The sequence below is a fragment of the Phyllostomus discolor genome, chromosome 14 (assembly GCF_004126475.2).
Source record: "Phyllostomus discolor isolate MPI-MPIP mPhyDis1 chromosome 14, mPhyDis1.pri.v3, whole genome shotgun sequence".
NCBI lineage: Eukaryota > Metazoa > Chordata > Mammalia > Chiroptera > Phyllostomidae > Phyllostomus > Phyllostomus discolor.
In genome coordinates this window covers 588,275-732,453 of record NC_040916.2, presented here as the reverse complement: position 1 = coordinate 732,453, position 144,179 = coordinate 588,275, and the positions used below count along the sequence as shown (strand labels likewise).

Below are 144,179 nucleotides of genomic sequence, written 5' to 3'. Positions count from 1 at the left end.
TCAACCCTATTATTAACGTTTCTTCCTAGAAACATCCTATCAGGTGTTTCTTTGTCTTCTTCTAACATGTATTTGACTCTGGAGTGTCAAGCCAAGAGCCCCTCTCTAAGAATAAACTCCCTCCCCCACCCCAGTATCTCAGCAGCATACTTTACATTTCAACCCATGGGTCTTTTATTCACTTCCAATTTAACCCACAGAAATTTCCACCTTGGTTACTTGGTGCTGAGGAGAGGATAGTGTTGCTACCAAACTCAAAGGGAGCCCATCTCCCCTTCACTCATACCTGCCTCAAGTGCCTGATTGTGATGGTGTTAGTGTTTATGGTTGATCAGCTTCCACAGAAACACATCACAGGTAGCTGGCAATGGGACTGAAAGCCTCATGGCCAAGGACAACATATCCCTCTCCTCTGGCAGTGTGTGCCCCTTTATCTAAGGCTGGCCAGCTAGCATTTCCCTTGAGCTGACCATCACACCCCTTCTCAGTCCAGTGTGCCTGCTTGAAAAGTAGGGAATGGTGTGGGTGAAGTGGGGATGGTGGTATATTGGCATGAGTGAGTATGGTTTCAAAGCACCTTTGCTGAGTTCCTCAAAAGACCTGTGCATGCCTCAGAGTTGGCTGAAAAATCCTCAGAACTTCTAACACATTCCAGATCTTTCTCTCCTATCTTGCAAATGTCTGTATCCATCAAACATGTTTACTGTGCTCTTGCTATATGATAGGCTCTGTCCTGGGTGCTGGAAATGCAACAGAAAGGGATACATCTCCTCTCTCCTAGAGCCTATAATATGGCATAATGAGAGACAGATGCCAATTGAACATCACATAGATGAATACAGAAAAGTGCTCTGAAAAAAAAATTTGGCTGTATGATGGTATATATCAAATGAACCTAAAAAGGGCTTGCCTAAGGAAGTCATGCTTGGGCTGAGAGTTGAGGAACCATGGAAGTTAAACAGGTGAAGAGTGGGGACAGAAGGGCAGGCATTCTAGATAGAGATTAATTAGTAATGTGCAAAGGCTTGTAATGGAAGGAGTTTGTAATATGAATGGGATAGAAAGACAGGGGTTCTGGAACACAGACTGTGAACATGAGAATGGAACAACATGAAGCTGAAGACATTGGTAGGGCTGGATCTCACAAGACCCTGGTGGACACTACTAATTGGAGATGGTGATGTAGATGTGCTGGAGGCAGTCTCCAAGGTGCCTCCTGGATAAGACATCCCTTTGTTTGATAACTAAGTCTCCAGACCTGGCGATTCCATGCTTCCCAGTGGCTCTCAGTCACTCTTCACCTATTTTCTTCTACCCTTCAGGATCTCCCCACTTTCCAGGCTCTTCACACACCCCAAATCTACGCTGTATCCTTATTTGCAATTAACAGAGACAAGACAAACCAACCAGACTGCATTGTAAGTGTATGGCCACCTGATGGTAGCAAAGGGTCAGAAAACCTAGTCTTTATAGTGACTACAAAGCAAAAGGAATCCTTCCTTGCTTCTTTACACACTTAAAAGCTGGATAGTTCACCCATAAAGGGTTATAATCATGTCATTTAATATAATGAGAACCTGTTATCCAGAAGATCTCCTGGGCTTGAAATTTTATAATGTTTACAGCATGGATTATATATTGAGCATCAATTATATGCTGGTTCTTAACATACAGTATCTCTCTTCTGTCTAAGTACCATATGAAAAGGACATTATTCCTCCCACAGATGGGAAGTTGAGGCTCAAAGGCTCAAATAGAGAGGCTGATTGTCTGCCCAAAGTCTCATAGCAGAGCCAGTTTATCTCCCCTCTTCCATGTTACCTCCAGCATTTGTCGTGGAATAAGACATCCCCTGCTTTGAGGCAGCTCTTTCCCTAACAGAAATCTCTTTCCTCTAAATGTCACTAGTATGAGTTTGTGTTCTCTCGTGACTGGGGTGCCCTGAGTCCTCCTCTTTTGCCTCCTCCTCTGGCTTCTCCTGGCACCTTCAGAGAGATCTGTCTGCAGCTCCATGTCTTGCATCTGTAGGGATCAAGCCAACAAGAACCAACCACCATAACCCATCCAGTGGGTAACAGTGACCAGAGGAAGAAGGCTATGAAAAAGAATAATACTGTTCCCTCCTTCAGGGAGCCTCTGGTCTAGATGTGGCTGAGGGGCCAATAACAATGCCAGGTGATTTCTGAAAAAAGCCAAGAATGAAGTACATTTTGAAGTCTGACAGGCTGCTTTGGATTACATTAATCAGGTATGGCTTTCTGAAGCAGGTGAGGTGTTAGAAACAGACAGCCTAGCCCTGGCCTGTGTGGCTCAGTTGGTTTGGGATTGTCCCACAGATCAAAAGGCCGTGGGTTTGATTCTTGGTTAGTGTACATGGCTGGGTTGTGGGTTTGATCCCTAGTTGGGGTGCATGCGAGAGGCAACTGATTGATATTTCTTTCTCACATCAATGATTCTCTTCCTCTCTCCCTCCCTTTTCCTCTTTCTAGAACCAATTTTTAAAGAAAAGAAACAGCCTAGATTTAGGATGGGAATGGAGCACATGTCAGACATGACAAGTGACATCCACTCAAAGGAGTGAAGGAACTTGTTCAAGGTCTCAGAGTGAGTCCATACAACCAGACCCTGAGTCTCAGACTTGCATTGTTTCAGCTGTGTGACTCCAGAAGACTAGAGCTGTGAAGGAGTTCCCTTCCCCTCAACTCCCAGGAACATTATGTGGGCAGTTCCACTGCCAAAGACTTTGCATGGCCCAGTTTACCTAGCAGGCTAAAGGAAAACCAAGAGGGCTTCTGGATCCCACTGCTTCATACACAATAAATGGCAGCTTTTTCTGGTTCCAGCTGAATGGTGAACCAGCCTTCCTCTTCAGCCTAAAGGAGCTGCCACCATTTTTCTGAGCCTGGCTCCCTCCTACCATCCAGACAAACTCTCCTAAGCAAAGTTTGTTTCCTCACAGCTATGTGCATTGGTGAGTCACACAGCCATCATGGTGGCTAGAAACACAGCCACAGCACAGCTGGGGTTGGAGGAGCAGAGCTCAACAAAGGGATGTTGTGTTCACCTCAACAGCTGAAAGAAAATGAAAAAAGTGAACACAGTGGGGTGAAAACTACCTAGGAACAGAATCAAGGGCCCTGATAATTTGAATTTACTTCTGCTTATTCCTTAGGGCTCTTAGGCAGGTCACTCAACTGCTGCATCTTGGTTGTTTCATTTGTAAGAAATTCCTTGAAATGTATTCCGGAAACTCCTCCTTTGCAGACCCAAGCATAAGGAATATCCATGTAGTGTCAAACCCACTCTGTTTGAAGGGAGGCTTTATTCCATTGCCCCAAATGTCTACCTTTAAATTGCACTTTTTAATTCACAATCATATATTTTAACCAACTGCTTGTACTCTAAGCTTGGGATACATGGATAGATTTGGGGGGTTCTGAGAACTTATATGGGAAAGAGAGGATATATTTTCACTAAACTCTTAAGTGAATTAGTATTTCTCTACTACAAGCCCCAGGAGCAATACCTGAGCTTCTGTCACCGATGCCAAGATTCTTTCACAACCTATCTATAGGTTTATGGAAATATTTACACTCAGCTTAGAAATTATGGTAGTTATTATATCTGATGCTAGTTCTGGTTATTAAATACATAGTTAAAGAAGGTGGTAGATTACTATGTCACAGATTTATATTCTTTTTAATTCTTTCAAAAACTGTATTTCAGTAAAACTGGCTTCCTTTGTATCCTATATATTTCATTTTATGCATTTGGGAACATTGTGAGAAGGATTCCCACAGGCTTCACCAGACTGCCAAAGAGGTTCTGGGCACAGAAAGAATGGGGGTCCCTGACTCAAAATGCTCTCTGAGTTCTCCAACCGTGCTCCCAGCACTAAGCCCCCTATATACAGAGGGACACTGAAGAGAGGGCTGAAGGATGGAACACCTAATTTCTTTAGTCCTTACCAGTACCAAGAAATGCTAATCACCTTCAGTTCTCACAAAGATTTAGAAATGACCACATTAGGCATAATTTAAAGAGGAGGAAACAAAAGTTCACACAATGAGTGAGCAAAACCACCCCCACCCATGGTCTAGGGCTAGACCTCACATTTACTCCATGGAACCTCACACTGAAATGGTGAATAGCTAGGCCTTAACCAACTGTGTGAGAAGACGCAAGTCAGCTTCTTTCTTTGAATCCTCATCTCTATAGTGAGAATAATAATGAGAATAAAAACACCAATCTCCTGTGCGGTTCTGTTGTGGAGATCAATGAAAAAAAGTGTTTGAGCCCTGACCAGTGTGGTTTAGTTGGTTGGGTGTTGTCTCGAAAAGTGAAAGGTCACCAGTTTGATTCCCAGTATGAGCCAGGAAGAGAGGATAGGTGGCTGGGTAGGTGGCTGACAGTGCAGGTATCACCAGTCCTGGTCTCACCTGAGCAATGTCCATATTCTATGTGGGGAGAAGAGTGGTGGGCAGGAAGGCTGAAAGGCTATGGGGAGAATATCAGGAAAGGGAGGTAGTGGTCCACGCTGACTTGTTATTTATCTCCAAGCTGGGATAGACAATGAATCCAGGAAGAACTGGGGCATGCTTTGGCTGAAGAGTACTTTTCTGGACTGGTCAATGGCTCTCTTAAAAGATGACAGATGTAGAGAGAGTCAGTGCCTTCCCTGTGCTTGGTCCAAACCCAGTTGCTCTATAGGAGTCCAGAAGCCAGACCTCCAAGAACATTGTTGAGCAGACACAGAGTTCTCTGCTGCACCCCCTGAAGTAGAAGTTCCCTGGAGCCCCCAGAGGCCCCAGCTGTTGCCCCTGGTTCTGACTTGGGAACTGATGAGAATTCCCATTTCTCAAGGGGGTTCCATCTCATCTACTTGATCCCTGACCCATCTCTCCACTCCCACTATCTTCTTATTTTTCCTTCCTCTTTTGATCAAAAGTTGTTCTATTGCATAATAGGACATTTTTAATGTTTTCAGGGGAAAATGTGGAAGACATATGGCCTATGAGCCTCCTACACATTATTTTTAGAACTTTAATTAATTAATTAATTTTAATTTATTTACTTCTTAGAGAGCAGGAAAGGAAGGGAGAAAAAGAGGGAGAGAAATATCAATGTGTGAGAGATACATTGATTGGTTGGTTGCCTTTTGCATGCCCCCAACTGGGGACCCTGGCCCACAACCCAGGCATGTGTCCTGACTGGGAATCAAACTGATGCCCTTTTGGTTCACAGGCCAGTACTTAATCCACTGAGTCACACCAGCCAAGAGATGAGATGACCACCTCCTACAAATGTTTTAAAATTACAATGATAGTGATTTTCACTATAAGCTTGAATTTATAATTATTTTATGTTGACCAGCATGTATATTAATACAAATAAATAAAATCTATAGACATATTAAGCTTTTTTATTCCAAACAGAGACAGAGACTGTATAAGCCCAGGGATGCTAAGACTTTAGCGTTAAATCCCAAAGCTGAAGAAAATCTTCTACTTCTTTATCAATAAAATGGAAAAAAAAAATATTATCTTCCACAGAGGGTTATTGCTTGGTGCAAGGCACACTGCTTCATTCAGTTATTCATTTCTGGAGCACTTATTGAGAACCAGTGGGATGTCTGGCACTGGGTATGACATAGTTCAGGCTGTATCATCAAAGGAAAGAGCAGAGTATGTAAGAAGCAGCCCACCAAGGTAGGAGTGATGGATGTCCTCCCCTGAGGGGTCAGGAAGAGCTTCAATGAGGAGGCTCAGTGGTTTGCTCTTGGGCTGTATTCTTTAGCACAGAGCTTGACTCCTTAGGGCCACAAAACAGATTGCTACCTGCCACCTTCCCTCTCACTGTATATATATTGTGTACCTCAGTCTCTTGCTCATTCTTCCCTCAAAACTTCTCTGAACACCCAAGTGAGATCAGCCACTTCCCACTTCATCTCAGTTCCCAGAGCCCTAGAGCCCCATATACTAACTGTTACCTCCTAGTGAAATTACCTGTAATTGTATCTGCTTCCCCACCCCAAGGGACACCACCACCTTCCCAAGCCACAGGCCCCACAGTGGCACAGAGCAAGTATACACCATTATTGAGCTGAACAGAACTCTCCTTCCTGGATCAGTCTTCACCTAGCTCTGTCGTTCTCTTGCTTTTTCTTTCTCCTCAGTCCTCCTCCTCCATTTGGCTTCTACTCACCTTCCTCTCTCTTTGTATGCCAGGACTCCTCCTTTCTCCTTTGTTCTCTTTTATAAGAACTGTAGCTGAGGAAGGGGTCCTCTTCCTTGTCAGGACCATTCCTTTTCTTTTTGTATTACTCATCTTCCTGTGGTTTTCTGCCTTCCTGTGGCTCCTCCTCTTTCCTCTGAGCTTTGGCTGGGCTCTGACAGGTGCTCCCAAACACCACACAAGCTTAAGCAGCAATCACATTCCTGCACAGACCCCTACCATACCTTCCCATCCAGGCATACCCCAGTCCACACCCATATCCCTACCCTCTAAACAGACTTTACTGTGCACACATGTGCCCTCACACAAACACGCTCATGTACCAGGGGCCTTCCAGCCTTTCAATGAGGTGCCACTTTGCTTTTTCTGAGGAGTAGGGGATGTCTTGAGCATTAACCCACAAGTTCTTTGGAAGAGATGTCCCTCATGCCCTATTGGAAAGACCAGCAGACCTCAGGAGACAGAATCCTCCATCGATAGCAGGCTTGGAGGAAATTCAACAAGGGATGTTCATGTCCCCCACAACAAAGCTCCTCTTCATACTCCACGCCACATGTCCTCGCAGCTCCTGGATCATGGTCCCTGGTCAAGTCCTGGACTGGGCACTTCTCATTTTCTTCCTCCCAGCCTGCTTGACCTTCCTGAAAACCTTTCAACCTTCTGTACACTGAGGATATCAATTCTGACTTCAACCCCCACCCCCTTTGCTCTCTAACCATCCTAGCCCCCACATGATTTTTTTGTGGCTACACTCCTAGCACAGCCCAGCCCCACTTCCCAAGCTTCTTTCAGATGCTAACCTGACCTTCATCGCTCTACCCCAACCAGCATCATCATTATCTTCCACTCCTTCAGATTATTCCTGAGTTCCCCTTGTATAGGGATATTTCCTGAATCCATTATCACATAGGACACTCCCCTGCCTGGGAAATACTTGGATATTCTTTACCCCTAAAACAAAGACATGGATTAACATGGCTTATAGGACCTTGGAGTTCATCCAATGTAACATCCTGGTTTTACAGGTGTGAACTAACAATGGAGAGAGGAGGTAAGTTTTCATGAACCCACACCACATTCATCCAAATATGAATAGAATTCATTCTTTGCACAGTGCTCATGCAGATGTCTGCATGGCAATGGTGAGGTTGTAGATGGAGGGTGGGAGAGCTGGAAACTCTTCTACATGGGGACCACTGGGTCAGATGGCTTTATGGGGGAGGAACACACTTTACCTTCAAGGTTCTTCTGAGACAGATTAACAAGAAAAAATAAAACAAATTTAATACATGTGTATGGGTATCTTGCATAAATGAGAGTCAGAGACCCCTGTGTGCAACAGAGGTTCAAAAATAGAACAGGTGATTGAGGTATATTAAGACATCCTGAACTAAAGATGAGGTAGTGCACTTTGGGGGCTTCAAAGGGTCATTGCAGGATGATAAGAACAGACATTTAGTAAATAGAAGTTTGTCCTGCACTACAGATAAGTCAAAAGGAGTTATCTCTGATAATGGATTATTATGGGCAAGGCTCCTACTCAAGTTTTTCTGAAGTTAAGGGAAGGGGAAGCACTTTCTCAAGTCTGCAGCTGAAGTTGCCTTTAGCTCAAAGTAATCTGCATACCACTGAGGCACATCTTTAGGTAACTAGTTATGAACCCCCACAGACCCCAGCTTCTTTCTTAGCCATCTGGAAGAATCTTTCAGCTGAGGAGATGGTCAACTGGCAGATTCAATAACCCCTCAGCCAGAGGAGATCATCCCAGGAGATCCCAACCCATCAGCCTCCATCACTGGCTTGCTCTCTCATTTTTCTCCCTCTTCCCCACCTCACCTGGGAGCCTTTGGGCTCCAGGAGGAAACCCTCTGGTGAAGGAGTAGGCAATAGGAAGAAATTTGGAGAGATGGATGCTTAATCTTGGGATCAATTCCAAATTTTTATCACCTGGAAATGATAAGTGTGATTATGTGAACACAGGGACAAAAGTCAGGGAATATATAATGAGGAAGCTGGAGGGAAAAAAGAGAAACAGAGGTGACTTAAAATGGGAAGGGAGTGAGTCAAATGTCCTTCCAAGGCTGGATTCCATCATAGAAGAGGTGATTATTTTAATAGTCCATGTGTGTCTCCTGCCCCCTCCACACAAAAGAGGGTGATGGAGCAGGAGAGGAGGAAGAAGGTGGGAAACACTTAAGACTCAGAGAATATAAAGCAGAAAGACAGAGGGAAATGGGAGAAACAAAGGAAAACACTTAAAAAGCAAAGGACAGCAGAAAGTAAGGACAGATATGGAGGAGTCTGTCTCTGCTATGCTGCCTCAGACTCCAAAAGTGCCTTGCCTGCCTTCCCGACTTCAAGCTTGTGCCCCAACCTGCCACACTCCTGAGGAAGCCATTACAAAAAAAAACAAACTATCTTGTCTCTGAGATGAGTTCCAGGTGTGGAAAGCAAATTACTTGCCTTGTGCTTAATAAACCAGGTATAGAAAGCCTGACAGAGGAGACCGAGGCCACTTCAGGCAAAAGCAACCCAGTTATGGCCACCTGCTCATAGTGTTGGTGCCTTTGATGCCTGGATCCCTTACCCAGAGTGTGGGTGGACATACTGGGGAGGCTGGAAGTCTAGGAGAATCTCAAAAACACTTTAAACAGTTGGTTTCTCCCCTTGTACCCAGGGGGGTACTGCCCATCCTTGTACCCAGTCCACAAACAAGATTGTGACTTGGCTTATCCCAGGAAAACTACCCCAAACACTTGATGCCTCTGTTGCTGAACTCAGAGGATTTACTACTTGGGGTATTCTATTCAAGAACAAAACTGTAACTGTGCAAAGTAGGTTTATTTACTTGCAGCAAGTAAAGGAGACAGGATTCACATCCAAAACTGTTTCTCCAAGAGAGGCTTAGCCATTGCTTATATATACTATTTGGTTAATTTACCATGATTTCTTCTTGGCAGTTGGCTATGCTTATCTAGTTGAGTTCCTGTCAAGCTCATTCTGTTTACAGCTATATCTGCAAAATACTGTGCTGCATTTTAACAGTTAGCAAGAGTAGTATTTAGGAGAACTGCCCAGACCTTGAGACACTTGTCTCATTAACAACCTGTCTGGGTCAGCTGCCTCTCTGCCTGGAACTCCTCTCTTCCATGTGAAAAGTACGCCCTTTCTCATCCTTCTAGTTTCTGCTTACAGGCCACATTCTCCTCACTGTGAACCCTCAACAGTTGATAGTGTTGGATTTGTTTTCCTCCTAGGGCAGAAGCACTGTGTTCAGATTCCTAGTATTTAGTGGTTATATCACAGGTACATTTATTTGCATACAGGTATTGGACTACACATGCCTAAAGGACAGAAACCATAATTTACTTATTTCCATACCCCAGAAATTGCACACAGTGTCCAGTACTGACTTACTGAACAAATGAGTTTAAAAGATAAAACTACAACTCAGGATGACCAATCCATATTTGGTTCTTTTTCTCCACTCACTACTGGCTTCTTAAACTCCTGCTCTCCCCTACCTGAGAGTCTACATAGGGGTAAGGGACTACACACAGGGTGGGGCAAAAGTAGGTTTACAGCTGTGAGTATGCAAAATGCGGAGTTTATTCTTGTATTATTATTTATTATTTTCCATATGAATAACTATAAACTTACTTTTACCCCATATATTGGATGCAACCTTCTCAAGAGACGCTAGCCAGAAAGAGGACATTGAAGGGGAGAAAAGATCTATATTGAGCCCAGTCCCTACCTTCAAGGAAGATACCACCTAATGAGAAAACCATGAAAATAAACAATGGCATTCTGGCCAGTGTGGTTCAGTGGACTGAGTGCTGGCTTGTGAACTAAAAGGTCACTGGTTCAATTCCTGGTTAGGGCACATGCCTGGGTTGCTGACCAGGTCCCCAGTTAGAGGCATGCAGAGGCAGCTAATTGATATTTATCTCACTCTCTTTCTCCTGCCCTTCATCTCTCTCTAAAAGTAAATAAAATCTTTTAAAAGAAAAAAACAATGGCAACCCAGTATACCAGTGCATAGAAAGAGAAAAAGAAGCCACAGCTGTTCCTGAGATAATCCAATAGTCACAAATTTGTGATTCTGAATGCAGGAATGAGGGTACCTAGGAGAAGCCCTTAAACCAGACAGGGGAAGGAGGTGAGAAAATCCCCAGAAAGGAGGCAAAGCCCTGTAGTTTGTGAAGGATGACCAGGAGTTAGCTAGGAAAAGATAAAGGGGGAATGACAAGTGTTTGAAGGAGAAAACAACTATTCCAAAGAGTCAAGAAATGACACAGGGGTCCTTAATTTGGGATGCTGTGAAGAAGGAAACTTTATATAGTGCAAAACAGCTCAATTGTAATACTACATGGTTGTGAGGCAGCCCTGAGGCCAGCTGATGCTGGGGCAATGCTCCTTTCTAGCTAGACAACTCTGCTGTGCAAATTGCTGGTCTGCTCTGCCATCCTGTGCTCTGGTCTGCTCTGGTCTACTCTGTTCTGTTCTGTTCTATGCCAGTCTTCTCTGACATGAACTGGTCTGCTACACTCTGCTCCTGTGAGACATCTTCAGTGGTTCAGCTCAGCTAGGAAAACACAGTCCCCACTCTTTAGTGGAAAGGAAAAGTGACCTCTCAGAGCTAGAGGGGAGCTGGCTTATATAGACAGAAGTCCCTGCCCCTGGTCCCTGATTGATCAGTCATCATGCAAATTAGGACCTCAAATCCTCACAGTTTGATTGGCCCAAAGGCACTTTTCTGATTGGTCAGAAAGAAGCTGCTCTGATTGGTCAGTGAAGAGGCTGATGGGGAATTTAGCTGCACAGTCCCATTCATTGAAATAAGATTCCAGAAACCTCTTTACAAGGGTTGGCTCTTGTGACAGAAACAAAAATGCAGAGAGCCAGTTCAGTGTACACTTCTCCCAGGAACGCAATTTGCATGAAAGGTCCCTGTGTAGAAATGGCTGCTAGGCTCTGGTTCTTTGTTTTTGTTTTTGTTTTCTTTTTTAAAAAATTGATCCTGGTGAGCCACAGGGAGACATTCTTTGTAGGTATCTTCTTTCTTGGGGTCCACACAGTAGACTAGTGGGTGGTCACCTAAAACTCTAGGAAGGGTTCCAATAAGAGGTGAGGCTAGAGACAGAGCTCAGTTCATGGAAACCCTCAACCAACTTGTTAATTGGCTTAATTTTGTCTCAACCTTGTCAGGGAGTCACACAATGATATAAAGGATGATACTATAATATCAGACTTGCATTTCAGAACTATTTCAGCAACAGTCAAGTATGGATGAGAGGTCAGGCTGGAGACAGTAAGATCACAGAGGAGGCTATTATATTAATTCAGACAAAAGGTGAAGAAAGCTTACACCAAAGCAGGCATAATGGAAATAAAAAGAAGTAGCCAGGCTGGATGGTGAGCAAGAGGAAGAAGAAGCAGGTCTTGGTGACTGAATATGAGGTATGAGGAAGCTGTAAAAAAACAAGCCTATTTCCCAAGGTTTTAGATTAAGAACCTGCATGAAAGGTAACATCATCCAAAAAAGAAAATGTTTTTTTTAAGATTTTATTTATTTATTTTTAGACAGAGGGTAAGGAAAGGAGAAAGAGAGGGAGAGAAACATCAATGTGTTGTCTCACTGAGAGGCAATGGGTTGCCTCTCGCATGCCCCCTACTGGGGACATGGCCCACAACCCAGGCATGTGCCCTGACTGAGGATCAAACCTGCGACTCCCCCTTTGGTTTGCAGCCCATGCTCAATGCACTAAGCTACACCAGCGAGGGCATGGGTTTTGTATATAGAGCATATGACAGGGGACCCAAAATCATACAGAATTATCTTCTGGAGGGTGGGCCCTTTGCAGTACAGGCTTTTCCCCCTACTTAAGTTTACCAGCTGGCATTGCTGTGAGAGGCTGCATTACACTTCAGTGAATTTTTTGAAGACTCTTTCAATATGTCTGCCCATTTTATGATGGTTAATTTACAAGTGCACCTGCCCACATAGTGCTGAGTGTTCAGCAATTTTTCACCAAAAATGGCATGACTCCCATGCCCCACCCTCCTGATTCACCCAGTCTTACCCCAAATAATTTTTTTTGTTTCCCCATATGAAACAAGTCCTCAAAGGGAAGCATTTTACTAATGTGGAAAAGGTGAAACAAAAATGACAGTAGCACTAAAAGGCATCAAAACTGACAGGTTCAAAAACAATTTGAGCAGTGAAAAAAGCCTCGCAGCAGTCAGAATGGTCATATAAACAAATCAACAAACAAATGCTGGTGAGGTTCTGGAAAAAAAAGGAACCCTAGTACACTGTTGGTGGGAATACAGACTGGTGCAGCCAATTTGGAAAACAGTATGGAATGTCCTCAAAAAATTAAAAATAGAACTGCCTTTTGACCCAGCAATTCTACTGCTTGGATTATACCCTAAGAATCCCAAAACACCAATTCAAAAGAACTTGTGTACCCCAATTGTTCGTAGCAGCACAATTTACAATAGCTAAGTACTGGAAACAGCCTAAGTGCCGATCAGTAAATGAGTGGGTCAAAAAACTGGTACCTTTACACAATGGAATACTACACAACAGAAAGAAAGAAGGAACTCCTACTCTTTGTGACAGCATAAATGGAACTGGAGAGTATTTTACTGAGTGAAATAAGCCAGGTGGTGAAAGACCATATGGTCTCACCTATAAGTGGAACCTAATCAACAAAACAAACAAGTGAGCAAAATAGAACCAGAGACATGGAAATAAAGAACAAATTGACAGTGACAGGAGGGGTGGGTGGAAGGGGATAACAGGGGAAAGAAGGGGATAGGTCAAGTCAAAGAACATGTATAAAGGACTCATGGGCAAGGACAATATGGGGGAAAAATTAAATGTTGGGGGGTAGATATGGCAGAGGAAAGTAATGGGGGAAAATGAGGATAACTAACTGAACAACAATTTTAAGTCTCAATAAGTGTATTGCAGCAAATGGAGGGTACTTTGAAGGTGACTGAAGTTCAAACATGTAAGAATAAATGCAGAGATTTTTATAAATAAATTTGTTTTTTGGGGGGTCCCATCTCTTAAAACAAAAGGAAGAGTTTAAGGAATGGTCATTAGTATCATGTTACAGAAAAGTCAAGGAAGTTTCAGGAAAGACTTTAAAAGGGACAAAAAAAAGTTATGAGTTGCTCTGTTTAACTTGCCAATCAAGGTTTTCTCTGCCTTTGTGTATCAGCTATTTTACAATCCTTTATGTTTTAAAAACCTGATAATGAAAATGATTCTTGTCCAAAGAAATTCAAATTAGATTTTGGGGTGGAGTGCAATTGATTATTACCTTGTGGAAAAACCAATTTTATATCTATCTGTAAATTCATTTTCAGAATTCCTGGTTGGCCTATATCAGTGTAGTGTTTTGATTTTTCCTTTCAACCAGTTGAAACCTTGTACTGTATCTCTCATTAATTAAAGTATTAGATATGATTTTTGACACATTTATTTTATATTTGTATGAAAGTAATGATTTAATCTTTGTTTAAAAAATGATCCTTTAACAGAAGAAAATAATTTAAAAGTAACCATTGAATATAATGACTGGAGCAATATCTCTTTGGGAGGTTTGTCAGGAGCAGAAGATAGATTGTAGTGTACTTGGTATGGGTACAAGGAAAGCAAAGACAATGTATTTTAAGAAACTTTACTATGAATGTAAGGAGAGATTGGGTATTAGCTAGATGGCACTGTATTGTGAAAAAAAAGGAAGTATTTCATTTACAGCTGATACAACAATTCTAGTTTAAACTATCAATTACTTTGTGAGCTGTGCTGGGCACATGAAGAGGGGGCAAGAAGGGGGTGTTATGAGATGATAAAGAAAGGATAATGAATGGACAACTTTCCTGAGGAGGTAACTCCTGATTGACTGTTAAAAAAAGGGTGGGTGAAGTCTTGTTTTCTATGATTATGGAGGCCAAAAAGAGTCAGAGATGCACTCAGTTGATGCCAAGGATGTAGGAAAATGATGTAGAACAGCTTCAGGGTAAAAAACCTAGATCTTTGCTCTTACCATTGATTATGCCATGAGCATTATTGATACAAGAAGCCATGTGTTCTGAATGAAAAATGGATGCAGAACTTTTGAAAGTGTACTCTCCTGAAAATCCAGGTTGCTTAGTTATCACCAGTTTGGCATCCCTAAAACACATCAGTATCATGGATCCCAGTGGTCTAATGTACTGCCTTTTAAAATGCCTTTCTGGCCATAGAAATTCTCTGATTTTTGACAGATGAAAAATGTGAAAGTGCTTTCCTGCCCTATGGGAGCTTCAGCATTATTGACAGATCTCAAAACCCTGAAGCAGACCAGCAAAACCAGCTCATGGGCCTTGACACAATGTCAGACTTTTCCATTCAATTTACCAGATTTCCAATGTTTCTTGAGATGCCTTTACCTTGATGGAGATTTTAAATCCAAAAGGAACCTGTGCCAAGCATTGAGGGGTCTGTGTCTCCCCATATGAAAGAGACCATTCTTGAGCCATGAGCTATGTCTTTAAACTTGCTGAGGGCTGCCATTTCAGAGGGGAATCTGGGACTCCAGCTTCTTTTTGTGACAGGTAGCCAGGAATAAAGGGCCAGGCATTAAAAATTCATTTTAATAAGTGAAGAGATTATTAATAGCCCTTTAGGTTATAAAAAAGAGAGAGCTGGAGCCCTGGGGGATCCGAAGCTGGAAGAGTTTTGGATTTATTTGCTGAACTTCTCTCTGAGCTGGCTCATTGGCTGTTGGGGAAGATAGTGAAATTCCCTTTAAAGTCTAGTTTTGAAGTCCCATTCTTTTGAATATTGCATGTAGCCACGTTATGAAAGTGCCTGGCACATCATTAGCTTGTTCCCTATCCTAAGTATCTCCCAAATTTTGGGTGGTTTTATGAAAAGAGGGGGTCTAGTATTTTCTTCCATGATAAAATATCACAGCAAGGTCAGTGAGCAAGAGTGGTGAGTAACAAAGGATGAAGAGAAGGTAGGCAAGGGCCAGGTAAGGTAGGGCTTGTAGGAAATTAGAGTAGATATTATTTTAACAGGCATAGAAAGTCATAAGGTCTAAAGCAAAGGCCTTTTGTGATATGATTTGCATTTTTAAAGGATTACTTTTGTTGTGTTATTTTAAAGTCTAATGAAGTACTATTATTATCTACTTATGTAGATAAGAAAACTGATACTCAGAAAGTTTCAGTAACTCATCCAGTATCATGCAACTAATTAATGGAGTTTGGACTAGAACCCATATCGTCTACTTTTCAAACCAGAGAGCAAAACAGATCTAAATCTTGACAGCTAGGTTAGGGTCACTGTGATGCTAGCAATGCTATTAAAAAAATTCATAAGGGCCCACCACACAGAGCACTCCAAGCCTTCGGATACACAAAGGACCTAGTTTGTAGTGCCAGTGTTGGGTAGGATAGTTAGCAAACCAAGGCAAGGAGGAAGAGGGAGATATGTCTTTGCCCACTGACTCAGCATTCCTCAGCCTGGTCCAGTAATATTGCCAGGTGTTCCAATATCACAGGAAACACTATGCTAACATGGGAGGATGGAAGTCCTTGAAATTCTATGAATCTTCTCTGCTATCTGGAAAAGAAAGCCTTTGAAATTGTGCTTTTATCCCAAGGCCTGAAAGGCCAGTAATGCCCTAAAGAAGAAGCCCATTAACACCTTTGGGCATTCACACCCCAACCACCACTGAAAGCTGGCACCACATTAACCTGTCAATCAATGTGTAATTTCTTCACCCCATCCCACAAACTATATAAGTCCTTACAACAAAGGACTCTTGGCTCTAAGCCCACCAGGTGTCTGGCCATGTATGCTTACCACCCTGGCTCTCGCCACCCCTGTGATTGTCACCCAGCCTTTGGCTGCCCCTACTCTTACCACCCATACCCTGTTTTGCCCTGAACCTATGCTTTTTACTCCCCTACCTTCACCTTAAGTAGCCCTGTTCTCTCCCATGAATATACCCTGCTTGCATGCTAATAAATTTGCTGATTTGTAATCCTTTACGGCATTGGCAAGAAGAACCAACTTTCTGGGAATTTCTCCTGTAATACCAGCATGACCATAGCCAAGCTGTTGGACCTGGGAACCCCTCTTATTCTATCTCCTAGGGATTTACACCTAAAAATCTGGCACTCCTTCCCATTGCAGTGGGGGGGATAGCTATCAAGGCCATTGGGAGGTTAAAGAGCCACCACACCCTCCTGGGAAAGAGTCAGAAGAGAATATCTCTATTTATTGAAGAATAGGATATGAAGAAGCACAGAGAACTGTGGACCCTGAGAAAGAAGATGCCTACTAAAAAGGGATCCTGGTGGCTTAACTGGGCTCAAAAAACCCCCAAAAAACAAAAAACAGAAATACAAACAAACATACAAAAAAAAAACACCCCAGAGCCTAGCAACCATTTCTACACAGGGACCTCTCAAGCAAACTGCACAAAGAAGCCTACACTGAACTGCCTGTCTCTGCACTAAACTGTCTGCCTGCACTATATTTCTGCCATCTCAATCAGACCTTACAAAGGAGTTCCTGGAATTCTATTTCAACCAGTAGAACTGAGACTTTCCTTATCCAACTGGAGTTGTACAGCTAATCCCATTAGCTTCTTCACCAACCAATCGGAGCAGCTCCATTTTTACCAATCAGGAAAGTGTGTTTTGGACCAATCAAACTGCAAAGATTGGGAGTTCCTATTTGCACGAGGACAGAATAATCAGGGGTGGGTTTTCTGTCTATTTAAGCCAGCTCCCCTCTTGCTTTGCATTGAAGGCTGAGCTGAAATACTAACAATGTCTCAAAGGACAGAGTGGAACAGACCAGTACATATAAGAGCAGACCAGCAAAGAACGGAGAAGACCAGAGCACAGCAGAGCAGTCCAGCACAGTACAAAGCAGACCTATAGAGAGTAGAGCAGAGCAGACCAGAGCAGATCATTGAGCAGTACAGCATAGATGTCTAGCCAGAGAGGCCCCTGTCTCCAGGACCCTCTTATAGCTGAGCTATATCATAACTGAGGTGAATAGTTTCCTTCTTCACTGCATCTCAAATCAAGGTTCCTGTTGCAATGACTATTGGTTGACAGAACTTAGTGAGTTGAGGTGGGGAATTCTCCCTCAGACTAGTGAGGCATAGTGGGAAATGTTGCCATGTCCTACCATTTGTTTAAAACTCACTCAGAAAGTAGTGTAAGCAAGATGAGGATTAATCAGGAAACCATATGATAAAACAAATAGTTTGAAGAATCAGAAATATTTCACATAGAAAAGAGGTGTTTCAGAAGAGATATGATATCCTGTTGACTATGTTTCAATATCAAAAGTGCCTTTTTGGGAAGGCCTCTCCCCTTACTATTTAGAAAGCATTGCCCTGAAGGCAGAACGATAGCCATTGGGTGAAAATTGCAAGGAAACAGATTTATACCCAATAGAAGAAATTTCTTCCAATTAATGCTGCAAAATAATAGAAAAGCCTGTGTTTTAAAGTGGTGATAGCAAATTGACAATATTGCATGTTTGTATGTATCAGGTTGAACCATATAAAATTTCTGATATTCAACCATTTTGTTCTTTTTATTTTTTTTTCGCTTCTAACTTTTTAAAAATCCTCACCTGAGAATATATCCATTGATTCTAGAAAGAAAGGAAAGGAGAGAGAGAGAAATATAGAGAGACATCAATGTGAAAGACACACCAGTTGGTTGTATCTTACAGTATATGCCCCAACTAGGGACAAAGCCCACAAGATAGGCATGAGCCCTGACTGGGAATCAAACCAGGACCTTTCAGTTTATTAGACAATGCTCCAAGCACCCAAGCCACACCAGCTAGGCTCAATCATTTCTGACAAAAAAAAAAAAAAAAAAGAAAAAGAAAAAAAGAACAATAACTTCATTCAGCTTCATTTACTGTTTTATCATTCCAGAACTATTTTCAAACTTTTTAAAATCACCTACAAATTTGCACAAGATCTGTTCCATCCCATTTACTTAACAGGATTTTCTTTCCTTGGCCAGATTTCTTGCTGGTCCTCAATCCTTCTGCCTCAGGGTTGTTGCATTTATGCTCCCTCTGCCTAAGATATTTTCCCCAAGCTTCTCTGACCTTTTATCTTAGAGACTTTTTCTGACTACCCAATGCAAATGAGCATACCCCCTTTTCCTATAACCCTCACAGTTTGCCTTACCTATTATGTCTCTCCATAGCTTGTATCACTATCTGATATACTTTATTTGCTTATTGTCTCTTCTACTATTGGCAGCACAAATAGCACCAGGTGTTAGACCACTGAAGTCAGACCAGATCTTGGTTCAGCAACCTTGGTACTTGAGTTCTGGCTAAGAAATAATTCAAAGCCAAGACTCAAACTACAAGTAAGTTATAGAGGTAGAAAAAGTGAGCTGTAGAAGAAATAGGCTTAGGGAACAAGTTACAAAGGCAAAATAAGGGCCCTTGGATCTTAGGGGAAAGAGTGAAGCAAGGAAAATGCATCTGGGGAAGAGGATGGGGAAAGGCACGGCTGAGCTGTGCTGCGTCCTCTGTCTTGTATGTATTTATCTGGAGGTTTCAGAGGACAATTCTATAGACTATCATTGGGTTTCCAGGTGTGTCCTTTCAGGGTCATGGTCTGTACTGATTGGTGGGCACTGGGGCAGGGGGTCATTAGTCAGTGTAGATTGGTCCTGATGTCAGCCATGGCATTTCTTCTCTGTTTTTTCTGATTTGCTGGGACTGGAGCTAATACACAATTGAGACCTAGAGTTATCTCTAGGGGTTAATGTGAAAGGCTATTTTTTGCCCCTCTTGTTTGTTTCCCATCTAAGAAGGTCTAACCCACATGACTAGTGACATGCCAAGAGGACAAAAATTCAGGGGGAGGGTGTGAGCTGTATGACCAGCCATATGAAAGGTCAAGGGGTCTAAACTTCATGATCAGGGATATGCTAGAGGACAAAAAGTCACCCTGGGGGGGCAAGGTCCTTGTTTTCTCAATTTTGCCTGTTGCTAGGCACCCAGGGCTCTCCATCTTTCTTGTTCTGCTCAGGCCTGTCTAACTGCCTACAATACCACCATTGTAGTGTAAGTGCCATGAGAGCAAGGACTTTGTTTTTTTCTGATGCAACCTCAGAGTCTGGAATAGTACCAAACACATGGTAAATGTTCAATTAAGTTTTTCTGCATGAATAAAAAAAAATGATCTTCATTAATAAGGAAATGGGGCCCCAGAGAGGTCAAATAATTTTCCCAAAGACACAGAGCTGGTGCCTGAGGAAACTGGAGGGGAGCCCAAACATTCAGGTTCCAAAGTCAAGACTTCATAAAAAGACTCCCTGCTGTTCCATCCCCTGACGTTGTTGATGCAGAGCCCATTTGTCTCTGAGGCAAATGAGCTTCTACATTGGGTCCTTAGGCCAGATGGCCCCAGAGGTGCCTACAGTTTTTGAAATTGTATCTATAGTTAAGCATCTCTTTTAGTGATGGCTCTAAAAAGAAAAGTTTTGGTTATCTCTCAGGCTACAGCATGACTGAAGTGCCAGATCAGGAATATTGACATGATATTATTTAAAAAGAACTCCCAACCAGTGTCCTTTGGGGAAGTGAAACATTAATGTGAGACTCAAATAATATGAAATATTCCCCAGTTTGTACATGAATGCAGAAGAAAACAAAGACAAAGCTCATCGGTTCAATTCCAGGAGGTGATGGCTCTGTTCTCCCCAGAAGATTGCCTGTATAGCTAATTACAATGAGTAAAGGAAATGGAAAATGAATGTCAATAAGGAAATGGAAAAGTGAGTGTCATTGAAATGATCTTTCTTCTCATCAAGAACCCTGCCTTGCTAAAAACTGGTCATTTGCTTTTAGAACCCTAGGAGTTGGAAAGATGGGCTCTCTTGTGCCAGGTGGATGGGCACATACTCCTAGGATCAGTTCACTACTAGAGCTGCTAGTGTATAGTGTGTGTGTGTAGGGGTGGGGGTATGATTGTGGCAGCCAGTTGTGTGGTGTGGAATGCTGTAGAGAATGGGGATGGGTTGGGGGCGGGGTGATACAAAGTGTTTATAGACCAAAGTAATGAACTCACATTTGAATAGCATTCGGCAGTTTACAATGGGTGCTTGTAAATCTCATCTCCTTGAGTACTCACATTTTACAGACAAGAAAAAAGTAGCTCAGAAAGGTGTGCTGACCTGCCCTGAATCATGAAGTTTCACTATAAACTACTGGGATTTTAATCAGGTTTCATGCTCTTTTCATAAACCCTGGACAATTGTTGACATCTTTCATGACACCTCTAAGGCAAGGGGCAGGGGAAATGGGGGCAAATACCCACTGTGCCCCTTTCTCCAGACTCATACAAACATATATATATAGAGAGAGAGAGAGAGAGTGCTCATGTACTAGTGTTGCCAGTAGAAATTTCCAGGGACCTGTGACTGCTCCTAGGTTGCCCCAGTAATCTTGTACCAGACCAGTAGTTGTCAGAGAGGCACTTCCTGCCATTAGGAGATTGCTCACGGATTGCCCAAGGATTAAGTCCTGAGGGCAGAGGATGCAGTGGTCTCCTGGAATATGTGAATGAGCCCGTGAATGCTATAGCTGTCTAGTGAAGTAGGCCCAATATTTTATTCAGCTTCCTAGTTTATTGGGCTTAATATTTGTTTCAACTCTCTACTTTACTATACTTAATGTCTAATGCCCTTTGCTCCATTCCTTTATTAATATCTAGCTACCTAAGCAAACACTAGAAACTCTGCTAAACATTTTATATGGGATAGGAGCTATTATTAGTTCATTTCACAGAGGAGAAAAGTGAGATGTAGAAAGGAAGAGTAATTTACTTAAGGTCAGGTAGGAGCAAATGGTGAAGCTCCATATTAGTCAGGATATATTATGTTGCAATAAACGAACAACTCTAAAATTTAAATATTTTAACAAAACAAAGATTCATTTCTTCCTCAAACTGTTGGTGGTAAGAATGGCACCAGTTCTTAGACCAGTGGAGTCAGACTGGACCTTGATTCAGCAACCTTGGTACTTGAGTTCTGGCTAAGAAAGAATTAAGAGCCAAGACTCAAATTATAAGTTTTATTTAGAATGTCACAGAGGTAGAGGAAGTGAGTAGTAGAAGAAATAGGCTCAGGAAATAAGTTACAGAGGCAAAAGAAGGGCCCCTTGGAGCTTAGGAGAAAGAAAGGTAAAGGTAACAGCCTTGAGAGGGTAAGGGGTAGGGAACAGGAAAGGCACAGACATGCTCCCAAGAGGGAGCGGGCTCTGGGTCCTCTGGACTAAGGGCTTTTAAGGGTGGAGATTTTAGGGGAGGTCCCAAGGGAGAATCTTAATAGCATATTAATCAGCTTTCCAGGTGTGTCCTTTCAGGGTCATTGTCTCCTCTGATTGGGCAGTGGGGCACAGGGGGATATTAGTCAATGAAGCTGGTCCTGATGTCAGTCATAGTATTATTTATCTGGTTTAGCTCCTTTTCTGGGCCTACAGCTGAAACATAACTGAGGCCTAGGTGTATTTGATATGGGTCAGAACCTCATTGTCCTGGGGCTTAATGCCTAAGGGTTATTCTCTAGCCCCCATGTTCATTCCTCCTCTAAGGACATCTAATCTGCATGACTAGCAACATGCCAGGAAAGGGCAGGGGAAGGTCTACATCACATGACCAACACATGAAAAGTCAGGGAGTCTAAACCACATGACCAGCAATATGCTAGCAGAGGAAAGGTTATTACCCTGAGGGCAAGGTCCTTGTTTCCCATTTCACCCTTTGTTAGACACGCAGGAATTTCTGCCCTGGTGACCTTCTGTACGCGACCAATTGTCCTTGCTCTGCTCATGTCTGTCTAACTGCCTACTGCAAAACTACATATTCATAATGGTTTGGCTGTTGCACACAATCAGTAGCCTAGGCAGGGAGAGACTCCGCCATTATGAAGTTTTACCACCTGGAGTAAATGAGCTTCTATCATTATGGGGAAGAGCAGGAAGGCCTCACACTAGCAATTAAGTGTGTTGGTCTGGAAATGACATTATTTCTGTTTATAGTACATTGATCAAAACTAGTCAGGTAGGCCTTTCCTAACAGCTATGGGACTGAGAAAGAGAGAACCCAGTATTAGTAAGTATTGTCAATAATGTCTATCAGCTTGGCAGACTGACTTGAGAGTCAATGACTTTAATCACTATGCTATACCATTTCATCAAGCATGTAACTCCTAGGTTAAATTCCCTTTATACTTGCCTTTATGGGTTTGTTTCCCTTCCTTTTTCCTCAGTTCATCCCTGCATTTCTCCAGCACATATTGAGCAAGTAACTACATGCCAGACACTCTGTTGAATGATGAAGATATTAAAATAAATGATATGTGAGCTCTGCTTTTAAGTGCACTTATTTTAAGAAGTAAGTGCTAATGAGTGACATGCAAAACCCTGTGATACAAAGCAGACAGTTACATGAGGTCAGCAACATTCAGCCCACATATCCTGGGATTCCTCAAGAGGGAGAGTGAGTAAATAATGTCAAGCAAGGTTTCCTGGAGGAGATAACTAGCCTTTGAGTAAAGGCAGGTAAAATCTGGAAGTAAAAAGGTAAAAGGACTTGGGCATTCTGGGCTGAGGAAAAAGTGTGCACAAAAGCACAGAGGGTCAGAAAACTTCAAGGGTGTACTCCAAAGTACAATTCCATTTGGTTGTGTTGAAATGCTGAATAGAGGAGAGGGAAGGTTAAATGATTAGATTCTTTACGAAGTAATGTTTCTTAGGGACTTTGAACTTTCATGCTTTGGTGTAAAGTGCAGCAGGAGTATGTTTATGTCTATGGCAAGAGCTCCTATTGTGAGACAGACTGACAAAGAGTGGCTTAGTGATAAAGGGCCTGTTGGTGTCGTTATGTTCAGTCTAGGGTGACAGAAGGGAGGGGCTCAAACCCCTGGCAGAAGACACCTAATATAGGGTACAAGCTCCTATGGTCTGTTTTATGCCTAGAGAAGAGAGTGGGTTTGGTTCCTTGGAGCCTTGCTCGGTGCCCTATAAAGCTCACAGACTTATCCTATAGTGCTTGCTGGTGCTGTGCTGAGCTCTGGGGATGCAGTGAGGAATAAAATGCATCCCAAGTGGACACAGCACAGGAAGCATCCTATCTAACAATGCATGGCTTAACAGGATATTCCAGGGTCACCATGTTTGCACAAACTTGCTAATTCTTCTCTTTTTTCCCCCTACCCTATTCTATTTGCTTTTGGATCTCAACTATCATGCCATGTTTTACCTGAGCTAGTTCAACTTACCTGGCAACGGCCTCAAGATTGACCCTGCACCTGGGCCTCTTGCCCAACCAGGTTGGACTTGCCTTAGGCTACCCACAAGTTCTTATCCTGGAAATATGCCTCCAAATTGCAGCCCCTACTGCTCCCTGTCTCTTCCTCAGTAGTAACTCTGGGATGTAACTCCCAACCTTCTTGGAAATGGGTTGCATTACCTTTAATTTTTTCAACTCTAACAACTCTGTCCTATGTCCTGTGTCCTATGTATACAAAAAAGCTACTGTCTTGATGGTGTCCTATGATCTGTGTACAAATAGGCTACTGTCAACATCTTTTAGTTTAGTTGGCTGTTAATTAGATGAGAAAAACAATGAACAGTTATAAACATTTGTATGTCTCTATTGATTTATGACATTCAAAAACATTATCTGAAAATATTTTTTCAATTATCCTCAAACACTCTTGTGAAATGAACAAAGAGAAACCCATCCAATCTCTACCAAAATAGAATTTAGAATTTCTTAGCAGAATAGTCTCTGTGTGTACACCATTTTTTTTGTTTGTTTCATTTTGTTTCACTACAAGTTCAAAGGTTGAGACCTGATGACTTTGCTTTTCCCCCAAACCATTGCATTTTAATAAATGAACCCCATCTTGCTCCCACCCCTACTCCCAAATCCTTGGGAATCTGGATGTCAGATTCAGCCTCATCCCTTCCCATCCCCATCATCAGATGTGGCATAGAACATTTGGATGCTGTGTTACAAAAGAACGGAAGCTTGAGCTGTTTGTCCATGGTCAGAGTTCTGCAACAGTCACAAACTGGTGAATAAAATGTGCTTGCCCCTTGGCCTGTAGGTGACACAAATACAGTGTTTGCAATCTTAATCCAAAAATATCCTATCTTTTCCCCAAATTTAGACCATTTCACCCCAAATCAGGCAAGCTTTTAAGTAACTAGAGCTGTTCCTGCATTAATAACACAAAACATGGTGTTTTTAGAACATTTATATTTATATATATATAAAAATTAAATATATATAATATATAGTGTTTGAGACTAAAAATATAATACATAATATTTAAAAAAGAAAAATGAAAAAAGGCAGAATAGCAAAAGTTGTGAATGACACACATATACACATTGCTAAAAACTATGATGGTCTGTCCTAACAAAAATATTTCTCTCCTCTCCTAATTATGATCATGGATCCATTTATTATTGGGATTTGGGTAGAGAAAATCCAATTGCAGCCAGAAATGGAGGTTATCATTCCAAGAGTAGTTGGAGTAGAAAATGTGACCACACGGAGCCCTTGGTCTCCTTCTGGTGAAAGTGGAAGTGGTCAAATCTTCTGAGTCACTATTGCTAACAATAGTGAGAGTTTGATTGTATTGGTACCTTGGCTGCTCTATCCCCAGGGTTAGGGATATTCACAAAGGCAGCATCTAAAGATCTCCAGAAGTTAACAGAAGAGCCCATGGCCCACTAACACTTGACAAGGCAACTGGTTTGGGCCATCAAAAAGCCAGGAGCAGGGAGCAGGAGAATAGTAAGAATGATAGTTATATGCAAATAGTTTTTTTTTTTTTTTTGAAAGGGCAGGCTTGTACAAGAAACCCCCAGTATACACAGCAAATATTTCTCCAGGAACAGGACCTGGAGCTCCCTCTCACAGTGATGCCAGAATATGGGATTCTGCCCTTCCTTCCATTTCCCAATCCACACATCTTTCTGTCCTCTCCACCAGCCTAGAGGTGGAATGTCAGAATCAAGCTGATAAAGGTTAGGCCTTTAAGAAAGAGGCTGACCTCCAGGAAAGGAGAGGTAATGGCGGGGAGGGTGCAGAGAAGGGAATGGGATGTTTAAATGATAATTTTATAGACTCCAATTATATCCCTGGGTCTGTGCACATGAGTATTCCATTATCACTTCCTCAGTGGTCCCACCAAGGTCAGGATCTTCTCTAATGCCTTTCAGTTGATTACCTCAACATGCAGCACTAAAATGGTAGAGAAGCCAGGGTTTCTGAGGCTGGGGTGGCCTTGGTAGTACAGCAGTGGGGACATATTGTCCACACAGCAAAAAGAGGCAGTGACTGAGGCAGTTTAGTCCAACTGGTGTCTTGGCTTTTAACATAATTTTCTTTAAACCCTATATTGACAGACCACTTCATTCCATTTTAAGGAGCCCAGGACTTGTGGTTCCTGATAGAGTGCCAATTGGTTAGTGACGGGGGACAAGGGCAAAGAGATTCCTGGCCAGTGTGCTCCATCCTGTAAAGCAGAAATGCTGCCCTCAAAGTGATGAGGGAAGTAGCTACTGCTGGGAAAAGAAGACACAGTATCTAGGATAGGGTGGTCAAACTAACCATTTTCATCCCAAGCAAGACATTTGTAAGGAAATAGCACTGATCCCATCCCTGGTCATTTTCCTTCCTGACTTGAGGTTTTTGCTTAATTCAAACTCTATGGTGGGCTTTGAGGGATTCAGGATTTAGGATGCAGGCTAGGCCCTCCACAAAGAAACAATGGCTCACCCAGAATCACAGAACCTCTTTAGGAACTATAGTTTATGTTATGACTACTGAACCCATCTATTCTTCCTACATACTCCTTCACAGAGGGATCAGCTGTAGTCATGCCTTGCCTTCTGGCTTAAAACACCTTACCTTGCAGTCTTGTCCTAGTAAGTGGTCCCTAGCCAGGAAAATGATCCTGAGGACCAAGGTGGCAGGTGGCTATTCCCATTTGTCACCATCGAAGTTGGATACACAGTGAAGGAGTCACCCTGCCCTGCCTTGGCCATGACACCATTGCAAAACTATTAGAATTCTGAGTGGGGAGGAGTACAATTACTCAATGGTAAAAGGATAACCCCACATTAATTTTACTGAGGTTTAAGGTATGCTTTTTGTTGCTGTTTAGGGTCAACAAGAAGTGGACATTCTTTCACAATACTTCTGATAAGATAATGAAACCAGAGGTGAAAGCTTCTTTCAAAGGAACATTTCAACTCCTCCATCCCTAAGCTTACTGTTCCCAACTCCTTGCCAGGGAGGGCCAGGATGTTCCACTTCACCAAATGAACAGAGAATGAGCACAACAATTCTAGGTTTGTGCAACCCTTATCCCTCATTTTACAGGCCAGAAAATAAAAGGAAATGAAGAGATTAGGCCAGGGTCACTCAGTAAATGACAACTTCAGAATGAGGTCCCAGGTTTCCTGACTGCTAACCCCTTGACTGAAACAAGATAGTCAAAGGTGGTCAGGACAACCAAGGTGACCACATCAAGTACTGAGGCACCATACTGGAGGACTACAGCTCTATAGACAACAAAGCTCTATATTCAAGGGCACCTTCCACTCCCCAGAAAAACTTATTTCACTTGGACTAACAGGCAGGTCCCAATGCAGATTCTGATTGGGCCAGAGTGCCAGTTGCAGTGAACAGAGATGACCTTGGTAGCTGATGTCTCCCTGTGCCTTGCATGGCAACACTTGCTTGATACCCAGAAGGCCCCAATTAAGGTGTTAAGAAACAGAAAACAGTGCAATAGCTCTGTATTGTGGCTCAGAAAACTAATGGCTCCCACAATGTCAGCTGAGTTACCTAGTAACCTTGGGCCCCCTCCTCTCCATTGTTTCAACAGAATAGGCCCAACACTTAACCAAAATGGGGGAAATAAGAGACTCTGACCAAACCCTGAACAAAGATGAGTTTGGAAATATTTCTGTTTAGATTTTATCTGGGTTACACATGGATTCTAGCTCCTGCAAAAATAATCAAAATACACATGAATACGTCCCCAGAGGAATCTGCATCCTTAAAAAGCCATCTCACTGAGCTTACATAAAAGGATTGCACAGGGAGGTGTCAACTTCTAGAGGTGGATATGGGTAGGAGCCTGGATCATGTTTCAGAAAGGGTAGGTCCATGGGGCTCTAGTCCCTTTAGGCAGCTGTGAAGCCAGAAATGGAGCTACTTTATTCCTGGGCATTAGCTGATTCTTACCAGCTGAGGAGTGGCAAAGAATGTCACCCCACAAACCCACTTGAAAAGGTGGTGATGGCCCTTGGCTGATGAGTGTTTAACTCACTATAGTGAATATAACTAATGAAAGGTGACCATGAGATGCATATTTCATGGGCGATGCATATTCTGGGCATGACACAGAACACCTCACCTGTGTTGTCAGGACTGAGTGAATAAGGACTGCACTCTAAACCCTGCTTCTAGGGAAGGGGAGGCCAGGTATGGATTCTCTCTGTAGCACTGGTTCTTTTTGGTTATCAGGTGGTGGCTGAGAAAGGCCATGAGAATGTGTGTGTGCATGTGTGCCTACATGTGCAGATGGTGTCAGCATGGGCCATGGCTGTCTGGAGTGCCCTCTGCACCACCTTATGCTGTCAGTCTGCACTTCCATTTACCAGGCCCTCTCATCAGTCTGTTCCCTAAACTCTGCAACACTTGTCAGAGTGTTTGGGACTCGTAATACCCAGTCCCAGCAAAGTCTTCCACACAGGGCTTGTCAACAAGGCTCAAGGCACTGCAAAAAGGGGGAATATGATTGATAAAAGAGGAGAAAAGGACTTAAGTAAAATCCATGTAAAGAGCACCTTTCCCATGTCCCCTGGAAGGTGGCCTCTGGGGGTAGTACAGGGTGTCTGAGAACCAGGTCCCCACCCTAAGCCTGTCAGAGCCCAACTGCAAGAAGATCTTACCACCTGAATGTTTAAAAATGGATTCAAAGTGTTTGGCAATTGAAAAAGTAATGGAAGGTGTTAGAAATCTGGTGAAGAACATGTGTGCCTCCTTTCCTTTTCATTGGAAATTATATTTGGGTGGGGGAATCCCTACTGCTTTATTATTATTTTTCCAAAGGAGGTTTTCATTTTATTCTTTGATAAATAGCCTATAGTACCCCTACCCTTTCATCTACAATTCCTCAGGGAAGCTCCAGAGTTCAAATAAGTTAAGTGAGGCAGACTGGGGAAAGAATGGGGTTTGGGTAGGCTCCCCTAGTATGGGTTCTGGAAAGTGCTAGGTAACACAGAGCTGTCTTGCTGGGGAAATGGAAAATGATTCCTAGCTTTCCTTCTTCTGCCACAACCTCCTGACTTATTTTGCTAGCCCCGCATAAAGGAGAAGGAAAGGCAGTAGTGTTAATGGAGACATCTGGATCCCTCTGCAGACTAACTGACAAGTGTTCATAATGGGCAGCCAGGATGACTGGCATTTTAATCTCAGCTGAATAAAGGCTGGATTTGAGCTCAGTGCCAGGCTGTTCTATAGACAAAGATAGAATAAAGTCTCTTCTGCAGTCCTGAGGAAGAAGAGATGCACCAGGCTGTAAGTGCAGATGGCAGAGGGACTCGCCAGGCCATCCTGTTTCCATCTATATGTGCCATAGCCACTCAGCCCTACATGTCCTGTCTCCTAGGCCCAAGCCTATCCATTCCCACATGAATCCCCCATCCGCTTATGGGAGACCACAGGGTTAGGATAGAAAGGGAATGCTAAAAGTGCCCTCTCTGCTGTCCATAACCTTTACTTTCCCCATCCCCAGGTGTGAGTGCAGGTCAGAACACACACATCCTCTTGAAGAAGGAGGAAGGGCGGGCCCAGAAGGCTGAGGCATGCATACAGCACCATCCTTGGATGGGGTGTTTCTGGGAGACCTGTTTCCCCCCTTCCATGGCAGCAGGAGGAAGGTTGGTTGGGGACAGGAGCAATGAGCAACGCACGCCCCTGAATATCAGGGAACAGCTTCTCCTCTGCCCCGCAGAGATGCCCCAGCTAGGCTCTGGCCCCTACACATGAGTCTGCATGCGCTGCTGGAAGCGCTGGCCATAGTCCGAGTGCTGGGATGTGTAGGAGAATCGAGTGGCTGTGGTATACTTGCCAATAGGGTCATATGCCTCAAATGGGGTCCGTTCCAGGGCAGAAGGTGGGACTTGGGGGTAACCCAATCGATAGGTGGGGTACCCTGCTGCCCCAGGGAAGGGATGGGAGCTGAACTTCTCATAGTTCTCGTACGACAGCTGGCTGGTTGTGTCGGTGCCAGCTGGAGTAGCTGGGCCAGGGGCTGTGGGCTCTGGACCGTAATCGGAGGCTGGGGCCCGGTTGTAGGTGTTGAGCTGGGCATAGCCGCTGGAGTGAGAGAGACGGGAAGAGGGGCGGCCTTCGAAGCGGGCAGGGCCGGGGGCACGGTAGTCAGCATAGAGTACTGCCCTGGAAGAGGGTCGGTCTTCGTGGGCACGCACGTTGTAGTAGCCATTGGTGGGGTCCTGGGTCAATGAGAGAAGATGATGGAGGAGGGAACACCCTCTAGTTGGAGTTGGGGGGGGGTCATACCTCACATGGCCCTCAGGGCTCTGCCTTGGGTTCCCAGCCAACCTTTCCACCTCCTTTGCTCCTTCAGGAAACCTTCTGACCTTCTCTCTCTAACTGGCCCTCCACTCCATAACCAAGCCCTCAGAACCCTATACTCCAGCCCAGCCCTGGTGCCCCTGCCCCTTCCCCCTTTCCCACCTTCATCTCATACTCCTCCCGGGTGTCAATGGTATCACAGCGCAGGTCCTGCTTCAGGTCCACATCATCCTTGAAGGACTGCAGAGCAGCAGGTGTGGGGCATTAGGAGACTGAAGTCCTGTTCTTATACCCCACAAACCCCACCCCTCCCCGTAGAGAACATCAAACAGGAAGGGTCTGGGGTCATGGGCAGGCTTGAGTTCTGTATCCTCTCCCAGCAAAGACTCTGGAATGTAGTGGGAAGTTAGTTACACCCATTTTTTGTAACTAACACAATGTGACCTTGGGTATGTTGCTGCCCCCGCCCTCTGGGATCCAGTGATGAGGCAGTTAGATGTGAAAAATTCTAGGGGCTTCTAATTCTGACTCTATGTAGGAAAAGGATAGGACAAAGAAAGCCTATGGAGGCCCCACCAGTCTATCTTCTGCTGGAGGAAAACAAGACTGGGAGTATGCACGTGTATGTATACATGCACATGTATGTCAGTGTGTGTGCATGCATGTAAGCATGTAGGAATGTGTGTGAGCATGTGGGTGTGGCAGGACCAAATTAAGCTAACTAAGGGAGGAGAGAGTGACAGTGGTTATTAGAGAACTGAGATAGGGTCAGTCCCAAGTGTGTGAAGACAGGAGTGGGTCAGGAAAGAGCAGGACCCTTACTGAGTAGATGGCTTTCATGACTCGAGTCGCTGTGGAGACGCTGGCAGTATCGTCCTCCCGGTCAGAATGCATTGTGAGTGGCTCACGGTTCACTGTTTCCACCTTGATGTCCAGTTTCCTTAGGGTCACATCCTTGCGACCTGGGACAGGGGGAGGGAGTCTAGATGCTTTCTGCCAGCCTTTGCAGTGTGTTGTTTCTGGACCTACCTTGGCTGGGATGTGCAACTGCCACCCCCCTGGCCCCTCTGAGGCCCTGCCTGCTGGGGGCCCTGGAAACAGTGAGGGAAGTCTGTGGCCCATGGAGTCCATACTCACTGCCTTTGCGGCGCCGGTAGAGGAAGAACACCAAGGTAATAAAGAAGAAGGTGAGCAGGATGCCTGCACCGATGGTGGCCCCAGCGATGATGCCCACAGGTAACACCTCTTCAGATGAGGAAAGAAAGAAGGCAGTAAGGAGGGAGACACCCTGGGGGTCTAAGCTCAGTGTGAGCTGAAGAACAATCTTGCCAAAGGCCATAAGCTTCAATGGCATCTCTAGATTGTGTCCAGGGTTGGTTTAAGTCAAAGTGGGGTTTGAGAGGAAGGTCTGAATTGCATTTGGGTTTGGGCCTGAGCTTAAGTTTGATCAGAGTAGAGGTCATGATGATGTGTTATCCTAGCCATTGGAGCACCAACTTGACTCTGGCCTTGGTGATCCATCTGTCCCTCTCCTGTAGCCTACCTTCCTGTGAGACTTGGTCTCTCTTTCCTGGGCTGGGCTCATTTGAGGTTGGCTGTCTCCAAACTCTCTGATCTGCCTATGTTTTCTGAACTCTTCTATCACCTGCTCAAGCCACACCATTGTAAAGGCCCCATCCACATTACCCACCCAGAACTCCAACAGTCCACCTTGGCTCCCCATGCTCCCCAAAGCTGGGAAGGACCTGAGACTCTTGCCTCCAATTTTCACTCCCTTCTTGGAAGTCTGGATTGATCAGATCTGTGTAAAGGGCCTTCCCTGCTGAGATCTGTCTTACTCTATCTACTCTCTTCTCCCACATCAACCCCTAGGTGGCACCCTCAGCTAAGACAGAATTGATGATACTCAGTTATTTTCCTTCATCTCCCATGTCAAACGGCTAGTTCAAAAAAAAGTCAAACATAATGCTGCTTTTGTCATATTAGAAGTGCCTTAGGGAAGGGAACATGTGCCTCCTATCAGACAAAGCATTCTTGAAGAGGAGGGGAACCAAAACTTACTGGGCATCTATTATATGCCAGGTATTTTATAAATATTCTCTTGTGTAATCCTCACATGAATACAATGAGGTAGGAAGTGTTATTCCCTTTCACAGATTACTTAACATTTCTTCAACTGAAGTCATTTGTTGCCACTGTGTAAGTTCCCCAATTAAACTGAGGTTCCTATAGGGCCATGTTCACATTGGTCTCTGCATCCCCTAGGGCAGGGCCTGGCATATAGCAGATGCACAATAAATGTTTAAAAAAGCAAGCAGATTTCCCAAGCTGAGCAACAAGGCCAGGTTCTAATGGGGAGGCCCAAGACAGAGTTGTCTCCCTCTGAGCCTGGCCCCAGGAGATAAAAGGGAGAATCCCTAGGCCACCCTGCTCCCTGGCTACAAGCCAGGACTTCTGTCACCTCTCTCTTCCAGCTGGATGATGGCTGTGCCTGGCCCAAAGCTGTTCCAAGCAGTGCAGTTATAGTGGGTCTGAAAGTCAGCCTCCATGACGTTGTTGATGGTTAGTGTGGACAGCACCCCACTGCCTGAGTTGGTCCTTTCCACTGTATAGCGTTCCAGGGTCCCCACCTCCAGAAAGTTCTCCTTCCATGCCCATGCCTGTGGTGGGAAGGGCAGGGGATGGTAAGAAAGGGTCAAATAGCAGGAACACCTGACCCATCCTCAATATATTTTTACCTCATGTGCCTGTCTATCCCTAAGCCCAATCCAACACCTTCTGCAACAAATCTAAGCCATAGCTACTTCCTCAAACCTTGGCATTGAACCTGTGATCTAGAAGAAGCAGTGGCTCCCAAACATGACTGAGATATATGCCAGAAACATTCAGATATATCCAGGGACATTCTTTAAAATGCCAATTCTTGGGACTTATCACCTAAATAGGAATCTCTCAGGGAGAGGCTCAATTATTTAAGCCTCTATAAAATCTCTATTTTTATAATAATCTCACACAATGTGGAGGTAGCTGGTCCAATGAACCAACATTTGGGAACCCCTGATGTTGTAGAAAAATTCCTGGATGGGGGAGTCAAGAACACTGGGTGCCATGCCTGGTGCTCCCCTCGAGTCCCTCTATGGCTTCCATTTCCCTGCTTGGGTCTCTGTTTCATCATCTGTAAAGTGAGAGGAGCAGACTAGCTAATGATCAACATTTCTTTCACATAAGTCAATCTTAAATCCCAGAGGTGGTCCCACATAAACCTGCCTGGCTGGCTCTGGAGACCCAGCCACAGACTCTCATAGTGGTGAGGAATTATCACTCCAGAGGGGTATCCTAGGCTCTTTCACTCCTGACCTCCAGGAAGGCAGCCCCCATTTGTGACCCCTTCCTCTAAGTAGAGTCTGAGGAGTGGGTAATGGCTGAGCACTGGCTCCTTTCCTTGATTAGCTATCCTTGATCTGCAATCAAAGCCCCAGGGAGCCAAGTCACTCTCTGGGAAGCTGTGATAATAAAGTGTCCCTGAGCAGCCCTGGAATCAGCCAAATGGTTATTAAATGTGCTGAGGGGTTTGATGGTTAATGGTCATAGAAAGAAGTAATGGTTCATAGTGTAGGGAAGAGGGGAGGGCAGGGAGTGGCGCAGTGAGGGAGCTGGTAAACAGGAAGGCTGAAGAGAGGTTAGTGGGACATGGGACAGGGTGGAAAGGAGAGCTGATGGGGTAGAGCTGAGAGGAAGAGGGAAGAGAAGGGAGCAAGGAAAAGATCAGGAAGAAAGGGGAGGAGATGATGGAGAAGAGAGAGCAAGAGTATTTGCCTAGGGAACTAACCATGAATCCAGTAAGGGGCTCCCTTGGGCCATCCTCACCTCCTGTTACTATTACTTGTCACAGCAACCCCGTTAGGGCAGGATCACTGCCCTCATTTTATGGATGAGGATAATGAGGTTCAAAACACTATGCAATTTGCTCAGGGCCACACAATTAAGAGAAGTAGTGGTGTTTGAACAAGGAAAGGGACAGAGGGACAGAAAGGGGATTAGAAGTAGAGATAAGTAGGAGCACAGAGAAAATGGGACAATACTGAGCTGGAGTAGAGAAGTATGTGACTGGTTCTCCTCACACCCTATGCCAGTCCCAGCACTTACAATGCGGTCTGGGGGTGGCGTGCTCCCGATGAAACATTCTACCTTGCCACCGTCACCCCTAACAGCATACTGCACTGCCTCGCTGGAGATAATGGGGGGACCTGCAAGCAGAAGATTCAGTCAGGGTCAGGTGGAACCTACAGTGCCTGCCCACCCAGGGCCAGACCCTCTTAGGTCACTTACCATTCACATAAAGTGGCACCTCCCTCTCAGCCACTCCTATGCGAGGTACAATGGCCCGGCAGGTGTAGGTGCCAGCATCTGCCTGGGTCACTGACTTCAACAGCAGCTGGTTGCTGTTACTCAGTACCTGGGCAGAAAGAGCAGCCTCGGGTGGGGAGCCAAGAGGCCTGGGCCCCTAGGTCCGTGTGGGCCCCATAATAGATGTATTGGAAAGAAAGCAGGAAGGGCCACAAGTGAATTCCCAGAAGGGAAATAGTGTCCTGAGTCTCTCCAGTCCCTCCCTTGACTCTACAAACAGGTTGGCATTTAAACACACCAACTCTGTACGAGACAGGTAGGCCAGAGGACAGGTGCGGAAGATGCGGTCTCTTGGGATGATCTGTTCTAGTGAAAATTTCACCCTGAAATCCCTCTTCCTGGCCAAAATGTTTAATGCAGGTCTCTGTAGTGCTGTAGAATTCAACCTTTTCCTCTGTAGTGACCCATTCCAGCTCTTCTACCTTCCTATGTATCATTCATTCACCACATCTCTTGCTACCCCAGCACCTCCACCAGGCTCTCTTCCCTCCTTCTACACACAGGTCAGCAAATCCTTCCCACTGCCACTAAACCAGCCACCTATTCTTCAAGGAGGGTGGGGGTTAATCGCAAGCACTGTCTGTCTCCTCCAAATCCCAAGACTAGAAAATATCCAAAGTTCAACTTGAAAACTAATGCTGCACTTCCCTGGACTCCTCCCTCACTGGTGTCTAAGTTTCTTCCTCCCAGCACCTAGGAGAGGCAGCAAATGTCTTACCATGTTTGAGTCCTTTTTGGTCCAGGTGAGGGTGAGGGGGGGATTCCCAACCCAGACACATGTGAGAGTCACATCAGAGCCAATGTCTGTAGTCGTAGGTTTAGGGTCAACTACAATCCGAGGGGCAACTGAGGTAGAAGGGAGCATCTTGTTAGGGTCTCAGTGTTATTGGGGTCAGCTCCAACTGACATTCTCTTTTCTCTCCAGTCCGTCCTGTGTCTATTTCCCATCTCCTCAGCTTCATGGAGCCTACCCAACTCCATGCCAGGCCCTTCTGCTCCCATGTCCCACCCCTGCCCTCAGTCCCTGCCCCTGTACTTGCAGCTACTCACAGTGAACATTTACTAAAGTGCTGACATTGGTGCTGCCCACTTTGTTGTAAACCTCACAGGACACAGGCTCCGTGAAGAAGGAATAATCAACATTTGTCTCATAGCGACTCTCATGGGCATCTTCAATCAAAAAGCCCCCCTTGGCCCATCTAAGGGAGAAGGCAATATAGGAATTAGGGCTTGGAGTCCTCTCACATACATCCAGGGGCATTGCCCTTCTTAGTACCCTTCCCAGAGTGCTCCCAGACCCTGCTTCTCATACCTGTAGCCTAGGATTTCAGGATTGGCTGTGGCCTGGCATGTAAAGACAACACGCTCGCCCTCTTGCACAGTCTGTGGCTCAATGGACAGCGTCACTGTAGGAGGGTCTGCAAATCAGGGGACAGGAAGTCAGGATCTTTTCTGTACCTCAGGTTTCTTTTTTCTCTCCTTAGCATATATACTTGGACACTCCCACTGTGCAATGGTCTGGGAATTTGAGTTTGCAGTGGACCAGCTCCAATAAATATACCTGTCTTCCTCATCTTTACTCCACTGAATCTAGGGGGCCATTTAGGGTGATGATCAAGGATGATACCAAAGGAACAAATAAGTCAATCAGTGTAAAGGCCAATGGTGACTACTAGGCACCAGTGCGGGCTCCTCTGGCTCACTAAAATGTAGGGGGTGTGGCATTTCTCCAACTGCTGACCATGATCCCACCCTACCCATGGTAGAAGTAATTTATTGAGCATGTACTGGCTAGTATACTCCAGGCCAGATGCTCTTACACTATACCTCATTTAATACTCACAACTCTGAGAAGCAGGTACAGGTCCAAAATTCCTTAACTGAAACCCTTGAAACTATATATTTCAGAATTTGGAATTTTTCAAATTTTAAAAGGGTAATAGTGTGTGTGAACTGTTTACCATGCAAGACCTCCAGCAGAGTCTGGGCAACACCCCACAGTGACATACATTAATACCTCTGCAGTGAAACATGTGACTATTCAGATTAAGTGGGTTAAATAAAAGACTATAAAGAGCAGTGGTTCAGGTTTTGCCACCAAATCACTTTTACTTTCGAATTTTGGATAAGGAATTGTAGGCCTGTGTTTTCTTTTCTGCAGATATATAGAATTGGAAACTGAGGCTTGGAGATATTAAATAATTGCCTAGAGCCACATGCTGGTTTAGACCCAGGAACTGCTCAGCTTACAGCCAATGACTCTTTACCAGTCCTCATTGCCCATGGGTCAAATCAGAGAAACTTCACAGGATGAAGAAAGTGAGCCTCTGTTCTGGGGCCCCTGGAGGATTCTTCTGTACTTCTCCATGATGCCCACATTCCCTTCTGCACCCAACTCCTCCAGCCTGCTCTCCCCCTGGGACCCTGCTCACGGTGCACATCAAGCTCAATGGAAGTCTCCTTGCCACTCGGGATGGCCTCGTTCACGCTGCGGCAGGTGAAGACTCGCCCAATGTCCAGGTCTGTGGGGTTAATGAGCAGCTGGCTGATAGTGGTCTCCCTCTTCCCATCCTTCAGCAGTTCCTGGAGTGAGATAAGGGTGGAAGACATGGTCAGGCTAAAAGCCCATCCTCTGCTCTCCAAATGACCCAACTCAGATCTGGACTTGCACTGGAGGGGCACTTTAACCTGAAGCTCAGCCACCATCCACAGACCCAACCTCTTCTCCAAGTTTGCTTTCTTTTTCTTTAGTAGAATTTGTTTTTTTAGAAAATATTTCAGTTTACTTAAAAATTGAAAGAAAATTTCAAAGAATGCCCATATGTCCTCCTCCTCCTCTCCACAGTTTGCCTGTCACTAACAGAATACATTAGTGTTTATATGTGTTACAACCAATATTAACACATTATTACTAATGTCCATAGCTTACATTAGAGTTCACTCTGTGCTACAGATTTTTGCATGGTTTGGGCTTGATTCCTGGAATTCTTTTAGTCCTTTAAGTCTTTAGTCTTTAAGTACCTCCTCTTCTACAAAGTCTTCCTTGGCCATCTCAGCCTTCAGGACTCTCTCACAGCCTGAACTTGTGCCTTTTATAAGGAATCTATTCTGTACATGGCTCTAGACACATTCTGCCTTGCCCCTTAAGATACTGTGCCTGAGTATTTCTGAGTTGGTTCTCTCCGACTAGACCACAAACCCCTAGAGGGCAGGGAATGGACTCACAGGCTCAAAGTCTCATATGGGCTCAGTGGTATCTGACCTGAGGTCCCTAAATATGATCAAAGGAACCCTGGGGCTGCAAAATGCCTAAGGTACACCATACTATTAGCCAAAAGTAAGGTCCGCCCTTTGACAACAATATATACATCTCTCCTGGGCCTGAATAGTACCAGCCCAGTGCAGTAACAGTGGCTCCTTTGTGCTGCTTGGCAGAACCATGGTCCTTAATTAACATGAAAAAAGGGAGGTGGACGACAAATGGTCATTAACAAATCAGGCTGTTAGGTTGCCAAAATATTTCAAAGCATACAGCCTTGAAGGAGAAAAATAACAAGAGTTCTTGGTGGTGAAGAAGTTAAGCACCACTGAGGCCAAATTCTCATTTGTCATATGGTGAAACTAAGACCAAAGAGAAATGAATTGTCTAATATGGCAAAGACTGTCCTGGGGCCACCCTCCAAGGTACACAGGTGAGCATCTCTTTCCCCACATGGGGAGTGTTTCTTGCAGCACCTAGCAAAGAGCTGGGTACATATATGTTTGTCCACAGATGGCAGAAGGAACTCTGAACAGGAGATCACTGTTAACTTTACCAGGTGATCCTGGTCAAGTCACTTGATGTCTTTCTCTACCACAGGCTCCACAATGATCCCTGCCTCCTTAGCCTCTTAGTTGTCCCAAGTGGGAAAATGTTCCAACTAGATGATGAGGGAAGGGGGTTAAGGTGCTCAGTAGGCAGAGCACAGTCTGACATAGGTATAACACCAAGCTCTGCTTCATGCCAGCTGTGTGACCTGGGGCAATAACACCTAACTTAGAAAACTCTTGTGAGGTTTAAGAGATACTATACACAAAGCTTAGTATACACAATGCCTGGTACACAATAGCTTCATCAATGTAGCTATTATTACAATTGTTTGTAGTCTCTGCTCAGCTACAGAATGGCATCATGAGCCTGGAAATTCACTTCTCTTTTCTGGGCCTATATTTTCCCAACTGTATAACAAAAGGGTCGGTCCAGGTAACCTCTAAGTCCTCCTCTTTCATCTGCATTCCCAAGTCAGACTCAGTGGGGAAAGGAAAGGTGACCTGGGGCAAAGCCCAAGAGGAGCTGGGGGAACATGCAGGGTCTCACCGTGCTGGCCACAGCACCTTCCTGCTGAGTCCCGTCCCGGAACCAGATGATGGTAGCAGCAGGCTTGGCATTAAAGGCTCGGCATGTGAGGTTGTGGGGGGTGCCTGCTTGCAGCAGAAGTACAGGACCTCCATCAATCCTAGTATCCTCTGGAGGGACTGTGGGGGAGAGCAGAACAAAGTCAGTCCAGGGTGCACTGTAGACATCATTGCCCCGATGACCAAAACCTCTGCCTCTGAAGCCACCACTTGGCATGACCACTCCAGGGTGAGGCAAGGCCCTCAGCTTATGTAGATTTCATGCCCTCCTTCAGTTATTCTTCCACAGCCTGTACCTTATTCCAGTACTATATCTCCTGCCATTGCTCAAGGATACATACAGATGAGGGGAGTGGCCTTAAATTAGGAAAGGGCTGGGCTATATCAGGGTTTAAGTACAGCTCAGACCTTGGGGGACCTGGCACAGAAAGGTGGCTACCTCCACAGAGTTTCTTCCATTCCCTCTTGTCTGCTTCTCTGTCCTGAAGCAGCCAGATGAGTGACTCTATTATATCAGTCTTCCCAGTGGACTCTTTGACTCCATTCCCTGCTGGACCCAACCCCTTCATCACTGTTAGCAGGTTATTTTCTTAGGCTTAGTAGCACTAAACCTATGCTACTTCTTTGCTCAAACACCTTCACTGGCTACCAGCTGCCATGGGTGGAAGTTCCAAGCACCTCAGCCTACTGTAAGGGGATCCTCAGGCTAAGTCCTTGCACTTTCACACCTCATCTTTGCTTTTGCTCTTCTTTCCTTCATGGCTTCTGTTGAGGTGCTATCCACCCTGTTTGCATCCTAGTTGCTGCACAAGGCCTTCCATACCATTTTCCCCTTACCCCCCAAACACCACCTCAGTAGTCCTAACCAGGCACTCCAAGTTCCTTTCACCATCTACTTAGTGTTTGGGTTACTTATGATGATTACCCATACCACTTTCCCAATCAAAGCCATTATTCCTGGTAAAGCAGGGACCCTGTCTCATCTATATTTATAGTCTCCAGTGCCCAGAATGTGTCTGAGGTAGGCTCTTGCTAAGTGCTTAAGAAGTTGAAATGCAGATGTTCGATACTCCCATAGTCTTCTAAATGCTCTGGTGAATCAGACTACAAGATTCCTATGGTTATGCCCAACTCATACATGCAGAGTAGTAGGAGGGGGAAACCATCAGGCTACCTTGGTTTTAAATCCTAGCATCTTCGTTTTCCTGTCTTGTGATCTTTGGTGAGTCCCTCAAGTCACTGAGTCTTAGTTTCTTCAACATAACAGTGTCTGCCTATGCAACCCTCATGAAGGCCAGGTGAGGCACTGAATACAAACAGTAATGTGCACAGCACACAGATGACATGTGAAATGTGTTCATTTTCACTGCTCAGACAAGAGTCAGCAGTGCTTCCAACTCCTGGCTAGCAAGTTATCCACTGAATGCCTGGCTACTCCCCTTTGTCACTGGTGTACCTAATTTCAGTGCCAGATGGGTGCAGATTTGGAAATGGAGTGGGAAGGAGAGAAAAGTAGGAGGACATGGATAAAGAGCTGCCACTCTGGGTCTTCTCCTTGGACCTCTCAGAATGACTCTCTATTTGTCACCTCTGTCACTAGCCCATCTTTTTCTTCATATCTGGGGCAAAGTAAAATAGGCTGTTGATGTATCTGCCCCGCCATAGTTATATAGCATGTGTTCACACATATGTTTGTTTATGAACAAATTTTTATCTTCATGACAAATTTGCATATAAATATGTACATGACATTGGCCTCCATTTCCTTCTTTGTAAAATTTTAAAATGGACATTGATACCTATTACCTAGGGTTGGTATTGTGAAAGGGAAATGAGATCAAGAATGAGAAGGTACCTATAAACTCTAATGTAATGGACAATATTTCTACTACATGTTGAATGCTTACCAGGTGTGAGTCAAAGTGTCTTCTGTATATGATGACCCTTAATCCTCATCACCAAGTATATTTCATTCATCCTTTCATGGTAAATACCATGAATCCAAGTTTATAGATAAGTTGCTGAGGCTCAGGGAGGTTAAGCAAATATGGTCAGAGACAGGATAGTGAGTTAAATGGTGAGACTAGGAGGTGGACCATGCCCACCAACTGTGGAGCCATGCTCATCACTGCTGCACTTGAGTTGTTATCATTGTGAATAATGAAGGAGCTCTAGGTCTATAGATCTATATTATATCTGTGTCTGTGTCTGAGGGGGTTGAGAATCAGCATCTCTAAGTCTTGCTGCAGGAAGAATGAAAGGCCATTCTTTGAAGAAGGCTAACCTGGGGTGGGATTTGGAGGAGAGAACACTGAGGGGTATGGCTGTCGATGGGGGGAGCTGATGTGCAGGGAGGCTGACACCAGGTACTGCACACAGTCTACTCTCTTGACTCTGCCTGTACAGTGTCTGTGCCCTAAGACTGCCATGAAAAAAACCTGTGTGTGTGCAAGTAAGCAAGGAAGGATGAAAGAAAGGTACTGCCTTTTTATTGCCTCCTTGAGGCTGCAGGCAATAGTTTGAGAATTAAAGAGAGGCAAGGAGGGGGAAAAAGTAGTCAGAATAATCTTTCATCTCTTCTATTCTTAGAGCCTTTTCTTGCTCCTCTCATCTATTCAAATCACCCAGATAGGCTACAAAGCTCCATATCCTCAACACAAACCATGCCCTCCAAACAAGCTCTCCTACTCACATGGCTCTCCCTCATTGGTTTGCAAGCTTTTTAACAAGGTACTCCTCTATGCAGGGTCCCCATCTATAGTTACTTTTCCAGGAAGCCTTCCTTGAAAGAACCAAGCCACTGGATACCATTATAAGCCCTGTTCCTGCAATACTCAGGAGCTTGGTTGGCCTTTCTTCATTTCTTTTTATTTCTGCCTGTGCTCAAGTAGGAAAGGGAAGGAACAATTATCAGGGCCTTCTCATTAAAATGGGAGTTTTCCAGGGCACTTATTACAACACCCAAAACAGAGGCAGTTAGGGAGGGAAAAAGGAGAGAAAAGGTCTCCTAAGAATTTCATGGGTCCCTTGGAATGCCTGGTCCAGCATGGAGCTCACACATAGTCTAACAAGGGATAGAAATGTCTTATCTTCCCATGCCCACCCTGGTGGTCAGCTAACTCTTGCTCCCTCACCTCAATCCTGCTTCTTGCAAATTCTTCCCATTCTGTTCTTACCAGAGGGGAAAATCAAGTCATACACCAGCCTTAAGCCCTAGTCTTTCAGGGTCTTTATGTCCAGCAATATTGTCTGTGGGGTCTCTCCAGTCTTCATTTGTTTTGAAACCTCACATTTCCCAGACCTTCAGTTTACAACTTCTTGCACAGGGAGCAACAAAGTGGTGGTTGCTAAGAAAAATGTAGTATCATTATCCAATGTAACCAATAAGAAAACTAATGTCCAGAAATTGCAACCTCTTCAGGCTGTTGGTGCAAAAATGGCTCAGGTCTCCTCACTCCTATACCATGCCTCCTCTTGCCATACTCAAAGTATTTGTCATGCCCCACTGCCCACCTCAGAAAAAAAAACTTCCTTGTGTTCAAGCTCACTCATTACCTCATTCGTTCCCCCCATCCTCCTTGGGAGTTTCCCAAACTTCAACCAATTCTGATTAGGAGAGGGGAAAAAAGAGGGTACATGATAGATCAAATAGAGGCAGGGAAAAAAAGCAAGGAACAGAGTTGATAACAAAGGGAGGAGAGAGAGTCACCAGCAGACACAGTCAAGCAGAGACAGAAGCACAAGAGAGGCAGAGGCCCAGCGAGAACTCCTGACCTTGAGTGAAACAGAAAGACTGATGGAGCCAGAGATCCTGCAAGAGAGGCATGGCAGAGGTAGAAAACACATCACAGCTAGCTTCATATTTGTACTGTGTGCAGGAGAGAGTCACATCATTATAAAAATGGCCCTCAGTGTTATCACAGAGGAACTTCTGATCTGTGCTTCTTGGGTGGCAACTGAGAGACATTACATCCTCCAGAGCCCATCCAGATGTAGGCAGAACCCCTTCCCCAGTCCTTAGCCCTCAGCCCATTTCTTCCAGTCCTGCTTCCCTGTTTCCAGAGGAAGTGTCTAAGTGATTCTGAGGAGGAGGAGGGAGTGATGAGGGAGGAAAGGAGGCAGAGATGGGGAGAGAGGGCTGAGTGTAGCTGAGTCAGGAATAAAAGGAGCAAAGAAGGCAGTTTCTGGGGCTCAGAGGCAGCAGAGTGGAAGAGAGGGTAGGAGAAGCTCACTTACCAAAGCCCTGTCTGCTAGGAGAGGCTGGGTGAATAAGGGCTAGGTCTCTATCACCCCAACACTTCTCTGCTTTGGCATGGAGAGCCTTACATTCAGAAGCAGAGCCCAGTCCTGAGCAGAGCTCAGTCCTTGAGCAGCCTGCGCACAGGATGCCAGACTTCACACATCCAACATGTTTCACCAGTGGCTGTCCACATCCCCATTTTGCTTTCTACAATCTGAACCTGGCTTTAGAAGAAGTTACAAGAAGGAGTTGGGGAGGGAAAGCTAGGGAGAGACAGGGAGAGTGGGGGTAGGCATGAGGCCAGGAACAGAGAGGGAGAAGTGAAAAATGAAAGCAGTAATTAGAGAAGGGGAGGGACTGCCAGGATGCCATGGTAAAGAGAGAGGAAGAGTAGGCTGAAGGCACTGAGGGATGTTGGGAGCTATTACTGAGCACGGTGAGTTTCGCCCGCCGGGAGCGCAGAGCAGCCTCGGTGGCCTGACATTCATAAGAGGCATCATCAGAGAGCTCGGCATCAGTGATCTCCAGGTTGTACTGCCCGGTGTCTGCAGAGCCCACGACCCGGTACCGCGGCCATGCTGCAGGAACAGAAAGGGGGAGCCCAGTGTGAGCCCCATCCCAACCTGGGAGCCAGCCTGAATGACAGCATATCCTCTGCCCACTTCTCATCCCCCCACATCAGGGTTCACATCCCATTCCAGGGCCAACACTCCACCCTCTGCCCTCTCCTGGGACCCCATCCCAGTATATAAGGATGAGGTCCCAGATGTGGACACTGTGATGTCATAAAATCCCAGTGAGGCTAAGAGCCATAAAGCAGGAGGAGGAAGGGACAGGGTGGTAATGGGAGGTTGGCTGAGTGTGGGGAGAGTGTAAGTAGGGAATGAACAGGAGCAGATGAAATCTGCAATGCAATCTGAAGAAAAATTTCTCATAATAGAAAAGAGAAAAATATAAAGGTGATAGCAGAGTGAAAGGAGAGGAAGAGATGGGAAGATGCATAGTGCTAGGAAATATAAGGCATTGGAGCATAGACATGAGCTCACTGGGGCTAGAGGAAAGTTTGAGGAAGACCAAGGTCTTACTCTCACTTGCCAAGGGAAAAATGGATGAGGCAGGGTCCTGTTAGCTCCCTAAAGGAGCCTCTAACCCAGAAATTTCTATTCCCTGAAGAAGCTGTGGCTATGGCAGATGGTCCTCAGAGAACCTGGCCCTATGCAATTCAGTTTTCCTTGCTCCTGCCCAACCCCTCACATTCTCCTGCCCTCCCCTTCCCCACCATCAGCTTCCTCCCATTATCTTCCTCTGTCCAGAAGCTATTGATTCTTCTCACTCCATATTGACTTCTCTTTCCCTCCCTCTCTCTCTCTCCTAGTTTCTTTCCCTTTCTATCATCAATAGATCCACTGGACCCATCTCTTTTCTTTACACAGATTTCTCTAAACATACAAATTTCACCCATCTGTATTAATACATGACACCCACAGCAAATAATCTCAACCCTTTGGACAATGATAAGAATAAAAATATATAGTCTCATAATTTTATCATTATACTGCTTTACAGTGGACAATGTGTTTTCACAAAGTATATTCTCTCATTTGGTTCAAAATTCACAAATGCATTTAAAAGGTAGGAAGAACCATGACTATACAGTGGTAAACTAAGGCCCAGAGAGGTGAAGTGACTTTCCTAAGGTCACCCTGTTGGTAGTGGCAGAGCAAGACTAGCACCAGATGACTTGATTCCTCATCTACTCTGTCAAGTAGCCTTTCCAAAAGAATCTTTACTTGCTTTGGAATACAGGACATTTTTTTGTTTATTTTTTCTTTCTTTATTTTTTACTGACTCATATTTGCTTCAGCACTGGTTCCATGGAGCTTAATAAAAGCCCACTGAATAAATAAATAAGTGCTCCGTTGATATTAAAATGAGTTTTTGGCCTCTGAGCAGACATTGCCTGGGCAGGGGGCAGGAGAGGGGCTAGAATAAAGCCAACCTGACATAAAAGTTGCCTGTCCCTTTCTTGCTCTGCAGGAAACTCTCTCCCAGCACCTCCTGCTTCACATCTTTCTGCTTGTAGCAGCACTCTTGGTGTCTGTTTGTCTGTCTGAAGCTCTTTTACATAAATATCTCTTGGTTTCCTTTGATATCTCAGGCTTCTCATTGTCTTTCTTGAGCCAGTCCATAGGAGGAAACACAACTACAGGGTTTGGAAAGCAGTGGAGACAGAGCTCTGGAGGAGAGAAAGAGAGCCTGACCCACACACTCAGAAGAGCCTGGAGCACAGAGAAGGGATACTGAGTCCAGGAGTCTATTTTGGGGGATGGAGGGGTAGTGGGTTAAAAGATTGGACAGTCTAGATGTTGGGCTAGCTGGGTAGTCCCACTCACCTTTGAGTCCTTGGCCCATGCCCAGCGCCAGCCCATCCTTGGTCCATTGCACAATTCCTGAGTAGTTGAGCAGTACGCAGGGAAGCACGGCCCGCTGTCCGGCCACCACAGTCTGGTCGGCTGGCTCCTGGCTGAAGCGAGTCTGGGTCCCTGGCAAAGCCAAAGCTGGCACTGGGTAAGGATATGCATGAGGAGAAGGGCTCCCACAAGAGGCAACCATTCCCAGGCTCCTGCTCCCACCCTGCATCAAGCCTGAGAGATGAAGTCTGGGTAGGTGGACACTCTAGTCTCTGCCCCACCTCTGTCCCAACACCTTCCTTGCAAGATGTCAATGCCCACCCTTGATTCTTTCTCCCTCCATGGATCATGGGAATAGTTTTAGGAACCAAAGTGCTCAGCAATTATAGAAAGTGGTACAATATAATGTAAAGGCCTTATAGATTAAGCTATTTGAACCCTCACATTTTACAAATGAGGACACTGAGTTCTAGGAGATGAGTAACTTACCCAAGGACACCCAGTGAGTTAAGGGCAGAGCTGGGGATTCAAACCTGAACCTCAGTACTCCAGGTCCTGGGCTCTTCTTCTACCACTGCCCTCTCACTCTCATGCCTATGTCAGTTTACTTCAGCTCTGGCTCCATGGTACTTAATAAAGTCTCGTTGAATTAATAAAGTACTCTGACTGATATTAAAACGTTTTTGGCCTCTGAGCAATCATTTTTTGGGCAGGAACCAGGAGAGAGGCTAGAGTAAGGTAGGTGTAAAGCACATTCCTCTCTTCCAGGAAGCCCATAACAAATGCTACTAGTGATACTGCCATCCCTCTCAGTCCTTGAGACATAAATATACCACTGGGCCTCTACTTGGACATGTTTTGTATGAGTCAATGTGAAGTAACACACATGTGCAACTATACCAGGTAGAGTTCCCTATGAATGCATCCAGCAAGTGCATAAGGGCAGTTTCTATGGGTCAGGTATGTATATAAGCTTCCTGAGAGGTTGTATATCTAAAACAAAGTGGCTATGATCCTACTTCATAGCACACTTGCCCTGTTCTATATGCCCTGGCTCCCACAAACTAGATGCATGAATGCACACAAAAGGACACCCAGCACATGCTCAACCTCCTGCACTGTGGGGAGCTACACATGGCTGCCTGGCTGGCAGTTCAGCCAAGAACACTTGATTAGAGCACTGCAGATTAATTGCCTTTAATTGTGGATCCTGATGGAGCAGGGAATTGGATGGTGGTTTCTTCTTCCCCAACACCCCCACCCACCCACTCCAGCCAGTCTGCTCAGCACAGTGGTGGGAAGGCCTGGGCAAGATGCAAAGCTCCAGGAGCAGTGCCTCAGTTTTCTGTGTAGGGCTACAGGGAAGAGGATAGGAAATGGAGGGGCTGTGGGAAGGCAAAGGGAGAGGTCTGGGCATTCGAACCATGTCCCCAACCCATCATTATCATTGGAAACAAATCAAATTTCCCCAGAACTCAGGGGACTCCTTCCCCTTCTTTTCCTCTCCAGCTCACAAGTCTTTGTGGAGACCAACATCCCAAATCCAACTGTTTCCAAACTAAGCTTTCCAAAGTCTCTCTGATTCTCCATCACTCTGGCAAATGGAACTTATTCCTTCCCATTCCAAGACCTCCCTCTAAGTTATCAGAGACAGGACCCTAGTCTCATCCTCCCTTCTTCCTTTTCCTCCTCCAGCTTCATTTCTCCCCTTCTTTCCAAACCTGCTCCACACTCATCTCATCCAGGAAGTCTTATTAGATTGGTCCCTTAGCTTCTTGGGCAAACACGGCTTATCCCATCACTCAGCCCTGTTGTCACAGGTCTATCCATGGGATTTCCCATCCCAACCCATCAGACAGCCTGTACCCATGCTTTTGTTTGTCATGGAGTTGGATGGCAGCTAGTGAGTGGGGTGACTGCCCTATCTGTTCCATCAGAATAAGAACCTCTGCTCAAGGCCAGGGCCATACTATCTCTTTCCTCTGAATTTCCCTGCACATTTGACATCTGCAGTGGTTGCTGCAAATAATGGGATGAAGGGAGAGGGGACTGGGCCAAAATTGGGTTGGTGGAGAGCATATGATTGGATATACAGAGGAAATCCTGTTTTGGTTAAGTGTGCAAATCTAGCTCTTTAGGTCTACAGAGGATCAGGAAGTTAGAAGCAGGGCTCCTCCCCCACACTGATATGAGCAGCCCTCCAGCTCTGCTGACCTGACATTCCATCCCTGTCTTCCAAAAAAACAACAACAACAACAAAAAAACAAACGTATAGGCTCACCCATATTTCCAAGGGAGGTGGTAGGTCAGGTGAGCATTATTAATTCAGGCATTGCCTCATTATTATTCAAAGTTATTCATATCATTGCACATGTCTCTAGTGTAGCTTCATGCTACAAACTCTCCACACTCACATTTCTCCTTCCTATGACCTCCAGAGCCTGAGTCAAGGGCTTTAGATTGGGGTGGCCTGTGAGCCTTGGTTCAGAGATTAAATTTATATTCACAGCTTTCCGGCATGGGGCCTGGACACCCTGGTTTCCTAGTGAAATATCCAAAGAATGGCGAGAAGCTGGCTCCTTGTTCACTGAAGCAAGGAGGCAGCAACCGGCCCTGCAGCAGGATGAAGTCAGTGAAAAGCCCTTGGGGTCAGAGTCAGAGATAAGATCTTGCCAGAGGGAGGAGTAGTATGACCTTGTCCCTGCCACTCCCCTGTCTGGCCTCCACTGTTCACCTATAGAAAAATAGGTCTGGACTAAAAACTGCAAAGGTCCCTTTTAAGGGCACAAGTTTAGAAAACAGACAAGTTTGTATAGTGCTTTTGCCACTTCCTAACCATGTGACTGTTACAGGGTGCAGCCAAGACGGGGGGCCCCAAATAGGCATTTGAAATGGGGTCCAGAGCTTAAGGTGTCCAGGAGATTTTAAGATGTCTTCATCCCCCCCACCCAGGGTGTGGGTTGGGGGAAGGGACAAATGGAGCAGGGTCAATAAGAGCTGTTTAGCATAGCAACAGCCTTGCAGCTAAGCTCTGGCGTGGTCGTTTGGCATATCTATAACCTTTGACTGGTTGCATGGATAAGTTAAATAGCTGTGATCAGCTCTAAGCCAGGGGAATGGAAGTAACTTCCCCACCCAGATGTAACTGGGGGGGGGGGGGGGGGGGGCCCCTGCGTTACAGCGCCTGCGTGGGAGCTTAGAGAGGATTGGCTCCAGGACATGGGGCCACGCCTGCCCAGACTCATGATGGCAGCCCAGTAAAGCTGGAAGGATACGAGTTCTGGCATGTGAAGCCGAGTGTGGGAGGAGTCGGAAATGAGGCTGCAGAAGAAGACTGGCCGCGGGGATTTAAAAACCCAGACTTGGCGGCCATTGGAGGAGAATCATGCTGCTTTAAGATGGAGAACCATGCTGCTTTAGGAGGAGAGCCAAGCGCAGCCCTGAGAAGGAGAAGCACGCGGACTTGAGGGAGTGGAGACTCCTGCAGCCCTGAGAGAGGGAGAACCACGCGGCAGCCCTGAGGGAGAGAACCACACGTCTTTAGCAGAGTGGAGGCTCCCGCATCCCAGAGAGAGGGAACCACTCGGCCTGGCAGACTGGGGACCCCCACAGCTTTAGAAGGGGGAACCACCACCTGGTTTTAGCAGAGATCCCAGTGACTCAGCCGAGGGTGCCGGGAACCCAGGGAGGTCTCCCAGTCGAGATCGAGTACTAACTGGGAAGAACCAGAGGACTACCTAAGCCATGGACTTCTATTTCCTTTCCTGAGATACGGTACTCTGGACTGGGCAAAGGGGGAAGGAAGGAAGGACTGTGTGTTTGTGGGTGTTTTTAGGGACTTTAGGATTTTGGTAAAGACATTAGGTCACTACTTTAAGTTAGTATAGCATTAAATAAACATTTCCTTTCCTTTTCACGAATCTCTGGCATTGAGAGACGTCTTTCCTCTGGCGGCGGACATAAGGGACCTGGGGCCTTCTTTCAATAATAGTATATCATCCCAGGCCCCCCTTGTTGTGTTCTGTAACATGACCTCAGTCAAGTCACTTATCTTTACCTTCCCTTACTGGTAAACTGAGGGATGCAAATGCTTACCTCCCAGAGTATTATGAAAATTGAACAGGATGAGACTTATGGCATACTTGGTGCATTCCCTTGCATGTACCCACTAAACGGTACCTATGACCCTTATCTTTCCTAGGCAGTTGGATAAATAGTAAGACCTCCAGAAACCTGAGCAGTGTCATGACAAAGTTTCTCTATTCTTGGAGATTTTGAAGTAAAATACCCTCTTTGTTTAGGCCTGGTTGAAGAAATTTACCTGGAGACAGGAGAATGGAGGAAAAAACCCTGAGGAGAGAGTCCAGAGAGAAAGGAAAATGAAGGGTCTAGGGAATTTAATTCAAGGGAAAGGTAGCCTAGATCTCACGCCTGCAAATGTAATAGACAATGTTTCCTGGCTTCAAAACAGTCCCTGCTACCAAGACAGTATCTGAGAGAGTCCAGATGCCCACAGGTTGTCCTAACTTGGTTCATGATTAGGAGAAAGCCCCAAGCCCCATTTTCTCCTCTCTTCATGCTCCATGCTTTTGTTACCCCTACATACCCTTGGTCAAGCCTTTCTCTGGGTGGGATACTGTTTTCTCTCTTTCCTTTGGGATTCAAATAGTTACCTACTCTGTGAAGTCTTCCATGACTGGCCTGCACGCCCTTAGAGCCCTTTGCACTCACTTCTCACCTCAGCTATAGAAGGTCCACATTGCACTGCCCACCCCCCTCGCTGCCCTGGGGGAATTCTTGTATCTGGACTGTGTTGCTCGGAGCTCCAGCTCCATCATCTAGTATAGGATCTTGTTGCCAGGCACATAGTAGGTGTTCTGAGTATGTCTATTGATTGATGGTCTGAGAGTGAGCAAATGCCTGAGCAAAGTCCTACCCTTTGAAACAAGGGAAGAAGGCAGAGTACTGCCTGCCCCAGTTCAGGCTCATAGACTCCGGCAAAGGCAGAGACAGGGCAGAAGACTGGAGGGACATGTGTCCCAGTCCTTGCAGTGGGAGGAGGAAAAGTGCTGGGGTAGGGCTTGGAGTTAATCCTGGGAGGCTCCCTGAAAGAGGAAGTAGACTTGGACTGGGTGGGAGAAACAGAACTCTGGAAGTTTCTGATGCAGTGATGTGGGTGGTCATGAGAGAATATGGAAATTGCTGAGGAAAAAGCCTAGCAAGTGAGCAATGGGATGCAGGCATAGGACAGGACCCAAAAGGAAGGACAGAGATGTCCTGATGGCATTACAAACAAAAAAGGGGCACTGTATGTATCTTTGAGTGTCAAGAAGGCACCAAGAACCAGTAACAGTGGCTAACAAGGATACACACAATACCAAGATCATATACCTGGTCTTCTACCATTCTTGACACAGAGCTTTGTCTGCATGGGAACTAGGAGCAAAGTTTCAGTTACATTCTTCTGCCCATACCCCATTTCCAGGAAATAAAAGCAGCACTAAACAGAAATGTAGAGAAATACCTGGCTGTGGGTTGGTGATGTGGGGCCCAGGAGCTAGGTGGGAGTAGAACCAGAAAGGGCCTGGACACAGACAAAACAGGAAAGCAGCATCAAATAAATGGTCTTGCCTACCTAGCAGCTCCAGTCTAAGGTGAGGGTGAATCTGCACATGTTTTTAAAAGAATTCCCACTTGCCTTGATCCCATTCCCTTCCTGTCTTAAGATATCATCATAGATGTGGTAAGCTCCTAGGCAGCCATCATGAAGAAGTAGAACAAACCAGCAGGAGCAGGAGCACACAAACACACAGACCCAGTAGGAGGCACAAAAGATACTGAGAAATCCACACAAAAGACAGGCAGAGAGAGCAGAAGAGTGAAGGAGAGAAATGAGACTGAAGAAAAAGCAAGAAAGGAAGAAGAGAACTTGGCTAGAAAGGCCAGGAAAGAAAAAAGATCTAAAGAGAATAGCAACAGGAAAGTTCCCATATTTAGAGTCAAGGAGACCCAGGCCACCAGGCAGAACAGACAAAAGCTGAGGGTGGCTGAGAAATGAAGTCAAAGAGCAAAGGGCATGGAGGTGCATGTTGAGTGTGTGGGCCTCCATGGGAGTCAGGGCCCCACCTCCTGCTCCTTCTTTTGGAGTTGTTTCAGTACAGACATGCTACCTTGGACTGGTGGGGGGCTCTCAGATGCCACGTACCTCCCAGCCAAAGTGTAGCTACAAGGACAGGTGATTCCTAGGAGGCTCATCCAGAGTTTCTGAGCAGGTGAAAGCTGAACAGGGTGAGGAGGGCGAGGGGAACACAGAGGTATCCTGAGGAGAAATTAGGAGTGTAGGTCTTGAGGGGGAGTTCTGTGCTTCTGACACAAACCCCAGCTTCCCACGGTCTTCCCCTCAGCCTCTCTCCCAGACCTCCTTCCTTTTGGTTAACTCCTCTACCCCCATTACCTCACTCCATAATTCAAAGCTCTTCTGGCTTTCAACTTGGAATAGTTCTGTCCCCTGTTGTTCCTCCACATTACTTTGGCTTCTGGTTATAGTACTTATCACAGCCTGCCTTGGATTAAAAGCCACTTCTGTGTACACTTCTGTGTCTCCCACTCCCTTAGAAAGCCCTGGAGACACTTTGATTTACCTTTCTTGTCCCTTCAATCCCAGCAATGTTTCTTAATATTAATAACTCCCAATTATAAGATGCTAACTATGTGCTAAGCACCAAGACAGATGCCTTATAGACATAATTTCTAACATTAAAATCCACTACCAGTGGTGGTTCATATCTCCATTTTATACAAAATGGAAATGGTTCCAGGGTGCTTAAGGTACAGACATTAAGTAGCAGAGGTGAAAATGAACTTTGGTTTTTAGGCTGCATAGATAGTCCCTGCCCTTCTCATTGTGCCATACTAAGGAACATCCAAGAAGCTTCTCCTGAATAAAATGGACTTATGGCCCCCATCTCAGAGAATTTCTGGTGCCCTAAATTCTGCATGCATCTACCACTTCTACTCTTCACTTTGTACCTCAGACTTCCATCTCAACCCTGTTTACCTCCTGGGTGTACAGTGTTCCTTAGATCTGGGGCTGGCTTATAGCCACACAGGACTTGCCGCACATGATGCCACCAACCATATAAGGCTGGATATAAATATCCCTGAATGGAGACTGGTTCCCAAGGCTGGAACAACCATAAACAGCATCCAGAAGGTTTCAATGATTAGCAAAATGCCAACCTTTAAGTCACTGAGACTAATTCACTTAATGTACCCGACAACCCAATGAGGCCCATTATTATTCCTAAGAAGCCTCTAAGGCTCAGATGCAGGGGTGGGGAGTGTAGGTAGAGGTGGAAGAGGGAAGAGGATATAGAGGGAATAAATGGTAATGGAAAAAATATAATAAAATACAAACAATTAATTAATTAAAACTTTTAAAAAAGGATCTAAGGCTCAGAGAGATAAGCACCTTTCCTCCAATCACACAGCTGGTCAATATTGAAGACAGTAAGCAAAGCAAGTGGCTAGAACATTTGCTCCCCTGGAACACCATCACAATAGTCTGGCTATTACCGTTTTCCTATCTCTTACCACCTCCTGGGACCTCTTAGCTCAGACTCTGGCCATTACCCAAACCTGTCCCCTGGGCCTCTCCATCTTCCTTTGATACTGTCCCCTTACTCAAGACACCTCTTCTCTAGTAACAGCCCACTTCGCCTCAGCACTGATGTTCCTGGGGTAACACTCCCTTCCAGCTTTGTTCTCCAACTCCCTCTTATATCTTTGACATGGCATTGGGACCAGAGTTAGACCAGGAGAGGCCAGCTGTCCCGGTCTGTGTGTGAACATATGTCCTGTCCCCATTGAGCCTGTCCCTGGGGCTGGGACCAGGCTTCCCTGGAAAGGCATGGTGAAGACAGAGGTGTCAAATACCATTTTTGACTGAGAACTAAATGACCTCTAAATCCTATCACAGAGAGGCTGAAAATGCTTTAAAAGTTTCTGACATACACTGTACTTTTTGTGAGCACACATGAACTATATAACACACAAGCACACACTTTGCTGTTGTGTGTGTGCACATGCATATATACATAAATATACACACCCTTTCTGCACCTTTGAAGTCAAGTACGTGTTTCTGCACCCCATGGGCATCTTTCTGTGCCCATGTCTTGGAACATATGCTCTGGCAGTCATGTTCCCAGAGCCCTGCCTTCCAGGTCTGCCAGGAGCCAGAGACAGAGTGGGGCCAACCAGATGAGAAGCCAAGAGAGACAGACTATAGGAGAGAGGGAAGGTAGAGGCCTGGTCCTGTCTCCTGGGATTTATCAAAGGAGCAGTAATGAACCCTCTGGGCTGAAGCAGTCCCCACATGCTCTACTCCAGATGCTGCTGCTTCAAAGAGATGCCTTTGATTCAGACCAACAGCTTTCAGATGTAACTAATCTCCCCACACTCTACTCTTCCTCTCTTTGCTCTCACATCTTTGCTCTCCCCACTTCCCCAACACCTGATTTTGTCTCCCTCCAACTCCAGCCATTCTTTCCCTGTTCTATGAAAACTACAACTGATGTTGTAGAGAGGGTGCCTCCCATTGGATCCTCTCACCAAGAAAAGAGGAGTGCAATTCTCTGGGCAAGGCCAGCAAAAAGGAAAGGAGAGAAGAGAGGGAGGTTTGCATTTTTTATAGTGAAGAGGAAGGGAGGAAGTGAAAGAGAGGAAAGGTGCTGAGAAAGTGCTGGCTGGGCAGGGCACAGTGAGGACAGACAGATAGGAAAGAAATTCTGGCTCATGGAGGCAGACAGAGAGGCAGGTTTGTAGAGGCTCCCTGGAGGGAAGTACCAGGCCTGCTCAGCTGACTGATGATTTTGCCTTATACAGAGCCCAGCCCAGAATCTGAAAACGTCAAAATGTAATGTGGTTTCATTGCCCAAAGACAAGTTTCCAAACATTCACAGATTATTATCACCCCCACTCTTGAGTCCACCCGTATTTATATTATCAAACCACTTTCATAATTTGAAGCAAGGATGACTCAGTGAAAGAGTAGGGGCCTCCAATGCCTGGACTCAGCTAACCCATGACCTTCACCACCTTCCCATTTTTGGTCCTTTCTCATCCCAGGGAGCTGAACTCATTGGCTGAAAAACTAGTTTTTCCTCCCTCCTCACAACATGATTGGCCAAGCCACCCTGATGTCTACCTCCAAGGTGGGGGTATTATAGAGACAGCTAAATGGGGGAATCTTTCCAGAGACCAGATGGGATTTTACAAGTGGCCACAATCTGGTCTGGTTTTCTTACATTTGAGCAGACCACAGAGAATGGTTACAGAGGCTGGCCACAGGGCCTGGCTAGTATCATAGTGACAGGCATATGAATTTATTGGTCTTGGCCAGTAGCTTAGTCACCAAAAGAGGCAGAAAGAGAATCCTGAAAGTGCCACGGGGAACTGGCCTAATACTGCTAACCAGGGACAGAGTAGTTTAGGCCTAAGCCAGGAGGTATGGGCTTACTGGTCCTGGATCTACCACCACCCAGCTGTGTGACTTTGGGGGGGTCACTTCACTTCTCTGGGTTTCAGCTTCTTTGAATTCTAGAGAGTGAGCTAAATTACTTGGCCCCCGAGGGCCATTACCACTCTTCTAGGACCTCAGCCAAACCTTGCTGACATGCCTAAGGACTCAGTCCTGTGCCCTTTACCCTTTCAGACTGTGAGGAAGAGTTGTTACATCTGGGGCCATCTTGGCATTTCCTCCCAAAAGGCTGTAAAGGGAGGTCTGTGGGTTTGTGAAACTGATAGTGGCTGAGAGGACCCAGATGACATGTAATATCTAGTATAGGAAAAGAAAGGCCATTCTTTGTTTCCCCTATAAGGAATTCCACATCAGAGTTCCTTACATCTCCTTCTAGGTTCATAGTGAGAAAAAAGAGGATAGAGGTCAAGCAATCCTGGGTCTCTGAATTGACTTGCCAGACCATGCCTAGTCTCAAGAACCCTAAGTTCACTAGCTAAAAGGGACTCACAGGAGCAGCTGAAAATACTCCACTTCCCTTCCCCCTGCCCCATTTGGACCTCCAGCCCCCTCTACCCAGCCAGCTCAAGGCACTTGAGCTACACCTGATCTGGCAAGTCTATGTAAATTGGCTCTGGCAGAGGACCCTAAGAATAATTTATGGTAAGGACAATGGTATTGTGAGTACAAGTGGTATTGATATACAGCAGGTATGACAGGAGGGAGCAGAGAGTGGGTGGCAGGGATGGTGGATGGCTCTGCTGAAAAACTGAATTTCATTCTGGCTTCAGTGGGCAAGAGAAGGGAGGTACAGGAGAGAGTAGGCAGGTGGCTGGTAAGGACGTTAGCTCATATAGGAAACAGAGGATAAGAGGAAAGAGAAAAAATAGAGAGGAAAGAAGAGACAGCAAAAGCTAAGACAGAGAAGCCTTCTCTGGTTTCTTTCACAAAGAAGCCATCTGGAAGAGATGAATGAAATAAGGCATCAGGAGTTGGAATGAGAAGGCAGGAGAAGGAGATGATCTGCCTGACCTCCTTCCCCCAACCTAAAGAAGCAAATGGAGGAGGTGCCCAAATGCCAGCAGTCCCCAAGTCCATAGAATGGGAAGAAAAGAAACTGAGACACAGGACACTGAAAGAGATGGCCCAATGTGCAAAGACAAAATGAAAATACCATAGAGAAAAGGATAGAAAGAGAGAGTCACAGACAGAAAATTGAGAGCAAAGTAGATGAAGACAGCTGGTGGCAGGGAGAATGAAAAAGAGGCTGTAAGAAACTGTTTTAAGGTAAGGTAGGAAGGAACTAAAGTGACACTTGTATAAAAGAGAGAATAAGAGACAAAAAGGTAAAGATAAGAAAATTAAATTGGAAAGAGAATCTGGATTAGAGCTGGAAAGAGCCTTGATCACCAGCTCAACATATTTATTTTGAAGAAATTGATGGTCAGCAAAGGAGAGAGATATTTGAGGTAGGCTTGTCTCCAAATTCCTGGTGGTGTCTGAGTCAGCCTCTCAATTACAGAAGATTCCTTTCTCCAGGAGGAGGGCATACCCTAAACCCTGTTCATCTTGTGTTGTTGTTGGGGGTAACATGGTGGGGTCGGGGGTAGGGAATGTACCTAGAAACCCTCCTTCACTAAAATAAGGGAGGTAAAAAGGGCACTTAAAGAGAAATTATAGAGGAGAAACCTGGAGAGATATATACAAAAAAAAAAGTAATAGGACCATCTGGGAAGAAAATGAGAAGGACAGGAGAGAGAAAAAATATTGGAGAAATTTAGGAGTGCAGCAAAGGACTGGGGGCTGTTCAGGAAGATGGGAGGGGAGGTCTGGGGCAATTAATCACCCTCAGGTCCCATCTGAAGGTCTGGAGCATTTAGGTCAAAGGAAAGGAGTAAAATCCTCAAGAAATGGAAGGGATTTTTTATAGGATTAGCAAAGGAGAGACAGGTGGCTTGTATCTGATGTTATTTCAAAGGCAACAAAGGCAGGATTCTTGTCTCTCTCCACAAAGATGGTCCGAAGTAAGTGCTACCACTCGCCTCCCTCTCACAGGGTCCTCAAGGGGTCAGCTAATCTTTGCTCCAGGCAGCAGGGCGCACTCCAGGAGAGAAATCAATGAGTCACCCCTTTTCTTTGCTACCCTGACCTTCTAGGGCAAACAAAAAAATTGTTCTAGGGCCTAACCCCATTTCCTCAGCCTGTATTAACCCATCCCCTCTTTCCTCTCTCAGGCAGATGGGCAAATGCCTCACTACAGAGAAGTTCAAGTTCTGCTCTGAAAGCCACCCTCTGGTTGCCTTAAGATTCTTCGTTACTACAATTAGGAATATGGCTTCAGAGTCCAATCTGAGAGTAGACAGAATGGCACTTCTGAGTCTCCTCAATAGGCTTAACTCACAGGAAGAAATGCAGGCTGGTCCCCAGACCCTCTGCAAAAAGGTCTCCAGGAATTTTTAGAAACAGCCCCACAATAAACAGCCTTAACTCTGAGAAATACAGAAAAGTGAGGGCTGGGGCAGCCATAAGGGGATTTTCTCCTTAACACTGAAACCAAAAGTGCCAGAAGGAAATCAAGATCTTCTGATACCAGATAGGAACTTGTAATTAAGGACACTTCTCTATTTCTAAGTCAAATGAGCTTTATTATTTTTTACAACTGCTTACAGCCCCATCCCTCAAAATTAAAGACCAGCAAATCCAGGTGTTAGAAATCTCCTTCCAAAGCCAGGAACCCTTCATCAGAGATTACTACAGATTCTCCAGCACTTGCAAGAGAGACTATCTGACTCTATGAGCCAGGTGAGCAACTAATGTAGGAAGGCATGGGACTCTGATGAATGTTCTTTAAATTGGCACTGGCTCTCTACTAGTAACTCTGAGAAAGGCTGACTTGGCAGATATGCTACAAGCCTTTAACACAGGTGTATCCCCAGGCCCCATTGCTGAGTCTTCATTACAGGCTCCCAGGACAAGCAATAATAACTATGGCTTCCAGGGCAGCAGATTTTTCTTTTTATTCATATAAGAACTTTGGAATAGTACATGGCAGTGAGCTCCCACACTAAAGGTACTGAGGATGAGGGTGGATGACTACCTGTTAGCAATGTTACAGAAGGCTTTGAGTAATATTTAAGATCCTTTTCAATTCTGGCACTTTATAAAAAATTCTATTCACACATCTTATATATCTTCTTACTTTGGACACATATCTATCAAATAATCAATTTGTAACACTTCAATTAAGGTGGACTGAAATGATTTGCAGTGTCAAAGTTTAAAGGAAGAAATACTGAATAGAGAATCTGCAGGGAAAAGAACAGTTCAAAAACAGTCTAGGATGGAAGTCAAAGATAAAAGCAAGACTTTTGTCCTATGGCAATTAATCATGAAACTTCAGTGAGATAGCATTGTTTTTATTTAGACCTGTAGTTTAGTTTGTAGCTGCACTGTATTTTATTCTGGCTGCTTTTACACATGACTAGATTGTAAGCTCCTTGAGGCAACAGATGTTATCTTAGATGTGGATCTCCCAAATTTACTTGTACAAAAGTGCTTTGCACACAATAGGTACTTAATAAATACTTGTCACTTGATTAATTAAATTAATAATTAACAGGTAAAGCATATACACTAAGAATGACTTAATTCAATATTCATTCATTCATATAACAAACATTTTTAGTGTCTACTACATACCAGACACCATCCAGGGCTCTGGGATGCAAAGTGAACAAGATAAACCTGGTCTTGCCATCACCCAGCTTACAGTCTAGCCAACATATCCAAGTATTCAGACAATACATCATACTGAGTATCATGATGGAGCAACACAGAGAAAAGCACTTTAGATCAAAGAGTAAATTGCATTCTTCACATGTCTTGCTTCCATATTGGTCTTCCCTTGGGCTGAGACCCATATCTTGTTGGCCTTTGTTAGTTCTAGGCCCTTTCTACAGTCATACAGGTTGGAAATTGGAGGCCTTGCTTGACACACACTAGAATATTCAATAAATAGTCATTTACTTACTAAACTTGCAGATGAGAAGGATTTCAACAGACAGAGAACAGTAGGGGAGGGCATTCCAAAGGAAACAGCATGGACCAAGACATGGAGACATAAAAAACCAAGTGAGCATTTGGAAGTGGCTAGAATTCAAGCACATAAAAAATTGGAATCAAGGTCATATTTGTTTAAAACTTAAACACTTTCTCCTTCTGGGCATTCCTTAATGCCCTCCAGAAATTTCTAGGTTGCTGAGAAAAATTGCACATAGACAAAGGAAGAAGTCCAGATTCAGAAAGACAAAAGTGGAGGCTGTAGCTGATGAAGTCGCAATGTGCCAATCTGATAAGGTTCAGGCACGGGCTTAGAATTGGACGAAATCAGGCAGCTATTTGGGGTGTAAGTATGTGTGGGTTTTGTGTTGTTGTGTATGTGTTATTGGAGCACCAGGGCATCTCCCTCATTGACCAAGATGTTGGCACGGGAAAGTTCTTACACTGAGCACATGGAAAGCTAGAAATATCAATGGATAGGGCCAGAGTGCAAAAAGCTAGGAAGATAATTGGAAGGAAAAGACCTCCCCCTCTGCCTTCCAGTACTGGATTAGGGGTAGGATCAGGGCAAAGCAAGCACATATGACATAGAAGTCAAAGTGGCACAAGGGGAGGTGCTGGACCAAAAAGGTCTGTCAGTCTAGCCTGGGGAAAGAAGGAATTGATTGGGAGGTAGATCCTCTCGAAGTGCACAGAAGTTTGGGAAGTTGATTGGTCATTTTGAGAAAGAACTTGGTCTGTCCCATACCCAAACTAATATAATCTCAGGGGAACAAAGAGGTGGGCTTGTGGCTCACTTGCTCATGACCTGCACTTACATAGTGAACTCGCCTGTTCTCTCCATCAGCCACGTTGCCTTAGCAGCCACGTGGCCCATGGCCTCCAGGAGGGAGGCTCTCTCTTGCCCATCTAGTGATGCACTGGCTGGTGCTTTTGCATGCTCTTGTGGCCCTAGCAGCTGCATGGCCCATGGCCATGTGGGCTCCATGCACAGCATCCACATGCAGCCTCCAGGAAGGAATCTGAAATGAACAGCAGTAGGGAACAAGCTAAGCTACCTGGATGGGGGCAATAACTACTTAGTAGCTGCCTGGGGGCTCCAAAGGACTGTACTTTAAAATGGAACAAGAACTCTGGACACTGGCTTTTGTCTTGGTACTGCTAAGGAAATGGGCTTTGAGGCAGGAGTCTGCCATTCTCCCAGATCATGCAGCACCTGAACAAAACCTCTTCCTTTTTGCACCAGCATCTGCTTCAAGAATTTGGCTTTTGTGGTGACAGACAGCTGAATATCGATTTTTCATTTGGTTACATGTGTGGTGGTGGGGTCGTGTCCTTGTTTGAAGCTTGTGTATCTTACTGTATATGTACATACAAGTATTGATATGTAGCCACCAAAAGAGAGAATAGGGCACTTTTGCCTATAACTAGGGCATTCTAGGCTTTTCTAATTAATCTCCATTAAGAAGATTTCCCAAAAAGGTGCTTCTAAAGATCCCAAGTTAGGGACAACTAAATCAATCCCGCATAAAGTAAAAGCAGCTCTGACTGGCTGCTGAATTGATCCACCAAATTTTGTTCATTTTACACATGCTAGGGGCAGGGAATGTTAATTTGCTTCATGGAGTAGAGGGAACCTCCAAGTGGAGGCTCTGTAATTAACAGCTATTGGAGGAGGATCTGAATAGGCAGTGGCTGACATGGGGGAGGGAGGACCCAGAGATTGTCCTTCAGGGTTGATAACACAGGATCTGGAGGCTAGGGCTGGGAACTCAGGTCTCTCTGTTTGCTCCTGATATTTCCTGTTCTGCCAGAGTGGCTGTGAAGAAGGTATTGATTTTCCTCTCCCACCCCATTCAAACAAGCTACTCTGACCAGTGCCCTCATGCATGCACTTTTCAATTGTTTTTCTTTTCTTAGAATATCATGGCAAGATGCTTTTATATTTTTATTTATTTAAATATATTTTATTGATTATGCTATTACAGTTGTCCCATTTTTTCTCCCCTTTATTCTCCTCTGTCCTATATCCCAACTCCAACCAGCATTCCCCCACCTTAGTTCATGTCCATGGGTCATACATATAAATTCTTTGGCTTCTCCATTTTCCATACTATTCTTACCCTCCCCCTGTCTATTTTGTACCTACCATTTATGCTTATTTTCTGTACTTTTCCCCCCATTCTCCTCCCTCCCCACTGATAACCCTCCATGTGATCTCCATTTCTGTGATTCTGTTCCTGTTCTAGTTGTTAGCTTAGTTCATTTTTTTTTCTTTTAGGTTTGGTTGTTGACAGTTGTGAGTTTGTCGTCATTTTATTGCTCATAGTATTGGTCATTTTATTTTTCTTAGATAAATCCCTTTAACATTTCATATAATAAAGCTTTAGTGATGATCAACTCCTTTAACTTGACCTTATCTGGGAAGCACTTTTATCTGCCCTTCCCTTCTAAATTATAGCTTTGTGGGATAGAGTAATCTTGGATTTAGGTCCTCACCTTTGATGACTTTGAATACTTATATCCAGCCCCTTCTTGCCTGCAAGGTTTCTTTTGAGAAAGCAGCTGACAGTCTTAAGGGCACTCCTTTGTAGATAACTGTCTCTTTTTCTCCTATTGCTTTTAAGACTCTCTCCTTATTGTTAATCTTGGGTAATGTAATTATGATGTGCCTTAGTGTGTTCCTCCTTGGGTCCAACTTCTTTGGGACTCTGAGCTTCCTGGACTTCCTAGAAGTCTATTGCCTTTGTCGGGTTGGGGAATTTGTCCTTCATTATGTTTTCAAATAAGTTTTCAATTTCTTGCTCTTCCTCTTCTCCTTCTGGCATCCCTATGATTTGGATGTTGGTTCATTTAAAGTTGTCCCAGTGGTTCCTAAGCATCTCCTCATTTTTTTTTTTTTTTTGAATTCTTACTTCTTCATTCTGGTCTTGTTGAATGTTTTTTCTTCCTTCTGCTCCAAATCATTGATTTGAGCCCTGGTTTCCCTCCCATCACTATTTGTTCCCTGTATATTTTCCTTTATTTCACTTTGCATAGCCTGCACTTCTTCTTTTGTTTTGTAACCATACTCTACCATTTCTGATTACCAGTGTTTTGAACTCTGCATCTGATATGTTGGCTACCTCTTCATTGCTTGGTTCTGTTTTGGGAGCTTTGGTCTGTTCTTTCAATTGGGCCACATTTTTTTTTGTCTCTATGCACCTGTTATGTTGTAAAGGGCAAAGCCTTAGGTATTTGCAAGAGCAGAGAAACCCACATCACTGTGTTGTGGCACTGTATGTCGGGGAGGGGCCAGAGTGGGAACAGTGCTGCTTGCTCGGCTCTTGGCTGGCTTTCAGTCACCCCCCAATATCCACAAGCAAATTGGGCCCTTCTGGTACTGATTCCTAGGAGGGTGGGTTTGTGTACATTCTAGGACCCTGTTGGTTTCTCCAACTAACTCTCCTGTGAGGTGGGAGTTTCTCCCACTGCTGCAACCCCCACGCTTTTTCAGTCAGAGGTTTTGAGACATTGTTTCCCTGTGTTGGAACCCTGGGTTTCACAGTCTGTCTCACTCCTCAGTTGTTCCTCCTGGTTTGTCTGCACACAAATGTGGTACTGCCCGGCCCACCAACCACTGCCTCACCCACCCCAGTCCTCTAGCTACCTCCTTGCCTTGATTCCTCTCCACCCCAGATGCCCAACTCCACCCCTCCTAGCAGTTTGGATGAATGTTTCTTCTTTAACTTATTGGTTGTCAAACCTCCATACAGTTCAATTTTCTGGCAGTTCTGGTTATTTTTTGTTTTTAAATTTGTTATTGTCCTTCTTTTGTTTGTGCAAGGAGGCCAAATGTATCTATCTGTGCCTCCATCTTGGCTAGAAGTCCTCAACTTTTCTACTCACCAAAAATTTCAATGATCTAGGGAGCCCAACTTTGCTCACTTGTCTCTTTGTCTTATGTCCTGTTTCAGTCTCAGGACTGCCCAGAGGTCAGAGGAGAAGCCAGAGCACTTCATGGATGAAGTTGCTCACTAAAGCTTCACAAAAGACTGCATGCAGAGGTGCCTGATGGGGCCCATGGCAAACAGACAAGAAAATACAGGTATAGAAGAAATATTGGAGAAAGCAGCCTGCTTCTTCCTTCATATCCTCTCTGTTTCTCTGATTCTCTCTTTGCCTTTTCAATCTCACTGTGTTACCCTCCCCTGCCCTCCAGTGAAATGGGGAGGGGTCTCTCCTTCCTTCACTTCCCTAGTCTCTTCAATAACTTAATGATTTCTCATTTAGCTCCCCAGTCCCTGATGGCAAGAGGCTCCCTTTGATTGTCGGTGACACCAATATCACAACAAATTTAGCACCTCATTTCCCAGAGAAGCCAATATTTCTCCTCAATTATCTCCCTGCCAGGGGACAGAGTGCCATGCATTTCAACAAGCAGCTTATGCCTTCCCTGATATCAGAGTCACTCAAGTTCCCAGTCTTCAGAAGGATGGATGGAAAGCAGTGGGGGGAGGCTCTCATGGGAGAACATTCAGGCTACAAGAGCAAGCAAAAGGCAGAGGAAGGGGCAGAGGAACAGGGAGGATTATGAAGAACAGATAAAAGCCTCTGGACACCTGGCTCTCAACAAGTTTATGTGTAGATTCTCAAAAATTGAAGATGGGGATGGGAGCAGTTTGACCTTTGCTCAGACAATTCTGGAACTTCCTTCCCAAGACATTCCTGATATCCTAGCTTTTCTTTCAGCCATCCCCTAAACAATGGGCATGGATCTAATAGAGAAGATGATGACCCTGGAATCATGCAATTTCACCCTAAAATGAAACGGAAAAAAAGAGACACTTCCCTACTCTAAGCTCCCACTCTAGTATTCCTCCACACTTCATATTTTTTCCTAACAAAATCATCTGCTACTGGCTGACAGGCCAGAAGAGGCAAGTATCCTGTGAGGGCTCTGCCCCACATGACCAATGAGAGAGAATGAAAAGAAATTTATCCAGTCCAAGAGTCTATGAGTTAGAGGGATGGGGCTATAGGTTCTCTGAAGGGAGATGATGGAGGACAAAGTATACTAAAATAAGAGCCAAAGGGATTTTCCATAGAACCCTGGAAAATGGATGAAAGGAAGAGAGAGGTAGTGATAAGAAAATTTTGCTTTAGGGCAAGAAGGAAAACCAAGGGGAAGACAGAGAACCCTGAGAACACAGGAGACAGAAGGATGCCCAAAGTGTAAAAGATGGAAGTATGAAAGGCTGGGGCTAGGAGGGACAGTAGTGCCAGGGAAGGAGAGTAAGGTGTGTGTATATTGTTTATCCATAATGACTATGGACAGGGATGGAGAATGAGGAACTAGGCTTAGAGTCTCCCAGATCAAGAGCTCTAGAGAGGATAGGAGTCATCAGGCCCCACTCCTTGGAATGCAGAATGAAGGATTCCAGCCAGGAAAGGGGGGAGGAGAAATGGAAGAGGAAAGAGGAAGGGACTGATCATTAAGAGGGATGGCAGATGGTTCCTGTCATTAAATGGATTCCAGTAAGTCCAGGAAGCCTTAGACAGCAGAGACAAGCATGGATAAGCAGTGAGAGGAGAGAATTATGGAGCAGAGCCTTGAAGGAAGGAGCTTGCACAGAAGCCTCACACCAACCTTTATGGGTTCTACATAATCTGATCCTTGCTCAGACGAGATTGGGCGCATTCAGGGTGGTATGGCCATAGATAGATCCTTGTTCCTACTTCAATAGTAACCCCAAACCAAACTAAACCCCAAACCTAATCCTAACAATCAATCATTCAACCCCAAACCCTGATGAAAAAATATGCTGCTTCACATCTCAAATTCCCTCATTGCCTTGCCAGCAGAAGTAATAACAGATGTTGATTGAAAAAATAAGCACATAAACCAAACCTTCACCCTATCATTAAAGGTCATACTTGCTTCAAGCCTACCCCATACTGGCCACTGGTCAATCTCAAGCTCCAGCTTTTACTATATCCCCACCCCAATCCTAAAGGCTACTGTGCCTAATGACAATTTTACTTCACTCACTTGAATCTCAGGTTTTTTTCTGTCCCCATACCCCTGAAGAGATGGTTACAATTAATCTGGGCAAGCAAAGTTAGAGATAAATAAAATATACCTGTTCAACCTGGAGGCCCCTGAATTCTTAGGCTAATTATGGACGGTGGTCCCTATCAGTAACCCAGACACCCAGAGCTTTCTGCTCTAGCAGCTGGGTTCTAGAAGGTGAGGCTGATGAAGACTTAAGGTTTGATACAAGAAGAACGTGAGGCTTGAGACACCAGGAAGAGCAAGTTAGATCTTAAGAGGCACGTTTGAGCAGAGAGAAATGTGACAAAAAGTAAGTGAACACACTCCATGCCAGAAGGCAGGGCCTGAACTTCGTCCACTCACAGCTGGAATTCCTTGCTCAAACACAAGACACAGGAACTATTCACAGGGTGCCCGTGGGAAGCCCACAGTGGGAAGGATGCTGTAAAGGTGCTGAGTTGCTCTAGACTCTGCTTATTTCCCACATGACTTTGAAGCAGGTACCTCTCCCTCTGGGTCCAGTCCCTCCCTCCTTGAAATTCCAAGGAGTAAGTTTCTCCACATCTCTCAGGCCTTGTCACTGTGGCACCTAGGAGAAGAGCTGAGTATTATGTTCTCTTCTTGCTACAGCTGAATCTTATAATTGGGATATGTGATGGATGAGCTGGGTTTGGACCCCAGCTCAGGAAGTGGAATGATGGAGTAGGTCTGTCATCTGTCACTCTTTCCCCATAAGATGAACCATTAGTTCCCAGATGTCATCTGGAACTTACCTCAGACATCTCCCTAACCAAGATCCACGGGAGACTGTAAAGCTCTCTGCAATCATTTCTTGATATAAAAAACTTTGAACACCAAAGCACCTGCACAAGCTCCCTGCACTCTGCCAAAATCAGGATCAGGTATGCAGGTGTGAGAACCCCCAGCCCTGGGTAAGACACATTGCTTCTGGCTAGCTGTCATACCTGAAGGGGCTACTTTGAAAATAAAGGGTGGAAAGCCTGCCTCTGCTTGGTGAGGGGCTTCCAGGCATTTTTCAGTGGCAGCCATGAACCTTGAACACCTGGGTCAGGTCAGGGAGGAAAGAGGGTGAAAGACAGTACAGAATAATAATGAAGGATTTTTAATAACTCATCAGCTATGGTGTCAACTGAACAGCAGCAGCAGCACAACCCATTGGGAAAAATTTGTAAGAAATTGTCTTCTTAGGCGTGAGAGAAGTCAGAAGATCTGTGGGCAAGTAGAAATGTTCTTCTCACCCCAGCACCAAAAAGCTGTGAGTTAGCATCCAGATAGTAGTGTAGGAGGAAGTGCAAACAATATTATAGAGCCCTAGGCCTGGCCCTCTGGGAGCTTCCAATCTAGGCCAGACCCACAGGCCACAGACACAGCTGAAGACAGGAGTAATCTAAGAAGATGATACAGAGCACAGGCAAGCCACCCTCCAAGAAAACATCCTTCAACTTGCCTATGAAATCTATCTGCCGGAAGACAATTACATGCTTATCAAAGGGCTTCTTTTCTTTATCTAATAATTTACCAAGGAATTGTTTGAAGTATTAGTGTCATGAAAGGATGTTACAGGAAGCCCTGGTGATTGTATTTTTAATGGCCTGATTTTTCAGATGAGGACATTGAGGTCCAAAGATGCTGCAAAGACAGCTGGTGATAGTAGGACTCCTAGAAACTAGAAATCCAGGTCTCCTAAAACTGGTATTTTATAAAAATAAAATTTCCATATATTTTTTAAGGATATGACTGCTACAATGAGGCCAGTATCCTGGTTCTCTAGTGTGTCAAGAACAACTGTCCTTTAGGTGGGAACAATGAGAAAACTCAGAATAACCAATCATAACCACTATACATCTTTTCTTTTCCTTATATCATTCTAGGATGGGTTTCTGGAAGCAGTGGATTTACATGTTGGCTGGGAAATAAAGACATTTCCCAAGCCTTTGGAGCGACAGGTGGAAAATGGCTCAATGGCATGAATACAGGGGAATATTGTAGGTCCGTGGAGATGGAAAGAAATGAAAAATAGGGGTACTTCTCATACACATCTGTGAAAGGCTCAAAGGCCATGGTGGGAGTGCTGAGAAAGGTTCCAGGTAATAGAAAGTCAAAAATCCTACAAGATTAGTGACTCAGAAGAGACTACCAGGTCCACAGAAATGAGCTAGCTGGGTCCCCCTGGAAGTCCTGGCAGCCAGCTGAGAGCATCCAACATCCCCATACACCTAAAACAGAGTAGAGGAGGGTGTCACCCCTCAGTTGCCTTCACTTTAGGGGACCTGGGGGCACATATCTATCCCATCCACTCCCAAGAGCCCCAAAAGGCAGTAGTACCTCTGCATCCCAGGCCCTGGCTCATACCAGGCACTTAACTAGGGTTTGATGAATGCAAATGTTGGGGCCTTTCTAGAAGGTACATGGAGGAGAAATCTGGGTCTGGAAGAAGTGGGTGAGAGTAACAAGAGGAGGCACCTCCATGCCTTGGCAGAAGGCCAAGACTGAATGATTACTCCCTGTTTCAGAAGGAGAAACTAAGGCACCTGGGATTAGGCACATGTTCCAGAGAAAATGTCTTCAAAGAAAAACATTAGTCAGCCCCACAGCTCCAAGATCAGGCTGTCAGCTCCCCTGGCTGGTCAGCTGCTCTGGAAGATGTAAAGTGATATCTAAACGTGATGCATTATTAAAACTTTAGAAATATTTCACAGCCACCCAGCTGGAATTGGGAAATGAATTTTCTCCTGCTCTCTGGCAGGGGGATTATTGTTGGAGGAAAATGTGGCAGCTGTGACATATAACTGAGGGACAAGGAAGGACAATTGAAAGTGGATGTCATAGGCACCTGCCTAGGGCAGGTCCGGTGTGCTCCTCCTCCACTTGTGGTCTTGAATGAAACCACTCAGCTCTGCCCAGGCAAAATGACCATGCTGACCCCTGCCTCACCCATGTCTCACAATTTCAGGAGTCCCTGAAAGAAGGCAAATAGAGCTGTAACTCAGTCTCTTACCCCTAGGCCACTGCTGCTGCACCTACCCAGGAACAGCCTGAACTTCATAAGAGACACAAGAACACAAAATCTAGGTGGATAATGGGCCCTAAGAAAATAATACAGGACTTTACAGAAGAGGGTACAGAGCAGGCTGGGGAAGAGCGCAATGAAGAAAGAGCTGAGAATAAGTGTCCTGGATAGGCTGAGTGGTCTCCAGGCAGGCCCAGAGGTAAAAAGTAGAATGGCGTTGACAAACAGGATCTGGTTTTTCCCAATTGGGCTAGAAGGAAAGGATTGGGCAGGACAGGGAGTTGGAGGAGTGTACCTTGGGCAGAAAGGAAGAAATAGGCATAGAGCTGCATCCTGTTGGCACTGCAGAATCACCAGCCATAGAACAGGGAGGAAGAATGGAGGGGAGGAAGAGTGTTGCCTGCAAAGACCAGTGCCTGCTCAGTGGTAAGAAAAAAGGCCGCATGAGGTGGATGTGGAAGAGGGAATACTGCTAAAGTCACTGTCATCCCCATCCCAGGACCCATTCCTGGTCTACCTTGAGGTGCGGGGCTCCTGTCTATGCTCTGTTGGCAATGCAGGCAGCTTGTGGTTGGCGGGGGGGGGGGAAACAAACTAATTTTCAATTAAAACCTTTACTAGGGGGCACATAGATGAAAATGCAGGAAGGCTTGATTGTCTTCTAAGCAGCCTTCAACATCTGCAGTGCCTAGAAGAAGATGCAGGGAGGGTACACAGGCAGCCCAGGTGTTATATTAATTCTACTCATAATTACACGACTTTTGATACCAGGACCAGGTTGGCCAAAAAGCCTGCATGTGTGTGTGTGTGTGTGTGTGTGTGTGTGTGTGTGTGTTTCTGTAAAATAAAAGACATGTTTTTCATTTTTACAAATAACTTTATTGATTTGGATATTTTGAGTATGTGGACTAACTCCCGGCATGGTATAACGTTGACTGTTCTCAATTAATGCCTCAATTTGATCATTATCAACTTCAACTGGTCTAACTGACCATGGAGCATTGTCCAGTGAGAAATCTCCAGCATGAAATTTTGCAAACCAATTTTGACATATTCAATCAGTCACAGCACCTTCTTCATACCCTGCACAAATCTTTTTTTATGTGTTTCAGTTGCATTTTGACCTTTCTTTAAATAACAAAACATAGTATGTCCTAGCTGGTGTAGCTCAGTAGATTGAGTGCCAGTCTGCGAATCAAAGGGTTGCTGGTTTGATTCCCAGTCAGGACACATGCCTGGGTTGCAGGGCAGGTCCCCAGTGTAGGGCATACAAGAGGCAACCACATATTGATGTTTCTCTCCCTCTCTCCCTCCCTCTCTCTCCCTCTCTTTGGAAATAAATATTTAAAAAGACATAAATAACAAATCGTAATATGCTGAAAATGCATTTTTCTTCCACCTTCAATATTAAAATGGCTACACAAAAATTCACCAATTTTGATAAGATTTTTTAAAAAATGCACCCTGATATGACAACTGTCACAATACAATCTAACAAAATTATTTTGAACAAAGTTAAAGACAACTACACTCTACTAGAACCATCTTACAGAAAAAAAAAAATGAACTTTTTGGCCAACCCAATATTTGCAAGGTACATAAATTAACAGCATGTTGGCATCCACAAGAAGATGCTTGGACAGCCAGGACACAGGGAAGAGGCTGCTGCATCACCTATGAAGTTGGGAATGTCCAGACTGCTGGTACAGATTGCTCTTCAGTTTCTCAGCAAAAATACATGCATGCTATTCAGGTCTGGACCTGCCAGCTCATCTTTTTGGGACTCCAAACTCTGGGAGCAAGGAGAATGGAGTTGTGGAGCTATGGAGCAACTGTTTGTGATGACAGCAAAATGTCAGGCTATAGGAGCTGAGGAGAGGCTCTCTCTGCTTCCTAAGTCTGGTCTCTTTCCTTACTCCCACCTTATCCAGAAGGGCCAAACAACAGGCTAAACAAACTCTGGGCTGCTTCCTTCTCATTTAGTCAGAGGAGAAGTTCAAAGTTCTTGGAGCTTGGATTCTGTCAGGTGCCAGCTCTGCCTCTCAGAGCCCCATTTGCATCAAAAGTAAAACAGGAATAGTGGATGGCCCAAGAAACAGGGCATCAAGAAAGCACAAAGCCCTCACTGAGGATGCTTAGTGAAGTGCATATGTCCATCACACCCCACGTTCACCCATAGTTTATGCAGTAAACTTGGCAAGGATAGTAACTTCACCTTCCCCATCTATTGTTTCAATGTCTCCAAGTACTGGCCTCTCTGTAGGAGTAGATATTTGAGAAAACAAATCTTTGTTGAATTAAAGAGAATGAGAAAGATAGGGCATGGAGAATTCTAATGTCAATTTAGTGAGGGCAGATTTTAGCAAAAAGAGTAACAAAAAACATCTGCTGGGAATCAGAAGAACTGGGTTTGAACTCCAGCTCTGACACTTGCTATCACAGAGACTATGGACAAGTCAGCACTCCTTCTCAAGGCCCTAGTTCCCTCATCTGAAGGGCACATGCTGCACAGAGGATATGTAAGATGCCTCCAACTCCTGAGAAGGTTTAGCAGGGAGCGGGTTCAGTGAACCATTCTGAGAAAATGCCATAATGAGTTTCTGAAACAGACTTAGGTTGGTCATAAGCACATTACTTAAGACTCAGCATGTTGTTTGGGATAATCAAAAATTGTATAATAATAATGATGATGCTTTCATAAACATCCACAGGCAACTCCTTGAAAAGAAATCTGGTGTCATCACCACCATGCCTAAGAGATAGGCAGAAGGGGCTGCTAATGGAGATAAAGCCAAAGTGATCCGTGACCATGTAGCTCAGGAAGGAACTTGCACGGTTGGCTGGAGTGTAGTTCCATACACCAAAAGGCTGCAGATTCAATTACCTGTTGGGGCATATACCTAGGGTTTCAGATTGGATCCCTGATTAGGGCATGTACAGAGGTAAACTAATCAATGTTTCTCTGATGTTTCTCTCTCACTTTTTCTCTCAGTCTCCTTCTCTCTCTCTCTAAAATCAATAAACAAATCTGCAGGTAAAAAAACAAGGTGAAGGATGAAGCACAGAAATTTTCCAGGTTATCTGCTAAATTTCCTCCTCCAAAGCCAGAGCCCAAGCCTAAAAAGGCTCCTGAAAATAAGGGAAAATATGTACCTAAAGGGAAAAAGGGCAAAGCTGATGCTGCAATAACCCTGCAGGAAATGGAGATGCCAAAACACACCAGCCACAGAAGGCTGAAGGTGTGGGAGATGCCAAGTGAAGTGCATGCATTTTTGAAAACTATGTACTTCTGGTGACTGTACAGCTTGAAATACTATTTTTTAATCAAGTTTTATAAAAATGTAAAATTTTACTTTTATTTAAAGCTATGTCAATAGCACAGAGAACACTTCATTGTTGTTTTTAAGGACATATATTACTAACAAAATGTCTTTGAAGCTGGATTGATATGGGAAAAAGAAAAAAACAAATAAAAACAAACAAACAAACAAAAACCCTTTCCCTTGTGATTTTTTTGAATTTTATTTAAGTTTTCTCTATCTCTTTTTCTTTCTTTTTTTAAAAGATTTTATTTATTTATTTTTAGAGAGGGAAGGGAGGGAGATAGAGAGAGAGAGACATACACACATCAGTGTGCGGTTGCTGGGGGTTATGGCCTGCAACCCAGGAATGGACCCTGGCTGGGAATTGAACCTGGGACACTTTGGTTCCCAGCCCGCACTGAATCCACTGAGCTATGCCAGCCAGGGCTTCCCTTGTGATTTTGAGAGACTTTCTCTTGTTTCCTCGGAGTAGAGTTACCTTGATGTTGACATATGTTAGCTACCTAGGCACAGACACCTTGTAGTGTGGAACTGTTTTTTGCTGCTAAAGCTGGTTTTTATGTCCCTTTCCTCCTCTCCACTTTAAACATAGACTTGAATCCCTTAAATTCAAAGAACGGTTTGGACTTGACCCCCAAAATTGTTTACCACTATGTCAGGCAATCTGGACTTTACAGTGTCACTATTGAGATGGCATCCCTCAAAAAAGTAATTTCTGCAAAAGAATCTATACACCACAACATTCACAGCAGCACTATTTACAATAATCAAATGATGGAAACAGCTTAAGTGCCCATCAATAAATGAGTGGCTCAAAAAAACTGTGGTATATTTACATAATAGAATACTATGCAGCAGAAAGAAAGAAGGAACTCTCACCCTTTGCAACAGTATGCATGGAACCACAGAGTATTATGCTAAGTGAAATAAGCCAGGCGGTGAAAAACAAATACCATATGATCTCATCTATAAGTGGAACATAATCAACAAAACAAACAAGTGCGCAAACTAGAACCAGAGACATGGAAATGAAGAGCAAACTGATAGTGACCAGAGAGGAGGAGGGAGGGGGATAAGGGGGAAAGGAGGGGAAAGGTCAAATTAAGGAACATGTATAAAGAACTCATGGACAAAGACAATGCAGGGAGGACTGAGTGTGGAAGGTGGGGGTGGGTAGGGCAGGGGAAAGTAATGGGGGATAAATGAGGACAACTGTAACTGAACAACAATAAAAATTTTTTAAACATATTTTTTAAAAAGCAGTTCCTGTTTCACATTATGGACCCACAGATTGATAATTCTGGCATTTTCATTTCATTTCCTGAAAGTCAAGGTAAGCTTGTGAAAAGTTGTTCAACAACATGCTTAATGTACAACGTCAACCCTCAATATAAACATTGCTATTCTGAGCATCAAATGAAGACTTCATTGGGTTTCAGAGAAGCTTTATGATTTTGACAGTATATTGAAGAAGGGAGTTTGAAAGTTGTATACTATTAATATTTTCTGCCCATGTGCTGCCTGAAATACCACAATTGTTCATGAAAAGTATCTTTGATAAAGCTTGATAGTTTGGCTTGTGAAAAATTTCTTATTTATAACTTCTGTGGAAGAGTTTCTGTCAAGTTGCAGCAATCTTCCCGCACTCACCTCAGCTCCAACCTATTTCCACCACTTTCTGGATTACTCTTCCAGCTGTGGTTCCAGCAAAAACTGGAAAAACACAAGGGCCTGAACAGCAAGAAAGCACAAAGTTCAATTCTATTGTATTCTAATCAGCAAACAAGTATTGGGGACCTGCTATGTGACAGAGTTTATGATAAGCACCAGGCTCAGCTCTGGTATTCAGGGGAGAAATGATTAATTCCAATGGTGGGAAAAAGAGGAGACAGTGAATATGAGAGTGGTCTGTGTAAAGGACAAAATTTACCCTTTGACTAGCAAATCTGAAAGTAAGGGATCCTAGGTACAAAAAATAATAAAGACAATGGCAGAGAAGTATGGTGTGTCTGAGGAAGAGTGTGGCATGGCTGGAGCTCTGGATGTTTATGGAAGGGCAGAATTTTGAAGATTAAAAGTGATAATCCCATTCCTGGCCAGTGTGGCTCAGCTGGTTGTGCATTATCCCACAAACTGAAAGGTCACCAGTTTAATTCCCTGTCGGGATATATGCCTGGGTTGCGGGTTTGGTCCCTGGTTAGGGCACATGCAAAATGCAGCCAACTGATGTTTCTCTCCTTCTCTGTCTCTGCCCTTTCCATCTATCTAAAATATTCTTTAAGAGACAATCCCCTCAAATGCACTTGCAAACTACAGAAGCAATTATAAGGTACTGTATTTTCACTGTTTGCAGAACCTAAGAAAGGATAAGTAGACAGAGATCGGAGTGTGGCATGTCTTGAATGCTGTTCATTATTCATCCACTCAACACTTAATGCACATTTACCCTCCTTGTATGGCAGGCACTGTGCTGAGGGCTGGAGATAAGACATAGAATCTCACATGCCTCCTCTAAAGGAAAGTAAAAGGGAGTACAGACTTTAACGCAGAATGCAACATGGGGTTACAGAAGCCATGATGACAGTATGAAAGGGATATAATGGAAACACAGAGAAAGAAATAGTCAATTTGGCCTGGGGTGAGAGATGGTAATCAGAAAGGCTTCATAGAGGGGCTGTCACTTAGATTTAAGATTTGAAAATGGAAGGTGTTCACTAAGTTGATAAGAGGAGTGTTGGGGTGGAGGTAGATAATTTCCTACAGGTACAATATAATGTGAGCAAAAAAAGGCTCAGAGGTATGGATTTTTGATGGACTATGACATCTGCAAGTGGTTCTGATTAACCAGAAAGAGAGAGAATAGAAATGGGATAGAGGAGGTAAGCTGGGGCCAGATTATATCAAGTTTTAAATGCTGGATCAAGACTTTGGATTTTATCACAGTAGTTAAGGGAAATGAATGAAGAATTAGATAGAATACTCTGCCAGTCATTGGAGGAGGGTGTGCATAGCAGGGGGGCTGCAGCACTGCTCCTGGAAAGAAATTATAAAAACAAAACTAAGACAGCTGGTAAAAAGAAATAGAATAGATATAAAAATATATGAAGGGGATAGAATCAAAAGGATTTCATGGTTGGGAGAATGTGGAAGCAGAGGGAAAGGAGGACATTTCCAGTTTGGGTAATCAAAGCATGAGCAAAGGCAATTATGGGAATATGGGAGAAGGATACTGTGGTGGTATATATAGCCTGGCAACCATCCAAGGTCATTCTAAGGAGTATGGACTTTATCCTGTAGATAATGGAGAGCCACTGTTGGGTAGATTTTCAAAAATTATTCTATCACCCATCGTAGAGAAAGAATAAGCAAGACAGAAGGATGAGTTAAGGGAAGGGAGAGAGTAGGAGGGAAAAGAGAGTTGGGGTATGCACTTACTATGTCCCTCCAAGGAGGAGAAAAATCACAGGTCAAGTGTAGCGACAGTTACTCTAGTGTTGGTGGTGTTGTGGCTATGCGTTGGTTGTTGGCAATGTTGACATTCATGAGAATTAAGTGAAATATACACATAGTAAATAAAGTATTATCTGTTGTCACATTGCTATTATTTCATTAATGTCAACCCTGACATTTATGAGCATTTGTTGTGTGACCATGAACCACTAATAATAAAATAACTTACCACCTATGATTGTAGATGACAAAAGTTAGAAAGAAGAAGTAGGAGTCAGGGTTCTCGTATCTCCCCTTGTTTCAGGAAAGGCCATTAAAGGAGAGGAAGCCCTTCTAGGTAGAGGGAACATGAACACAAGCATAGAGGCAGGAGGATATTGTAGGCATTGGGTATGAGTATGAGCAAACCTTACAACCACACTAGGCTGTATGTATGCTCTTGCCATCTGCTCACCAGGGTCCTTCCAACATCCACCATCACAACAGTCGAGAGTACTCTAGCCAATACAAAAGGCTGAGGAGGGGGACTTTGTTCTGAACATCTGTCCTTTCTTCCCAATAAAGTTTATGCTAATGCAGGAGAAAGGGAGGGGAGACATGAAGGAGAATTTCCTGCTCTCAAGTTTTCAAGAATCAAGAGAAGATTTTGAAAAGTTTAGATAGTGAGAGTAAGGAAGGATCAAATGGACACTAGCTATTAGACTGCACTTTTCAGAATCACAAAATGATTAGAAATGGGAGAAACCCACAAAAATGATCTGATCCAAATAAAAAAAACCCAAGGCCCAAAGAAGTGAAATGAGTTCCCCGAAGTCACAGAGCTGGTGAAAAGCAAAACCAGAAGCATAACTTGGTCTGTGGTCTGTCTGGATTCCTAATCAGGTGCTATGTCCACTCCTACCCCGACTCCAGGTCCCTATCACCATAAATGTCCCTGATCACAGAACATTCACAGTGCTGAATGGCCTCTTGGTATTCAGTGACTCCTTGTTTTCAGTACTCTCCATCTGATTTCCCTGGGTGCTTGCAGAACCCTGAGATGAAGATTGTTGTGAATCCTCTGTTCTTGCCTGGAGATTGTGATATGGGGCATTGCTGTGGCCTGAGGCACAGTTCACATCAGAGGTGTGGCAGTCTCTGGAATCCAGACATTCTTGGCCAAATGTTCTAGAGACTCACATACATGTATGCATGTGCACACACACACATATTCCCCTCACCCCCAACCCCCACCTCCGGACACAGTTTTGGCCTTAAACCTGAAAAACTGCTAAGTTCTTGGTTTTTACCCAAGGAATTTCCAAGAATTTTCACCAACACTTGAGACCAGCTCAGTTCATAAAAGCTGTGACTCTGACTCTGGCCCTGGCTCACAAACCTGATGTGATCTGGACATCTTCAGCCTTATTTCCTTGGTCCTTCTGCCTCACTGACCCTGCTCCTTGCTCACCCTCATTTAAACTGGGCATTGACTTCAGACATTTTCCTTTATCTTACCAACATCCCTCCTAAATGTCCCAATTCTATCCACCCCTCTCCTACTCACCCCTCTCCATGTAGACTCCCTTGTTTGAAGTCTTTATCATCGTTCTCCTGGACTATTGTAATAAACTCCTAATTGCCTCCTCTGCCTCCAGCTCTTAAATCCACTCTGCAGACAGTTGCCAGAATGATCTTTCTAAAACAAATCTAACATCATCACCCTATGAAAAACCTTTTAATGAGACTCCCCAGTGACTTTAGATGAAGTTCAAATTACAGGTTAGGTCCTGCCAAACCTAGATGCTAGTCACCTCTTTAGCATCGTTTTCTGTTCTCTTTGATATGCACTGTACCTTCTAGAAATCCCCAAGTGTCAGACATACCTGTATACTCCAAGCTGCATCCTACCTTAGCGCTCTGCCTTATCATGCTCCTCTCTCTCATCACTTGGCTCACTATTCTTCATCCTTCAAGACACAGTTCAGGCTTAGTGCCCCAGGTGTCTTCCTTAAAATTCTCAGCCTTGAGGACAGATGCTGTATTTTTTATTTGTCCTTATATTGATCTAGGCTGGCTGACTCTTAGTAGACCCTGAACTAACATTTGTTGTACATATTGAACAGAACCCAAAAGTTGACTTTCTATTCCTTTTATATCTCCAAAATCACCTTGTCCTACAGATATTTTATTTATTCTGCCTCCTCACTTGCAAATCCAAGTTTTTCTTCTTCACCAATGCAACCCAAAGGCCCCCTCTTTCAGGAAGCCTTTTTTGATAAGCTCCACATCACCTCTTCTCTTAATACCTCTAAGCTCAGTCTGTACTACATCCCTTAGCATCTTTGCCTTACCTTTCACTTCTTTCTTACAAGTAAACTCTACACCTAGGAAATTGGACAGTTCATTCTTTCTCAGAGACATTAAATGCTTTGCACTCTTAGTCAATGTCATACTATTTCCTACCCTTGTGATTCCTCCTCCAGCTGTAGGTCAAAGACTTTGCCTCTCACCTGTGGTAGCACTTAGCATGTCTGTACTGTAATAGATGCTCAGCTGTGGTTGTTAAGGGCTTGCATTGTACTGCTGACTTACATGTTTTATGTCATTTTTTATATGTACATAGGTGTGTGTTTTCTTTTCCTTTCTTAGATATTTTACTTCGCATCCCTGTGTTCCAGTTTGAACATCTCTGAGATGTCTTCCCACTTTAATGTTCTGTGATTCTGTATCTGTGAGTTCACTGGGGGCAGGAACTAGATCTTCCCCCCCATACCTCCAGCACACTGGAAGCTCAAAAAAATCATGCTGAATAAACTGAACTCCTTTCCTAGTCTTTCCCCTCTCCTTCCTCTTAAGGGAGGCAATAGAGCATAGCGGCTAAACATGTTGACTCAGTAGCCAGCTCTGCTCCTCACCCTGGGGCAATGTGCTTTACTTCTCTATGCCTCAGTTTCCTCATTTGTAAAATGGAGATAATATAAGTCTGCCCTTATAGACAGAAAGCCAGAGGTTAAGTTTTATTATTATCCTATTTTTACTTCCATCTTTTTTATTTACAGTTTTTGGATATCTCACTTTCTAATTTTTTTTTTTTTTAACAGGTCTTATCAACATCAGAAGAACCCAAAGACTGCTGGTTCACAAAGCCCAGGGAATCTCAGTTTTAAGTCACTCTTGGGGTTCCAGAGATCTGGAAATAAGAGAATAGGGTGCAAGACTGAAATAAAAAAGGGGAGGTTGGGGTCAGAGAGGAAGAACAGAAGAAAGTCATAATTAGAGCCAATTAAAGTGTAGGAATGACTGAGAAAAGCTCTAAGAAAGCAGGGGAGGGATATGTTATAAAACATTTCACAAGAGACCTATACTTTGTCCACAAAGCACTGCTACGCAAGGATCAGCTGAGCAGCCAATAGTGTAGCTTAGTGCTCAGTAGCTCTGGGAAGGGTATGTTCTTAGGACTGGGGCTCCTGGACTTAATTCTGGTGCCATCTCCATCTCTATAATAATTATGTGACCTTAGGCAAGGCTCACTGCTCTGAAACTCAGTCAACTCTACTATGAGCCCTGTCAGGATCACAAAATGATCCTGACAGGGCTATTGTGATGATTAAATGTGCTCTGTACAAGATAAATTACCATTCATCTGTGAGACATCATTTTTATTAAAACTGAATCTATATGGCCTAGTTATCCAGAAGATGTACCTGATAACTGAGGTCCAAGTATCTCTTAAGCTTCCTTTATTTAGGCCAATTAGGTTTTTAATTATCAGAAGGTGAAATATTCTCAGTGGATATTTACGGCTCCTTTGCCAAGCCTGACCTTTCCTTGAACTCCATTCCCTACCCTATACCCCTCGCCAGTCAGACACAGAGGCCCTTGTCAGCTCTTTCCATGCTATATTATAACTGTTTGCCTGTGTAGCTCTTTTCCACTAACCAGAAGGAATTTTGTCTTCATTGTGACTATCTCTGTTGCTGGTCACATAGTAGGCATTCAACATTAACTTCTTGAATGAATGAATAAATGGATTCACAAAGTTCTTATTTAGACTGTACTACAATCCTCCTCTTTGTAGCTTTTAAGCTGTTCTTTTCTGGAATTCCAGAAAATGAATCTAATTTACTTCCATATGACAGTATTTTAAGTATGTGAGGAGAGTTATAACATGACCTAAGTGTCTCCTCTTCTCATAATCAAATATCCCGAGTTTCTTAAACTGCTATTTCTTCTCCACTAGCACCCACATACAACTCTCTTGACCCCATGTTCAACTACTGCCCCATTTCTCTGCTCCCCTTTATAGAAAGACTACTTAAGAGTAGTTTGTATAATAATTCTTCTCTTATTCTCTCATGAATTCACACCTGAACACTTCTGATCAAGGTCACCAGTGACCTCCAAATTGCTAAATCCAATATTAATCTTCATCTTAGTCTTTATTTTCCTTGATGGATCAGCACTATACATGGCAGTTGATTATTGCCTTCCTGGGCTTGCAGGACTACATTCTTCCCTGGTTTTCCTACTCTCCTGCTCCATTCACAGTCTCTTTTGCTAGTTGCTTCTTGTCTTCCTGTTAAAGTGGTCTGAGGTCCCAGGATCCTGTTCTTTGCTCTCTTCTTCCTCTCCATTCACTCCCTCAGTGAATTTATCCAGTTATATGGTTTTAAATACCAATTGTATACTGATGTTCTAGCAGATGTGTCCAGCTCAGATCTGTTCCTTGACTTCCTATAACATCTGTCAAATTATTTATTTAACATTTCTACTTAATTGTAGAGGACTATGTCTAATTGGCATTTCATACTAATATGTCCAAAACTAAGCTCCTGATCTTCCACCCTAGAACTTGGTCCTATCAGTAAATGACAACTTCATTCCTCCAGGTCAAAGACACCTCAGAGTCATCCTCCACTCCTCTCTTTCTCTCTTGCCCTGCATCCATCCAGAGGTAAATCCCACTAGTTCTGATTCCAAAATAATTCCAGAGATAGGCATGTGGACAAAAAAAGGTGCTGAATAAATCATAAATTCCTAACTGGACAGGTCATGGTGGGCAGTCATCCCCCAGGCCTGTAACTTCTATAATAAAAGGATTTTAAGCAAGCCCTGTCCATTGTTCTTGTGTACCTGGGTTAATATACCTTTATAATGCCAGAAGCAATATCTCTGGAGGGTATAGCCACCTGGAAGAGAGCACATAATCCTAATTATTCTGTAGTTCAATCTATGCCTTGCTTTCTCAGATCTTCAAGTAATCTGCCTTACATTTCTTCCTTAATTCAAAATGCATGAAAGAAACTGCAAACTGTTTTTCTCTGGAGCATCTGAAACCTTGATACCCAACTCAGCTTTGACTCAAATAAACTCTTATAAAAATTATCCATAGGTTTGGGCATCTCTTATGTCAACAATTACTTCACAATGCTTCTGCTGGTACCCTTGTTGCTCATACCACCATCTTGTGTCTGCATTACTGCAGTAGCTGCCTAATAGGTGTCTCTGCTTCCAGCCTTTCCTTACAGTCTATTCTTTTGTTATTATTATTTATTTTTAAATAAATTTTATTGATTATTCTATTCCAGTTGTCCCATTTTCCCACCTTTATTTCCATCTGCCCTGCACACCCCCTCCCACCCCATTCCCCTCCTTTAGTTCATGTCCATGGGTTATATGTATAAGTTCCCTGGCTTCTACATTTCCTATACTATTCTTCACCTCCACCATCTATCGGTTTATGCTTCTTATTCCCTGTATATTTTCTCCCATTGCCTCCTCCCCCTCCCCTGTTGATAACCCTCCATATGATCTCTATTTCTGTGATTCTGTTCCTGTTCTAGTTGTTTGCTTAGTGTGCTTTTGTTTTAGGTTCAGTTGTTAATAACTGTGAGTTTGTTGCCATTTTGTTGCATACTTTTATCTTCTTTTTCTTAGATAAGTCCCTTTAACATTTCATATAATAAGGGCTTGGTGATGATCAACTCCTTTAACCTGACCTTATCTGGAAAGCACTTTATCTGCCTTTCCATTCTAGATGATAGTTTTGCTGGATAGAGTAATCTCAGATGTAGGTCCTTGCTTTTCATGACTTTAAATACTTCTTTCTGGCCCCTTCTTGCCTGCAAGGTTTCTTTTGAAAAATCAGCTGATGGTCTTCAGGGAACTCTTGTAGGTAACTGTCTCCTTCTCTCTTGCCACTTTTAAGATTCTCTCTTTATCTTTAATCTGGGTAATGTAATTATGCTATGCCTTGGTGTGTGCTTCCTTGGGTCCAACTTCTCTGGGACTCTCTGAGCTTTCTGCACTTCCTGGAAGTCTATTTCCTTAGCCAGATTGGGGGAGTTCTCCTTAATTATTTGTTCAAATAAGTTTTCAAGTTCTTGCTCTACCTCTTCTCCTTCTGGTACCCCTATGGTTCAGATGTTGGAATGTTTAAAGATGTCCTGGAGGTTCCTAAGCCTCTCCTCAGTTTTTGAATTCTTGTTTCCTCATTCTGTTCTTGTTTAATATTTATTTCTTCCTTCCAGTCCACACTGTTTATTTGAGTCCCAGTTTCCTTTTCATCACTGTTGGTTCACTGTACCTTTTCCTTTATTTCACTTATCATAGCCTTCATTTTTTTCATCTAATTTGCAACCATATTGAACCAATTCTGCAAGCATCCTGCTTACCAGTGTTTTGAACTGTGTATCTGATAGGTTGGCTATCTCTTCATTGTTAAGTTGTATTTTTTTCTGTAGCTTCCATCTGTTCTTTCATTCAGGCCACTTTTTTTCTGTCTCAGCGCATCTGTTACATAGTAAGGGGTGGAGTCTTAGGTGTTCACCAGGGCAGTGCAACCCACATCGCTACACTGTGACACTCTATGTGGGGGAGGGGTCCAAGAGGGAACAGTGCTGCTTGCTCCGCTCTCTGCTGGTTTTCAGTCACTTCTCCAGCTACCCACTTCTCCAATCAAATTGGGCCCTTCTGGTGCTGATTCCTTGGTGGGTGGTTTTGTGTATGTCCTAGGATCCTGTGGGTCTCTCCAACCAACTGTGTTGTGAGGCTGGGAGTTTCTCCCACTGTTGCCTCAACCCCCACAGGTGTTTTCACTCAGAGGTTTGAGGCTTTATTTCCCCGCTGAAACTCTAGGTTGCTAGGTCTGTCTCGCTCCCCTGTTGTTCCTCTTGGTTTATCGGTACACGAATGTGGGACCGTACAGTCCACAATCTGCCGCCTCCCTGGGTCCACCAGCAGCAGCCTGGCTGTGAGTTCTCCACCCAGTTGCCTGTCTCCACCCTCCTACCAGATGAATGTTTCTTCTTTAATTCCTTGATTGTCAGACTTCCATACAGTTCAATTTTCTGTCAGTTTTGGTTGTTTTTTATTTTTAAATTTGTTGTTGTCCTTCTTTTGGTTGTGTGAGGAGGCACAGTGTGTTTACCTACACCTCCATCTTGGCCGTAAGTCCCTCATACAGTCTATTCTTGATCTAACAGTCAAAGTGTCTCTGTTAAAAATGGAAATTATATTATTTCACTTCTACTGAAAGCCTAAAGACTTCTCATTTCATTTGAAGTAAAAATCCAAGTCTTTGTGAATTCCTCAAAGTCTTTGGATGGTCTTTGTCCTGGGTTCCTTGGACAGAGGTTCTAAACCCTTGGAATTTCCCAAATTATTGGAATGTCTTTGTTATTCATGGTGGCCCCCTAGGTTTATCACACCTGGGTTTATGGTAATGAACTGACCCTTAATGGAAGCTAGTGAGGCTGGAAAGACCAACCATATGATTAGAGGGTTGGGGTTTGAGGCCACTGACATCAGGCTGACCAGCTGACTTTCAGGGAAAGGAAAGAAGCTAAAAGTGAGTTAGTTCAATCACAAAGCCCATGATTCAATAATGAAACCCTAATAAAAACTCTGGACACTGATGGGAAGTTCCTTGTTGGTGGGAGAGTGAAGGCTTTGTTCCACGAGTAGAGGAAATGGAAGCTTCACACCTGGTACACTCTCAGACCTCTCCCTATGTATGTCTTTGTTCAGTTGGTCTTAAATTTTATCCTTTATAATAAAACTAAAACTAAGTATGGCACTTTCCTGAGTCTGTGAGGTGTTTTTGTTTTTATCAAAGTATCAAACCTGAGAGGGACATGAGGGGAGCCCTTGAATTTGTAGCTAGTTGGTCAGAAATGTGGGTAGGCTGGGAACTCCCAAACATGCTGTTGACATCTAAAATGAGGGTAGTTTTATTGGGGGAAGTGGCTCTTAACCTGGAGTCTGTAATAATCCTGGGTAGTTATTGTCAGACTTGTGACTTGTGTGCATGTGCATGTACACATACACACATATTCACATCTTATTTCTATTACTTGTTCCTTTGCTTACTTCACTACATTCATATTGGATTTTTTCTCAAACACATCAGGCACACTTCAACCTCAGGGTCTTTGCATTTTCTGTTCCTTCTGCTTGGAATGCTTTTCCCCCTTAATATATCTGCTTCCTGACATTTTTTAGATCTTTTTTTTTCTCAGTGATCACCTTCCGAGTAAGTTCTTCCTAATTACACTACTTAAAACTGCACCACTGCCCTACCACATTCCAGATTACCTTTCTCTTGCTTTATTATTCTCCAAAGCATACATCAATATCCAACTTATGTGTTTTGCTATTAATTTATTTATTGCCTTTGTCTCAGAAGGCTTATACGGTCCATGAGATTAAGAATATGTTCTCCTTATTGTCTCCATTGCTGTATCCTCAGCACTTAAAAGAAAATGCCTGATACTTTAAAAGCACTAAATGAATAAGTAAACATTATGATTTCTAGAAGCTTTGCCATTGTCCTCCTTTAGGGAAGTCCTACTTGTTCATTTCCCCTTAAAATGGGTATCCAGAAAGGATGGAAGCTCTTCTGGAATGGACCACTGAGTGCAGGGCAGAGGACCATCCCTTCCTTTGGAGGCAGGCAGAGGTCAATTCACCTCCTCTGCCACGTTTTTATACCTACCTTTTACATAATGCTTTCTATATATGGCACTTATCAGGCCATGAAGACATTGCTTGTTTTCAAAAAGGCATGAGCCGTGTCTATCATCCTCACTCTTATATATCTAGCATGTAAAATAGTTCTTAGCATGGAGTTGGCATTCACTTCACATCTGCTAAATGAATGAATTAATGTTCAAGACATTAAGCTTGTTATTTTACAACTTATGTTAAATTACATGGGTAATTTCACTCAATCCTCAACACCTACCATAATAATGCATATTATTAACCCCATTTTACAGATGGAAATGTGGAAGCTGAGAGAAATAAAATAATTTGTCTTATGCCATAAAGCTAGTAATTTGCAGCACTAGGGTAAGAAAAAAGGATTAAACAATAAGTTTTTTGTCATCAAAGAGCCTGATCATAACCTCAGTGCTGTATTGTTTCAATGGTAATATAACCATGGACAAGCAAAGTAACCCCTCTGAATCTCAGTTTCTTCATCTATAAAATATGACTGCAAAGATTACATGGACTAAAATATGTAAAGTGCTTAGCGATGCTATGTAAGTGGTAGCTATTAGCAAAAATTATGATTGTAAAGTGACATTAAGTTGTATTAGCCTTTTTGAGACCTTCCCACCTTAAGCTAGTTAGTAGCTAGCACCCTCCCTCCCCTGGAAAGGAATACATGGTGTCCACACAGGAACAGCCACCAGCTAATAGGCACAGGCTGCCAGGAGCCCCAGATCTTCTCAGCACCCCCATAGCTGGTTTTGGTGGAAGCACAGCTGGGGAAGAGAGCAGGTGAGGAGGATTCACCTAATACTGTGCTTTGCAGCTGCCTTCCCCGGCCTCCTCAGTACCTCTTTCAAAGGCATATATTCTCTGTTTCTTCCTCTTCCCGTTAGTAGGGATCCAGGAAAGCAGATGCCTCATTCACAGCCCCTGAAACTTAACCATAATAGGGTACCCCAGCTAGGGGAAAATGATGAAGAGAAGTGACAATGATTGGGGAGAAGAGAGATTTATTTAGGGAGCCTGACTTCTCAAAGATACACCTCAGGCTCCCCAAACCATTAGTGTTACCAGACACTGAAGTCTTTATACCCTGAAAGGGAGCAGCCAGGCAGAAAGACAAAGGCCATATCTGACCCAGGCTGGAGTGGAAGCCACAGACTGGGGGAAGGGAGGAGTGCAGAAGGGGCCAACCAAAGGGTGGAGGTAAACATGAGGAGGAATAAGGGGGAGGTGGTCTGCAGTCAAGTGTTCTTAAATTTTTATTTTATTTTTTAAATTGATCTTAGAAAGAGAGAAAACCCACTTATTTATGCATTTATTGGTTGACTCTTGCATGTGCCCTAACAGGGATTGAATCCACAACCCTGTTGTGTTGGGGTGACATGTTAACAAACTGAGCTACCTAGCCAGGGCCATGGTATCAAGTGTTCTTAAGAGAAGATGAGATGCCAGCTTGTCAAAGGTATCTTGCACTTGTGTTACCTTTCTTATTTTTAATAAACTTTCCATCCACTCTCTTTTCCAATGTAGATCTCAAGACCTATTCTACACTCAACTTCTCCTGGTCTCCCCACAGTCCACCTCCTTACAGTAGCTGTTGGAGCACTTACCATGATGAATACCTATCCTTTACAAGGCATAATACAATAATACAACACAAAAAGATAGTGCAGCTATTTGGTGCCAGAGCCAAAGTGCCAAGCCTGTTATACAACCTGTCTGTGCATCTTACCTACAAAAGTGTAGAGAATAACTCTACTTACCTTCAGGTGGTTATAAAGATGTAATAAGACAATGTGTACAGAACAGTGTCTGGTACTTATTAAGCACTCAGTCACTCAGGAAACATTACCTATTATGCAGGTGGCACTAAGCAGATTATCAAGTGCTTTCATTTCCAGAGTCTCACCTAATCTCATAATAACCCCCCATTCCTTGCTCTTTATATTGGAGCCTCAGTGCCTTCCTTACAGTTCCAGACCCAGTCCTCTCCCTCAACTCTTACCTTAAGTCAATCATCAGTTCCACTCCTGAACACTTTTCTAGGTGAAATGCCTCGTCTTCTGAATTGTCGCTCCTTTGGGTCTAACATGTACACTCTCTCCTGGACGGTTTCAATACCTGAACCACCTCATGTAGTTGTTGGTGTGAATGAAATCCCCAGGAACTGGGCCATGCATGCACAGCTGTAGAGGTGAATGAGAAGCCTTTTCCATAGCCTCTTTTATTAGCTGTCCCTCCCTCAGAACTTTGCAGGACCTGTGCTTTTCTCTAGCACAATCCTTATCCCAGCTAATGGCATTCTCTATTTCTCTGTCTCTCTCAGGGGTCCTATTTAATTCATCTTTGTAATCTAATGTTCGGTAGAGTGCCTGACACATAATTGCTGCTCAATAAACTTGTTGAATGACTGCCTATAGTCTCTCTCTGGCCCACATTTAACCTGAGATCTCTCCTCTATTCTACTCTTATTCCCACACTGCTCCCCAAAGTTATTATCTTAAAATGCAAAATTTATTCACATGGCTTAGTGTTTAAATGTCTCCATTATGTCCCTATTATTTATAATAAAATATAAAATTTGTTTTTTAAACTCACATTTTATATTTTTCTTTGGAGCAAAAGATGTTCTTCATTATATACAAGATTATTTCTGAGTTACAAAACCTCTCTCCATGTTTTCTCCTCCATTCAATCTCGGCTGTCACTATCAGACAGACAGAAAGCATGAGGACCCTTTTTATCTGCATCTTTAGTGGATAAAATTAAAAATCTTTAGCTGGATGCCCAAGGCCCTTCATAGTCTAATTTCTAACTTCCTCCCCACCTTGTCTCCTGCCACCCACTCCACAACACATACTTTTGCCCTCTTTCTTTGAATGGGTCAGGCCTTTTCTTTTTGTTTTTGTTTTTTTAAGTTTTGTTAATGTTTTCTTCTTTTTTTAAGGTTACTTATTTATTTATTTTTAGACAGAGGGGAAGGGAAGGAGAAAGACAGGGAGAGAAACACCAATGTGTGGTTGCCCCTTGAGCACAGGTTGCCTCTTGAGCACATACTGGGGACCTAAGCCCACAACCCAGGCATGTTCCCTGGGTAGGAATTGATCTGCCTGGGAATTGATCTGGTGACCCTTTGGTTTGTAGGCCGGCACTCAGTCCTCTGAGTCACACCAGCCAGGGCTGGTCAGGCCTTTTCTTTACTTAGCATTGGGGATTAAGGAAATATCTGTTCCTACTTTCTAGAATATTCTTCTCTTCCATCTCCACTTGGACAACTGTCCTGTGTGCTGTAAGATCAAGCTCAGCAACAATCTCCATTGTAAATCCCTAATTTCTCTAGGCAAAGTAAACACCTTTCATATTCTTTCAGACAATAGAGAAGAGGAATGATACTTATTGGCTACTGGCTCCATATTACCTAGTTTAATTCTCCTTCATAACATTCTTAAAAGATAGACATCGTTCAGCTAAATGTGGGCTCAAGTAGGTCACAAAAACTAGTAAAAGCTGGACTTGGAATTTGAATCCTGGCCTGCTTGACTCTGAAGACCCTATTGATCACTGCCTTTTACCTTTATTACAGGGCTTCTTTGCTATGCTTTATGGCACTTATTGGTCTTCATGTCTGTTTCCCTGTTACACTTGTTATTAGAGATTGTTTCTTACATATATCTATATTCTCAGAGGCCAAGAAGGCCTTCAATAAATGTATCTAGTTGAACAGATAAATGAGTGAATGAATTAATGAACTGAGGGTTACATCACTCTTTTAGGCATGAGCAGCAATGAAAGAATTGTCCAGAGGGAAAAAACACAAGAGAGACCCAGTCTCATGCTCTGAGCAAGAGAAGCCCTTGTACACCAACTGTCTCCTCTCTTTGGAGCTCTGCTTTATAAGCAAATCAACAACCCTCAAAGAGATGTCATGGTTGCCAAAAAACAAAACATTAAATACATCAAAACAAACCAAAAAACATAACAACAACACCCAGAGGTGACAAGTGCAGCTCCCTATAAAGAACAAGACAGATGAATCCTTTGCCTTCTGGGACCTCCCTCTGAGACCAACACACCAACACAGGTAGCGACATGTAGGCCATTTGGAAAAAAAGGGCTAGAAATAGAAAATTAACACATGAATGGACTGTATTTATATATTGGCCAATTAGTAGACATGTAGGAATGAGAAGGTAAAGGGAACATTGTATTCAGTCACAACCCTTCAAGAAAGGGAGTTCAGAAGTATCAGAGTGGTTGGAGAAAAACGAGTTTGATGAATTTGTGTGGGGCATAGAGTGGATGTTCCAGGCATAGGCAACGTGAGCACATACTCATCTGTCACCACCCCAGCCTGCCAGGCTCCCATACTCTGCTCAGCCCTTGTTGTTCTCATAGTCCTCCATCCCGCTGCTAATTGTTCTCTTAGCTGGCCAACCAGTAAGAATGAGGGGTTGTAAAGGAAACAAACTGCACATGCCATGTGTCCAGCAATTTTACTGTTGGACTAAGCTGCAGGGTCAGGCAAGAAAAGCCTATTTCTAACTGATTTTTCCTTTTAATACTGAGTATTTAGGGCTCCTCTTCACGGACAATTCTATTGCAAGCAATATACAGGCACTGTCAGCAAAGTCCAGGTGTTTACAATGCAAGATCAGATAGGCTGGGCCTGGGGAGAGGTGGTGATGGAATGGCAGACCTTCAGCATTGGAAGGGACAGTAGTGGTCACTTTTTCTGGCTTCCCTCTCAATCAGAAGTCCTAGATCCAACATGCACAGCATGTGGTCATTCAGGAGCTTTCTGAATACTCCTGGGCAGTGAGGCTTACTGCTTCATGATTTTCGTTTGCTTTATAGTCTATGGAGCTCTGCCTCCCTCTAATGTCTACATTCATTCATCCCAGTTTAGCCTTCTGGAGCTAATCAATATTTATTGAGGACCTACAACTATTCTGGAATCTGAAGTTATAGCTGTGAACAACACAAAGTGCCTTGAAGCACTTCTATTTTTTACCCACATGACACAGGATTATTCCCTTCACCCCCAAGACCCTACTTGTATTCAGTCCACAGTTTATGAAATCTCTGAGGGTGAAGATCAGTTTCTCCTATTATATGCTAAGAAGCATTTCTTAAAAGAGGAAGAGAAAGTTTTAAAGGAACTGGAAGATGTCAGTATCTTTCATGTCACCCTGTATTATTTTGAACATCATAATATAATACTTATTCCTAGTTGATAAGTTCTTACTGTTCTCTACCCAGTTCTACCACCACAAACCGGCCTTCTCCAGTTACACCAGGGCAGAGCCTCATTTACCTTATCATCATTGATCATTAGGGCCTAGAACAATGGCTGGCACATAGCAGAGTCTCAATAAATATTTGTTGAACCAACAGGGTCTCTGCACAGACCTTTATCCCTTAGGCATTATCACCTGCCTAAGGAATAAATAGCTGGCCTCCCTCCCCTGTCAGCCAAGCAGATGGGGAACAAGACTGAGGGGTGCCTCCCAGGAAGGTTTGTGGGCACAGAGCCTGGTCACCACTCAGCCAGAGCCACTGAGCAGCTGGCATGCTGGTCTTGCCTGGTATCTAGATGATACAGATCCTGGAATGGTTTTCTGGAAAGAAAACAAAAGTGAGTCACAGGGAGTCAATCAGACAGTCTCCCCCAGGCTTATCACATGCCCTGTGGGCAAGAATCTCCTCTAGGTCTGAGGAGAGATATGTGGAAAAGAGGATATAGACCTTGGGGACCATGTTTCTATGGCACTAGAGACAATAAGATAACAGCACTCGCAAGAGCCTAAGTTCAGAGTATGGGAGCTACTGGAGTGCTGTGAGCTCAGTCAAGGAATGCTTCCTGAAGGAGGGGAGTTGCAAATAAGGTTTGAAAAGAGAGAGGGGTTTGACAGCGAACAATTTCAAATAATATTCATGTATTGAACAATGAAGTCTCCCACTCCTCCGCTAACCACTTTATAGACACCAATTGATTTAAGGCTCCTAACACCCTGAGGAATAGATGTGATTTACTCCTTCACAAATATAGAGATAAAAACTTAGAGAAATGAAATAACTTGTCTAAGTCCAAGGATAGTCAGTGACAGTATGAGGATTTTATTCCAGGTATGAAAAATTCCAAATCTGAACTCATTGCTGCATGGCCTCAGTGGGTGATCTAGCATCAGTGACCCCATAGCATCCTCTGGGATTTTTCTATTACAAAAAAGTCAACCCTCAAGAGCAAAGCTGAAAGTGTACCTGGTCTAGGACCAATCAAAGTCCAAAACTCACAGAAGTTCCCTGCAGACCTGGCAAGGCCCTTCAGACAATAAGGAAATCAAAACCATGTTGCCCAGCCCATCAACCTTTACAGACCTAACCCTCAAAGTCCTTCCTGTTTTTTAACTGCTTTCATGGGGCTGCTTTCTGACAGTGTTTCTTCTCTCACCAGACCGCTTTCTATCCCTATTGCCTTCTCCTCCCACTTCAATCCTTAGACCAGGGAATATGCAAACCATCAAGAGGCCTTTGCATCATCCAGCCTTATCACCTTACTTTACAGTGGAGGAAATCAGCCCCAGCAGACTGACCAAGGTTGCACCAGCCTCTGTGGCCAGTGGGATATGTCCCTTTTATGAAAACATCTCCCTCACATGGGCTGTGTCTTGTCTGGGAGAACTCACACCATTTTTTTGCTCCATGAAGGTCCTGCCTAGGTCTGGAGAGATCCAGGAGCCCTCTCTGATTGTTCTCATTTTCTATGCCCATTGTTATGGACTGAATTGTGCCCCTCCTCCCAAATTACATGTGTTGAAGCCCTAACCCCTAGTATCTCAGAATGCACCTGTATTTGAAAATAGGGCCTTTAAAGAGGTAATCAAACTAAAATGAGGTCATTAAGATAGGCTCTAATTCAATATGACTGGTGTCCCTATGAGAAGAAATTTGGACATGCAGAAGAAATTCCAAGATTGTGCCCACAGAAGAAAGGCCATGTGAGGACACAGAGAGAGGCAGCCATTTGCAAGCCAAGCAGAGAAGCTATCCCTGCCAACACTTTGATCTTGGATACCCAGCCTTCACAAGTATGAGAAAGTACATTTTTGTTGCTGAAGCTACCCAGCTTGTAGCATTTTGTTATGACAGTCCTAGTAGATACATATACCCCTTCACCATTTGTAAATAGTACAGGTTGCCCAACAGATTGCCTTCTGCTATATTAGCATGAAGCATGTCCCACCATGTCCTTGTTAATTAAGGGGCTGTGCATTTCCCATCCCAACATGGTTCCCTAAAACACCTAAACTGTCCACCACTGCCCTGAACACCTGAATACCTAGCACATATCCATCTCCATAAATCAAACCAGAAAATTAGTCTGGAACAATGATTGGTAAATAAATGAATAAATAAAAATTTTGAAATTGCATATTCTGATTCTGTACTCTAGGGGACGCCATTTGCATTGTAGTCTATGACCCATGCCTTGCAATGTCAAGGCCCAATCTTCCTTCTATATCAAAGAAAAAACAAGCCATAACACTTTTAGATCATCTCAGTATCCCTTGGTTTTAGGGAACTATCTCTGCACACCTTGGTTCTCTCCACAACTGTTGGGAATTGTGAGCCAACAGTACACTGTCTACATATAAATCTACCCCTGGAACCATCTATCCCCTTGACTCTGTATAGTTTCTGTAGAACTCTGTAGATTGCTGAGATTTGGGGTCGGGGGGGGGGGGGGTAAATGTCTTTTTAAGGGGCAAAGGTATGTTCCTCCCAAACTACTGGCACTACTGCTATAAGGATATAGACTGTATGTAACTAAAGTCAACCAAACATCTAGTTACTGTGATTAGCCATTCAGTGTCCATCTAGTCTGTCTGCTTCATCAAAGTGGTTCTCTGAGGCCCTAAGAGGCTGTGGACAGGTAAAAACAGCTATAACTTTGGGGTTAGACGTCTTGATTTGAATCACAGCTCCACCATCACCTATCTGGGCCTTAATACCTCACAAGAAAACAGGGTTAATAATTCTTATTAGGTCTTATTAGACCCTTAATACCGATCTCCATGAGAATTAAATTACATGGATCAACAGTAAGTAGAATATCTAGGAGAGCATTACATATTCATTCTGTTTTTAAAAATTGTATTGATTTTTCAGAGAGAGGGGGGGACAGAAGGAGAGAACATTGATTTGTTGTTCCACTTATTTAAGCATTTATTGGTTGATGCCTGTATGTGCCCTGACCAGGGATTTAACCCACAACCTTGGCACATCAGGACAATCCTCCAACCAACCCAGTTACCCAACTAGAGCACATATTAATTCTTTCTTTCCTGATTTTTCTCCTTTCTCTGTATCTACCCTCCTTGTAAAGGTCAGGTTCTTCTTGTCTCCCTCCTAACACCCCTGCCCTTCCACTGATGGATGGAAGATGCCACAGACAGTTCTGTAGTCCTAGCTGTCAGCATCCACAAGTGCAGTTGCAACCATACATCAGCAACATAGCACCTGGACCTTGTTTCTCTAGAGACACACTCACTGCCCAGGGCCTCAGTCCCAAGGGGGCTGTTATAAACAGATTCATTTTCAGAAGTAAAAAGAAACTAAGGGATGGTAAGTAATTAATCCCTTATAAGAAGTAGTAAGGGAATCTGAATCAGCTACCTAGCCAGGAGGTAGGGAGGTTGGCTCCTATCAGTTCCTGCTTTAATTCCCCAATCCCAAGACACAATACATATAAAAAGAGTTGAAAGAAAAGGATACAAGCAAAGCAAAACAATGATAAATGTATATATATAAATATATATATATATATAAATACAAACAAACACACAGCTCAATATAAATGTTTGTTACATAAAAAATACAGAGTAGAGAGAATCCACATGTTGGCTTTTCCTACCATGTTTCAATTCTTTAATGAAAAAGTAATATACACTTATTTCTGGTGGTATGGGAAACAAATGTGTTATTTGCCGTAATAACTGAGTAGCACTGCATTATTTAAAAGTGTCTGTTCTAGCTACCCAACTTGTAGATCATCAATAAGGGCCCCCTGTCCCTCAACCCATACTGACTGGATAAGTCACAACAGAACTAACATAGAATTTGCATACATCAAATAAAGAAAAACAAAAACAAAAATCATATGATCATATCAATAGATGTGGAAAAAACATTTGATAAGGTAAAGCACTGAGTGATAAAAACACTCAACAAAGTGGGAAAAAAGAGAGGATTCCTCAACATAATAAAGGCCATATATGAGAGACCTACAGCCAACATCATACTCAATGGAAAAAACTAAAATCTTTTCCACTAAGATCAGGAAGAAGACAAGGTTGTCCACTTTCACCACTTCTATTCAACATAGTATTGGAAGTTTTAGCCACTGTGATCAGATAAGAAAAGGAAATAAAAGGCATCCAAATCAGAAAGGAGGAAACAAAACTGTCATTGTTTGCAGATGGCATGATAGTGTACACAGAAAATCATGTAGACTCGGCCAAAAAACTGCCTAACCTAATAAATGAATTTGGCAAAATAGCAGGAGACAAAGTCAATATCCAGAAATCAAAGGCATTTATGTACACCAACAATGAAACAGGAGAAGCAGAAACCAAGAAAAAAATCCCATTTGATATAGCAACAAGAAAAATAAAATACCTAAGAATAAACCTAACAGGGGAGGTAAAAGACCTATACTCATTTACTCAGAAAACTATACAACACTGAAGAAAGAAATCAAGGAAGACACAAACAAATGGAAACATATACTGCGTTCATGGATCAAAAGAAGTAATATCATCAAAGTGTCCATACTACCCAAAGCAATTTACACATTCAATGCAATACCTATTAAAGTACCAATGGCATATTTCACAGACATAGAACAAACACTTCAGAGATTTATATGGAACTATAAATGACCCCGAATAGCTGTTGAAATTTTGAGAAAGAAGAGCAAAGTAGGAGGGATCACAGTACCAGATACCAAATTGTATTACAAGGCTGCTGTAATCAAAACAGTCTGGTACTGGCATAAAAACAGGCACTAGACCAATGGAAAAGAACAGAGAACCCAGAAATAAACCCAAGTCTCTATGGTCAATTAATATTCAACAAGAGGAAGCAACATAAAATGGAGCAAAAATAGCCTCCTCAACCAATAGTTTTGGGAGAACTGGACAGCTACATGCAAAAAAAAAAAAGAAACTCAAGCACCAACTTACACCATACACAAAAATACATTCAAGGTGGATAAATGTCGCGGCCACCGACTGGCAGTGACTGCAGAATGCTGCGGATGGCTCGTCGAAACACAAGAAAAACATACACAAAGACAACCAGGTCCTGTGGGGAAATAGGAACAGAATGGCCACTCTCTCCAATGGGGAGTGCCTTGGCCACCCTCCCTAGGGGAGAGTGCCCCGTTCTCTCATCCTAGCAGGCTTTTATTGGGTTCGTTTGCACAGGAATTCAGGTAAAGCTCATTAATCATTGCCAGGGAGTAAGGATAGAACAACAGATAACAAGGCACTCTGAGGGCCTATTTTGAGTCAGGGTCAAAGAGCTGTAAAAAACTTTAAGGAACAAACTTACTTCTTCCTTGGAACCTTATCATTTAATTGAGAGCATTCTAAACAAAGCAGGTTTCACAGGATTTTACATATTCTTTCTTAGGCCTGGTCACCCGGGAACCCGCCCTTTCCAGCACAGGGCTGCACCACCTGTCATTGTTTCAGGCTTAGGTGAAGCAAGGGAAGTCAGGCAGCCAAGAGATTAGATTTTTTCCACAGACAATGAGGACTCAGGCTTTGTCAAAACTGAGGGGCGCAGGCTGGGAACCAAAGTGTCCCAGGTTCGATTCCCAGCCAGGGCACATTCCTGGGTTGCAGGCCAGAATCCCCAGCAATCGCACATTGATGTTTCTCTCTCTCTCTCTCTCTCTCTCTCTATCTCCTTCCATTCCCTCTCTAAAAATCAATAAATAAGAATCTTTAAAAAAAAAAAACACTGAGGGGCGAGGGTCCATCACCCCCTCTTGCTGTAGCCCCCAAAGTCCTTCCTTAGGGGCCTTCCACATGATCGTGCTTGTCTTAGATTGCCCCCCTCCTTGGGGAATCTTACCCGTCATTGGCTAACTGACCAAGCATTGGGGCCCAGGCAGGGTGAAGTGAAAGGAGCAGAAGCGGTGCTCCTGCCAGGGAGATAAGCTTTTGTCCCCTTGGTGGCTTATGGTCCAAGGTCATTCATTCCCTTAGCCTTAGCCTTGGTGGGGGTTACAGCTTCTGATACCAGGCAGGATGGTTCCCAACAGATAAAAGATTGAAATATAAGTTGTGACACCATCAAAGTCCTAGAGGGGAACATAGGCAGGAAAATCTCAGATATTTCACACAGCAATATTTTCAATGATATGTCCCCTAGAGCAAGGGACATAAAGGAAAGAATAAACAAATGGGATCTCATCAAAATAAAAAGCTTCTGCACAGCTAAAGAAAACAATATTAAAATAAAAAGAAAACCAACCATATGGAAAAACATATTTGCCATTGATACCTCAGACAAGGGTTTAATCTCCAAAATATATAAAGAACTCACACGACTCCACTCTAAGAAGACAAGCAACCCAATTAAAACATGGACAAAGGACTTGAACAGACACTTCTCCAAGGAGGAAATACAGAGGATCCAGAGACACATGAAAAGATGCTCTCAGTATCACTAGCTATCAAAGAGATGTAAATTAAAAACACAATGAGATACCACTTCACACCAGTCAGAATGGATATCATGAACAAAACAACAAACAACAAGTGTTGGAGAGGTTGTGGAGAAAAAGCGACCCTAGTGCACTGTTGGTGGGATTGCAGACTGGTACAACCACCATGGAAAACAGTATGGAATTTTCTCAGAAAACTAAAAATGGATCTGCGTTTTGACCCAGCAATTCCACTGTTAGGATTATATCCTAAGAACCCTTAAACACCAATCCAAAAGAACCTATGCACCCCATTGTTCATAGCAGCCCAATTTACAATAGCCAAGTGCTGGAAGCAGCCTAAGTGTCCATCAGTAAATGAATGGATCAAAAAACTAGGGTCAATTTACACAATGGAATTCTATGCAGCAGAAAGAAAGAAAGAGGTCCTACCCTTTGCAACAGCATTGATGGAACTGGAAGGCATTATGCTAAGCGAAATAAGCCAGGTGATGAAAGACAAATACCATATAATCTCATCTTTAACAGGAACCTAATCAACAAAACAAAGAAACAAGCAACATAGAACCAAAGACACTGAAATAGAGAACAGGCTGACAGTGACCAGAGGCGAGAGGGGAAGGAATTTCAAGGGAAAAGGGGAAGGGTTTGCAGGAACAAGTATAAAGGACACATGGACAAAAACGGGGGGGAGGGGGATGGAAATGAGAGGGGGGACTGTGGAGGTGGGCTGGGATTGGAGTAAAAGGCAGAAAACTGTACTTAAACAACAATTAAAATTAAAAATAAAGAATTTGCAAAAAATAATAAGCTTTTGCTGTGGATGCACAGCTTTATAATTCACAAGTCACTTCCATATTCATTTTACATTTTAAGCCACAAAATTCAACCCTGGTTAGCTGAATCTCAAGAAAGGTTTGGTGACTTCTGTAAGGGTTAGAGTTAGGGTTAGATTTGGGGTTAAGGTTAACTGGTAAGAAGGGACTATGAACTTGAACCCACATCTCTCTCTTCTTTTTTAAATTGTTCAAGTACAGTTTTCTGTCTTGAACCCACATCTCTTGACTCCTAAATATGCACTCACTCTTTTTACTAAACCACAAGGGAGGAACATAACATCATGTGCCAGTGGCTTATATACACATTCCTGTACACCAGGTAATAAAAGAATTTGACAACTCCATTCTATTTGGGGCATTTCTCAGGATTTTATTAGAACCTAGGTTTCAGGGGTATGAAGCATGCCAAGTACTTGAACATAAAATGGAATGGAAATTGTAAGAGGATAATCTATGGGAAACTGAGGCACCTAGAAACAATGAGAAGAAGGATAAAGAAAAACTTCATATTCTGTCTCTCTCAAGTATCATCTCCACAGTGCCAAGTGATTATTTGGTAAGGGTGAAACAAGAGAGAATGGACTGCAGCAGTAGGTTCAAGACAAGGACCAAACAACTTCCTGATTGGGGTAGTGGTGGGGATTAAAAATAAAATGACTTGCAAAGTAAAGAAGAGAATGTACTATGGTATAATAACAACAAAAAGCTCACTCTTCTGGCTGAGAACTCTGAGGTCCTCTGAGGTGAGAGGCAAGGCGGTCGGTCACTCATGTTTTCTGTAAAGATGCATCATGGGGATAGTGATGAAGGTATTCTCAAAAGAAAGCAGAGATTCCCTATCCTAGGTTGGGGAGGAAATGCAAAGAGACTGGGTACAACTAGTAAAAATAGTGCTTTTTGAGGTGTGGGGTCTTACTCCTAGGGCAGAATGGAGTTAAAGGAAGGCATCTCTCTTCTCAGACATGCTTGGAAGAACTTCCCTTTTCACACTCTACCTTCTGTATCCCATTCCTATGGAAAATAAAAATAAAAATTCTGCCTTCAAGCCCTGGCTGGCGTAGCTCACTGGATTGAGCGCGGGCTGGGAACCAAAGTGTCCCAGGTTCGATTCCCAGCCAGGGTACATTCCTGGGTTGCAGGCCATAACCCCCAGCAACCGCACATTGATGTCTCTCTCTCTCTCTCTCTCTCTCTCTCTCCCCCTTCCCTCTCTAAAAATAAATAAATAAAATATTTAAAAAAAAAATTCTGCCTTCAATACTGTTCTGACTCCTAGTACAGTGATCCTTCACCTATCACAAGAGTTACGTTCCAGAGACCCCCTCCATAGGTGAAAAGCCTCGAAGTAGTGGAGTTACACTTATTTTATTATTTATATATATTTTAAGGCTTTATAAACCCTTCCCACACTCCTATAAACCTTTCCCACTCTCTTATTAACCTATCCCACACTCTTATAAACACTTCATATGCTCTTAAACACTTTCTACACTCTTAAACCTACGTAATTTTAACAACATAAAATTCTATATGGGTACTCACCAGTGAAGTACACTATAACTTGAATGATGAAGATCATGAATTATGTAACTTTGTAGTACTGATGGCAATTAAGGTGGTGACAATGAGATGAATGTACTGCACAGCCAAGAAGAGCATTACAGCTCTTCTGAAGGCTTCATCAAGCGCTCCATCAGGTGGTGCAGTATCTTCACCCTGGGCCGTAACTTCTATTTCTGCTAACGGCATAGGCGTAACTGATCTCTTTGTCTGAGTGATGAACATAGTTATGGGGAGTTGCTAGAGCTTCTTTTTATCCACAGAGGCAGCTTCTCCATGCAGAGAAATGCTCTTGAGTCCAAAGCGTCTCTAAACTTTGTCAAACCAGACCTTGCTGGCACTGAATGGGGTTGGTCTGGTGGGAGAAGCACTCGACAGTCCTGTTTCTGCATCGTTGTCCTCATCTTCATCCTTGTCACCATCAAGAACATCCATGCTTTCCACAAAACTATCATCAAGTTTCTTGGCCTTCATCAAGATGGTGTTGGTATCCAACGAGATATTTTTCTTCCTGTAGTCATTTATCCACAGGGCCAATGAAGATTCCATCCTCACAATGTCCTTATTGTAGGAAGTGACCAACCGCCCTCTTTGCAGTCTTCTTAAAAGTCATTGTTGCCGTAGACCTAATGTTCTTCTCTTCTTTATGTAGCAAACAGTAGATTCCTTGATCCCATAATGGCGGCCTACAGCTGCATAGCTTTTGCCTTCCTTTAACATGTCGAGAAATTCCACCTTTTCTTTGAAGGTAAGCATATTGCTCTGGCACTTGGGTTCACTGCCAGAAGCCTTAGGAGGTACAGAACATTTGGGTGGCATCATACAGCTTGAAATAAATTAAAACTTTTACGAAAACTCCACAAAAACACGACACTGTAGAGCAACACTATGCGCAGCGACCAGACATTGATGTGAAGTAGACAAGGAGAGATGCTGAACATATGAGCACAGTGGAGGAGAGCAAACAGACCAATGCTATGGTCACTGAGCCAATCAGCGCCCAGGATACAGAACACAGTGCTGTGGTTGGTCACCTTCCATTCCATCAGCCAATAGTGTGCCATGTACAATCTCAAGTTGGCAAACTTGCGCAAGCGGTAGTGGCGTACTGCGTTTCCATTGTGTACAGTAGGGTATTCATCCGCTGATGAAATACATACTGTATTTTATTTTGATTTAATATTCTTTTAATATATGTGAATTAGCATTTTTATATTTTTATATTGTTTTAAATTTTTAGGCAAAAATAATTAAAATCATAAATATTATAGAAATACCTATATACTGCAAAATCCCACAATATAGTGAAAACTCTGCAATACAGAATTAGATATATTTTTTAAAAAACCCACAATACAGTGAAGCTCCAATAAGTAACCGCGATATAGCGAGGGACGACTGTAATCCCAGAGACAATGGGATGGGCTTCCAATTCCCTTACAGCTTATCACATAAAACTCAACTTCATACATTCACTGAAATACCTATTAAATGCCAGGCACTGAGGTACTACGGAGAAGTGAGTTCTGCCCCATACCTACAGCAATCTCATCTACCTTCCTCCAGGTGGAGATCATATTTCTGCTTTGGCGACACACACCCAAGCCTCCACCCTATCCTCTCCAACACCTCCAGATCTCTATGTAAGTGACTTTCTTCCCATGGCAAGAAAAAATCCCTGCCTTCAACTTTTCCTTCCTGCTCTAGTTCCAAAGCAGGCCCTATTCCCCCAGCTCCCTTCACATATCAAATGCCTAATACCTAGTTTTGCCCTATCTTGTTCTCCTTTGAATGGAAAACATTCAGGCTTCCGTAATCTCTACCCCATCAAATGACAGTCCTCTGGTTCTTCCCATTCTGCTCCACAGGGGACTCAGTACCAGGCATTTAATACCAGGCCACAGTGTTTTCAGATGTCACCCAGTCATTAGATTCAAAAAATATTTATTGGGTACATACTGAATACCCATGGGACTCAAGTATTATATACCTCACTTTCTTATGGGAAAATTAATTTCTTTAAAAGATTCACTGATTCATCCACAATGAAAGGTGGTGACTGATAAAAAAGAATTGCAGTTGAGGTCTTCTGACTAGGTATAGTCTGTCTCCATTCCATTCTAGCCCCAAGCTAAAGACTAGTATACCCAGGAAGTATCAGTGTCCACAGGGCAATGCAGGCCCATTTCTGTAACAAGAATGGAATCCAAACTCTCCAGTCCTCCTGGACAAAAATGTATGTGTGTGTATATGTGGTGCAGAGAAGAAAAAAAAAAAACGAATAAAGAGGAAGGAATTAGAAGAAAAAGGATACAGGAGAACAAAGGTAGCTGGCATCAAAGAAGAGGTGCTAGAACCAAAGGAAATCTTCCTACTTACTCTTCAATATTAGGGAAGACATCCTACCATTAATTTCCCATTACTGTCTTAAATTAATTCCCTTTTATTCAGGGGACCTGAAGCATAGAGCTGGCTTGTTGATTAGATTGGGTTTAATTCATTTGTGAAATATCCCTGTTCAGAACAATGTCTAATTAACATTTTTTTGGGGGGGATAAAATCTCCCATATTCATTAATGAATGGGGGAAGGTACAGGATGCTTTCCCAGGCAACAGCCTCAATCTACTAAGATGTTTGCTGGCTCCATCTTACAAATGTCTTAATGAGACACATCTTAATGAGATTATCACTAACTTAGAACCAGAACAAGCAGATGGAGTTCAGATTTAATGATGTGATGTTCAATGCTACAAGAGTTGGCATTCACACCTATTACTGGGGACCTTAACAATGGGTGCTAAATCCAGAGAGGACACACAGTACAGTGAAGCTCCAATAAGTAACCGCAATATATCTTCCACCAAGTAGTATAGGCATTCTCTAAGGCACTGGATGAAATTCTAAGTATGAGTTTATTTTCTGATTTCCTCACTCCCTCCAAGCTTTGCAAGAATATCTTAGATTTCTTTTATAATTTCACTGTTTGCAAAATGTCTTTATAAATGTTAGTAGAGCTTCTGGTCAAGAAGGCAACATAGGTGAACATAGCTTGCCTCCTCGAACAACCATATCAAAATTACAACTAAACTATAAAACAACCATCATTCAGAATCATCAGAAATCAAGATGAATGGAAGTCCTACAACTTTGGGATTAAAGAAGAAATGAACTACAGAATTAAGGAAGAAATCTCATTGAGACTGACAGGAGGCGTGGAGATGCAGAACAGGCTGGTCCTATACCAACATGTGGCAGAAAAAAAATCAGGAGGGATATCTTGCGAGCGAGAGGTCCCAGCCCCACACGAGACTCTCCAGCCCAGGGTTCCACTGCCAGGAAGAGAAGTTGCCATAACTTTTGACTATAAAAACCAGCAGGGATTAAGGCTGTAGAAAACAAAAATTCCTAGAGTCCCAGGCAGTTCCTCTTAAAGGGGTCAGAACAAACACTTACATGGACTCACTCCCCCTGAGCTCCAGTGTGGGGGAAGCAGATGGAAAGGTATGAGACATATGAAGAGGAAACTGAATTGTCTGGCATCAGGGCAAGAGTTGGGGGGTCAGCTTTTTCCCAGACAAAAGTGCTGGCAGAGGCCATTGTTCCTTTTGAGCCCTCCATGCAAATAGCCACAGAGCTGACAGGTGGGCACCATATCTAAGACTCCATCAACCTGGCTCACACTTTTTACCCTACCCTGGTGGTTCCCTGACACTATATCCCACTCAGCTTTCACAACCACCCCAATTATTTCCAGTGGCTTTTTCATACAAATGGCTTGTCTTGGCCCATGCGTCAGAATTCTCTAAATTCTCTGAAACAGGCAACATCTGGCTTCAGCAAGCAGAGTACTTCTCTCTAAGTCACCCCAGGCCCAGCACTAGCAGCAGCTGGCCCTAGTTCACAGCTTGGTCTTACCTGGGCACCTCCAAGCCCTGCACAAGTAGCAGTCATCTGCAGATTGCTTTGTAGCTTATGCTGTGTGACCCTGGATAAGACACAGGTGGTGGCTGGCCTTGGACATGCCAACAACAATCAAGGCTCAACTACAACAGGAGGGTGAATACAGCCCATACAGTGGGTGCACCTTGAGCATCTAGCTTGGGTAATAGGAAAAGCTGTGCCACTGGACTCTACAGGACACCTACTACATTAGGCCATTCTACCAAGCCTGGGACATGTAGTAGCTCTACCTAATACATAGAAACAAACACAGGGAGGCTGCCATAATGGGAAGAAAAGAAACTTGGCCCAAATGAAGGAAGAGAACAAATCTCCAGAAAAGAGAACTAAACAAAGTGGAGACAAGCAATCTACTAGATGTACAGTTCAAAACACTGGTAATAAGGATGCTCAAGGAACTTAGTGAGGACATCAACAGCATAAAAAAAATCTAGTCAGAAACAAAAGGGACACTAATTGAAATAAAGAACAATGTATAGGAAATCAACAGTAAAGTGGATGAAGATGAAAATCAAATCAGTGATATGGAATATAAGGAAGCAAAAAACAATGAACCAGACAGAAAGAGGAAAAATAATACAAGAAATGAGGATAAAATAAGGAGCCTCTGGGACAACTTCAAGAATACCAACATTTGCATCATGGAGATACCGAAAGAAGAAGAGAGACAGCAAGAAATTGGAAGCCTATTTTTAAAAATAATAACAGAAAATTTTCCTTACTTGGTGAAGGAAATAGACATGCAAATCTAGGAAGTGCAGAGAGTCCCAAACAATATGAACCCAAAGAGGCCCACACCAAGGCACATGCTAATTAAAATGCCAAATACTAAAGACAAGGAGAGAATCTTAAAAGCAGCAAGAGAAAAGCAGTTATTAACCTACAACGGAGCTCCCATAAGACTGTCAGCTAATTTCTCAAATGAAATTTTACAGGCAAGAAGGAGCTGGAAAGAGGTATTGGAAGTCATGAAAGGCAAGGACCTACACCCAAGATTGCTCTACTCAGCAAAGCTATCATTTAGAATGGAAGGACAGGTAAAGAGCTTCCCAGACAAGAAAAAGCTGAAGGAGTTTATCACCACCAAACCAGTATTACACAAAATGGAAAGGGTCCTCTTTAAAAAGATGAAAATATGAATAAAATGACAATAAGTATATATTTATCAATAGTTGATTCTAAAAAATAAAATAAACAAACAAGCAGAACATAAACAGAATCAGAGAAGTGTTGATGCTTGCCAGATAAGAGGAAGGTCTGGGAAATGTGCAAAAAATGTGAAGGGATTAAGAAGTACAAATTGGTAGTTACAGTAGAGCTATGGGAATATAAAGTGCAGCATAGGGAATTGAGTTGCCAAGGAACATATATGCATGACCCATGGACATTAACAATGGTGTGGGGATTGTCTGAGTGAGTGGGGGCAGGCTGTTCATAGAGGGGAACAAAGGGGGAAAAACTGAGACAACTATAATGGCATAAGCAATAAAATATAAATTAAAAAATAAATGTTAGTAGACAACTCTTGGGGACAGAGAACACCAATCCCATTTAATAAGTGAAGGGAATGAAACTTAAGAGAATTCAGGGACTTGCCCAAGGTCACAAAGCTAAGACAGGCCATGGCCAGGAGTGAAATCCAGATCTTCTGACTCCAGAACCCTGGGCTTTTTGGGTATCAGACTCTGTTTGAAAGTCATTGGGCGTGTGCCATTGCTGTCCAGAGAAGTCCCATAGAGCTAAAACCCTGTGGAGGATATAAAGAAGTCATAGTGTTGGTTTAAGTTTCTACTGGCAGAGAAACCATATAAAATTATATGTGAGAGTCTGAGTGGCATGAGGGAGTGTTGAGGGATCAAGAGTTTCCACAAGATTTTCCAGAGTCTATGGTCCGAAAGCACAAGATGCAGCAACTTGGAGTCCATCTCTGATCATGTCTTCTACTGTGAAAGGTGAACTACAACAAGCTGGGTTATTAGTAGGGACCTGGGTTATAAACTTACCATTTTCATCTGGGAGATCTTAGGTAAATTGTTTAACCTGTCTGGGCTTCAGTTTCCATTCCTGAAAAATTGTAATATTCAGTCCTGTTCTGCCTACTATACAGAGATTTTGTGAGAACCAAATACATAAGGAGAAGAGAAATGGCAGCTAGATGATAAAAACTGGAGAGATTTTACTGTTTACCCTTTTGCATTATGAATTCTGTACCATGTAAATTACCTACTAAAAATGCAAAATTAAAAATTTAATAAAAGTAATCATCACCAGGTTATAGAAAATTTTATACACACAATCTCACTTAATTCTTGTTATAACCCTGCAAGGTAAAGATAATTTCTCCAGTTGCACAAAACTGAAGTTTGGTAAGCTTAGCTCAGTTGCCCAATGTTATGAATATGACTAAATATTAACAGGTCTAGGATTAAAATTCATATCTCTCTAATTTCAGAGTTGCTATTTGAGTCTCTCTCCCTCTCTCTCTCCCCCTGATATTACAAGTATTCATTCCACCTCATAAAAGCTTGGTATTAAGAGAGAAACTTGACACTTGATGTATATTAGAGGAGAGTAAACTTTACTATATTGCTACAGAAGGGATAAAATTTTCCTTGTCATTATCTAAATATAGGACTCCCACAATACTTGCCTTATAACCAACCAGATTGAGCACTGGCAGCCTGAAGGAGAGTACACACACACATACACACACACACAGAGGCTTTTGTTATACCAAGAGGAGAATTAGGATGATATTAAAATGTTCTCCCATGATCAGGCACTGTGAAGATCTGGCCGGGCAGCTTGGCAAGAGTTGTTTTTTCTGTCCCACACCTAAAATGCACTTATTCTTGCCTTGCACAGTCTTGTAAATACTTGGCTGTTGATTCACTTTAGGTTATTGTTTTCATTCTGCTGCCTAAATGCCCTGCACAGGCTTATCCATGTCAGTGCTTTGGCTTAGACTATAGCCCCTGGAGGGCAGAGGCTGGGCCATATATGTCTCTTTGTATTGTGTCCATACAGAGTGAGACACAATCACGTGCCTAATATAGATTTGAGCAGATGACCACAGAGATAAAAGTCATTTATTCCAACTAAAATAGAAATAAAGCCTCTGGGTAGAATAATTTTTACCAGACAGTGCTTGGAAGTGAGATATGTACTAATACCTAGAAAAAGAGTAAGACCTTCATCTTGGCTGCACCTGGATTTACCTAGCTACCCAGCTCCAGAACAACAGAATTATCCTCAGTATCAGTTTGCCTACTTATGAAATGGAAATAATACTACCTACTTCACAGGAATGTGGTAAAAATTAAACAAAGGGACTGTGAAGTGCTAGTAAACTGAAAACTGCTATCTATGTTGCTTAGAAAAAGAGGGAGAAAAAATTAATAAATATCTGAACAAACCCCTAAGATGCCAAAGCATCCCATAGCTTATCAGGGGGAAAAATGCTTCCTGTGTTTTCTATCCCCAGATATGGAAACTGTCTTGTTCACCAGGTCTCCTGTGCATGGCTTAAGGCCTCCTAACATATCATCAGCAAATGGGATGAATATTGAAAGATCATTGCAAAAGCTGGTTGCTACAATGAAAAGGTAGATTTCCACTCATGTTAGGGAACAGCTAAAGAGAAATAGCCCAAATTCTCTCTAAACTTTATTTAAGTTGTATTAATCCATCTCTAGTCATTCTGGATGGGACATAGCTACACATTCCCTAACATTAGGGAGTGTTTGTTCAAATAATAAACCAACTAGTACAAATGTCCATGTAGCAGTACACTGTGAAGACTCAGGCACCAAGGAGAATCTGAGCAGCAGAAAAGGTAAATAAAGTCATGATTCCTCTTGGAGTACTGAGGCTGATTCTGCAGATGAAAATTGAGGATTGGTAATAGAGTAAGACAGGACATTCCAATTAGTGACAGTGACATATTCCAAGCCTGGAGGCACGAGTGAGCAGGCCTGACATTAGGGACTTGGCAGTTATTAAGCAGGGGATGGTAAAGGAGGGGTTGTGTAGGAGAGTAAGGAGAAATACCATTAGTAAAAACAGTACGTGGGTGCAGTGGGGAGGTAGGAGTATTGGTCCTTTATGAAGCGGTCTCTGTGGATTATTATCCCTTCCCTGAGGGTGCCCTATTCTATCCCTAAGATTAAACTATTAATTCTTCATGGTCGTCATGCTTCCTAGGACACCCTAAAGACAAGTGATATTTCCTTGCTTTGAGCATCCTGGCTATGCTACTCAAATGGCAGTTAATCATCTACTGTCTTGCTCTGAGATGACACAGACATATTAAGGACTGTGTGCCAAGAACTATGTGCCAAGCTCTTGCAGCTGATCTAATCTTCCCCATAGTCCTATGCTCAGTTGCATTATCACCATTCCAGAGAAAGACTTTAGAGCAGGGCGGTTAGCAGCATGGTCTCCAGGTCAGACTGTCTGATTACAATCCCAGATGCCTGGTCACATCTTAGTTGTCACACTTTGGACAATCTACTTAATTCCTCTGTGAAATTCCTTTTCTATAAAATGGGGGTGATGAAAAATACCAATCTCATTTGATCATTGTGAGGATCAAATGCATTAATATCATTTAGAAGGGTGCTTGGCACAGGGTTAGTACATAAGGAAATCTGCCTGACACCTAATAAGCAGTACAGCTGGGGTTACAACCAAGTATTTCTGACTTCAAAAGCCATGTTCTTTCCACCTTTCCACAGAGTCTCACTTCTCAGATTCCCTATGTATACTGTCTCCAATTTCTTACAAGTCCCCATTAGATTACAAACTACTCATTTGTCAGTGGTGGTCTCCCACTTACCCTTCTGCTCTCCATGGCACCCTGAGAGTGTTTCATCCATTGTGAGCCCAGATAAGTAAATCCAGGGTGTGGTTAGTACATTTTAGTCAGTTTCTATATTATCCAACAGAACAGGAGCAGGGAGAAAGCTTAAGCCACCTGTGGCTGAAGGTTCACTTGCCCCTGGATTGCTTTCCTTGCCTCTGAGATTCAAAGGTGAAGCAATAGTACCAGATAGTACTGGACTGAGAGAAAGGCCCCATGAAGGTGCTGGGGAAAGGAAACCTCTGCATGTAGCTCTTCCCTCAGCTTTCCCCTTCTCTCAAAGCCTTAGGCTCTCTTGACTTCCCAGAAAGGACAGCAGAGCCCACATGCTAAGCAAAATAAGTGTGTCCCCTACCACCACCCCTTGAGGCTGGCAGCGTGCAGGCCAGCAGTCTGAGGGAGACCTGGTTGATCCAGGGAAGGGGTCCCTCTGTCATCCTGCCAACTAAGTACTCCTACCTTCCCCTGCCCTATGTCCTCTGCTATTTTGCTTGGTGAGGGCATTTCTTCAGACCACCTGACATCCTCCAGCCCAGGAGGATGAAGGCATAATTGACTGCACTTTCTCTGGGGAGTAGGAGAGGAGAGTGGCTCATTAAACCAGCCATGCATGCCTCTTCTTTGGCCCCCTCCTAGTTTCTGCCAGTTTTTGCCTGCCCTCTCCTCTCTCTTTCCTTTGCTCCCAATTCCCCTCTTCTTGTCCTCTCACACTTTGGGCCTCCTCTTTTGCTACCTTGTTTTCTCCCTTTTTCAGGCCATATCTCTCTCCCTCCTTATCCTGATGTTTATCTTCTCTCTTCCCTGCTTCCTTCCGTGGCTATTTTCTGCCTGGCCTTTCCCTCCAGTCTCCCAAGATCCCCTTTGCTGTAGTCCCCTCCCCCGCATTCTCCTTTGTTTCCTGTCTCAGCTGCCTGCTCTGGGCCACCTGTCCTTCTCCTTGTAGCAGCCTTAGCTTTGTTGCTTGCCTCAGAATCCTATTTCCTTGCTTCTCTTTTTCTTTTGCTCTACTTCTTTCTTCTACTTTTATTTTTCCAACTCCTGTTTCTTAGTCAAATTTCCTGATTTCTCTCTTTCTCCTTTCCTTATTGTGTTCCTTTCATTACAGTTCTTACCTTTCTATCCTCTTCCCCTCTTCTACTCAGTGCCTCCACCACACTGAATGAAATGTATATTTTGAGTTATTTGTATACATTCCATCCCTTTCCTGGTAGGATAGTGAATAGGGGAAAACAGGGGAGGATACTTCTGACTTTTTTCATCCTCAGTGCCCAGCTGTGTTCAAAGTCCACTAGTTAGTTCCAAACATAAGACTCAGTGACTGTTGATAATAACAAGTGGAATCAAGGCCAAGAAGGAAAAAAAAATTGATGATGCCTTCTCCACAGATTGGAGGATGAGCTCTGTGTAGGAGTTACTATGGGTCACCTTGGTGACAGGGTATCTGCCAGCCACACCTGGGCTGCCCACAGCTGTTACTGAGGGAATCTGAAGAGAGGACTTCTTTTTAAATCTGGTTTCCTCAATTTAGGGCAAGCAGTTCCAACCTATGAGAAATTACTGTCTCAGTTTTGCTACACTACCATTTCTCCTTCTAAAAATGCAGCTGGTGGTAAGCTGCATTTAATTCTGAGGTCAGGGCAATCCTGCCAAGTTGGGGGTGGAGGGGACTTGCTTTAGGGAAACCATCCAAACATCTGGATTCCCTCTGCCAGGTCTGTTTCAAGTTCCCCACTATAAACTATCATGCCTTTAGGTATGATCTTCCAGAACTGGGTCCAAAGGCCTTCCTGCACTCGAGCTCCAGCTTAACCAATTCCTACACTACTTGTTCACAATATCTGTTCAAACCCTTCGTCTCCATTTTCTGCCTTTCTCCACTCCTTCCCACCTCTATTTTTCCCAGATGATACTGCATAACAGAGATACCTTTCCCAGAACAATAACAATAACAATGTTTTCCCATTTTTTAACACTGAAATTGCACTTCTTCCAGTAAGCCTTCCTAGATTGACTCCATTTTAAAGATGGAAGAGAACTAAAAAAGTGTTTAATGGCACCTCAATTTAGAGTTAGGATACTGAGTATCACCAGATTAGTCCATTGATTTGCTTGATGCATATGGATTAATTGCAATGCTGGGATTAGACACCCAAATCTCCTAATTCATACTCTGTGCTCTTTGCATTGTACCCCGAGTTGCCTTCTAATCAGAGAAGGGAGAATTGCTGGCAGGTCTGGTGGTCAGGGGATTTCCATAACTATGTCACTTGTTCTTTATTCTCAAACACTTTCCTCTGCAGTTAGTCTCTTTGCTATGTCTGATATAGGTGTTATGCTGGTCTTCAATAAAAATGTACATAACTATGTGCTGTTTGAAGGCAATTATATTGTATTTATCTCTGTTTCCTGGACACTTAATGCCTGACACTCAATAAATGCTTGTCAGATTGAAACTGAAATGAAAACATACTGTTGACTGTCTAAAACTGTGAAGACCTTACCATCAATAACAGGATGATGTATGTTTGTAGACAGGGTGATAAAGCATAGCCCTATCCATTTGGGTCCTGCTCTCTTCTACTGCTCCTTACCACTCCCAAAGGACAATTGGTGATGAGATGATTGCTGAATGGGTACAACTTAGAGTTTTTGCCCTTGCTAAGGTCCAAAGAGAAAGGCCTAGCCTTCCAAGCCAGAACTTTGCAATTGCTTGGCCATTTCATGGCTTCAGGTTAAACCTATGAAGAGGAGAAAGGGCTACCCAGGGCTCCAAAAAAAATTTTATAAGGTAACTGGGGACCCTAACATCATCTAGGGTGGTCACTCACTCCTGGCTCAACCTTGCTCTTTCTGGATGAAATCCTGTGTGGGTATGTGCAGATAAAAGTCTACAGGAGTAAGAAACAAGCTGGAAATAAGGCCTAGGCACTTTAGCACAAGTTCTGCACATGCCCTTACACTATTTAAAGGAATACAGATATAGATGGGCAAGAGAGGACCCTAGTGGAACAGTATCTTCTTGAATACTTGGGCACTCTCCCTCCATTCTGATTAAGTTATTGTGCAATCTGTGCAAGAGGTTGCGTGGGAAGTTTAAATCTCAGGCCTGGAATTTGGGTATCTGGCAAAAGATCTAGACAAATCTTGACTTTTGACTGTAGGGGACAGCAGATCTATAGTAGAGATCCTGTAGTCTGTTAGGCTGCTCTATACCCAGAGGATCCCCTCAGGCACTAAACACAAGTTTAATAGAGAAATTGAGGTCAGTGAATAAGGTGGTACTTAGCTATGGTAGAAAGAGCACTCCACCTGATTGACTGGCCTACAAGTCAAAGGCACCTGACTGATGATTTCAAAAGAACACAAACCAAATAAGGCTTTTGCAAAGAAAAGAAAATGCCAGAGATTGGGCTGCTTTGGTAAATTTCAGACCTGACCACAATTGCTTTGTATTTTTTGTGTCTGGGATAAGTCCCACCATTTTCTTCAACAATGAAAGAGTAGTAGACGTTGTGCTGAGAAACAGTCAAGTTTAAGGGCACTTTCAATGTGTTAATAATGAATTGTGAATGTAATGGCATAATGATGTTTTCTCTCTTCAAGTGGAATGGAGCTAAGAGTGGTTCTCTGGCTGCTCTGGGAGCCCCACAGGAGACTGGGCTTTGGGTGCATAACAAAGGCTTCTGGGCTATTCATCACCTGCCTATGATCAGTAACAAAATTCTACTAGGTCACTAAATAGGTAAGGTTTTAAAGGACTCTCTCATGTGAATTAAACACAGAAGAAACTAATAGGCTGGAATGTGAACTTCTTAACCTGTACACAAGAAAACCCAAAATGGATCAAAGACTCAAATGTTAGACTTGAAACCATAAACATCCCAGAAGGAATCATAGGAAGTAAATTCCTAGGTATTTTTGTAGCAATATTTTTTTTCTGATAATTTGCTTCAGGCAAGAGGAACAAAGAAAAATGGGACTACGTCAAACTAAAAACTTTTTGCACAGCAAAGGGAACATCAACAAAATAAAAGACAGCCAGCAGAATCGGAGAACATATTCACCAATGATATATCTAATAAGGGGTTAATATCCAAAATTTATAGAGAACTTATAACTCAACACCAAAAAACCAAACAATCCAACTAAAAAATGGGCAAAGGACTTGAATAGACACTTCTCCAAAGGGGACATGCAGGTGGCCAACAGACATAAAAAGATGCTCAAGGTCACTAATCATCAGAGAAATGCAGACTAAAACTACAATGAGAGATCATTTCACACCTGTCAGAATGGCTACCATCAATAAACAACAAACAACAAATGCTGAGGAGGATGTGGAGAAAGGGGAGCCCTGATGTACTGTTGCAGACTGGGGGTGGGGGATGTAGTTGGTGCAGCAACTGTAGAAAACAGTATGGAGATACCACAAAAAAATTAAAAAATACAACTGCCTTATCACCCAGTGATTATACTTCTGGGAATATATCTGATAAACTCAAAACACTAACTGAAAAGACTGTATGCACCCTGTGTTCATTGCAACATTATTTATAATAACCAAGATTTAGAAGCAGCCCAAGTGACAGTCAGCAGATGAGTGGAATACTACTCAGACATAAAAAAGGAGGAAATCTTACCCTCGGAGACAGTGTAGACGGACCTGGAGAACATTGTGCTAAGTGAGATAAGCCAGTCAGAGAAAGACAAGTACCACGATTTCACTCATATACGAAATCTAATGAACAGAATATACTAACAAAATAGGACCAGATTCATAGATGGAGAACAGACTGACAGCTGTCAGAAGGGAAGGGGATTGCAGGGCTGGATGAAAAAAGTGAAGGGGTTAAGCATAAAAAAAAAAAAAAAGGAAAAGAAAACTCTCATAGACACTGATGCTGATTAACAGAAAGAAAGGGGGGTCAGGAGAAGAGGATAAGGGGGCATAAACTGTGATGGATAGAGACTTGACTTGGGGTGGTGAGCACACAATATAATATACAGATGAAGTATTATAGAATTGTACACCTGAAATCCATGTAATTTTATTAACCAATGTCACCCCAATAAATTCAATAAAAATTTAAAAAAAAAGAAAAAAAAAGAAAAAAAGAGCACTCCACTGGTCAGAATCAGCTGTGTGGTATTGGGCAGGTCCCAACCCTTATCTGATATTCAGTTTCCTAATTCATGTAATAGATCACCTCTAAAGTCACCTCCAAAACCGATGCCCCTGAACTTAGCAAGAGTTTAGCACAAGTTAAGTGAATGAATAGATCTAATTCCAAGAATCCCTTTCTTCAGATATTAATAACATTTTCCATACTATTCATATCCCACTGGTTTCATTTAAATAATGGCCCCTTCAGCATGGTGCCTGCATTTTGCCCTTCCTTAATTTCATAAGCCCAAAAATCTGAATGTAGTCTCTCAAACTTCATTTTCTTGGCCCACTTTTCAAGAACTCACAATAGCTGTCTATTGAGAACCCAGGTATATAATAATGTTTTTTCTTTCAATTTTTAATTAAATTATTGGGGTGACATTGGTTAATAGAATTATAAAAGTTTCAAGTGTACTTTTCCATGATACAAGATCTGTATATTGCACTGTGTTCCCACCACCCAAGGGCAAATCATGTTCATCAGCATATATTAAGCCCTTTTCACCACTCACCCCCTTCCCTCTGGTAACCACCACTATTGTCTGCATCCACAAGTTTCAGTTTATTATCCCACATTTGGGTGAAATTATATGGTTCTTAGCTTTTTCTTACTTATTTCACTTGGCATAATATTCTCATGGTCCATCCATGTTGTTGCAAATGGAAGTATTTCATCTTTTCTTATGGCTGAGTAATATTCCATTGTATATATGTACCACATCTTCTCTATCTAATCCTCTACCGTAAGATACTTTCGTTGTCTCCATGCCTTGGTCACCATAAATAATGCTGCAATGAGCATAGGGGTGCATATATCTTTGTGAATAAATGTTTTCTAGTTCTTTGGATAGCTACCCAGGAGAGGAATTACTGGGTCATAAGGTCATTCTATTCTTAATTTTTTGAGGGATCACCTGACTGTTTCCATAGTGGCTGTACCAGTCTAGTTTCCTACCAGCAGTGAATGAGGGTTCCCTTTTCTCCTCAACCTCTTCAACACTTCTCTTGTTGGTAATAGCTATTCTAACAGATGTGAGGTGGTATCTCATTGTAGCATCTCTTTAATTTCTATTTATTTTTTAAAAACATTTATTGTATTTTTTACTGTAGTTTCATTGTAGTTTTGATTTTCATTTTCCTAACAGCTAGTGAAGTTGAACGTCTTTTCATTGTATCTGTTGGCTGTTTATATGTCTTCTTGGGAGAAGAGTCTGTTTAGGTTCTTTGCTCATTTTTAATTAGATTGTTTGTTTGTTTGGTGTTAGATTTCATGAGTTCTTTATATATTTTAGATATTAACACTTTGTCAGAGCAGTTGTTTGCAAATATCATCTCCCATTTGGTCAGGTGCCTTTTTGTTTTGTTGTCAGTTTCTTTTGCTGTATAGAAGCTTTTTAGTTTTGATACAGTTCCATTTGTTTATTTTTGCCTTTACTTCCCTTGCCTTTGGGGTCAAATTTATAAAATGTTCTCTACAATAAAGGTCCATAAGGTTTTAATAGCTACTCACCAAGACCCAACCCTTAATTATACCCATCACACACCTGGAGTGAATATCTTCCTCCCCTTGCAATCCATGCCATGTCTCCTTCTGAGCCCTGCTCCAGACATATCCAAACTAGCAACATCTATAACTATACTCAATATTATTTCTTGTCCCTTCAACATTCAATGCCTCAGGTTGGATTATATTCATCCAAAGTTGTGTGTGTGTGTGTGGTTGTGTGTTTGTTTGTGTGTATCTTCGTAAGTATAAGCATATCTCACAAGTGAACCTAAGGGACTTTAAGTAAAACCCCTTTCATGAAGACCACCAGAGTTACCACATCTACACAAGCTCTAGGACCCTCTCGGTCTTCCTTAGGTAAGGAAGGAAGGTTAAAAACCTAATAATCTTATATATAAATACAAAAAGCTAAAGCTAAGCCCTGGCTGGTTTGCTCAGTTGGTTGCAGCATTGCCCCATTCACCAAAAGGTTGCAGACAGGTTTGATTTCTGGTTAGGGCACATACCTAGGTTGCAGGTTCTATTCCCGGTTGGGCACACACAGGAGACAACTGATCAATGTTTCTTACATCTCTGTTTCTCTCTCTCTCTCTCCCCTGCCCCTTCCTCTCTCTAAAATCAATAAGCGTATCTTTGAGTTAGGATTTTTTAAAAAACTGCAGTTAAAATGAGCCTCTGCTTTTAACTAGTCCGATTTCCTCACGTTAGGAATGACTGAGGCCCAGAGAGATCAAACACCTTGTTCAAAGTCACACAGCTCATTTAGTGGTCAGGAAGGAAACTGGGATGTGGCTAATGCCTCATAGACTGTGATCCTTTCACCAGCTGACTGAATTAGCAGAAGACAAGTCATTTTGACATCCTGCAGCCAGCTGAATTCTTTTCTTGGTGGGGAATCTGCATTAAAGTTCAATTTAAGAGTGATCCTGCCCTGGCTGGTGTGGCTCAGTGGATTGAGCATGGGCCTGGGAACCAAAGGGTCCCTGGTTCGATTCCCAGTCAGGGCACATGCCTGGGTTGCAGGCCAGGTCCCCAGTAGGGGGTGTGCAAGAGGCAACCACACATTGATGTTTCTCTCCCTCTCTCCCTCCTTTCCCCTCTCTCTAAAAATTAATAAATGAAATCTTAAAAAAAAAGAGAGCGATCCTGTTCACCCATAAAAAAATTCTAATAACAAAAGGGGACAGACAGGTCTGAAGAATTAACAAAATTTTATAATCCCAAGAAAGAATTTAACAGCCCTTGGATGAAGTCTGGGATATAACATTTTTACTGTGAGTTTTTGAGGTTTTGGTGCACATAAATCCTTGATTGCAACCTACACTGGACATTTTTTGGTTGCTGCTGCGGACAGGACTTCCAACAATAGGTGCTCTGTGTAACTGAGAAGAATTGCAGCAGCCACTGCTTCTTCTTCCTCCAACCCAATAAAGCCAATTGCCCTTAAGACAGTCCTATCATCTATTATGACAAAAACATTCACATCTCAGTTATCCACATCATTGAGAAAGAGCAGGATTACAGATAATGCAAAAGCCATTTCCTTTTAGCTTTGGAAAGCATGATCATGAATTTTAGCAGTATCTAATTTTGTTCTAGTGAAGACAATATTTAAAAAGTATATTCACTGAACACATATAAGTAATAGTATAAAGAACAGATGTTGTTAGCTGGAATACAGACTTTGGATTAAATATTCATTATAGGGACCCACCAAGCAGACAAACCATACTGAAATAACTGGAATACTTATGCAACAAGCATCATGTATGTGTGCACTTATTGTGTGGCAGGAACTCTGCTATGTGCTGGGAAAAGAGGTGAAAGAAAAGTTATAAATTGAACTTTCTTCCAGGAGTGTTAAAGCCTGGCGAAAGAGGAAGAAGTAAATGGTTCACTATGATTAAAACAAAAGATAAGTATGTTGAAATTCACCAATTTTCTTTGGAAAACAGAAGGAAAAATAGTTTATTCTTTGTGGGGAGTGGAGAAGACTGCCTTAAGAGAAAAACATTTAAAGTGTACCTTGAAGGCAAATCCAGATTTCAAAAGGAAAAAGATATGATAAAAGAGGTCATTTGGGCTTAAGGAACATGGAGGTGAGGAAATGTATGGGCTGTTCAGGGAATAGTGAGGTGACACATAGAACTGTATCTGCTTTCACTGTCCCACCCAGTACTCTGGGAGGAGATCTGACTGGTTTCCCCCTTTACCAGAAACACTGTGAACCCCAAGACCACTTCTGATGTGCTCACTGTTTGGTCACCATTTATTTCAACAGGGCAGTTCTTGCTCAAAGTCTCCTAAAGCAAGTTCCTTTCCACTGGTTATTCCTTAAAGCTTAAACAACAACAACAACAAAATCACCCTGGGAAATGCCCCTGGCCCAGTCCACAGCAGACTCTTTTTGACTTCAACCTTACTCAACTAAAGAGCCAATTTTTCTGGGATTCCCAGACCTGGGACTTTCTTTAATCAACCTTTCTCTTAGCAATCAGCTCCTCTAAACCCTTTTAGTTTGCTGATGCTTTAAAACTGCAAGGGAAAAAAGATGGAGAGGAGGCAGTCCTCTTTACTTCTCTCTCTTGCTCTGTGGTTAAGCTCAGCAATGATCCCACAAGCCTGGAATTTGAGGAATTTCCTGCCCTGTGCTCCCTGGAAGAGCTGAGAGAGACCTAGCAATTAGGCCTGTAGTTTCCACTCCTGCCTCCCTCCACCCAAGTAAAGTGCCCTGGTTGAACAGCTTGCTCTAAGGAAGCCATGTGGAGCTGAGCCTGGAAAGTGTCTGTGGCCTTAACATTACATAAGAATATCACCCCCATTGCTACCCCCATCCTTACTCCCTTTCCAACCTCCCAAAGTACCTCTGCCAAAAGTTTACATACTTTCCTTTGCCCATCTTAGGTTGTGGAAATAATACAGGACATACACAGAGTTAATTTCTTCCAGAATCCATCCTGTTCTTACACAATTATCTTAGGATAACTCGGTAATTTTGTTTTCTTTTCCCTTTCTTCCCCCAACCTGTCACCCCTCAAAGCACACTATACTTTGACCCTTTACTCCTTCCCTTTTTGATCTGTTCCTCTCTTTTGCCCTCTTCTCCCTCTTTTCCACTTTCCTTAAATGTTCATTATGTACTGACTTGTTCAATCTGTGTCCTTGCCTTGTTTGCTTGCAGGCTATGTCTTAAAGCTGCTTCCTGGTAGCCTGTCTCTGTCTCTGGGACTTCTAGAAAGCAGAGGTAGAGGCTCTGGGCTTCTGTTTCTTTGGTTCAATCCAGAGTAGTGGGGCAAGAATCAGAAAGATGCTCCTAAGTCATTAGAATGAACCTTGTGTAATTTCTTTTCTGCAGCAGTCAGAACAGCAAATTCTCTTCCTAATTATGTTCTGTTCAGGCTAATATTAAAATTGGTTCATATTCTCTGTCATCTATCACACATCAATCCATGGTTGAATATCAGGTGCTAGGCAAAAGCAACCTGGGACTTAAATACTTTCCGTAAATAATTCTCAAGCTGGCTCACCATCATCAGGATGGCCTCTTGAGAAGGTAAGCTATGGGAACCTGAGTGATAAGACCCTGCCACACTCTTTGTCCTTGTCTATTTATTCCAGTGTTCTGTTGTCCAGGTATCCAGCTTTGTGTTTTCTTCCACATTCTAGTTGCTTCATTTTGACTCTCCTTCAATAATGTCCCATATCACCCTTTGCTTTCATTCCTCAGGAACAAATCAAAGAACATTGTTGAATCTTTTTCTTCCCAAAGTCCATTAGAGAAGTTATAACCAGTTAGAACCTTGTTTTCCCACCTGCCATCTCTCTCCACATAACACATACCCTCTCATACTCCATTCCCAGGTTGGCATCCATCTCAACCCTTGCGGGTTCCATGACAACACCATCATGTGGACTCTGACCTGGCCACAGGTCTCTCGTAGTAGTTCACTAGTGTTGCCATCATTGGCCATTTTAGAGCATTTCCCACAGCTCTCCCATTGTACGGCAACTCTGCTTACTATTTCCTTCTTATTCTTTCTCTCAGAAAGATTAAGGCCAGGACTAGCGGTACAGCATACTGGAGTACAGCTTTCTTTGTAATTATCCTGACTGACAATTCTGACCCAGGATAAAAATTAAAATGATGGTTTTCTGCTTCCCTTTCCTTCTGTCTCTCAATGCTTCTCAGCATATTCTACAAGCCTAAAAGTATCAAAAGGAAAGGACTCTTGGGTTAAAAAAGAATCGAAGTGATTCTAATACTTCAGTGAAAATACTCACTATCTCTAGATTTCCTTCAGTTCTCAAGATAGTTGCCATTTGAGGTGGAGAATTACTACGCGCCAGTTCCACTCCCTTCCCACTTCATATTCTCTTCAGACAAAGCTTTTCTGTCAGGTTAATGACCCTGATTAAGATTTTTAACAGCAATTATTTATTTATTTATTTATTTTTTTTTATTCTCCCCCCTTCTTCTCCAATTCTGAAGGATCTTTTATCTTCTGAGCAAAAAAAAAAAAAAAACAGAGAGATTGAGAGGGTTGGTTTTTTTTCCCCTCTCAAAAGTAATTGGGGAAGTTGTTTATGTTTTTAAACAAAAGATAGAAGACAAATGTAAAACCCAAATAAACAATATGAAGCTATTTTCTTTCTCAAAAATTATTTTAATAGGAAAAAAGAGAAAGGTATTGAAAATGTGAAAGGAAAAGGACCTTGGAAGAGAGGAAGAGGCAACAGACAAAATAAGGGAGGGCTGGAGAGAAAGACCTTGAGGAAATGAGAGAGAAGAATTAGAGGAGGTAGAACCTTGAAAAATAAATCTATGAGCATGAAAAAGGGTAAAAGAGAAAAATGACAGAGCAGTAGGAAAGATGCCCATTACCTGGACTGTTTATCCACTGAGAGTTTGTACAACTTATAGAAAAGAAAAAGAACTGAAATCCCGCCCTTAGGAAGTAAAGAGAACTAACTCTTTGCACATCCACAGCACCTAACAGAGCCTAAGTGCTAAAAAATGCAGGGCTGAATAAAACAGGGCTGCCATGGGTTGTTGTTTTCTTTTTCCCTCAGGACCAAATGAAAGGTGGGTTGGAAATTAATAGACAAGAAACAAAGCACTCAACCTGATCAAGGTCAGGTTGTATTGGGTTCACAAACAGAGGTTACGTTGTCAGCCTCTTCTTGTCTTACCCTGTGATCTCTGGGCTTAGTTCTCTCCCTCCTCTGGATAGGTACAATACCATCAGCTCTCAATTACTGGCACATAGATTTTTCACTTTGGGGATTATCCATGGAAAAATTTTAATCTGAGGCAGGTAGATTCTCTTTGCCACACAGAACTTTCTAGTGGTCAGGCTTGGTGTGAGCAGGGATTTAGAAATTCATTCAAATAACAGTCCAAGTCAACTTTAATAAGCAAGGCAAATCTGATTATCACCACTATACATTCTGAAGTTAAAAAAAAAGATTAAAACAATCAGTGCCTAGGTGCTATCCATGGGGTGGGAATCTCTCTTGGGTTTCTTAGGGGTTAACTATTTATAGATGCCTTTTAATCTGGGGGCCCAAATAGCTTCCTACAGCCTCCAGTCCATGTTTACAAGACCTCTGAAAGGAAGATTATAGACAATTTGTATTATGTTACTTAAAATAGGTGACATTTAGTAGCTGCTTACTATTGGCCAAGCATTCTGCTATCTGATTTATGTATCTTAACTTCTTAACCCATTTAATTAATTTATGGGTTCCACAAAAGACTTGAGGCAGTATACATAGACACATTCAGTCAATGAAGTAAACAATAAATTAAGAGAAGACACTAGACATTGGGAAAGAATGGTGGTGATTAGACAGTGAGGGAAAGAGAATAAGGTCAGGAGAAATAAACTGAAGTGAGGTAACGGTAATATGCTAAATATACGCATCAGAGATGAATCGCAAGGGTAGCCTTGAGCTTCCAAGCAACCAGCACAAAGAGAAAAAATCAAAGTTAGTAACACAATTTATAATGTCCATAAAATAAAAACTAACCAGTGTCTTAGAAAAAGTATCATTACAAAACTTTCTCCCATGGATCCTCATAAAAGGACACAACCATGTTTTGAACCATGTCCTGCACAACATCCCTACCATAAATACAATTAGGAGTTTCATAGGGCTACTTCTTAGAACATTCCTCAGTGTGAACTGGCGGCATGGTGCCAAATGTTCTGCTCAGTAAAAGCAATTCTTTGAGGAATCATTCAGTCTCAGTTTGCCTCTACCTGATGGTTTGGCTTAGTCGAAGGATAAAGTTTAGAGTATCTGGAGGAATGGCCTGGAGGTGGCTGATAACAGTGGGAGGGAAAGCTACAGATATAAATCAGGACTCCTGTGACTTAGCTATTTAGGCCTTTGGTTCAGAGCTGCATCCAGAGATGAAAGAAAGCAAAGAACATCACAACTGTCTCCCATATTCACAATTTCTTGGGAGGCATGCGAAAGAAGGTAGGAAAGGCAAAACTCAAAAGATTATTTTCCCGAGGAGATGGAGCAAGGGGCCAACCAGCTGTTGTGATGTCTGGGGTCAGAGTAAGATGACTAAGTAAGACTCATTTAAAATATTAAAATAGTACATTGACATTAAAAAAAATTACAGAGTATACCTAAACCCAAAATATCAGCTTAGCTTATGGCCATCTTGAGGTTTGGGAAGATTAAGCCTCCTGGAAAAATCCTAAGGAGCATTAAAAGAGGAATTAGAAGTAGCACTAAACACAGTTAAGTAGCCCCAGAAAATCTCCCAAACTAGAAGACACCTCCCTTTCTCAAGGAAGAACCCAGGTACCTTAGCATTTCAGAGACCTGAAGGGCAACAATCAACACAGAGAATCTTTAACACTGGAAATTATCCAAGAGAAGAAAATCCACAAATTAATTATCCGTCGTAATTAATTCAGTGTCCAAAAGTTCTTCTGTTTATCTGACCAAAGCCTTTTTTTGTTGTTGTTGTTTTCCCTAAAAAGACCATATTTTTTCTAAGAGTTCAGGAAATGCTTTTCCAGCCTTGGGCTGGGAATTCTGGAAAGGCAATCCCTGATAAAGGGAAGAAGACTGGAGGGAAGGTTGGTGCTCCCTAGCTGCTTATTTGAAATTCTCATGGTGAGTGGGGGCAAATAAAGGACAGAGAAGAGAGGTAGAACAGGCTGGAATCTCAGGCCAAGTCCTCTGACAATGAGCAGGGCTCTGGAACCTGCAGCTTGTTAATCATCTCTCAATGGTTTTTATTTCTGGCCTTAAACATTTACCCCTATTGAGTTTTCATGGATTCACAAGTTATCTCCTTTTATTTGATGTTGCCATGGCAGCGACTCCAGGTGTACAACTGCTGATTTTTAATAAAAGTTGAGACTTCTCTCTCAACTCTTCTTTCCCTTCACCTTCCTTTCTGTCCAACCCTCCTCTACCCACCTCTGTTTCCTTATTATTCATTACCTTATTCTCTCATTTCCTCCTTCCACCTGCCTCCTTTCTAAACCCTCTCCAACATCTTTGGGCTTCCAAGCTGACCTTAATCCTCCCATTGCCATGACAGTAAGAGTAGGGCCCTTAGGAGAGGGGATGGGGCTGGAGATCACAGGATACAGGAATGTCTGAGGAAGGCAGAGGAATCTGCTGGCAGTCCCAAGAGTGATGTCTCCCATATAATTTGGAGACCACCACCTTCCTCTATGGGCTTCAGTTCCTAAGTAGGTCCTTATCTCACCCCTACCCCACACTCAGAAAGGACGTTTGATCTGTGCAACTGAAAATGGTGGGAAGTGGCAAGGAAGTCCAGAAAGGTTAAGCAGTGGTTTTCCAAACTCATGAAAGACATGCGTGTTAGTGGGGGCAGGGCAGGGTTAAGGCGAAACTCCCAGTTCTAGTGTCTGCTTTGGGGCAGTGAGTCACTTACCCTCCTGAATCTTAGTTTCCATTGGTAACTTTCAGGGGTTGAATTAAATCTTATTTTGAAGTCTCAGCAGCTATGGGTGGCAGGGATGGGGAGTGAAGGTGAGATGAGGCGGTACAAAAGGTACCTGAGACCCAAAAGAGTTAGTCCTGTTGTCTGGCACCACAGCAATCTATTTATATCTGCTTGAAACAGAAATGTGGTAGAACTTCTAGCAATCCTCATCACAGACTTTAGAATGGGTGTCCAACCTGGGGCCCACAGGCCTCATGCAGCCATCATGGCTGTGAATGCAGCCCAACACAAAATTGCAAATTTACTTAAAACGTCCTGAGAATTTTTTGTGACTATGTGCTGCAATATATTTAATGTGTGGCCCAAGACAACTTTTCTTCTTCCAGTGTGGTGCAGAGATGCCAAAAGGTTGGACACCCCTGCGAGATGTTTCTAGAGGAAGTCAGGGCCTCCATTCACCCACCCCCAGTAGATTGTTCAGGTGGCTGTCTCTGCCACCTGCCTGCTTCTTCCCTAGCCCCAACCCTGGATAGAGAGGTAAGTTATGGCTTAAGTGGAAACCTAATTATTTCTGAAATGGGCTGGAAGACAAAATATTTTACTTTCTGCTCAGCAACATAAACTCTCTTAAATTTTATGGGATATGGCCAAGGTTAAGATTTGGCTAAAGGGAGAAATGGGCAACAATGTGGCATTTTAAAAAATTATATGGATTGGGAATCAGAAGACTTGACTTCTAGGTCTAATTCTTCCTATGGTTAGCTTAGTGGTTCTCAATTGAGGTGATTTCAATCCAGGGGACATTTGGAAATGTCCAGAGACATTTTTATTGTCATGCCTATGGGTGGGAGGTGTTACTGGCTTCTAGTGAGTAAGGCCAGGGATATTGCTAAACATCCTACAGTGCAAAGAACAACCCCCACTACAAACGATTAGCTTATGCATCTTGAGTAAATCCTTACTTTCCTTGCTTATAGATTAAGTACCTTATACTGTCATTCATTTGACACACATTTTTTGAGTGTCTGCACCAGGCACTATTCTAGGCACAAGACATGGGGGTGGATGGGTAAACCCAAGATCAAGACAGAGAAGATCCTCGTCCCCAAGGAATTTCCATTAACTTATATTCACAACCCAAAATGAACTTGTACAGGGTCACACAGAAAGTCCAGAGGGGAGCTGGAATCTAAGCCCAGGTCTCCTGACTACAAACCCAGAGCTCTTTTTTGTTGTTGTTACTCTTCACCATAGAATGTTAGGAGTCATTAACAATAAGAGCCAACATATACTGGATGCCTGAAGTATCTCAGATACCTTACCAAGCATTCTACATAGATAATTTTAAAAATATTTTATTTATTAATTTTTAGAAAGAGGGAAAGAGAGGGAGAGAAACATCGACTGGTTGCCTCCTACACACCCCTATCTGAAGACCTGGCCTACACCAGGAATCCAAGAATTTAATTGGTGACCTTTTGGTTCACAGACTGGTGATGCCCAATCCACTGAGCCACACCAGCCAGGGCTACACAGATTATTTAATGTGATCTTTATCACCACCCTAAGAAGCAGATTCTGCTATTCTTCTACCGAAAGGTCAAATAACTTGCATAGGGTCATGCTGGTATACAACAGCAGGTCCTTGATTCAACCCAGAGAAGTCTGTATTCCAGATGCTGCTTTATCCAGAAGCTAAAAAGCACATCAGGGGCTGTGGACATGATGTAGTAAGCTCCTTCCTTACCTAACAGTTGACTAAACTGAGTCCCTGAAAGGATACGAGACTTGCCCAGGAAAAAACAAAGAAGAATCAAGATAAAAATCCCTGTCACCTGACTCTCAGTCTAAGATCAACTCTAATATACCCTCAAGCTTTGAATGTTTGTAATCTTAATGCGGACAGGGAGTAGGAGGTGTACTATAAGAAACAAAGTCCAAATGCCCCAGAATCAAAGTTTGAGGTAGGGTGGGGAAAGTAAAACAACTGGTTGTTATAATTAAAAGAGCTGCCTTCTGATAGAGAAAGAGAAATAGAGAATTCAAAGTTGGGTGGAATGGAGGTCTAGGGGAGGGAGCTCAGAAATAAGAAAGATGCTTAGGAGGAGGGGCCCAGGACTGGAAAAAGTGGAGGATTTTTAGCATGGCTCCTAGCCATATCATCACATGTCTTTAACCTCTTCCTGCTTTTCCAGGCAAATCCCAGGTTATGCTTTCCTCTTGATTTGACCACTCACCATGGCACTTTAGGCTGAGATTTCCTGATTCACTCCCTTACCTTGGAACCCACACCCTGTCCCCTAGGCTAGGAAAAGTGAAGAGCTTAGGATCCCCCATGTCCAGGGGCTTCCCCTGCTACCCTTCCTGACAACCAGCCCCACCACTGAGGGGGCATAAAGAATTCCCATGTCCTCCAGGACTCTCACAGGACAGTCCTTGAGACCATCCCAAAGTTACTAACATAGGACACGGCACACAGTAGGCACTCAGGATCTACCAAGCTCCTTCCCAGCCAGTTAGTTCCTATGGAGTCTCTTGCAGTTTCAGCTTATCTCTTCAAATCCATTTAAAAGGAGGAAAACAGGCCCAGGAGCTCCTCTGAGACCCTGACCCTCACTGAGTAGGCCCGGCATGACTTATGATAGAGGTTGGGGTTTGTGATATTTGTTTTTAACAAAACATAATCTGGGGCCTTGGGGAACTTGTAATCTGATAAAAAAAAAAAACCAAAAACAAAAAAACGAAATGGTCAGTGCTCTAAAACCGAGTATAAACTGAGCCTGTGAAGTGAGTTCAAGGGGAAGGTAGTCAGGAAGGGCCCTTGTGACCCTCCAAGCATCAGATGTAGGAGGAGGTAGAGGGCACAGATGGAGAAGAGTGAGAAGCCTACATAGGGAGTGTTTTAAGTATTTAGACAGACATTCTTGAGCACTGGCTCCTAGTGGATGGCCCAGGCTTTCATTTTTACCCCTCCCCGACAGTGCTGCTTTGGTAGGCCTCAGAGATGATTAAAACCAAAAGAATTTCAAATGTCTGGAATTCACTCTTTACCCTGATGCCATTTGCCTATTTTTTTTTCTCTCTCTCCTCCCTCCTGATAAATTCTCCTCTTGAGAGAGCTGTTTGTTTCAGTCCTTTCTTCTGGCCCAGTTTGCTCTGAGATGATTCCCAGTACCCACCAGTTCACTTTGTTTTCATTTAAGGGAGATGAAGAGAGGGGGTTGAGTGTCAGGAAAATGGGAGGGAGGAGAAGAGGGTGGAGGAGGCTTGATCTTGCTGGCAAAATTTCCCAGAAAAAGAAAGTAGAAATAGCTTTCAGGAAAAGAAATCTGCCAAATGCTTATGTTCCCACAAGACTCTGCAAAACCTTTTCATAGACCAAAACTAAAGTTCAGAGTAAAGCCAGAACATGTCTCTTCAAGGAGAAAATCTTATCAATATGCACCCAAACCCTCGGTCCAAGGTCCCTCACTTTCCTAGAGCAGGCCAGACATTCCCCAAGACCACAGACTATCTGTGTGTGGGGGACTCTCGCTCTCCTTATCCCAAGTCCAGATCAGATATGAAAATGTATAAAACTTTTGCTTTCATCCTTGTTCCTGAACAAATGATGCTTCTCCTGGGTTACCCCCATTTTAGCCCTCTGAAATCAGTACCTCTGGTCTTGGCATGAAAACCAAATCAGAGATCCGGGATCTCATTCAGGAAGAACCAATCCCTTTTGTAAACTCTCATAGGATGGCAAAAGAGTAAGAAAGTTAATCTTCTCCTTTTATGTTAAGAAAACAGGCCCAGATCACTGTATAAGGTCACTCCATTAGAGACACAAATGGGGCTCAAATCCATAGCTAGACTCACACCATAGTGCTCTGTGTTGCCTCCTGAATACAGATGTTCCTATTGTAATGGCCAGGAACCCTGAGCTGAGCCAGAAGCTGAAAGCCATATGAGATGACACATTTAGCCTTTTGGCACATGGGCAGCAGGTGCAATGGGCCGTCTGAGGCCTGGAGGTCAGTAATGGGAAGATCAACCCTGCCTGGAGCTGACTGCCAATAAGCTCTGCACTGGAAACATACCTGGCTAGAACAGACAACTTATTTGTAGAAAGAAAACCTTCACTGGGACAGAGTGTCCTGGGCTGTCAAGGCTTTGTTCAACAGCATACCCCAGAAGGAATGCAGGGTAGAGATATTTTGTGCCTTCCTTTACTGAGAAAGTTGAACGAAAGTACCCTCACTCCCTCATTAATTTTTACAAAAATCAATTTGTTTTATGTGGTTCCTACTAGGTTAGGCTAGGTGCTCTCATGTATAGTGGTAATAACAATAATTGTTGTAGTAATAACAGCTATTTGTTTACAACCTTTCAAGTGCCAAGGACTCTGTTTTACCTATAGGGTCTGGCACAAATAATGCCTCTATTTTATTACACAATATTTTATTACAAAATATTGTAAACATGTAATTCTATAACAACAATATCACACACAAGCACACCATATGACATTTTAGGTGAAATGTTCAAATTAAAACTATAAATTATTACATCCATATTATTATCCTACCAACCACACTCAAGTGGGCCTTACTTTTGCCAGACCCTGTATATTGTCTGCAGTACTTTCAAGATTTCCATTTACCAACAAAGAACCTAATACTCTGGTTATATAACAATTTCAATGTTTTATAGCTAGTTAATGGCAAAATAGTAGGATCTAATTATTTTGTCCTAAAAACCAAGCACATTGGGTTATGGTCATGAAAGAAAATTCAATCTAGAAAGGGAAAAAAATAAATGTCCCCCATTCTCCATTACCTTCTGTGGGACTGGCAGGAGCTAGAGACATGATGATAAACAGTAATGAGTGACAGACACATGAGTCTATACTAGAGCTTCGGGTTCTAATCCAGCTTGTATCTAACTCTCTGGGTAAAATTTTTTGTCTCTTGAGCTTCTCACATCCATCACCTGGATATTGTCTTCTCTCCTCTCTCAGTTGGAAGGCCAAGGACAACCCCAAGCCCTGTTGTAAAGATAGAACCAGAAGTCCAGCAAGTCCAGGGGCAAGGGCCTAGTGAGAACACTCTCTCTCTCTGTTTTTACATCATCTTTTAATCCACACCTTCTCTTATCTTTAAAATGGTCATGATGAGCTCTTGTGAAAACCATGGTATAGTGCCTACTGAACTAGGTGTGAATAACTATTAGGTCTTTTCCTCTTAACTTGGTCATATTATTAAGAGATAATTTCTTATTCATTTCCATGGGGTTAAGCCCCGGAGTGAGTGTCCTGCTCTGCTCAAAATAGAAAAATTCCCATGCCAGACCCTGGGTCCTTATTGGATGATGGCCCTGCCATTCTTTTCCTTGTCACAGCCTTTCCCACTCCAGGTTTCCTCATGTCCCAGAACATGGTTGAATGAACTTCACTTTGGCTCATCTCCTGCTAAATCGCACCCCACTCCAATAGACCAAGGTATCAAGCAACGCAGCTCAGGCTGCCCCAGTGCTGGGAGACCTGGTGAGGCCTTCTGGAGGGAGCACTGATGGCCTCCTTGTCTCCTTGCAGAGCTTCCCTGGGCCTCCTGGGCAGAATAGGGGTTCTGCTCACCACTTCATGTGTCCCCTTGTTGCTGCTCAGATGTCCTATTCTTCTCTATTGATCTCACCCACCCACTGCCTACTGCTCCCACCTTCCTTCAACATTTCTCTTCCCACTGTGCCCCCACCCCCACCCCACTTCCTCCCCACCCTCCACCCCTACCAACATGGAACAGGAGGTTATAAAAATAAGCTTTCTACCCAGGAGACTATAATTATCTGCTAAGTGTGGAAGCCAGAGTGATTAATTAAGAGATAATAAAAAGAAAAGGACATGGGCTTTGCTTTGATGACAGAACCTGAGATAAGCCAAACAATTAGTATTGACAGTTAGCTATAACCCACAAATTATCAAGCACCAAATGCTTCAGGAACAGAGCACATTTCACTCCTGCAAGTGACAGATGGACAACATGAAAAAGAGGGCCCAGGGAGCATCCAGCTAGGGGGCAGAGAGCAGCCAGCACCCTGGAACATGTGGCTCTACTAGCAGATGACAGCCTGACTGTGCTGCAGATTGTACTGTGCCAGATTACCCCACAGTGCTTCCAGGACCCTGGGCCATAGCTACCCTTGAAAAAGGTTGCCACCCCTCATCAAATACAAGATTCCCCACAGGCAGGCCATATGCTGGAGTCAAATTGTCCTCTCTCCCCCTAGACACATTAACTCCTCCTCTTTGGAGGACTTAATTCTGCTCTGTCCTCAAGGGAGCCGAAACTGTTTCAACACCATTCCTCTCCTGAGGTGCATGGTTGCCTGTACATATTGGGGAGGATACCACAAGGTTGGCTGTATATAAATGCTGCTGGGGCCACAGCTTGATAGGTCAACAGTGAAGTTCTCAACAACCATAGCTTTCCAGACCACATGACCCTAGCTGACCAGACCTCTTCCTCACCCCTACTCTCCTTCCACCAAGCCCTCCTGTAGGATGGCCTCTTCCACTTTTTATTTCAATGGATTCTGCCCTATCAATCCTTCCTACCCTGTTCCATTGTTCACTCTGGCCTTTCCCAAGTACCTTCCTTAACTGATCCACCAGCTCCAGTATCCCTTTCCAACTTCTCCTGTGTAAATGAACAACAGGGTCCAAAACCTCCCCCGCTACCTTATTTAAATGATCTTGGTATGTGTTTAGACCCTAAGGGAGATGGAGAAACTTATCTCCCCTATTATAATTAGCTATCCAGTAGAAGAAACCAAGTTTCCTCCCTCAAGTTCAAGTTTAGAGCCAAGAGTTCGCACTTACCTCATATCACTCAGTATCTGAGGGAGATGACCCAACTCATTCATTCATCAGATCAGGAAGTCTCCAAAGACAGACATCCCATTTCAGATACCCCCTCCCTTCCTCTCTCTGTCCACACAGATGTCATTTGGGATCCACCCAGTCCACCTAGGTAAGGCTGGGCTGAGGGCATTCCTGTGCGATTCCCAAAGAAAAGCATTCCTCCTCTTCTGAAACTAGAACAGGTCCTAACTGTAGGTAGACCTACTTCTACCATCTCCCCTCTATGTCCTACTTTTCTATAGGTACCTGGTTCAGCAGCAGATGCCAAACTCCTCTCAGCTTATTCCCAATAGAAGGAGGAGGAGGGGCCCTCAGGTCATTAGCTAGAGAAGATGTGAAGGACACCAGAGCCCTCCAGGTCCCAGCTGTTCTGAGCAGTTGAGAAGAGGAAACTAGACAAGCAAGGACATGGTGACTCAGCCACCAGGCTCCTGTGAACATTAACCTTCTGGTCCTGACTAGGGATCACGGGAGGATATACTTGGTGGCTTGTTGGAACACAAATCTGACCCCTAACTAGACAACCTGCTCTGGCTCATTTGGGGACTCAGAGGTCATCTCATCTATGACTTCTCTGAGTTTGCTTCTCTATTATAAGGAACTTTGCCTTGAAGTGAGAGAAAATGAACCCTTTGGGGAAAATGTTATTTATCCAGACAGAAAATACTAGAGGCTTATTCAGTTACAGTCCAGTTACTCAGTTAATAAGAGGTTTTTTTTTCCCAAGGAGGAAAAGGAGGAGTCAGGTTAGACCCAAAGAACTTCCTGCTCGCCTGGGATTATTAAATATAAAAGTAAGCAAAGAGAGCTAATAAAATTCCTTTCTTTTCAGAAAAAGGATAAACACTGATGTGTCAAGGTTGATTAAAATTAGTCCTACCTAAAGGAGGTATTGTGAGTGTCCAAAGATGTTAAGATTCTTAAAGAATCATCTACCCATTTTCATTCCCGACCCTATGTTCTAGGTTTTAGGAAACTTAAACTGATTGATCCCACCTACTTCTTGATTTACTCTGAAATCTCTCAGAACTTATGTGTGTAGTTTACAAAGTCCCCATTTGAACTTGCAGATGGCTGAATATGTGCCTGTTTTCTAGGGGACAGGAGAGGATGAAGGATAATTAATGGGAGGTTCCTATTTCCCCTTGTGGACAGGATTCTCTAGATATAAGGACCAAGTGAATTGGGAGGACTCTGAAGGTTGAGGTTCCCTATTGTCTGGCTTGTGGATCTTCTCTACATCCTGGAGCTCTCTACACAGATAGAGAAAGGAAGGAAAGAGTGAGTTAGCTCATCATGTTGGCTGAACAACCATTAGCTCTATGTGAATGTGAGAAACTGACCTGTTCAGAGATGGTACTCCATTGTTCCCACCAAATCATGCTTCCAGTTAAGCCTATAAACCATCATCCTCCTCAAATCACACAATTTGTTCATTACCCAATTTTCAAGCCAAAGCCCTGTCTAGCAGCTCTGAAAAATGTTTTCCCCTAAATCTACCAAATTGAGAGCTAGATTATAAGGGCATTTTTCATAGATGAAAAAAAAAATAGAGTGCAAATGCCCAACTGGCTCAGTCATGGAGGGGTTTCCACCAACTTACTGCGTGGTTGCTGTTGAACTTTGCAGTTGCCAGCTACTGGCATGAGTGCACATTTAATGGGGTGGGTTGGGGGATGCGGAGAGCTTGTGAGGTGGCAGGGACAAGGTATGAAGGGAAGGTCAATCTTGGGGTCAGAGATGGGCACACTGGGAAGCACTGTCCCCACTCCTATCCCACAAACATATAGGTACTCCTGAAGCAATGACCCACCTGAGCTCTGTTATACAACTAAAGTGCTGAAAAGTGAATTGTATTAAATGAATCGTACCCTTTCTTGACTCAAATGAATCCTATCTTCTCTTGACTCCCATTAAAATGTTGAAGATCTATTTCCCTAGAGGAAATCATCCTCTAACATTTCAAAGTGTGGTCCTAGGACCAGCAACATCAGCATCATCTGGGAGCTTGGTGCCAATGCAGAAAATGCACCTGACCTTCTTATTCAGAACACGCACTTTAACAAGATCTCCAGGTGTTTCAGAAGCAGGTTAAAATTTGAACATCACTGTTCTAACACATTGGGTTGAAACCTTATGGAGAGACAGGGCTAAGATTATGGTCACCCCTACTGTACACTTCCAAGGGCTACTTTTTCAGGCTTTAAAGTAGAGGTAAGTGGCAGCTGTCACTGAATTTCACAAATTATGAAACTAAGGTTCATGAAGGTGAAAAGGCCACTCAATCTTCAGAACCACAACACAGAACTAATTATATACAAAGTTGCTTTCTATTACTCTGTGCTGCTGTCTCCAAGCTCCCACTGCACTGCATGGTACAGACCATAAATTCAGAGGTACTATATCAGTGGTCACCTCTCTTGGCACACTTAACCAATACTTAGCTGTATTTTATTTGTTCTTCACTCATGCTATTGTCTGCCTACCTCAGCTCTGCCTTGAACTATGAGCTGTAAAAAACAGGCACTGTGCAATATTAATAACTTTGATTTACTGAATATCTATTGTGTTTAATATTTTGTTTCTTTATTATAGATTTCTTCTTTCAGTCAACTCTCTGGGGTAGGTATTATTGCCTCCATTTTATACATGAGCAAACTGATGATCCAGTTAAGTGACTTGGTCATGACTGCAGAGATGGTACCACTACTGGGAAAAAGACTGGTTTACCCACAGGCCTTCTGTCAAAGAGGTCCCACTGCACTTGAGGGATTACCAGTTCTGGGCTTGTGCTGAAAGAGGCCAGTCTTATGATGTGACCCTGGTAAAAAACCAAAGGGTTAAGTACAGGCTTTACAGGTTCCCATCTCAATTTTCTGCATAAATACAAGGGTGCAAATAATCCAGAAGTCACTTCACCTGGGTTTTGTAATGCATTCAATTTTGCCTTCCTTTTTTCCTTCCCTTCCCTTCCCTCTTTCTTTCTTTCTTCTTTCTTTTTTTCCCCTCCCTCCCTCTCTTCTCTTTCTTTCCAAAGCCAGATTTTCCTTTCTAATTATATTTGGTTTAAAATGACATTGAAATGAGTTTGGATCCTCATTTCACCCACTGCCTAGTGAGAGGGACTTCTCAGATGTGTGCATCAGTGATAAGTACATCAGTCTAGGATCAAACATTATCCACACAGTACCTAACTTGAGGGTGGATGCTGAAGAGTTGACAGCACTGGCAGTGGTAGCCTCCACCAGTGTGTGTAGGAGAGGTGAGAAGAGGGGTGTCTCCCCACCCAGTCCCACAGTGAGGTCAAGCTGGTAGATTTCCAGGGAGGTTAAGAGTGAGGCTAGAGCAGCAAATTTGGGGTTTGGTATTAAAAACCAAGAGTCCTGCTGTCCAGAGGAATGTCCTTCTGGATGACTAAGGAATCAAGATGAAGAAAACCTCACCTCTCTCAAAGCTTCATCCTGCCAGCCTGCCTATCCCTGGCTTTCCATTCCTTTGAATATGCCATTTCTCCTCCCATTGTCTGTTTATCTGTCTCTCTCTCTCTCTCTCCGCCCCCATCTATGAGTCTCAGTCCCCTGCCTTTTAATAATCTCCCAGTTAGAAAATAATGGGAAGAAGCAGTTAAAAGCACCTCATGGCTTGACAATGCCAGATAATGGAGCCAGCACGTGTCCAAGGCTGATCCTAGGAAAGTTCAGGAAGGAGGAGAAAAAAGAAACTCAGCTAAATTAATTACAAAGACCAAGTTAATTTAGAAATTAGCTCGGTTAAGTTGAGTGGGGGGGGTGGAGGTGGAGAGAATAGAACAGTTGGACATAAGAGGTTGGGAGATTTGGGAAAGTGCACTTTATATAAACTGTCATTGTTTATCGAAATCATAATCCTTGGAATGAACCACTTCTTCAGATTCCTTGGCTCCTTCCATGTGGAGCAGGGGGTACAATCAGGGATTGTCTAAAGCTCCAGCTTCAGCTCCTGAGCCTCACATCTGCGGAGGTCCCCTCACCCTGCCAGGCTCTCTCCTCCACTCCTCTTATTCTATCGCTCTCTCCCTCTGTCTGAGACAGTTAGACTTCAGCATTTCTCACATACCTCTCTCACAACCTTTCTTTATCTTACAGCATTGCCAATATATGTTTGTTTATACATCTGTCACCCACACTCAACTGAGAGTGTCTCAGGAAGGGGACTAAATTCCGCTTACCTTTTTATCCTGGTGCCTAGGTGAGAACCAGGCTCAACCAGTAAAAAACAAACAAACAAACAAACAAACAAACAAAAAAACACGTTCTTAGTTGAACACAGGCTTTAACCCTCCTTGCAGGAATGCAGGAACTCTTCAAAGGTTTCTATTTGAAAAATCAGAGTTCACTTCTCTTCCAGAGATTTAAAAGTCTCTAGTCTCAGCCCCCCAAAATGAACATACACCTATTGCAACTGACCAGAGGAAATAGCCCAGGCCATAACCCTGCAGACATTGGCCCTCTGATGAAATCAGATGATTCCCTCCAGACTCTGTGCAGAGCAGATCCAGCCTAATCTCCAGGGAACAAATGACAAAGACCTTCGGTATGCACCAGGCTGCATGGCTCTCCTCTTGGTTATCTTTGAAGTTTGCTTCTGGGTACATCTTTATCTATAGCAGAAGATTCTTAGATAAAAATGGATTTTCTCATTATTCCAAAGCCTCCCCAACTCAAGTTACAGATCTGAGACTTCCCAAGGGGGAACTAATACTTCTCTGAGGTTTTCTGCTCACACACTGATGGTCTGTCTACTTCACTTTTCTTCTTTTCTCCTTCTCTCCTTTTCTCCTTCTCCTGCTCCTTCTTAATTGGAGGGGTTGCAAATTTCTACAGCAGCTCCAGTAGATGAAGTGCTTATGAAGAGGAGGAGGGTTGGTGAGGAATGAGGTAGGAATCTTACTGGTTCTTAACATAGTCTTTAGAAAACATAAATCCCTGGCTCTCTTCTTACAGGATAATCTCTGGACTGATTTTTCAGGGCCTACACAAGTCTGGCCCCAGAATCTAGTTTTCTGAATCACCTCATTTATTTGCGCCCACCCCAAATCCTCAGCTGCACCAACCTCTGTGTACTCTGAACATTCAGGCAGCCACATGTTCGCAAAGGAAGTTCGGTCAGTCTGGTAATGCTCTCCATCTTCCTGCCACATCCACATCCTGTCCATCCTTGGATCCTCTCCCTCCATGGAGCCTTTCCTGGTCTCTTCAACCCACAAGAAACGCCCTTCCTGAACTTTCCAGCTCTGAACTTGTACACTGCTATCCAGGCACCAGTCATCTTGGTGTATGTACAGTTTAGTTTCTTGGAGAGAAGGGACCATTTGATGTAATTTTAAAAATTCCCTATAAAGTTTACCAATACGTTTTACACAACATAACATACATTTGCTGATTGAGAGAAATTCTTCCCATTTTATGGAAGAAGATACTAAGGTCTACTGAAGTTTGGTAATTTGCACCTAAATCAGGAAATGGGACCCTTAAGGGCAGGGACAGTATTTTACTCATTTAGCAATACCAGTACCCAGCACATAATAAGCATACAACCCATTTCTGCTGAAGGGAGTAACTGAGGTTTTACTCTCCCCAGACATCTTCATGTTGCTTCAGAAGGAAATAAAGGGCAGAGAAGAAAAACACAAAATGACCCAGTCCAAGAGAATCTATGATTCGTAACCTGGTCTGTGGGTGAAAAAGCACCAGAGACTCAAGCTCCTGCGGTCCCTTCCCTGCCTGAAAACCCAGGCCCACTGCCTTCTTGAAGATTCTCCCATCACCTTCCCAGAGCTAGGCCACCAGAGGAAGGAAGCAACAACCTTATCTCCTGGGAAACTAACAGAATTTGCTAGGGAGTACTAGAGATTTCCACTTCTGGATTTAAGATCCTTAATCCTGAGGAGGTTGTTGGTTGCAAGGCCCATTTATTTCAATACAATTCCAATTTTGTTAAATGAGCTCCAGGAGGGCAGAGAGAAATGAGGCTTTAGCTTCTGCAGACAACAGAGGTTAATAAAAATTGCTAGAGAGAGTGAGACTGTGGAAGGAGAGAAAAACTGGGAACTTGGAGAGAGCTGACAAAGGGAGAGAGAGTGGAATGAAAAGACAGAAAATTGTGATCATGAACAATGTCTGGGAGCTAGAGCAGCTTTATCCTAAGTGGTCAAAGAACTTAATCAGGTTCATATTGTCTGTGAATCAGAAGGAGGAAGGTGTGAAATCTTGGCTGCAGGATGGAGAGGGACCAGACTTAGTGCAGAACACAAGGATTCTGACTTTCACTTTGTAATGTGTGCATTTATCAGAGGAACAGAGAACATGCAAGACAAGACAAAAAGTAGTGCCTTCAAAAAGCAATGATGGCTGTCATAGCTAAAGTAAAATGGTACACAGAAATGTGGCAGGGTTATACACTAGTGCTCCGTTGAATGGAAGGACTAAGGTAAAGATTGAGGTATTTGTCTATACATGTATGGGGTAAGAAATGGTCACATGTGAAAATACATGTGAGGTCATGTGTGGCATATGCACCTGCATGTGGGCACACATGCTGGACACAGAGACAGTATCTTCAGGCCTACATGCAGCAGTGATATAGAAGCCATGGACATGACAGTGTTCAGGGTTTCCTTCTGGGAAGCAATCCCTTTGCTTCATTCCAATTTCCCTACTTGGATTCTAGTCCTGGCTGTCACTTACTAGCTATGTCATCTTGGACTTAACTTCTTTGGGTCTCTCTTTGTCCACCTATAAAATGGAGATAATTCTTACATTTAACAGATTATTGTCTGTATTAAATTAGCTACTAACACATGCAAAACACAAAGTGGACCTTCCACAAATGTGAATGACTTTCTCCCTCAGAATGAGGCCCATTCTCTTTCCAGAGTCCTGAGACTGCCTCTCCTTGGCTTCACATTTCAGGATGAAGAACATGGCTGCCTCTTTTTCCTTCACTGCTAACTACCTACCCACATACCTAAGCCCTTTCCCAGTCAAAGGGTCTAGCGTATTCTAGTAAAATGGTGTATGGACCCTGGGAAAGGACCAGACAGGGGCTGGTAGGTTGGGAAGGGTATAGCTTTCTCTGCTCTTGAATTACGGAGAGGAATTTCCCTATCATCACTTGGAAAGAGCCCCCAGATATTGATAATGGAGCAATTAAGAAATTTTCCCCCTAGCCCTTCCCTTCAATTCAACTTCCACCTCTTAGCAGGTCATTTAACCTTTTTTAGGGCTGTTTTCTCATCTACTAAGTGAAGAAATAATAACTACCCTGCCTATATCACAGGATGGCCTATTAAATGAGAAGGTACATGTCAAAATGTTGCTAAAATTAGAAAGCACTTTATAAAGTTAAAAGACTCAAAAGGGGGATGAGTTATTACAAACCTCCCTCTCTTGACAGAAAAGGGGCAGCATGCACAGTTCTCCACCCCCACTGAATAAAACACATAACTATCAAAGCAAGACACAGAGATGGATGTAGGATAGGCATCCTGGGCTGAGTCTTGTGGAAGAAGACTGAGAGGCACTAGGAAGAGCCTTTTTGCTATGGAGAGGAAGATGAAAAGACCGAAGGCCTCTCCCCTGCAGAGCTGCCTCAGCTCTATGGGAGGCACTGCACCATACTGTGGCTCTGCAGTAGAGGTTGCCTGTCCTGTGTAGGCTTTGTAGTGAGACAAAGAGTTTAAATCTGGGGCCTAACATGCCAGGTATGGCCTTGAGCAGGTTAATTAAACTCAGTTTTGGTTTTCTCATCTATAAAATGGAAATAACATTAACTCCACTAGGTTCTTAAAAAGAATAAGTAATAGTGAACATGAAATAGTGCACACAGTAGGAATTCAATAAAATGTCACTCTGATGCTTGGGTATGGAGTCCACCTCCTATAATCACTTTTCACCACCCTAGGCCAAAGTAGAGCCTTCCATAGGAGATTGGAACAGGCCACCCAACACCCAGTCTGCAAGTCTGTCAGGTTGCTTTGGAAGCTGACTGTCCTGGGATTGTCCCCAGGCCCCTATTCAGTGCTTCCCTTTGTAGGATTCTGTACCTCTCTAGGAGTTTGCCTTGCATTAAAGTTCCCAAATTTGTAGTTCATGGACCTAAGGCTGGGTTGAAAAGCATTTCATTTCCCCAGTAAAGTCTCTTTTTAAAAAGTCAGTTATGAGCACCATCAACCATCAAAGAAAAACCATTCAACACAGTCTTATGTAGAAGGACAAAACTTTAGAATAAAGTATTGTTTTAAAAATTTTAATGTTTATCTTTATGAGACACTCACTCCCTTTTCCTCCTACTTTTCATTCTGCAGTGGACCAGGAAAAACCTTGACCTAGCCCAGCATCCATTCCTGCTGGCATGTGGGATCCCTGGCAAAAGAAAAGGGTGCAGGCTTTGAGGTCAGCTGGTTCCCACAACTGGTTAACAAGATACTTAACCTAAGCCTCAATTTCTCATCCATGAAATGGAGATAATTATAGAGCTGATCTGAGGGGATCATTGTATAGATTAAATTAGATAATACATATAAAGTAGTTAGCACAGGGCTCAATAAATGATCCATATTATTTCCAGACTCTGAAATGTTGCCACTTGGGATTAGTGTCCCTCCTCATTTCTCACAAAAGCCTTGGTTCCTTGTCACTAAAATACCATCATCTTCCACTTTGCTCTCTCCCCAATTCCCTTTCCCACACATCTTCTGAGTTCTCCAACCAAGGAGAGGCTGGTCAGTTTCTCCTTATGGGTCTGCCTGCCACAACCCAGTTCTCTCTATTAGAAACACAAGAGGAGGTGCTGAAGTACAGGATCAAGAATTTGTGCAGTTGGGGCAAGAAAACAAAAAATAAGCATAAAAAAGAGCTGGAAAGGAGATACAGACAACTCAATTGCTTATCCCTCTATATCTAGACACAGAGTCATAGCCAGAAGCATTACTGAGCACTTCTCCCTGTGTCAGACTGTTCCAGGCACTTTACATAGATCAACGTATTTAAGTGCCATTGAAACCTTATGGGATATTATTTCTATCTTCACTTTACAGATGAGCAGACTGAGGCACAGAGAAGGCATATACCCTGTTTAAGCTGACAGGGCTACCAAGTGGCCTAGATAGGGTTTAACCAGGGAGCTGTGATTTAATCACCATTTAGCACTCTCATCAAATCTATTGTAAGTGTCAGAAACTGAAAGGATAATAAAAAAACTAGAGCTTGGTCTCTGATGAATTAAAGAGGGCCTAGAGAAGCTTTCATTAAGAGTATACAGTTCTCGCCCTGGCTGGTGTAGCTCAGTGGATTGAGTGCAGGCTGCAAACCAAAGTGTCGCAGGTTCGATTTCCAGTCAGGGTACATGCCTGGGTTGCAGGCCATGACCCCCAGCAACTGCACATTGATGTTTCTCTCTCCCTCTCTCTCTCTCTCTCTCTTTCTCTCTCTCTCTCTCTCTCTCTCTCCCTTCCCTCTCTAAAAATAAATAAATAAAATCTTAAAAAAAAAAAAGAGTATACAGTTCTCAAGAGGGTGAATTCTAAGACTCAGAGGACAGCCTTTGCCCCATACCACCAGAGAACCAAGGCAGAGCAAGACAACCAACCATGCAGAAGGTGAGAAGGTAAGAGGACCTAGAGAACTCCATGTCTTCCTGATCAAGGACTGTGGCCAGAGGTAACGACAGGCACTGAGTACTGGATGCATGCCTCCCCTTTAGGTCTAAGTGAGTGGAAGGTAGAGTCCAATCAGAGTCAAGGAGGGAAGCCTGGTATCCTGATTTCTGCCTTGTCTGCCCACCTCTTCCTCACCTTTCAGGCCTGCTCTGAGCTAAGCAGACAGAAGAGGGACATCTGCAGTGTGTGTGTCTGTGTGTAGTGTGGGGAGGGGAGACTGAATGCCCAACTACTCTTTTTCCAGACTTATGTTATCTGCCAGGATGTAGCTGTGTTCAGAGAGTTGAATACTGAGAATTTAGGAGGGCCTCTGGCTTCTTGCCTTTACTTCTCACCCTGTTCCCAGAAGGTGGAAGGATGTCCAGAGGGCCTCTGAGAGTTGAAGGGACAGAGTTTTCTCCCACCCCTACCTCCACTCCTCACTCTGGAGGCAGCTCCCACCTCAAGCCAGCCTGTCATCCCACATTGCTCTGATTAGCTATACTCTTTCTTTTTCAATTTTTCCTCTCCAAGACTGGGAGTAAAAAAAATCTTCCAGAAAATGATTAAATATTTCAATTTTTGGCACAATCAGTCTGAGGAGCTGGCACATGATGGAAATAGAGGTAAGGATAATGGTTTTCATTTAGATAAGATACAGAAAATTATTTAGTGAAAAATGAAGTTGATGAAGCCCACTGACATTCTTTAAAATGTGATTTTTATTTCTCTGCCTAGGCTGAATATCCTCTTCCCTCTTTTCTCTGTTCCCCTCAGTTCAACTGCTTTCTCATGCCACCTCCCCATTTCCCACCACCATCCCTCAGTACCCTGGCAATTGCCATTTCCTCTCTTACCACCTCAGTCCCTGACCTAGAATACCTTTCTATAGATGGAAGCTAAGTAGAAGAGGTACTACAGCCTCCCTCCTACCCCATCTCCCCAACTCTCCACTTTTTCTATCCCTGCCTCCATCTCAGTCCTTACTCAGCTTCCCAGAACACTCAGTAGTCATTTCCTGTCCCCTCTGGTCTATTTTCTCCCTTTCTTTGCTTTGGCATTCACTCATTCTCTCCCCTCCTGCCCCACCCCCAACCCCTCAATACTTTTGCTCACTTTCATCAGGTCTTGTTTTCACCCCTGCTGGAGGCAGGGACATTGGAGTTCAGCTAACCCTTAGCCCCTCCCCTCTTTCCAAAGGGAGAAAGGCATAAAACACACGTCTCTCTTTCTAACAATTTTTCTCCCCGATTCAATCCACATGTTTCCTAACTGCAGCTTTTGTTTCTTGAAGCTCATTTGTATCCATGATGCTGACATGTAAGAGCTGCAGGGAAAGGAGCAGACATAAGCTTGCCTCCAACTCATACCAGTATTGACCCAGCTGCATGCCCTTACCCCTCTTCTTCCTCTCTAGCAGCCTGGTTGAACAAAATCAGAACTTAAATGATGCTCCCAACTTTCTTCTAAGTGGCTGGTTTGGCCAGCTAACCCCAGGACCAGGCCTCCTTTCTATTCAGCCCCAAGCACCAATTCCTACTCAGCTCAAACCAGGAATGTGTGCCCCTCTCATATCTCAAGTGTGTGTGCGTGTGTGTGGTGAGGGGGAGATGATGGATCAAGATCCATCCCCATCAACTCAACCAGGCTTTGCTTTCAGAGCTTGGGAGGAGCCCTGCAAAGAGAAAAGGAATACAGAATAACAAGCCACCCCTAACAACACACCCACAAACCCAGGAATGCAGGACAATGAAAATGACAGAGGGTATTCTATCCAAGGTGACTCTCCTCTTTCCAGAATTTTCCCACCTCAAAAAGAGACTACCTCCTCCATTTTGTGCATCTCCATAGGTGTCTGGCTACATGAATGCCTGTTCAAGTTTCTTTGTTTGCTGGACAGTTGGTATCTATAGGTTTTCAGTGTGTGTGTGTGTTGTGTCCTTGTAAATGCCTGCTTATATACATGAACTGTGTCTATGAGTTTTGATGTGTCTGGGTGCATGAATGTGTAAGTATGTGCCGACATGGAGAGGAATCTGTCTTCCTTAGATGTGTCAGTGTCTTTGTGTTTATGTCTGTCTCAGTGTAGGGGACGCTTGTGGGCATGTCTGCCTCAGTAGGTGAGTGGTCTGTTTCAGCGTCTATGATTAGTTTTTGGTGTTTGTGTGTTAATTTCTGTCAGCTCCATTTTTAGGGGGTGGGGAGGCTAGCTCTGCAGTCTTAAATCTTCGTTAGACTCGGACTCACAAACAAGAATTCGCTCCCACAAACTGCCCAGTCCTGACTGTGGTCTGGGCTCTTTATTTCTCTTTCCCTCCCCCACCCTCCTGATGAGGGTGCACTAACCTCATTTCTTTCAACCTCTCCGTCATCTCTTAGCCTCCCCTCTGCCAGTTCCAAACAAGCTCACATCAACACTTCCCTGACCCAAAGTGGGGTGTTAATCGTCCCCACCCCCAAATGCCCTCCATATCAAGCCAGCCTGAAACTGCTTTTGGAACTCCCGAGCCTCCAACAGGGCAGGGATCCCAAATCCCTACCAGGAACCCCGAGGCACCTCTCCCTTTCTCCAGAGGAGCAGCCCCAGGCAATCTGGAACCCCAGCTCCGACTGGGTCCCCCAAAGGACGAGGCTGGATTAAGAGCATTCCCTTAGCAACACCTCCCCAGGCCTGGGTCCCCAGTTTTCTGTGAACCTTCCACTTTCCCAAATCTGAAATCTGAACCTCTTTCCAACCATCCCCTCCGTCAGGACCCAGGTGTTCAGACTCCCGGCCTCAGAGAGTGGAAAGGTAGGTAGGGCTGCCAGAGGCTTGGGAAAAGACTTTGAACGTTCGGGTCTCCGTCTCTCTGTCTCTCTGTCTCTCTCAATCTTTTTTTTTTTTTTTTTTGCTCCTTTCTCCCGCGCAGCAAGAGGAAGCAACTTGGTTAAATTAACCGAAAACTAATTCTTTCCCAGCCACAGTTGCTCCGCGCCCGCGCCCCAGGGTTCTGCTCCGGGATCTAGTACCCGTTTCATGGCGTCAGGACCCCAGGGCCGCGGGCCGCCAGCCCCCCATTACTCCCAGAGTGGGGGTGCTGTCCCCCAGCCCCGGGGTGGGAGTAGAGTCCTAGGAGGACTGGAGCCCTTCTTACCTTGGGAGAAAGTATCGGAGAGAGTGAGGATCCAGATGAGGAGGCTCAGCATGCTGTCTGCCCGCCCTGCGCCCGCCCGCGGCTGGGCCCGGAGTTGGTGAGCGAGCCAGAGGAGATGGCTGGGGAGGAGGAGCCCGGACCGCCCCCGCCGGCGCCCGCCCCCTGCACACACGTACACACTAGTGCGCACAAACTCACTTCCCTTCCCTCCGCTCTGTTTATCTCTCTTTCCTCCCAGTCCGGTTCTTCGCTCTCTCTCATTCCCTCCCCACCCCTCTTTTATTATGTCTAGCCTCAAGCTTTCTCTCTCCCGGTTTCTTTCAACCCTGCTCTCCCATTCTCTATCCTTCTCCTCTTTCCCTCTTTTCCTCTCTCCCTCCCTCCTCTTGACGTCTACTCTTCCTCCACAGCCCTCCTCCTCCTTCTCCAACCCGCGCGCGCGCGCAACCCCCCCCCCCCCCCCCCCCCGCTGGAACGTAGATGGTAAGAGAGCAAAGAAAAAAAAGGATTGAGGGCAAAGGCAAAGGGGGTAACAAATGTGACAATCACTGGCAGTGGGACACGAACGACTGGACACTTGCCCACCCGTTCCTCTCTCCCATTTATATTCACAGTCTTGGTACCGGGCTGCTGAACTAGGCAGTAGATTAGGGAGACTGGGCATGGGCTAAGGACAAACCTCTAGCCCAGTGGAGGACGGTGATGGGGAAGGAAGAGTGTGGTAGTACATTTGTGTGTTTGGGTGTGTGTAAGTGTGTTTGGGAGATGAGAGGGTGGGCAGGTGGTGTCTCATGGAATCAAGAATTATAAAGTCCCTAACCTGGACAGATGGCTTGGCTCAGTTGGTTGGAACCGCCTCTCCTGCACCAAAAGGTTGCTGTTTGATTCCTGGTCAGGGCTCATAGCCTAGGTTGCGGGATTGATCCCTGGTCAGGGCGAGTGGGGGAGGCAATAGAAATCTCTCTCTCCCTCTCTCTAATATCAATAAACATATCCTCCGATGAAGATTTAAAAAGAAAAAGCAAAACCCCCTTTCCGTGGTTTGTTTTCCTTGTTAATTCCACACTCTAGGTTTCCCAAATTGGGAGTTTTTAATTGACTAACGAATGATGGGGGAAGATTCCTTCCTCTCCCTAGAGAGCTGCGGAATATGCTTGCTGGATCCTCCTGGAGCGCCTGCCAGGAAGTCTTCCCTACACAGTGAAGCCAGGCTAAGTGTTGGAGTCCTCCACTGGCTCTTGCTGAGAAAGGGGTGCAGTTGACTCCTTCCTTCATCCTGGGCATTTACCTATCCAGAAGGAGAAAGTAGCCAACTCCACCCTTTGAAGGGCCAAGGTGAGGACAGCCACAGGAGGATCTCTAAGCAGGAAGGAGTTTGAGATCCTTTGGGGTTGAGAGATCTAGGTACTGGGAAGGGAGAGCATTCAGTAGGGGGTCTCCTTCTTGGGAACCCAGCTTGGCAACCAGCTTCTCTCACAACCTCTAGCCAGATATTTCTGCTCACAGGGTGCTGGGGGTGACAGGACGTCTGGATCCTAGGATATGAGTTGAGGAGAAATAACATGAATTGCACAACTTTGGAGTACTGTGTTCATCTAGAGACGTCTGTTTCCTCGCAAATTGTAGGTCTCCTAGGTCACTAATACTACTGCCAAGATTGCTCCATTTTGGCCCCTGTGAGGCCGCACAGTGGCTCTCTGGTGCCCTCTGCTGGTAAGAGGCAGCCACACTCTTTTTTTCTAAGGATGATGATTCAGGCATCTCCACACACAACTGGAGGATACAGAAACACAGGCAGAAAAACACACAAGCATTCAGAAGCACATTATGCAGAGATCTTATGTATAGATCCAGAAATTCCTTCATATACTTAAAAACACAGATGCACAGGAAAACACAGAGCTTAAATATGAGCTAGGTATGAAGAGCCATACCTAGCCCAGAAAAAATTAAAATGTAATCAAATACAGACAACCACACACCAATGTGCATATATATGAGATTTTCATTTATTTATTTATTAATCATGAATTCCACAGATATTTCTCTGTAGCCTGCTTATGTTCTAGTCACAATTCTAGGTCTTGGAGATACAATAATGAAAAAAATATATTGACAAAGTCCCTCCTTCATAGTGTTTAATTCTGTAGGGGATGAAAAGGCAGTAGAAAAATATAAAATATACTAGGCTGCAGTAAATGTTATGAGACAAATAAAACATGACAAATGAATAAGAAGTGGGAAGGAGGGAGAAATTGCTTTTCTTATAAGTAGTTACAGAAAATTGTTCTGCTCAAGTAACATTTGAGCAGGCATCTGAAGGAATTGACAATTAAAGGATTCAGGCTTCTGAGTGGAGAATGTAGCAGGTAGGTGATAATAGCAAGTGAAAAGGCCTTGAGATAGTGGTACTCTTGGAGTATCAATGAGACAACCTTTTCTTTTCACTCTGCATGAAGGTTCATGAAAGGGAGGTGAATGGTGATACTGATAGAGGAAAATGTTGAAGAAAAGTACAGAAGCAAAGAAAATATTCTTAGCTTAGTGCTTCTTGCCCACCGTCTAGCTTCTGATAGTCAGGTTTGATGGTTACTCTCAGTATGAGGAGGGACTGGGTTATCAAAGCTTTTACTTCTCCTCAGGTCTCTTATCTCACCTCCAAACCCTGCAACAGAGGAACTAAATTTCTCCAGATTCTTAGAAGCCAGAGCAGTAATCTCTCCTCTCTCTTCTGGTCTCTTAATTTTCTGTCCCCCCTCACTTTAATCTCTAATCCTTAACAATTCAGTTCATAATGTGAACCCTGAGAAAGAAAGCACCTACTAAGAAGGAGTCCTGGTGGCTAACTGGGCTAAAAAACAAACAAAAAAAATCAACCTAGCAGGCATTTCTACAGAGAGACCTCTCTCACACACAAACTGCACCGAAACGTCTACCTCTTCACTGAACTGCCTGTTTGCACTGTGTTCCTGTCATCTGAGCCAGTCCTTATAAAAGAGTTCCTGAAATCCTATTTCAACCAATAGGACTGAGGCTTTCCCCATCCAATCGAAATTGTGCAATCCCAACCAACCATAGCAGCTCTATTGTGACCAATCAGGATAGT

General features: G+C 43.5%; 1 protein-coding gene and 1 long non-coding RNA gene across 6 annotated transcripts; both read right to left on the bottom strand.

Moving 5' to 3' along the window:
• Positions 1–25,141: 25,141 nt before the first annotated feature.
• On the bottom strand, positions 25,142–141,208 carry KIRREL1 (kirre like nephrin family adhesion molecule 1). 5 transcript variants are annotated; one of them, XM_036015282.1, is made up of 15 exons: positions 141,074–141,208; positions 45,372–45,542; positions 43,407–43,556; positions 38,701–38,858; positions 36,776–36,926; positions 35,656–35,761; positions 35,394–35,542; positions 35,062–35,189; positions 34,266–34,440; positions 34,083–34,183; positions 32,398–32,596; positions 31,074–31,181; positions 30,759–30,898; positions 30,099–30,176; positions 25,142–29,854 (listed from the first exon to the last, which is right to left on the bottom strand). In XM_036015282.1, exons 1-15 carry the CDS (start codon positions 141,123–141,125, stop codon positions 29,378–29,380), a joined length of 2,343 nt encoding a protein of 780 aa, XP_035871175.1. In that variant the 5' UTR covers positions 141,126–141,208; the 3' UTR covers positions 25,142–29,377. The 5 variants fall into 5 exon arrangements, with proteins under 5 accessions (XP_035871175.1, XP_035871171.1, XP_035871172.1 ...); XM_036015278.1 differs by having other exon boundaries at positions 34,266–34,392; positions 141,074–141,204; XM_036015279.1 differs by lacking the exon at positions 30,099–30,176 and having other exon boundaries at positions 141,074–141,205.
• On the bottom strand, positions 106,765–112,819 carry LOC118498125. The gene is made up of 2 exons (XR_004900647.1): positions 111,873–112,819; positions 106,765–110,055 (listed from the first exon to the last, which is right to left on the bottom strand). It is a non-coding gene; the product is annotated as an uncharacterized LOC118498125 (long non-coding RNA).
• Positions 141,209–144,179: the final 2,971 nt, after the last annotated feature.

Coding starts and splice junctions, on each gene's coding strand:
- KIRREL1 (XM_036015282.1), bottom strand. CDS start 141,125: ATGCTGAGCCTCCTCATCTGGATCCTCACTCTCTCCGATACTTTCTCC. Junction 36,927..38,700: donor AAGGTGCTGTGGCCAGCACG/GTGAGACCCTGC, acceptor ATCTCACTCCAG/GAACTGCTGAAGGATGGGAA. Junction 35,190..35,393: donor CACTTTAGTAAATGTTCACT/GTGAGTAGCTGC, acceptor CTTCTACCTCAG/TTGCCCCTCGGATTGTAGTT.